At 49.9% G+C, this 140933-nt stretch overlaps 3 protein-coding genes across 10 annotated transcripts; 2 read left to right on the forward strand and 1 right to left on the reverse strand.

The window, feature by feature from the left end:
* Positions 1 to 4083: 4083 nt before the first annotated feature.
* On the reverse strand, positions 4084 to 32745 carry IQANK1 (IQ motif and ankyrin repeat containing 1). 2 transcript variants are annotated; one of them, XM_054985225.1, is made up of 14 exons: positions 32606 to 32745; positions 32384 to 32452; positions 29528 to 29661; positions 26498 to 26662; positions 23566 to 23757; positions 17504 to 17629; positions 14712 to 14851; positions 10151 to 10205; positions 9747 to 9839; positions 7045 to 7153; positions 6532 to 6628; positions 5649 to 5783; positions 5288 to 5416; positions 4084 to 4295 (listed from the first exon to the last, which is right to left on the reverse strand). In XM_054985225.1, the coding sequence occupies exons 1-14, from the start codon at positions 32697 to 32699 to the stop codon at positions 4121 to 4123; spliced, it is 1713 nt and encodes a 570-aa protein (XP_054841200.1). In that variant the 5' UTR covers positions 32700 to 32745; the 3' UTR covers positions 4084 to 4120. The 2 variants fall into 2 exon arrangements, 1 of the variants encoding a protein (XP_054841200.1); XR_008597429.1 differs by lacking the exon at positions 5288 to 5416 and having other exon boundaries at positions 4229 to 4295; positions 5417 to 5783.
* An 11147-nt stretch (positions 32746 to 43892) lies between these two features.
* Positions 43893 to 97863, forward strand: FAM83H (family with sequence similarity 83 member H). 2 transcript variants are annotated; one of them, XM_054984708.1, is made up of 5 exons: positions 43893 to 43992; positions 78413 to 78882; positions 92229 to 92393; positions 93671 to 93795; positions 94494 to 97863. In XM_054984708.1, the coding sequence occupies exons 2-5, from the start codon at positions 78427 to 78429 to the stop codon at positions 97126 to 97128; spliced, it is 3381 nt and encodes a 1126-aa protein (XP_054840683.1). In that variant the 5' UTR covers positions 43893 to 43992; positions 78413 to 78426; the 3' UTR covers positions 97129 to 97863. The 2 variants fall into 2 exon arrangements, with proteins under 2 accessions (XP_054840683.1, XP_054840684.1); XM_054984709.1 differs by lacking the exon at positions 43893 to 43992 and adding an exon at positions 78274 to 78295.
* A 2593-nt stretch (positions 97864 to 100456) lies between these two features.
* MAPK15 (mitogen-activated protein kinase 15) lies at positions 100457 to 134268 on the forward strand. Of its 6 annotated transcripts, none has more exons than XM_054985294.1 (14): positions 100457 to 100595; positions 101569 to 101667; positions 105155 to 105184; positions 107182 to 107272; positions 107548 to 107678; positions 107861 to 108024; positions 114159 to 114298; positions 118939 to 118996; positions 119140 to 119277; positions 119515 to 119620; positions 121872 to 122154; positions 130304 to 130458; positions 132917 to 133060; positions 133684 to 134268. In XM_054985294.1, exons 3-14 carry the CDS (start codon positions 105173 to 105175, stop codon positions 133909 to 133911), a joined length of 1650 nt encoding a protein of 549 aa, XP_054841269.1. In that variant the 5' UTR covers positions 100457 to 100595; positions 101569 to 101667; positions 105155 to 105172; the 3' UTR covers positions 133912 to 134268. The 6 variants fall into 6 exon arrangements, with proteins under 6 accessions (XP_054841269.1, XP_054841267.1, XP_054841268.1 ...); XM_054985292.1 differs by lacking the exon at positions 100457 to 100595 and adding an exon at positions 101235 to 101407; XM_054985293.1 differs by lacking the exon at positions 100457 to 100595 and adding an exon at positions 101235 to 101407 and having other exon boundaries at positions 132920 to 133060.
* The last annotated feature ends 6665 nt before the right edge of the window (positions 134269 to 140933 follow it).

Genomic DNA, 140933 nt, shown 5'->3' on the forward strand with positions numbered 1-140933 from the left:
ATTTAAACAATAAAACCCATTTTTCTGTTTGATGTCTTAATTTTTGGGAGGTTATTGGCTGAAGGGGGTTGAATTGGCACACAGAGTAAAATAAATCCCCCCTCCACTTTCAAAAGGTACTGGGTGTCTAAAATATCAGATCAGAATTGTCTTACTGTGCAACATGTCCCTGATTTCCTGGAAGATGGCTGTGCCCTGGGAAGGCAAGAACTTTTGCCCACAAGGGGTTAATGAAATGGGGACATGCTGGTCGAAGATCCTAAAAAAAGAATACAAAGCTCTCCTTTGCAGCAATATGCATTGCTTTTTGGAATAATTGATGACGAGAGGATCACGCTACCCTGAAGCCCTCAGGAGTATTCTGGACCCTCAGGAAGTATAAGAAACAGTGGCTGTTTCCACACGTCTTACCAGCCACCAGAACATTGTGCAAAACACCCAGAAGACTCATTCTTCTTGCATGAAATCGTGCCAGGAAGACGCGATTTCACGCAAAACTTCCAGATGAAAGCATCTTCCTGATGCGATTTCATGCGAAAAGACACTGTCTTCCGGGTGCACAACATGCACAACAACATGATGCATCATAAACAGTGATCTATAAAGAATCTTACTTATTTGACTCCAACAGATTACAAAGTCAAACTGTGAAAAGTATAAGGAGAAATGCCTTTAGGATATTTGTCACTCAAGGCAGGTGACACCAATGAATGCAACTCAAAACAATCAATATTGAACTACTGAACTAATAATATTGAACCATATGGAAAAGTGGAGTATAAAAGTTTTAATAATTAAATAGTTAAAAAGCTGCTGAGGGATATTTTTGTGACATTAATTTCAAAAACATCATTAAAACAGTTAAGTCAGAGACCATTCCAGTTGCTGCCTCAGTATACAGGTAGTTCTTCTGGTTTACGCCCTCAACAGAAGGCCCTGAGGGTAAGGGCCTGTACCACCGTTTGTTGGAGCAATATGTCATCCTTATATGTGGTTGTTTCCAATTGATGGAACAGGCTTCCTCAGAAGGTGGTGGGCTCTCCTTCCTTGGAGGTTTTAAGCAGAGGCTGGATGGCCACCTGACAGCAATGCTGATTCTATGAACCTGGGCAGATCATGAGAGGGAGGGCAGGAAGGGTTGCGTCAGTGCTTAGTTCCCACGGCCCCTTCTTACATGCCCAGGGTAAGGCGGATCACCACCTTGGGGTCAGGTAGCAATTTCCCCCAGGCCAGTTTGGCCAGGGATCCTGGTGGTGTTTTGCACTCCTTGCACTCAACTTCACATTGAATTGCGCCATTTTGCTCTGTATGATTTTCGTTCTGTATGACTGCACCATTTCGTTCTGTAAGATTTTCTTCTGTCACCTAGGCTCAGTCTCTCAAGTCTGTCATCCCTTGCTTGTGTGCACCTTTTCCTGCCTTTACCAGTCTGGTTTTGTAGTGACTGAGTTGCCTTATACCTCTTAAAAAATTTAGAAATGCCACCTTTGGTTAAGTTTCCACCAATTTTTCTTCTAATTTCTTCATAACTGAAGCCTTGTTCTTAATAGTACCATTTTGCATCGCTTTCTGGGTGAACAGTCAACTCTTTGTGCCATTTCTTTAATTTTATTACATTTTACAAGCTCACTAAATGAAAGAACACCAAACAAACAAACCAACGTCACATAACACACTGACAAATGACCTCCTCTCAGCTCCAATCAATAGCTAAATCCTACTGTGACCTGATTGGCTCATTGCCAAAACAAGATGACACCTGATTGGCTCTCTAAAGACTCATTCTCATTGGCTACATGCAAATGAAAGAAAGCTACTTCATATCAACCTAAGCAAGTTGTGCTTCCTTTTCCTGGTTATTTGGCTATAACATTTGATAGAATACAGATAATTGAACAAACTTTGGTTGTTGTGGGTTTTCCGGGCTGTATTGCCGTGGTCTTGGCATTGTAGTTCCTGATGTTTCGCCAGCAGCTGTGGCTGGCATCTTCAGAGGTGCAGCACCAAAAGACAGAGATCTCCCAGTGTCACAGTGACACTGAGAGATCTCTGTTTTTTCACTGTGACACTGGGAGATCTCTGTCTTTTGGTGCTGCACCTCTGAAGATGCCAGCCACAGCTGCTGGCGAAACATCAGGAACTACAATGCCAAGACCACGGCAATACAGCCCGGAAAACCCACAACAACCATCGTTCTCCGGCCGTGAAAGCCTTCGACAATACATTGAACAAACTTTGTTGCATTACATGCTTGATTAAATTATCTTTCCATTGATATATAATTTTATGGTATTACTTCAAAAGAAAGTGGTGTTATGAGCCATCAAACCTCAAAAATGCACTTTTCTCAAAAGGTTTCCACAATTTTGGCCACTAGTGTAACTACTCCTTTGCTCTGTGTTCTCAGAGGTTGGGCCTGAGGCCATCTGTCATGACTGTGTACGTGCCATGATTGTTGGGGTGTCACTGATGCCACAGTATATTGAATGTCTGCAGTATTCTCTCCTTAGCCATGTTCTTTCCATATTATAGCTGTTATTTCTCCAGACCCTCAGGACAGGATGGGCCTCTCATGTTCTCTCACAGAACTATGCATCTCCGAGCTAGAGACAACCTTGGGGACTCCAGATGCCAGCATTTGCTACTTTGCCTAGATGCTGGGAACCTATTATTGTGTACTTACTGTTTAGCCATAACTATAAAGGGTTCTCACAGGACCCATGTAAACCTGAGCGCCAAAATCTTAACCGTTGCTGGCGCACGGGAAGCAAGTATAAAACAGACTTTTTGTTTTGCCTTATCATTTCTACCAAGCTCCGTGATGGAGTGCAGACCTGAAATGTAAAATCCTGAATAAAGCCTTTTCCATTGGAACCAATGTGTGTTCACTGGAGAGGGACTAAGGGGTCTATCTGCCACGAACTGACACCACCTCTTCCACAGAAGGGTGGAGAAGGCAGCATGGTGGTGGCCGTAGGCGCCCCCCCCCCTCCACAGAACGGCCATCCCCCCTCCTTGAATGAGAAAGAGGAGACAGGGTGATCTCCCTCCAGTAGAGCCCGGGCTTTCCTCAGGGTTACAGCTGCTCTCCAGGCCACAGAGGTCAGCTCCCCTGGAAGAAGTGGCCGCTTCAGTCTTGCTGAGAGGGGTATGAGCAGCAGGGGTGGGGTGCTAGCCCCTCTTTCTGAGGTGGGAGGGGAAGCAGCCCTTTCCACCTCCCCATCTATTGAGGAAATGGTCTGATGCAGAAAAGGGATGGCCAGGCCTTCGCCAGGCCCTTGTGCTGGCATTTCTGCTTCCAGGTCTTGGCTCCTTCCAGCAGGAAATCGGAGAAGCAGCAAGTGAACCTGCAGGGATCACAGACCAGCTGCCTCTTCCAGGCCCCCTGGTTCAGACTTTGCATACAATAACGCCCAGATGTGATCATTGCTCACCACAATCCAAAGGTATGACACAAAGTACGCCAGGCTTGTGGTGTGGGAGAAGTGCTGCCAGCCAAGGACAACCACACTGCCCTTGATGGAGCCCGCCTGTTAACTGCAGGGGCCCTGCCTGCCCCTTTGCTGAGGCAACAGATGTGGAGGAAGGGGGGTGTCTGTGCCCCGGCCTCCCATTGCTTCTGCTTTGGGCACAGAGGAGCAGGTGGCAGCTGGTGCAAGCTAGGAGGAGGTTTGCTCCCCAGCGCTAGGGCAAAGGCTCCAGAGGAGGCACCTGCTCAAGGAGGCATTTATTTGAGCACAAGCCTTCCGCCTTTGTGTGCCACCGCACCCGTGGGAGATTTCGGGGCTGGGGCAGAGAAGGCTTTCTTTCCTGGGGCTGCCACGCAGGACTTTCATAAGGCAGAAGGAAGCCGCTGTGCAAACGGGCCTCTTCAGAAGCCTCGCTTTCTGAAAGAGAGCAGCTCCCTCAGCATGGCAGGCGGCCTGGCCTGGCAGAGGGTGGGCTGGCTGGCACTTCACTTGCTGGCATGCCCGGCAGCTGCTGGGTGTCATCCCTCCCCCAGCCCCCGCCAGCCTCTCCTGGCCTCAGCAGGGCACCTGCCTGCAGCCCCAGAAGACATGACACAAGGAGGCAAGCCCGAGCTCAGGTGCTGCTTTAATGGGACGCAGGTGGGCAGTGCCTACCGACTGCTCTTTGTCAGAATGACCTGGATGGGGAGAAGAATCCGCAAGAGCTCCTCAGGGGGGTGCTGCTGCTTCGTGATGACAAAGAGTTTGAACTTCTCGGTCCGAGCCCTTTGGAATTCAGTGTCTGCGTATTCAGGGCCATCTGCTGGTCTGAGCAGAGACAGGTACCTGCAAAGCACAGGGGCAGAGCAGCCAGCTCAGACAAGACCTGCTGCCATGTCACAGGGGAGGCAGCGGGGGGGGGGCACCTTCTGTCTTGTGACCCACCACAAGCTGCCTTAGCAACAGCCCCCTCCCCTTGCTGAGAGCGTGGGCTTCCTCCATTCGGCGTCTCTTCCCTCCTCACAGCCCCCATCTGAACTGCCGTCCAATGAGTAGAGAAACCATGTGCAGCTTCTTCTCACAGGAGGCATCTGCTTGTGACCAGCTCACATGGAGGTGCTAGTGGCTGGCAGCACTGGATTTGGCAACTCCTGCCTGCCTACTGCTGGGGACTGCGCAGTGTGCATTTGGGTGAGAGCACGTGGGCGCGCATGTGACCGTGGCAGACCCTCGGTCTCTTCTCAACCAGCAGCTGCAGGAGAGAGAAGCATCAAGGTGGGAGGACCCTCGAAGGAAGAACCCTGACAGAACCCCAGTGGGGACGGCCTGGGAGAGCGGGGCACGGAACAGAGGCTCTCTGCAGCAGGCAACGAGGCGCCCCAGCAGCCCAGCCTCAGGCCAGCAGCAGCAGGCGGCTGCAGCACAGGGAAAGCAGCATCTGACCAGCCGCACCCAGGTGCCTCCCCATCTGGCCTGCGGTCAGAACCCCCCAGAGCCACAGCAGGGCCTCTCAAAAAGACATTTTGGCTGCCCTTTCAGAAGGACGTCTTGAGAGGGTGATAGCAATATTTATGGAAGGCCACTATTATACAGTGGCCTATATTTGGATACTTCTACTTGGTCTTTTCCACAGAGCAGCTGCAACCAAGTTGGTATTTCTCATGAGCAGCTTTCCCCTCTTGACCCAGCGGCCACAGACAACACATCCTACGGCTCCCAAGCCCTGCCCCAGCACCCAAGGGGCGCACGATGAGAGGACACACTGTCCCCTCACACGCGTCTCTGCTGCCTCCGAGGCCCTTGGGGCAGGTCGCAGGAGGGGTGCTTGCAGGCCTCACCTCTCATTCTCAAGGATCGTTCTGCCCAGCACTGCCTCAGCCAACCCTGGCTCCAGCCGTTCCAGCTGTTTTTTCACGGTGTCAAACATGTTCACTTCCATCATGTCAAAGACTAAGGGCTTCCCATACCTGCATGGGGGAGAGAAGAGGTGGGCACCACAGGGGAGGCAGCGGAGTGGGCAGCTGACCTGGAGGCACTGCAGAGCCCGCTGATGCGGTCATCGTCCTCTCCTGCACTCCCCGGGGGCAAGGGGGGCTCACAGCGCTGCAGGACAGTTCTTCCTTGAATGCCTGACTGCCGTCACGCGCCCAGTGTTGACGGCTACACCTCTGCCCTCACTCATTTGGCTTCTGTCCCTACCGAAGGGCCCCCAGCAGTGCCAGACGGATGGTTTCCACACTCATGTCACTGGGATTCACAGTGTTCAGATAATTGGTATCACGATAGCGCAAGAAAATGGCTGCTTGGCCAGAGGGATCGATTACCAGTGGCCACCTGTGAGGGCAGAGAGAGAGAGGGTGGGGGGGGGGGAGAGGAATGGAAAGTCTGCGCTGCCAGAGAGACACTACCGCACGTGCAACTGCATATCACGAGGCTCTTTTATTTCCAGGCACAATTCAAAGTACTGCCTCCTATCTTTAAAGTGGCTTGGGACCAGGGGCCCGGATGGGCCGCCTTCTCCCATCCTGTCCACCCCCTGCCAGTTAAGATCTGCCTCTCCAGCCCTGCTCTCTGTGCCCACCCCCCCCCTCAGAGGTGAGGCAGGTGGCAACCAAAGACACGGCTTTTTCAGTAATGGCACCTCGCTTACGGAAAGCCACTCCTCTTGAGTCTCTCCTGTCGCCTACATCGCTTTTTTCCCCCTTTCCTTTTTTGAATGCAGAAAAGAGTAAGTACTGCAACTATTTGCAATTACAGAGACATTCCATTAGCAATTTCTGCTTTCTTTGCTTTGTTTGAGGCACCAGGCCAAAACATTTCTATTCGCCCAGGCTTTTCATTAAGGCGTCTAACTAGGAGGTTGATCTTTTAATACTAGATTTAATCTAATGTTCTGTTTTTATTATTTTGTATTTTGTAAGCCACCTCAGGCCGGTTCCTGGAGAGGCAGCACAACATTTTTCTAAATAAATAACTCTGCAGTCTGTGGGGGCTCAAGCACTACTTTCCTAGTCAAGGGAGGGGGGTTAGGGTTCCGGGGCAGAGGGGAAGGGCGTGAGTCCTCGAAAGCCATGCGACTTACCGCCCATCAGAACGGATTTTCCCCCCGACATCTTTGAAGAGCACGTCATCCAGCTCCTGAACACAGCACTTCAGGCCCTGAAATTCAGTCTCTGCCTCTGGCAAAGGAGAACGTAACAAGAGAGGGGAGGCTGGACTCCCCTGGACTGGCCGCCTCCTCCATTTCCGAAGGAAACCCTGCTCTGTTCTTCAGTGGCATGGCTGCCACTTCTGCTGACTGCCAAGGCCCACCCCTCCCCACCAAAGGGAACCATCCACACAACCAAACTTCCTCAGGCCTGGGCTTACGGACACTTTCTGGAAACCACTGCAGCTCTTTCGGGGGGGGGGGCAGGGGGAGGTGCGCTCTGATGACACAGCAGCCGCAGCAGTGGATGCCTGTTTGATTCTGGGTGCAGCCAGTTCCAAAATAAGCTCTGCCTGAAAAGAGCTTTCTTCCCCAAGGAGGGCCGAAGCCTATGAACAGGGAGTTCACTAGGCAGAGGCAAGCAGCCTCGTCACTCACGCAGCCTACCTCCCCGCAACTGTTCCCGCAGCTTGAGCCGGGCCAGGGACAGCTCCTCCTCCGCATGCTCTGCATCTACCCGCAGTTCCTCCACTGCCCTTTCTGCACCAGCAATTGCCTTCAACAGAAACAGTTTGCACAAGCAAGGGACTGACGGACTTCAAAGTGTCACTTCCTCACTCCACTTAATGCAGGGGGTCAAAGGGTCAAAGCCACCCAACTTTATTCAGACTTAATCTGCCCTTGACATCTTATACCACAACCAAATAGGAGAATGACTACTGAAATCCTTTATTGTTAACAAGCTTTAATTCTCTGAGCCTTTATTTATTTATTTATTTATTTGTTTGTTTGTTTGTTTATTTATTTAAGATCCTCATTTCCTGCTCCCTCCCGCAAAGGGTCCAACATGGCTTACAACTGCTATAAAAACAAAACAAACGGCGTCTAATAACACCACAACCACAACCTCTTGGCCAAACATCAGTATCACAAAAATGGTAGCAACCCCTAGTACCTGTCAGGGTCGTGGCCCCTGCCATAAGCCATACCACACATGCTTCACCATCCTGTAGCCCCTGCCATACTTTAGGGACTTAATGTTAACTGTTATGCTGGGACTTGATATTCCTTGACATGCTGTGTAAAATCTTGTGTGGAAAAGATCCTGTTAGCGGACACAGCACAGACGATGTTATCTGACTATGCCGAACTTTTAGCAAGAAAAGAGCCGTTGCCATAGATACATAACCCTGATGTTCTGGACTTTATAAAAACATTCTCTTAGCTTGCATTCCTGTAGATATTTTATTTTATCACATTTCTAGACCGCCCTCCCCGTCTACTGTAGCTAGATTCCTTCTCATATTCACTGTGCTTAAATGTCTATACATGCTGGGCACTGGGAACCAGACTTGATTCCTAACAATCTGTAAGGATCTGCCCGTTGGATCTCTCAGTAACTTCACCGCAAGAGTCCAAGACTGCAGGAGTTACAGCTTTATTGAGAATCGCCAGCTCAGCACCCCAAAACGTTCTTTGTGAGGTATGAAGTCCGGTTCCCAGTACCCAGCATATAGAGACATTTAAGCCCAGCCCAGCCCCGTTCCCTCCCAATCCCCCCTTCTGTCTACAGCCTGTTGCAGTTCCTTGAGAAAGCGAGAGCAGGCAGGCAGGTAAGGACAGCCCAACAGACATTGCGTACTTGGGACTTTCCAAAGGTTTTTGACCAGGTTCCTCCCCAAAGACTCCCGTGGGCTGTGGCGTCCTTGGAGCAGGATCTGCCTTCAGGGAAGTGCTAAGCCGCTGAAACCCTGTGCAGAAAGTTATTTAACTGCCTGCCTGTCTATAGTTCTGGATTAAAAAAACAACATTTGATATTATGAAACGGTCAGATGATTCTACTTCTGCGAGGGAAGCAAAGCTACAATCTCTGTGGGCCTCTGGGCAGCCTCCCAGCCCAGTGGCTGGCCAGGCATCAGACCAAAGGATTCCAAATGCGTCATTTAGACTGGTTGGCAGGCCAAAGATTTCAGCACTTTCATATCTTAGAGGCAACGCAACGAAGGTGAGAGGCGCACTCCGTTCCAAGCGGGTGAGGGGAGAGACTCGCTGCCGCCAGGCTTGGGGGTGTCTGAGAAGAGCCCGCTGGGGTCAGTGGGCGAGTCCCTTCGGGAGAGTCAAGAGGAAGATTCAGCCAGTGCTGGTGGAGGCCACACAGAAAGGGCTGAAGAAGAGGAGGGGTCTGAGGGGAGAGACCTCGGATCTGGCGGGACGGAGAGGGCGAGCTGGAGCTTCCCGGGGCAAAGCCTCCGTATCCTCCTTCCTGCACCTCCAAGTGAGCAGTCCTGCCTGTGGGACACCACCAGCCCACAGCCGGGTGCCATATGCATGTCTTGGGAAGACTTATCAAGCCAAGGAATAGCCTGTCCAGAAGAAAGTGCTGGCTTGGGGTGGAGGCGACAGAAAAGAAAACGGCTATTTCAATGGCATTCGAGGGACAGCCTAGCAAAGGGGTTGGTTGTCACCTCCCTTGGTTACAACAACACTAAACAACACAAGAAGAAAGTGCACCGGCATAAGAGATGTCCAGTTCAATATTCATATAATCATTAAAAGTTTTAAATTTTAATACACATTCTCCTTTGTTTCTTATTATGCCTTGGTCACAGGGTCAGTCTATCCCATGCCAGGCCACCCGGCATCAATAAAAAGTGTCTTTTACTGTTAAAGGTCAATGGTGGCACTGAGTAGGGGGTAGTGGGGCAGTCAGGAAAAAAATTAAAAGCACCATCACACACCCCCAACCATCACACCGCTAAGCAGAGCAACCAACAAGAGAGAAAGCCACCGGGCAACAGCTTACTAGCAGGTCTTGCCACGTGCTGGCAAGCCATTGAGGGTGGAGGGTTATACCTGAAGCACTTAGCACATGTGTGTACACGCGTGTGCATGCGTAAGGGAATGGGCAGTTGTGTGCACAACGCTCTAGTGATTACGGGGGGGGGGGGGGGTAGAGAGGTGACTCTTCCATTCCGAGGCCGGCATCTGAGGCTTGCCCAGTCAAGGGGCAGCCAAAGAGGCCTAGCGAGAGCCCTTCCTGCAGTGTGGCGGCTGGGCTCAGCGGAGGGAGGCTTGAGCCGCTTCCCTTCCTCAAGTGCCCCACGAGAGAAGGAGGCGGCGGCTGTGGGGATGGCGAGGGTGGTGCTCACGTGAAGGGTAATCTCTGCATTGCCCATCTGCTTTCGCTGACACTTATCATGCTCAGCAATGCGCCGGTTCAGCTCACAGTAGGCCCGCTGCAGCTGCAGGAGAAAAGAGAACCAGGCATCGGCCCGTGCCTAAGGCACTGCGGGGAGGCCGAGAGGAACAGGAACTCCTTCCGCCACACCTCAGAGCCAGAAGAAAGAGGCCAGTTAGATTTCCAGGTGGGCTGTTTCTTCCCACATGCAATGGCACCACACCAAGGTCAAGCGGCAAGTGGTGAATGTCTCGTGACAGGGCACAGAACCCACTTCGGTGCCAGATGCCAAGAGCCCAGGCCTGGAGGCAAGGCTCCAAGTGGTTTGATGGGAAAAGGGAATGAGGCTTGTGACCAGTGGGGCTCGGCTCTCACCTCCTTGCTGCACCTCTCATACTCCTTGGCCAGCTGTTCCACCTCCTCCGTCATCCTGTGGAGGGAACACCAGGTCAGTCCAAAGGGCCTGGGGACCCTCTTCAGCCTTCAGGACTGAGATCCAGCTCCCAACCTGACCTGCCACAGCTTTTGCTCCTTTTCTTCAGTAAACGTAAGTAACAGCAAAAACAGAGAGGTTGGTGCTGGCACTGGTGTGGTCCAGTTGTGGCTTCCAAAGGCCAGTCCTAGGCAAGGAAACCATCTTGGCAAGGAAACCATCTCTCCTAGATGTTCTCCTCTCAGTGGTGGGGAAAGGGAGAGCAAAGAACTGGGCCAAGGAATCCAACAGAAACGGGGAAGGAAGTGTGGCAGACCATGGAGCTAAATTAGGTATGGGACGGGGAAGATTTTTTTTTTCTTCCCCTCCCATACCTCCCAAATTTGGGGGCATACAATGAAGATGACTGGCAATAGCTTCAAGACAGACAAAAGGAAATACCTTTTCACTCAACAAGTAATTAAATGGTGGGATTCACTGGCAGTGAAGTGAGGGATGGCCACAAGCACGGATGGCTTGAGAAGGAGGTTAGGCAGATTCCAGAGGAAAGGTCCATCAACATCTGACTAGCTATGCTGACCAAAGAGAAGCACGAAACCACTGAAAACTTGTCCTCGGAGGCAACAGCAGGGGGAAGCCTTGGCCTCCGGGCCCCGTCTGTTGGCAATCCAGAGGCGCTGGCAGGCCCCTGGATTGCCATGTCTAAAGCAGGCTGCTGGACTGCACGGAGCACTCGTCTGACGCAGCAGGGCACGTACGATGTCCTCACAGGGTGCAGCCGTTGCTCTTCTCCCTCCATACCACCTTCCAGTCCTTCTCTATCTAGGGACTCACTGAGTAGGGCAATGTCTGTTTCAAGGTTTGGCCTGTGGCTGGAGTTCATGTTCTCCCCTAGTTTGTGAGCCAGTGTGGAGCAGTGGCTAGAGTGACAGACTAGGACTAGAATGATAGACTAGGTATCTGGGAAACCCAGGTGTGGTTCCCTGCTCTGCCGGGTGACCCGGGCCAGTCACACACCCTCAGCCTCACCCACCTCACAGGGCTGTTGAGAGGGAAAAATGGAGGAGAAGAGAATGATGTGAGCCTGTCCGGGTCGTCATTGGAGATAAAGGTGAAGCAAAAGTGAAGTTATATAAAAAACAGAAAAATAATATGTAGGCACTCTCAAGGATGAACAAGTAAGGAGGAGGAGACACAACACGTTCTGGAAATCTTACCAGTGAGGTTACAAAGGCGCAAAAATAAGCGTTACCCATAGCTACAAGCTTAAGGCTGCCAATGCACTTCTGTATGGGCTCAGTTCAAGGGGTGGCTGTCGTCTTCAGAGCCCTACTAGTCTGAAAATGAATGAACCCGTTTGTTTCCGTGGATATTCTATTATCTATTTGCTTTGGTCATCAGTGATGTATTTGTGCTTTACGTGAGAAGACCCCTGCCGTATCAGACCAGTGGTCTACCTAGTCAGCATCCCAGAGCTGGAAGGGGCCATACAGAGACCATCTAGTCCAACCCCCCCTGCCCTGTGCAGGATCAGCCTAAAGCATCTCTGACAAGTATTCGTCCAGCCCCTTCTTGAAAACTGCCAGTGAGGGGGAGCTCACCACCTCCCTAGGCAGCTGATTCCTTTTGAACTACTCTCACCGTGAAAAAGTTCTTCCTAATTTCCAGCCGGTACCTTTGTGCATGTAATTGAAGCCCGTTGCTTCGGGCCCTGTCCTCTGCTGCCAACCGGGACAGCTCAAGCAGCACGCCATTTCTCCCAGTGACCAGCCAGTCACGCGACAGAGTCAACAGAGTGCAGAGGCCAAGGCCTACCCCGGCTGCTGCCTTGCCTCCCAGCACGGGGACTCAGAGGTTTGCTGCCTCTGACCACGGAGGTTCCTTTGAGTCACCGCGGCTAGTAACCCCCGGCTCCATGGATCTGTGTGACACCTGCTTGAAGCCATCCATGGTCGTGGCCACCACCTCCTCCGCTGGCAATAAAGCATGCCATTTGCATCCTGCCATTTCTCTCAGCCGAAGCCGCCTTCCAGCCTATGGAGCCTTCGTACAAGAGAAGCAGCCAGTTCCGGAGGATGAAGGGAAGGAGCGGGAACAGAGGGAAGGTGGCTGCCAGCATGGAACAACTTGGCTGCGTGTTTTTCCCCCTCTTCTACTGCAGGGACTTGTAGCCTGGGTGTGACCGGGGGGGGGGGGTAGGAGCCTTTGGTTGGGGAGTCAGTGGCCAGACGGATTGGACATCAGCTCAACTTGGACACCAGCTCCGGAAATTGGGTTTGTTTTTTGTCTTTTGACTGCTTTTTTTATACTGTGTTTTTTTTTTTAGTTTTTTTAAAGTGTATTTTTTGTAAGCAGCCTTGGGTTTCTGTTGGGGAGAAAAGCAGATAAAAATGGACTGATTATTTAATAAATAAATAATAAATAAAAATGGACTGATTATTTAATAAATAAGAGTCACTGGAGAAATGCGCTGATTATTTAATAAATAAATAATAAATAAAAATGGACTGATTATTTAATAAATAAGAGTCACTGGAGAAATGCGCTGATTATTTAATAAATAAATAATAAATAAAAATGGACTGATTATTTAATAAATAAGAGTCACTGGAGAAATGCGCTGATTATTTAATAAATAAATAATAAATAAAAATGGACTGATTATTTAATAAATAAGAGTCACTGGAGAAATGCGCTGATTATTTAATAAATAAATAATAAATAAAAATGGACTGATTATTTAATAAATAAGAGTCACTGGAGAAATGCGCTGATTATTTAATAAATAAATAATAAATAAAAATGGACTGATTATTTAATAAATAAGAGTCACTGGAGAAATGCGCTTGGGCTGCAGAAAAACTTCAAGCATAACTGACTGGAGTGACAGGATGCTAAAAAGGCAGATGCGGTTTTGGGCTGTAGCCGCAGGAGCAGAGTGTCCAGATCACGAGAAGTGATGGCGTCGCTCTGCTCCGCACTGGTTAGACCTCAGCTAGGGTATTGTGTTCAGTTTTGGGAATACCAGAATTTCAGAAGGATATAGACAAGCTGGAACGTGTCCAGAGGAGGGCAATGAAGGTGGTGAGGGGTCTGGAGACCAAGTCCTATGAAGAAAGGTTGAAGGAGCTCAGTATGTTTAGCCTGGAAAGGAGATGACTGATATGATAACCATCTTCAAGTACTTGAAGGGCTGTCATATAGAGGACGATGTGGAGTTGTTTTCCGCTGGCCCAGAAGGTCGGACCAGAACCAAAAGGTTGAAATTAAAGAGTTTTCAGCTAAACATTAGGAAGAACTTCCTGACAAGTTAGAGCGGTCCCTCAGTGGAACAGGCTTCCTCGGGAGGTGGTGGGCTCTCCTTCCTTGGAGCTTTTTAAGCAGAGGCTAGATGGCCATCTGACAGCAATGCTGATTCTGTGAACCTGGGCAGATCATGAGAGGGAGGGCAGGAAGGGCTACATCAGTGCTTAGTTCTTGTGGCCCCTTCTTACTTGCCCAGGGTAATGCCAATCGCCACTTTGGGGTCAGGAGGCAACTTCCCCCAGGCCAGTTTGAGTAGAGATCCTGATGGAGTTTTGCCATCTTCTGGGCATGGAGCAGGGGTCACTGGGTGTGTGTGTGTGTGGGGGGGGTAGTTCTGAATTTCCTGCACTGTGCAGGGGGTTGGACTAGATGTCCCTAGAGGTACCTTCCAATCCTATGATGCAAACTACTGCTTTTATCTTTACATTGCGAAGCCGCTTAACAGCCTTTTAGGCTGACCACGGAAAAGGCCCTAGCTCTGGTTGACGCTAGATGGGCTATCCTTCAGGGTAGGGTTGCCAGCAGATGGCTGCCTGACGACTGGGGCTGGCATACAGGGACATATTTATCCATAGAAGAGTCAGATCTCTTGCAGCAGATTGGCACTGAAGGGCCTGGTGAACCAATAATGCTCTTTCCCAGAGTTCACCAAGCTGTTCATTAGCTAAAATAACTTTTGTTAGTTCATTCATTCATTCATTCGTTCAAGAAAGAGCCACAATTGGTTGATTTTTAGCATGGATGGAGTGCCAGTCCCCTTCTGCCTCTCTGCATTCCAAGCCTCTTGAAAAGGAGGAAGCAGATAAACCAAAGCACAAGCAGAGGATGGCCAGGATCTGCCCTCTGTGCCCCCCATTCTGCCAGGCCCTCCGTGGAGCAGCTGCCAAGGCCCTCCGTGGCACAGATCTAAAGTCCATCCAGCTCCACCAGCTCTGGGGTTGGGTCCCTCCTGGCACCCAGCTGGCTCGAGCAAGTGGTCCAGCAGTTATGAGAAGATGTCTCCTTGACTCCCATTTTCAGACGCTGACCGATTATTTAATGGAAATATTTACATTTGTAAATATGTAAAATGTAAAATAAATACCTTGAGCCTGGCTGTGGGGTTTGTCGGGTGGCCTACAAGCTTAAAACATGAAACACTCGCAATGAAACACGCATCTGACTTCCCCAGTGGGCTAGGCAGGGTGGCTCACTCACCGGCGTGCCTCTGCTTCCTTTTGCTTCTTCTCCAGCTGGGTCCTCCGCTGCTGTTCTGCCTCCATCTTCTGAAGCATTGACTCTGTCAGGCTGATATCCCAGGAGCTCAGGATGCCCACTAAGCTATCTAGAGATGCGACCTGGGGAGAGAAAAGGCTCTTGGCTGTAACCCGGACAATGCTGCATCCACCCCTGGCAGCCAATGCTGGCATTTAAGGAGAAGGGCAGGTCTCAGTCGGAGGGGGACAGGGAAACTCAGTTCACCAGGAGGCGAGAAGGAGAGAGACATCCCTTCTGTGGAGGACCTCCTCATTTTCAGGACACGTATTTGCCCTGAGTAAGTGGCTACAACCCTGTTGCAGTGCTCAGGATCACCGGTCCTATTCAGTACCCCCCTGCAGCTGAAGCTGATGCTGTGTTGGGGTGCTTCTGTCATTTGCACCCAGGGAGGTGTTTGTTCCTGTTGCAATCTCTCCCGAGCCTGGGAGCCTGCTTGACCTTGAGCAGGCCATGAATCACACAGCCTGTGTGATTCATGCCTGCAGAGTTAGAGGACTGTTAGGAGAAGCGGGGGGGGGGGGGGGCGGGGAATTAGGAGTATGCTTGGGGAACCGATATCCGCTTGATGCTTGTCTGTAGCCGCCAGTCCTAGCAAAGATGGAGTCTTATCAATAAAGAACTTTTACTCATGAAGTGAATCCTTACAGCCCTTGCCTTAGCCCTGCTTGCCCACAGGGGCAAAGACTCCTCAAAAGAGGACCTTTCCATGGTTCCCACTATGCCCAAGGAAGACCCCCTGCCTCCGCTCCACAAGCAGGGCTCCAGCAGACAAGGAAACCCCTCTGTTAACTGCTTGCCGTAGGTGGGCTTTTATTTTCCTGCATGTGGGCTGGTGGCCTTCTCAAAAGATTTGGTTTCTGAACTCACAAAATAGGATGTTATCTTAAAAGACAGGCTCCTCGGCCTTTTCAATTGAAGGCGTGGCTGACTGTTGCTTTCATACATGTGAGCACAGCAGGGGGAGAAGAAAACATGTTTTCGAAGTAGAGGAAAGCTGTTTTGTAGTTACACCACGAGAAGTTGTATGAATAACTGAAGGTGGTCTGTTAATTAGTCTGGAGGCTTCCACAGAGGGAAGCCGAGGAAGAACAGTCGAGGCAGGGGAGGCTTAGAGCAGGGAATCCAGACTGGGGGGCTTTCCCCCATCTTCTCCACTCCATCCCATCCCATCCCATTTGTTTGTCTCCTACTCCTCATCCAGCAGCTCAGAATGGTACTGTGTGTGTGTGTGTGTGTGTGTGTGTAAGATCTGATTGCTTTTTAGCCTTGCAGTAGATGAGGGAGAATGGCTGCTGAAAGTCAAGCAGTGACCTTCATTGTTAAAGCGAGGTGTGAACCTAAGCTACTAAGCCACATTGAGCACCTAAGCAGGTCTGTGCTTGGAGTTCTTTTGACTGAAGTCCCCAGCAACTTTTTAAAAATCCTTCAATTTTTAGGGGGTGGGTGGGCGCGACTGGATAAAGAAAGGAGGGAAAGAAGGGCTTCCACCTCTCCCTGCATCTGACGAAGAGAACTGTGGTTCTCGAAAGCTTATGCTACAGTAAAGTTGGTTAAAGGTGCTACTGGACTCTTTTCTATTTCACCCCTCCCCTGCGGACTTCATGGACTGAAAGGGCCCTGAGGAGCTACTGATTTGCCCCACTTCCATTTGAATAGGGCCTTTTGTGTTCCGGACATTTAGTCTTTTTAATAATCAAACTCAGATCTCTTCATACACATGTGGTCTGAACTCCACTCTCCTTCCGCTACTTGCTCAGTGCCACAAGCAAGAAGGAAGGGGTGCAAACTGGAAGAATTGCCCCCCCCCACCACCACCACCCCCTTATCACAATGGTTCAACAGGATATGGGACTACTTAATCTTTGACAAGGTCTCAGATAATCTAACCTGTGCAGAAAATGGTAACGTGTAATATAATTTGTTGGATAAATGGCAACCTATACTTGATAAACGTTTTGACACTTTATTTGATCACGCTCAAACAAATTCAAGAAATCTTTGTACATTTTTGATACAGAATTTTGTTTGCTTTGATGAAGTTGTATATTGTGCGCTCATCATTATGTATCTTTAACTGTAAACAAATCTTGGAAATATGTTATTCAATAGTTTACCCTTGTTACTGTTCTAAGAATATTTTGCTATAAATGTTCCAAGTTGTATTATAATGATCTTTTAATAAAAACTGCTTTTTAAAAAAGGAAGGAAGTGTGTAGATGGTCGCTGGGGACCATGAGAGGACAGTGATGATACCGTTACCTTTCCATAAAGCCCTGAATAGTGTCCCACCAGATTGACTGGGTCAAGGTAGGGAGCCACCTTCGAGGCTAAATGAAAATGGGAGGATTTTTTGGAGCTGCGTTTCTCCAGTAATTTTTCGATTATCACATGAGCTTTTATTTTATGTAACGCTTTTGCTGGGTGCATGTATGAAGCTGCCTTATCCTGAACCAGACCACGGGTCCCTCAAGGTCAATACTGTCACTCAGACTAGCACTCAGACTACCTCTCCAGTGTCTCAGGCTGTGGTCTTTCACCTCACCTGCTACCCGATCCTTTAACTGGAGGTGCTGAGGGTTGAACCTGGGACCTTCTGCATGAGAAGCAGATACTCTACCACTGAGCCACAGCCCCTCCCTCCCCTGCACCCTCCTGTTAGCAGGATGGCCTGCCAAGGAAAGCTGAGAACAAGACCAAAACTGGCATGAGGGGGAGGACCATTCCGATGGTACCTGCTCTGGGGTGTTGCCATCATCAGCATAAAGTCGGGGGTCTGCTCCAAGCTGGAGAAGAATTTCCACTGCTGCCAGGTGTCCTCCAAATGCAGCGCGATACAGAGGAGTCCGGTTAAAGGCACCCTTAAAAACAAAAGGAGAGGAAGACCAAACGGTTTATACAGGGAAGTCTCGTTTCATACTTCCACTTGTTATGGTTAGGACAGACAATGCTAACACGAGGGGGAAACAGTCCATCGCCTATGGAGGGTAAAGAGTTCATCTAGTGCCAGCGCTGGCCTCTACCCCAGACAAGGCAAGGGAGAGAAGGAAGGATGGGGGAAGCAGCAAAGAAGCTGATGTTATTTATACATGGGAATGCTGTATGGGGGGTGCCAAGGGGGCGAGTCAGTTTCCAAATCCATTGATTATTATGGGTACAAGTAGAAAAAACATCATGAATGCTCTGGTGGAAACAACTACACTTCAAGTTCAGCTTGGATTAAAAAGCTAAGGTGACACTATTTCCACTCAGCCACCAAAGATTAAGTTTAAGAGACTTTTTGATTTGTCTTTATCATATGTTGGGAAAATCTTGTTTTAAATTTAAATTGTTTAAAATGTTGTTTTAATTTTTTTTAATGTTCACTGCCATGGGGACCCTATGTGGGTGGAAGGGCAGCATAATTACAAATGTTTTGAATAAATAAATAAAAGCCACTGATTAAACAGTTGTCCTGGTAGAACTGACCCCCCCCCCCGGATATTCAGTCCTCCACCAGCCCCGAATAGGAGGTCAGGGGGGAGGGGTGGCAATCCTTGCCCGAGAGTCTTTCTCCCTCAGGCCGCTCCCCGCCCGTAAGATCTCTGGCACTGAATGCGGAGGCCTGGTGTGGGGTGCTGAGGAGAGTTTGGCTATCTGTCTGGTGTACTGACCGCCTGGCGCACCAGCAGATACCCTGCCGTGCCTGCTAGAGGTGGTAGCGGGGTGGGCTGGGGGACTTCAACATCCATGTCGATGATGCCTCCTCTGTGCAGGCTGCGGACCTGGTGTCTTCCATGGCAGCACTGGGGCTCTCCCAATTTGTATCGACCCCTACACATCAAGCAGACTCAGGGCTGGCCGGCAGCTGCCTCAGGGTGCTAAGGCGCTGGAGGGGTGCTGGCCCAGGGGCAGGGGCGTGCACCATGGAGCTGCCACCGCTGCCGACCAGGAGTGTGTGCTGGTGATGGCAGCGTGGGGCAGCTGAGCGGGCAGCCTCCTGTTCAGTTGATCTGCGGGCCAGGTGCAGCAGGTGGCCAGCTGTGCCTGGCCAGCAGAGCAACTGAACGGGAGGACTGGAAGGCCCCCCCACACACCAGCCCTGGAAGGCCCCCCCCACACCAGCTGGAAGGCCCCCCCCACACCAGTGATGTCATCACGCAGTCCGGTGCGCGTGCACGTACATGCGTGCCCACAGAGGCAGCTGTTAAGCTGCCTCAGGTGCCAGTGACGCTGGAGCCAGCCCTGAGCAGGCCACACGCTAGATTTGATCTTTGGGATGGGGTTAAATGTGGATCTGGAAGTGGCAGAACTGGTGCCATGGTCAGACCACTCGGACCTGAGGGCTCAACTGGGGATACCACCACTCCCGCAAGGGCAGTGAGCTGATTTATGCTCACCCATGGAGACTTATGGACCCGACTGAGTTCCAGAATGCTTTGCGGGATCCAATGCTCCATGGTGGTTCGTTAGATGAGCTGGTGGAGGACTGGCAGTGCCGGCTCTCCGATGTCATCGACGAAATCGCCCCCCGTCGCCCTCTTTGCTCCTGTGCAAGACGGGCTCCCTGGTATACAGAGGAGCTGCGACGGAAGAAGTGGGAGCTAAAACGGCTTGAGCGAGTGTGGCGACGATCTCGGGACGAAGAGGCAAGATTATCTTATAGGACGTTTATGAAAGCCTATGAGGTGGCAGAGAAAGATGTAAAGAAAGAATTTTATGCAGCCTCCATCGCGTCAGCTAGCTCACGGCTGGTAAAGGTCAGTGCCAAGGGGCTTCGGTCCTCGCTGGAAGCCATTGTTAACCTATCCTTAGGTTCCAGGGTTTTTCCTGGGCCATTAAAGGAAGCTGTGGTGAGGCCTCTTTTAAAGAAACCATCGCTGGACCCCACCAACCTGGTCAATTACCGCCTGGTTTCAAACCTCCCATTTCTGGGAAAGGTGATTGAGTAGGGGGTGATGGAACAGCTGCAGGGCTTCCTGAAGGATGTATCAGCCCTAGACCCCTTCCAGTCCGGTTTCTGTCCGGGACATGGGATGGAGACGTTGCTGGTCGCCCTCACAGACGATCTTCGTAGACATCTGGATCAAGGTGGCTCAGCGCTGCTGATATTATTGGATCTGTCGGCAGCGTTCGATACAGTCGATTACCATCTTCTGACTCACTGTCTCACCCATGTGGGGATACAAGGGACTGCCTTGCAGTGGCTTGTCTCTTTTCTCCATGGTCGGGGACAGAGAGTGGCGCTTGGGGAGAAATTGTCATCCCGCCACCCTTTGGTGTGCGGGGTCCCACAGGGAGCAATACTCTCCCCATTATTGTTTAACATCTATATGCGCCCCCTTGCCCAGTTGCTGTGAAGTTTCAGACTTGGGTGTCATCAATATGCAGATGACACCCAGTTGTATCTGATGATAGATGGCCGGCCCGACTCAGCCCCAGATGTCCTGGAACATGCTTTTGCAGCCGTGACTGGTTTATTGATCAGTGACCCTGATTGAATACAAACCCCCCCATCAGTGGCTGTGAGGGTATCAAGTTTGGAGGACACCAGGCTGAGGAAAGTGGAAATAATACCTTAAAAGGGACTCCTTTATTCTCACACCAAAGATCATAGACTCATAGAGCTGGAAGGGGTCTTACAGCCCATCTAGTCCAACCCCCTACCCAATGCAGGAACAGCCTAGAGCATCCCTGACAAGTATTCGTCCAGCCTCTCTCTGAAGACTGCCAATGAGCGGGGAACCCACCACATCCCCAGGCAGCCCATTCCACTGCTGAACTACTCTTAATATGAAGATAAACTGCTGGGGCTGAGGTTATTAATATTAGAAATAGAGAGAGAAGGGTCTGCTGTGATGGATGTTTTGACCTGGTGCAAAGGCTATGGACATCCCACACAGATTCGCTGATAGCTAATGCAGAGGAGTCGGCTGTGTTAGATTTCTTCAGCACTGGGGAACGTTCCGGCTCAAGCCAAACCTCTGCAAGAGAGAGTTTGTACACGAATTGCAGGGGAACCAGGCTGCCGGGGGGGGGGGGGGTCAAGCACTTGACTGTCCTGAGATGCTGCCAAGTAGTCAAAGGACGATTTTTCCACCCCCCGCCCTCTACATGCATGATGGTACGTACTAATCTGTATTGGAGGTTATAAATGTGGAATAGTAAATGCCTTTCTGGACTGAAGACTACAAACAACACAAGCATAAACTAAGGAAGATTTCGTTCATGTGCTTACTAAAGATTATTGTAACATGATGCTTTTGTAAGCTAGAGCCCACTTCATCAAATGTAACAAAAATATATCCTATACTGGTAAACCTATACATGTGTGCAAACATGAAATGACAAAATTAGACACATGGCTATAAAGACAAATATTGAGGGGCCCAGGTTGCGCAAACTGAGTAGAGGACACAGTGGGTGTTTCAGAAATAACAACAACATTCGATTTATATACTGCCCTTCAGGACAACTTAATGCCCACTCAGAGCGGTTTGCAAAGTATGTCATTATTATCCCCACAACAAACACCCTGTGAGGTGGGTAGGTTGAGAGAGCTCCAGAGAGCTGTGACTAGCCAAAGGTCACCCTGCTGGCTTCAAGCGGAGGAGCGGGGAATCAAACTCGGCTCTCCAGATTAGAGTCCCGTGCTCTTAACCGCTACACCAAACTGGCAGTGGAATAAGGGAAGTCAATGAGATAGGGTCATCCTTGGGTATACGCTCTACAGTCAGGACAGAGGAATGTGTTGGGGGAGGTGTTGCATTGCATATCTAAGCGTGTGTCTGTTATGTCCCATCAAGTCACCTCCGACCTATGGCGACCCTATGACTGAAAGACCTCCAAAACGTCCTATCATTAACAGACTTGCTCAGATCCTGCAAACTGGAGGCCGTGGCTTCTTTTATTGAGTCCAGCCATCTCGTTTTAGGCCTTCCTCTTTTCCTACTGCCTTCCACTTTTACTAGCATTACTGACTTTTCCAGATAATCTTGTCTTCTCATGATGTGACCAAAGTACAATAGCCTTTCATTGCAGTCTCTCTTTTGGTTGATGATTGTGCCAAGGAATAGAAAATCTTGTACAATTTTAATTTCCTCATTCTCAACTTTAAAATTGTGTAATTCCTCAGTAGTCGTTATGTTTGTCTTCTTGATGTTCAGCTGTAATCTTGCTTTGGCGCTTTCTCCTTTAACCTTCATCAGTAGTCATTTCAAGTCTTTACTATTTTCTGTCAGTAATGTGGTATCATCTGCGTATCTCAAATTGTTAATGTTCCTCCCACCAATTTTCACTTCACCTTCTTCTAGATCTAATCCAGCTTTCTTCATGATATACTCTGTATAGAGGTTGAACAGGAAGGGAGATAATATGCATCCTTGTCTGACACCCTTGCCAACTGGAAACCATTCTGTCTCCCCATATTCTGTCCTGACAGTAGCCTCTTGTCCAGAGTACAGGTTGCACATCAAAACAATCAGATGTTGTGGCATCCCCATTTCTTTTAAGACTCTCTATAGTTTTTCATTATCTACACAGTCAAAAGCTTTGCTGTAATCTACAACCCACAGAAAGCTAGCAATGCTATCTATATGTCAATGGTCTTAAACCTGACTAACAGTCTATGAATAATACACAAAGTGGGAGCCTTTTCATTTTTTCCATAGTCAATACATGAGACAGCCTGAAAAATAGATCCAGTGTTGTGTACTGATTAGAGCTGGGACAACCAAGTTCAAATTCCCACTCTGACATGGACACTCACTGGTGACCTTAGGCCCCTCATAATCTCTCAGCCTAACCCTAACCCTCACAGAGCTGTAGTTCTGAGGACAGAATGGGGGAGAGTAGAATGATGTGATAAGCTGTGTTGACTCCCAAAAGTGAGATATAATTTTTCTTTTAACAAGTTACAACCCCACCAACTGCACTGAGAACAGCCAAAAAATAGTGAACCCAGAAAATTATGTAATGCTCACCATGAACATGTCAGGCCTGGCTAGGGGATTCTCTCAGACTCTCAACTTCATCCAACACGGCTGTATAAGTTAAAGGTCTTTATTTAGACAAAACTCCCTAGAAGTGCACCGATACACAGTAATTGCCTGGAATGCCGAAGCAAAGTCTTCCCCGAGAGGTTATACCCCCAGTCCCCTCCCACCCAGTGCAAACAAGTCAGTTGAAGTCAGCAAAAGTCCTGAAAAAGATGCAAAGCTTAATTTCCCAAGGCCGGTTCCCAGCTGATAACACCTCTCAGCAAAGCATAGCCAAGATACAATGAAGGAAGAAAGCTACACTACAGGAAGAAAGCCCACCCACCCCCAGTAGATACGCATTCACAGTTATGGCAGGCAGGCTTGCTTGCCTGCCTGACAGAACGCTGGTTAACTGCCATCTCAGAAAAACCACTTTACCACAAGACCAAAGTTGTTTTTTGTTTTGTTTTGTTTACAAATCTGAGGTTAGAGGATCCATGTGTGACTTGCGGTTATCATTCTCTTTCTGGTTTTTGAACAAACTGGACATTGCCTGGCCTAAGAAGGTGCAGAAATGGGAAGCACCTCTAAATTATGCAGATCAACTTCCTCACAACTTTCTTTGGATTTGGTGCACTGATTCTCCTTAGAGGTATGAGAAAGTGGCAAAGTGGCATCTGTGGGAATAGAAATGTGGGGTGGTCTGGATGAACCATTTCACAGTTATACCTCAAACTGGCATTTCAGGAAACCTAGCTGCTAACCAGGGCCATGGCGGGGAGGACGGGACAACCCATAGTTATGGACCTGCTCCCCATCTATGCATTCCAGCACCTCACCCGACTATTTGGATCGGCTCCATTTTCTATCAGCATCTGAATGGCCAAAGGGTGGCCACCTCCGGCGGCCTCAGAGAGCGGGGTGTTGCCATTGGCATCTGTGCATTCCACCATGTTGATTAGATTCCGGAGCCGTATGGTCTTCCCCTTCTCATCTGTTCCAATTCCATTCTTCGTATCTAGATCCTCCACCTTAAGAAACCAAGTCTGCGAGTCATAAAACAAGGAAGGATGTCCTTGACAGGAGTGATTACTGAACCGAGAGCAGATGCTCTTGCCTCTCACTGGAGCATCCACTGATAAAGCAGCAGCTGAAGGTGGTTCCTCTGTAAAGGAAGCACTGGTCCCACACTACACTGCGCCAGCCTGAATCAGTGAGCAGCCCTCCCAACACATACTTCCTCTCTCTCCTTCAACAAGTTCTCAACCTCACTTATGCAATACGCTACAAGGTTAGGTGATGGCTGCCATCTTATGAAAAGACAGACCTTATTAGCCATGATGCTAAATAGAACGACATACCTTTAATACCAGATACAAGGCACAAAAACAAGGTGTGGCTATTAAGTCCTATTTATCAGCTTATAGGGGCATGTGACTAGCCACTGCTGGAAACCGAATACTGGATTGGGTCTAACCCAGAAAAACATGTCTAGGGATTAACAGCCACCCATGTCTCTCCAGACGGAGGACAGAGTTTACAGGTAATGAGCATTGATTAATAATAAAAACAGTGTGCTTATATACTGCCCTTCTAGACAGATGAGTGCCACATTCAGAGTGGTGAACAAAGTCAGTGTTCCCCAGTGCTGGGGAGCTGGGGCTGAGAGCAAAGGCTTGCCCAAGGCCATCTACTGAGCTCATGGCAATAGTGGGAGTCGAACCAGCAGTTTTCTCACCTGTCTTACCAAACCAATACCCATCCCACTGCCATACCCAACCGGCTGCATCACCCTAATGCTAAAGGGCCAGTGCTTATGCCCTACAGGTTGAAAGGAATTTTTCAGCCACTCTGAAGGAAGCTACTGGGAAACCATTGCTTAAAAATCTTCCATTGGATAGACAGGATATGGTCAATTAGCAGCCTATGTTGTATCTCCCTTGTTCAAGCAAGGGAATTAAGGAGGAGGTATCAAAGCTACTCCAGGTATAACTGACTGACACTTCTGCCCATGACTCGTTTCAGTCTGGCTTTATGGGACAGGCCTGAGATTGGATGAGCTATGGCTACAAGGGGGCAAAAGCACCATGTCCCTGCTGAGTTGTATCACCCCCTGCCTGTGGCCCTTCAGACAGTGGACCACTCAGGGGGCGGGAGGGGTGTGTGTGTGCTGTCTAAGGGTCAGGTCTCCAATGGTTATATTATCTTCTAGCACTCATGGCACCTACAGCACCTGTCCGTCACGGCATCTTTCCTTATGGAGCTCCTTAGGTTGCGTAACCTTAAGTGAGAGTGAAATGCAGCGGTCTGATTTCTTACCGAGGCGAGGTATTACTTCACTGGCGGTGCTTAGGAACTCCGTCCAAGGTGCCGACTCATGCCTTTGCAAGTACTTCCTGGCCAGGGATCTCCTTAGGACACCAGTAGCTGCGCACTTCACAGCAGTTCTCGTTGACTACCACTTCTGCCTAGGGGTACGTGTGTATTTCTACAGACTGCACTTAAGCTTTTCCAAGCACATCCCTACCATTTTATGGAATAGCCTGTCAAAAGGGTGCTATAGCATCACTTTGTAATCAGTTTCAGTGTGTGGGACTGCAGCAGAAGAGCAAGATTTGAGTTCAGTAGCACCTTACAGACCAACGTGTTTTCCACGATATAAACTTTCAAAAGCTTAAAACCTGGAAATCTTGCCTTTGTAATCAATTTTCTGAAAAGCATGCAAGACAATCTTTTTTTCAGAACGCTCTATTGAAGTAGAAAGTGGGCAATTTGGTGCACTTAAGGGAAAAAAATATCTCCGTATTCAGGTTTGGGCTGTCAAGACACTGTTGATATTGCACCTCATCTTCCAATTGTGAGTTGGTGATGGAATCTGGAATTGGGCCATTTTATTGTACTTATAACGTCTGACTGGAAACTGCACTGGGTTTGTGGAGAGGCAGGAACCGCCGCTTTAGACATTCTTTGAAGGTGTTAACAGGAATATGCATAGGAGTGATCCAGCAGGCCCTGATCACTTGGGCTTTCAAAAAGCTTTGGAGAAGGTGCCTCGTAAAGGGATTCTGTGTGAACAAAGCCGTTACGGGATCAGAGGGCCTCTCTTCTCACGCAGCAGCAACTGGCTAAGGAGCCAAAGAGTAGGAGTAAATGGGCAGTCCTTCACACAATGCTCAATCTTCTTATGGAATTCTCTGCCATAAGATGTGGCGATAGCCACTAGCTTCAGGGCTTTAAATGGGGATTAGACAAACTCATAATCTATGCGGCTTTTAGCCCTGATGGCTAAACAAGCACCTCCGTATTCAAAGAGGATGGTGTGCCTCTGAATACGAGTTGGTGGAGGGCAACAAGAGGAGGAGGTGGCCCTTCCTGTACACTGTCAAGGGGCACCTGGCTGGCCACTCTGGAAATAGGGTCTTTGCCCTGATCCATCAGGGCTCATCCCGAGGAGGTATTTCTGCAGATGTTTAGATTCCCAGCTCAGCTCTAGTAGTTATGCCTGATCAGCTTTGGCTACATCAGGCCCACTCTTAGGCTTGAAAACGGCCATGCTGTTTTAAAGCAGGAAGTAGGTCGCCATATTCTATCCATGCTGCTCAGCTATTCATTAAAACCTAAAAGTGCTTGTTTAGGTTTGCCATTAAAGCGAAATCCCAGCAAAGGTGAGAGTTGAGGCACGAGATCAGCCCTTATTTTGATCAGGGTCCACCCAGGAAGCCAGATGCTCTAAGAACATGCCATTGACTTCTCCAGCAATGCTGTGCTCACCTCCTGGAGAACGGCCTTCATCTCTTCCACATCCCCATCAAAGGCTGCCTCCAACATCCGCCTCTTCCTTTGCTGCTCCTCTCGCTGCTTCTGTTTTGCTTCTTCCTCTTTCTTCCGCTCCCGCTCAGCTTCCTCCTGCTCCCTCCTCACCAGTGCAACAAAGGCCTGCCACAGAAACAGCCCATAGAGACTCCCTGGGAATGCTGGCAGGCAGAGGACAGCAAAGGCCAAAAAGAGAAAGGGCTCCCGCCAGGGCCAGGAGGTGAGAAGCAACTGCGGCTGCTCATCAGGGGAAAACATGCCACTGCTCAGTTGTGTTTCACTGTTGCATTGTGATTTTTTAAGAAGTTTCATAAGCCACTCTAAATCCAGTAATGTCCTCCACCCCAGAAATCTCATTCATATTCTAGTAATTGGGACTGTACTCTTGTCTATGTAGGGAGCCCAGCTGCAAGTTCAAAGCTGGCAAAAGAGGAAAGGTGTTGGGGGATGAGTCATCAAACCACAAATACAGAACACTTCAGTGCTTATAGATGAAAATGGTTCTGGTTGGAAGCAAAAGGTGTACCATCTACTATTCTGCTAAACGATCATATCTAAAGAACAGACACTAGGAAAGCCAAAAGACTAGATATCTTCCTTGCGGGTCAAGAAGATTAGGACTGGCCCCAGAGGAGAGATTATTAATTCTCAGGACACGAGAAGGAACCTTCTTCTCTTGTTTATCTTCAGGCCTTTTTTTCTGATGAAATGCAACGGAGGCCTTGATCAGCTTGCGAGGGAAAGGAGCTCTTTAACCCCCGGTCTTCAGCTGGTCGGGGAAGTCCCCCCCCCCACACCAGCTGAAGAGCGGAAGTTAAAAGAGCTCCTTTCTGTTTGGCAAGCTGTGGGAAAGGAGCTCTTTAATCCCTGCTCTTCAGCTATTTGGGGGAAGCTAAACTTCAGCTGAGAGGAGGGGGATTCCCCCCTCTCAGCTGAAGCCTACTTTCCATCCTCCCTCCCTTTCCATATCTTTCCTTCTTTCCCTTCCTTCCTTCCTCCTTTTCTCTTTTCTTCTTTCCATGTCTTTCCTTCTTTCCTTTCCTTCCTTCCTCTCTCCCTTCCTTTCTCTTTCCTTCTTTCCATGTGTAATGATTTCAAGTAAACGTGTGCATGTGTCTTTAAATGCTTGGCATGGTTCAGATGAAGAGTGGGAGTGAAAGAGAGGGATGAGGGAGTGATATGATCGATTGATGACTGAGAGTGTGGGCAGAGTGAAGGCAGTTTTAGACTGAGAGTGGAGAGAAAAATCAGTCAGGGCAAGAGAGGCCAGCTGTGTGCAGCCTGAGCTTGTGTATGTTGTCTGAGAGAAATATAACCTATGTGAAAACCTGAACTGTGTGTTTGTAACTGAGAAATTAATATCAAAAGCAGACAAACTTTGTGTGAAGCCTGAGAGAAGATCTGTGTGACTGGGTTTAAGTAAAGTAACTTTAAGAATTGAGAACTACTCTTTTGAACCCATCAAATTTTAGAAATAATATGAAACCGATATGCTTCTTATAAAAGTTTACTTTGGTGTTTTTTAATATTCCAGAGTATCTGTCATTCCTATATCTCATTCCTATTCTCAGGGCCACATAGTACCACAAAGGAGCCTGACCCTTGGGCACGTTACTAAACGGGAAATTTAAACCAAATATTCTCGAATTTAATTCCTGGTGGCAGCAATCTACCAAGAGGGGGCAAGAATAAAAGGCTTAAAGACCAAATCTACCCAAGAGACAAAGTGTCATAACACCATGTCTTTCCTTCTTTCCCTCCCTCCCTTTCTTTACCTTCCTTTCTCTTTCTTTCTCCCAGGGGGGCGGCCACAACATGCACAATGACATCACTTCCTGGAAGTGACATCATCGTGCAGTCCCGGGAATGCGCGCATGTAATGACAGGGGTGCCACCTCCTGCCGGGAGTTGCCCTGGGTGAGAGTTCCCCCACCTCTTTCCCCAGAAAAAAGCCCTGTAGGCACATGCCATGAAAGATTAAACCTTTATCTTGATCACAAGAAGGGACAATGGGAAGAAGTCCCAACCTCTGAGAATGAAGGTTCCCAAACTCTGAGAATGAAGGTAATGGAGGATTTTAAATAATGCAACTTCAAGAGATACTAGCGCATCTTAATTTAGCATAGTTTAGGATACGTTAAAATGTTAGGATTTAGAGGACTGCGTATTTCCACCATTTCTTCTTATCCTTGCTCAACCGGATGCTTTTACAGACCATGTGTATACTAAACTTTTCAGTGTTTTGAATGCCTGAAGCCTTCCCTCTGTATGCAAACCACACATATTCAGTTGCAGTTTCCAAACAGCGATAAAGAGAATGGGCGGCGGTTGAGCTTGCCATACATAAAGTGCTAAAGATGGTCCCCGCGCTCGCTAGTACCAGTAAAGCTGCAGATGTGAGAACTAGGCAGAGCCTTTCAATGGCAACGCAGAAGAGAGTGCTGGAAGGTGAGACTCTTTCAGATTTGCTCACAGTAAAGAGTCCAGTAGCACCTTTAAGACTAACAGATGCATGACGAAGGGAGCTGTGGTTCTCGAAAGTTTATGCTACAATAAAGGTGGTTAATCTTAAAGGTGCTACTGCTGGACTCTTTACTATTTTGCGACTACAGACTAACACGGCTAACACCTCTAGATTTGCTGATGGCATGATTACTACCGAGAGAGAAGTTGATACCCCTGAAAGGGAAAGGGTTGCTTCTCTGGGTGGAGACCCAGGACTGTTCTGGATTCCTGGACAAGCGGGAATGTGGCTTGAGAGACTGTTCCTTCACAACAGGAGAAAAGCGGGATAAAATATTTACCTGAATAGACCACAAGCTAGGCAGATGCTTTCTGTAGCGCCATTGTCACAGCTAATAGGACACAGGTGACGATTTCCATACTTTTGTGACAAGGACAATAGTTCACTGGGGCACAAGCCACTTCAAAGAAATATGATGCCACCCAAAGGCAGCTCACCTGCTTTCAAAGCCCAGCACTCCTCACCTCTCTCTGGAGGCGCTCCATTAACTCATTGTATTCTTGCCGCTCCTTCAATCTCCTTGCTCTCTCATGACAGGCCAAGAGGCGTCGGAAGGCGCACTGCAGAGTTAGCGCAGCTTTCAGTTCACAGCTCAGCTCTGAGGCACAGAAAGCAAAACAGCAGGAAGGGCTCCAGCACGGCTATAAAACGCAACATGGGGAGCTGTGATAATGGGCTAATTCCTGCAAGGAAGATGAGTCCGGGGGAGCCTCCCCTAGCATCCCAGGTGCGGCCTATTCCTTCCGTTTCTTCCCAACCCATACCAAGGAAGTACATCGGTAGGAAAGTTTGTGCACTCCGCCCCCTCTCCAGTGCCAAACAGTGCCCACCCCCCCATTTAACAAAACGGAAGCCCAAAGAACGGCAGAGCCATTCCTGCACTGCAGGCCCGTCCACCATGCGAGGACAAGATGCTCTGCTGACGATGCTGGATCAGGAGTGCTAAGGGAGAAGGGCAGGTGCTCAAACGCCTGCCAGTTCGGCTCACTTCCGGCCTGGCAGCGGGGATCAGGCAGCCAACCGACCAAGGGGGGGGGGGGCGTCTGGCTGCTCACAGCCTGTTCATGGGCATTTGCAGGAGCAGGCGACTCGCAGCCATCGGATGCTCCCAGCTGAAGAAGGATCAGCTAGGAGTCGGCTTCTGATCTTCCATCTGGGAAATTTTGCTGTGCGCACTACTGCAAAGCTTTTTAGGGGAAGGAGGGAAATCATGAGCTGACCCCGGACGATCAGCTGGAAGCCAGATTCTTCTTATCTCCTCTGCCGCCTCCCAGACTTGCTGGGAGGCAATAAATTTGTGAGGGGGGTTAGAGGCACAGTTGGCTTCCCGTCTCTTCTGTCTGATTATGGGTGTTGAACAAGGTAAAACTCGTCTGCCAAACAGGTTTGCTGAGAAATTTGTGGCATCCCTAGGAAAGGCACAAGCCCTGATTCAGCAAGGCATATGGGCATGCAGAGTCAGACTTTTGAGTGCTAATTCTTTTGCACGGTCAGAAACTATAACACAGAGAACAGATCTGCTCCATTTCCCATGGCGTTAACGCTTGATACTTGTGCAAAATCAGCAAAGATCTGTGTGGAGCGGTACATTAGCAATTAGTATTCCAGTCTCACACAAGAACTTTGCAGCAACCCAAAAGGCACGCGGGGACATGCATGCATGCCTCATACAGCTTCAAGGGATTAAGCACATTGTGTAAGAACTCCCCAGAGTTTGGCAGGAACTTTTATAATAATCACTTCTCCTAATGAAGTCCTAGTTTCTCCACAATGACTGCCACAGCTGTGAGTTTGTCCCTGCCAAGCAGAGTGGATGGAAAGCTTGACACTGTCCCTAAAGGGGCGGGGGGGGGCATTTCTACTTGCTGGCCTCAAGACTGTGGCAGTCCCTTCTTACAGAGGTGCTGCTGCTGCCCTCTCTCTGGAGAAAATGAACACATTGCTGTTCTGGAAGACCTTTGGATAAACTGATGGATAGTGGTAACTTGCTCCTCTTGTACAGGGCATTTATTGTTTAATTTTTCAAAATATTTCAAAACACTTATGAGCTTTCTTCTGGTGAATGGGGTAAAAAAAAGACATACCAATCCACTAGCTAATTAACTAAAGTTGTCCATTTTGATCCTGCCCGTCTTCTCAGATGCAGGGGCAGCCATTCTCTGTTCACCATTTTATCAGGGTTTTACTGATTCAGTTCCCGCTGGCAAACACACAGAATAAAACTCAAAGAAGCTCTTGGGAGCATGCCTGCCCAGAACATGGACGGGGCATTATCCAGTTCTGAAAGTCTGGAGAGCTGCCTCCACCTAGCGGTCATTCTGGGCCACACCCTGGCTAAATGGTCTCTTCTTGCCTTACTTCAAGTCTGGTTGTCCCACAGAAGTGACACCCGGCACTTCTCATTCCCACCCCCACAGCTCCCCACAATGGGAAGCTGACTGTGCGACTGCATTTGATCACATTTATCCTCTTCTCCCTTCCTTGCTTCGATCATTCCTTGATTTTTGCCCCACTATCAGAATTTAGAGCGTACAGCTCTATGATTACTGCATTCCTGTAAGCTGTTATATAAATAAACTAGTATAAGAATTAAGCCTATCGACCCACTAAGCATCGATATGGCACGTGCAAAAAGCCAGAGAGCCGGGCTGAAAGAAACCAAGCTCGAATCCAGTTTTTCAGAAATCCCTCTGGCCTCTAGGCTCGTGACCGCCTGCATAATCCTTCCGAGTGACCAGTAGCTACAGCAAAAGTATCTCTGTAACGTCTCGAGAAACGCATTTCGCTCCAGATGGAGGCACCGAGCACAGAGGCTGCCAGAAGACCCTCTTTACGGGGGCGCGAGCAGAGGCGGCTTTCCAGGGAGGGTCAGGCAGCGGCGATGCACCATCGGCTTACTGGCCGTGGCGACCAAAGGCCAGCAAACCCTGCCGCGAAGCAACGGGGGGCCGGGGGGGGGACGGGGCGTCGGCCTGCCTCCCCCCTTCTCTGTCCCGCTGCTGGGCTCAAGGGCGACGGGCTGACCGCCGCGTGGAGCGGGATGCCGGGCGGGGCGGGGCGGACCGGGGCCCCGATCACGGCGCAGGGCTCTCCCTTTGCAGCTCGCCCGCCTCGCTCGCGGAGACGCAAACCGGAGCGCCAGGCACACGCGCGCGCGCACGCACACACGCGCGCCCGCCATGGAAAACGTCACCCGAACCAGAAGGGCGGGGGAGGAGCCCCGGGCACGGCGGGGCGGGAACCGCCGGAGCACAGAACACGCCCGCCCCCACACACACACCCGGGCCTGGCCGGGCCTGGCCTGGCCTGGCCTGACCTACCCGGGCTGGGGCTCGGCGGGGCGGCGGCGTCCTCCTGGGCGGGCCGGCGGCCGTCGCAGGCGGGCAAGGCTGGAGGGCGAGAGAAACGCCGCCGTCAGTTCAGGCCGTCCCAAGCGCCGCCCGCCCGCCCGGCTCCGGCCTCGCCTCGGCCCCGCAGGAGCAGGCGCCTTCCCCGGCCGCCCAGGGCTCCCGCGGGGCTCGCCGCCTCCCCGCGGCCGCTACCTGCCCTCCCGGGCCCCGCCGCCTGCTTGGCCGCCGCCGCCTTCGCGCCTTTCCGGGCCGCGGCCCGTCCCCCCGCCGCCTTGCGGGCGCTCATCCTGCCGGGCCTCCGGGGCGGCCTCCTGCCCTCCCGGCCGGGCCTGCCCGCCGCGCTCCCCTCCTTCCCCGGCGCAGGCGAGGCCGCCCTCACGCCCGCCCGGTCGCCTAGCAACCCGCGCCCGCTCCGCCGCTGAGCCAAGGTCGGGGCGCATGCGCGTCTGCAGCGGGAGGGCCGGCGGTGCGGCTCTCGGCAGATCCCGGCAGCTAAGCAGGGTCGGCTGCGGCCAGCAGCTGGATGGGAGACCCGTCCTGCCGGGCAGCGGCCAGGGGGCGCCAGGCCTCGGGCCTTGAGTTTGCAAAGGAGCCCGCGCACTCTTGCGGCCGCGCTGCCCCGTCCTGTACACATTTTCGACACACTGCATTTCTATAGGAAATTCCTTCTGAGCTTAGGGAAGCCCTCAAAGCCTCAGGAGTGGCAGAGGTCCTGGGGGTGATCCTGCCACCCCGGGGCAGTTTCCGTCTGAAGGCCCAGAGAGGTCCCGGAGGAGCGGGCTTGCCAATGGGTTCCGGGAGCTCCGTATTGCAAGTGCCTACCACAGCCTCAATAGAGTCCGTGATGGGAATCCGACAATCCCCTGGACATTTTGGAATCTGGAAGGGTCCATGAGCTTTTGCAATGGCCCTTCCCTTTTTGCAAGGTATGGGGGGCACACGGTCCCCTTTGCCCCCAGTAGATAATGCAGCAAATAAAGAGAATGGCTGCTTCCTAGTGAAACTAGCAAAAATGTGGGCAACCTCCCACAGGAAGCATTCAATATAGTTAAGTAATTATTCAACCAGATTTTTATATATAGGTTTCCAATATTTAAAGTGCAAGTGCTATAATAAATTTTAGTGCAAGCTTACAAGTGTAAACAGGAAGACAATGAAAGTTGGAACAACCGGGTGGGGCCGGCTGAAGCACAGATTTCGCACTAGCTTTCTCAAGAGTAACCCTTTCACGCAGCAGCAGCATGGAGAGCTCATCGGTTTGGAAACCCGGTCTGGGCGGCTGTGTATTCTAGCGCTAGAATACACAGCCGCCCAGATCGGGTGCTGAGAGGACTGCTTGCTCAGTTTTTACCCCGCGGCTTTTGTCAGCATCCGGAGGAGACGTTGAAACACATGGTTAAAGGAGAAAATAAAGAACGGAGACAGGTTTTGGAGAACAACTTCACCTCACCCGGTTGTTCCAACTTTATGGACTAAGACTATTCATGGACTGTTACTGCTATAGTGTGATTTATTCACTGTCTTCTTGATAAGTTGTTTACACTTGTAAGCTTGCACTAAAATTTATTATAGCACTTGCACTTTAAATATTGGAAACCTATATATAAAAATCTGGTTGAATAATTACTTAACTATATTGAATGCTTCCTGTGGGAGGTTGCCCACATTTCTGCTAGTCCCAGTAGATAATGGTCAGACTGAATCCCCAGTCCCCAAAGTGTGCAAGATTAAGTCCAGGTTGTGGCCTCTTCCATGCTTGGGGCCTGCACTCTTTGAGAGAGGCTCAGGGCTGCCAGTGAGCCGACACATTCCTGGGCCAGCCCTGATGTGGAGCATTCAGCGTGGATGTTGCCATTCCTAGGTGTCTCCAACAACATGTCTGAGAGCACCTCTGCCAACTTTGGCCTCCAGGGTGCCCCTGGACTCAAATCCTGCAGTTCGGCCGACTCAGAAAAGCTGCTTACTGGGGAGTTGGCTGGTCAGTAAACAGCAGAACGCCTACTCTGTCTTCAGTTCCCCATGAAAGCAGCATACCATCAATGCAACCTATAGTGTGTCCTGGAGGTCTGCAGAAGTAGAGGGACTCGCAAAAGATAACAGCAACCCCTCCTCCTCCCCGGCCACCATTGCGAGGTTGGTGGAACAGAGGCATGTGGCCGGGGAGGCCCCCCTCCCCAGCCCAGAGGGAACACCCACCCAGCAGCAGGCAGGACTCCTTCCCCATCCCTGGCAAGGGCCAGATTGGCAGCAAAAGCACCGCCCACCCACAAACACCCCCGCTTCCAGCCACACACAACCTTCCCCCATAAAAGTAAAAACAGAAAGGAAATGTCACATCTGTCCCTGCCCCAGCCGACCAGGGAGACTTTCTCTTTCTCTGGTATGTTGCCTCCACCTGGGAAACTGAAGTTGGGAAGACACATGCTCTAATCTCTCCCCAGCAACCTTGCGAGGTAGGTGCTGGAGTGAGGTAGGTGCTGCCACCTCTGGATGTTTGCCCTCTGTGCCCCCAAGGAGGATACAGCAGCACTGGTTTTATAGTCAGGATGTACAAGAAGAATTGTGCAAGGATCGCTACTAAATAACTTTATTTCTACAGCCACAGCTCTAAGGTATATATAGACAGAGACTAACAGTGAAATCCTAAAGATACTCCCGTCTGAGACCACTGGGCTTAGACTGGAGTAACTCTCCTTAGGATTTCACTGTAAAGATTACAGGCTAATGAAAATAAAGTAGAACACACACACACACACACACACACACACACACACACACACACACACACACACACACACACAGAGAGAGAGAGAGAGAGAGAGAGAGAGAGAGAGAGAGAGAGAGAGAGAGAGAGCCATACTGACAGGCACACACAAGCACCCCACGTGGTCTCTCAAGAAGAGTCACCAAATCCATTCTTAAGGCTCTGGACCCGCAAAACCTGGGGAAGCCCTTCTTGCCTAACAGCAACGTGACTGCAGAGCCCAGGGGGCAGGCTCTGACACAGGCAGGGGCGTGGTGGAACATCCCCCCGGAGAGAGCAAGCTGCTTCCCAGGCTGCCCCCAGCCGTCTAGGGGCCGGGGCACCTTGGAGTGACCGCTGGTTCTTCCCTCCATGGGGGTGGGGGGAGAGAGAGAGACCAGGCTTGAAGCCACAGCCCATTACATTTGGGCACAACGCCCTCCCCCAGGGCCAGGAGGGGAGGTCCCAAAGAGCTGTGACTTGCCAGCAGGCATCAGGCACCCCCCCACTGCACCCCTGAAGTCACCACCAAGCCACAGCCAGCCGGCCACAGAATGTCCCACCAGCAGGCATGGCTCAGAGGAAAGGCAGTGGGATAACATGGCCAGGGCTCCTGGTACAATCCCCACATGGGAAGGTGGGCAGAAGCCCTGGGGCTGATTCCTGCCCCGCCCCCGCCCCCGCAAAGAGCCAAAGAGGGAACTGGACAGCCTAGCCAATGGGTCTCCCTAGAGATTCATAATTTTAGTTGGGACACCGTGCCCGACTCCCCTCTACTCCCCATCGCAGCAGAGCCCTTGCTTCCGCTCTGGCTCCCCCCACCCCCATACACTTTGTGTCGTCGGAAGCAGAGCGTCCAGATCACGAGAAGCGAGAGTATCGCTCTACTCTGCCCTGGTTAGACGTCAGCTAGACTATTGTGTTCAGCTTTTGGGAATACCGGAATTTAAGAAGGATATAGACAAGCTGGAATGTGTTCAGAGGAGGCAACCAAGATGGTGAGGGGTCTAGAGACCAAGTCCTAGAAGGAAAGGCTGAAGGAGCTGGGCATGTTTAGCTTGGAGAGGAGACGACTGAAAGCTGATATGATAACCATCTTCAAGCACTTGAAGGGCTGCCATATAGAAGATAACGTAGAGTTGTTTTCCACTGCCCAAGGTCGGACCAGAACCAACGGCTTGAAATTAAATCAAAAGTTTTCAACTAATCATTAGGAAGAACTTCCTGACAGTTAGAGTGGACTCTCAGTGGAACAGGCTTCCTCGGGAGGTGGTGGGCTCTCCGTCTTTGGAGGTTTTTAAGCAGAGGCTAGATGGCCATCTGACAGCAATCCTGATTCTGTGAACCTGGGCAGATCATGAGAGGGAGGGCAGGAAGGGTTGCATTAGTACCTCTTGTGGTCCCTTCTTACATGCTCAGGGTAAGGCTGATCGCCACTTTGGGGTCAGATAGCAATTTTCCCCAGGCCAGTTCAGCCAGGGAGCCTGATGGGAGATTTTGCCATCTCCTGGGCATGGAGGAAGGGTCACTGTGGGGGGGGGAGGGTAGTTGTGAGCTTCCTGCATTGTGCAGGGGGTTGGACTAGATGACCCTGGAGGTCCCTTCCAACCCTGTGATTCTATGAACGAGTGTGGCTTATCCACAGCAGTGCTGTGGGAGATTGTGGGACCCAGAGCAGCCAACACGCATTCCCTGTGCAAGCAGCACAAAATGACTTGCAGAGTTTGACTGAGGTGGGACTAACTCTGGGGTCAGCCTCCAAGTTTTGTACCTTGCCTTTCTCCTCTTCCCCCCTCCTCCATTTTATCCTGTGAAGAGAACGGTGCAAGGTGGGTTAGGCTGAGTGGGTGTGACTGGCCCAAGATCACCCAGCCAGCCCCCTGCATTGTGGGGGTCTGACCCCAGGTCTCCCAGCTGCTGCTCCAACCACCACACCCCGCTGGCTGTGCCTGGCAGCTGAACAAGACAAAGGCCCAGTGGCAGTGGGAAACCAAGCACAGCCACGCCAGCACAGGCACCCCTGAGCCAGAGCCCACCCTCCTGGAGGTGTGAGGGGAGGTCACAGGTGGGCAGGGAGGAGGTGGAGTAGGAAGTGGCAAGAGCTGGTCTCCTCTGCCCACGAATGAGCAGGCGAGGAGACAGTGGTGGAGGAATGACACAGACAGGGACCCAGGACACAAGCTGCCAACTCCCTCTGTCTGGAATGGCACCTGCGCCTTTGAGAGCTGCTCCCAGGGGCCGTGGGGAGAGAGGATGTGCCTTGCCCAGCACAGCAGGCTTGAGAGCGAGGCAGACTCCCAGGTCAAGCAGGTGCCAGAGAGGCAGGATGCTCCAGGGGGCAGGCTGGAACCAGAGCTGGAGTGGAGGGCTGGAAACAGTAATGGCCACGCTCCGAGGTCTCTGTGCTGAGGCGCCACCTGCACGAAAGCAAAGCAGAGGCATGTGCAGCGATGACAGAAAGCGCAGCCTCGATGTCAGCCACAGCCATTTCCGCAGTGCCCCGGGAGGGACCAGAGCCCCAGGCCGGGGCAGTGCCAGGAGATACCCCCCCCCATTACCGGAACTGGTCTCCTTGCAATAAAATGATTTGTGGGGGAATTAGCAAGCAAGGAGAATGGCTATGCGAGAAGGGTAACAAGCGGGAAATCTCCACCAGTTTCTACCCGGTCCCCTCCCCAAGGTAGCAGACGAGGCTGGTGCTTAACATCAAACAACAACTTTTATTAAAGAACAAAACTGCATGCACATACACTCAGAGTTACGGGGGTAAAATAATCACACACACAGAGAGAGTCCTAGGTGGCTAGCCAGAAGTCGGAATAGAGTGTGTGTGTGGGGGGGGGGGTACATTTACCAGAGAAGCAGCGTGGTCCATGGAGGAAGAGAGCTTCAAACGCCAGTGTTCTTGGCCAGGAGAGAGGGAGAGACTTAGGGAAGTAATCCTAAGGGAGCAGGACTTGGACTCAGGCAGCATGCACGATTTGAATGAGGCCAGGGCCCTACCGTTATAGGTAAAACGTGCCCTGCGGTGGGAGAACCCTGTCAGGCTATGGGTGACAGGGTATAGCAGACAGATCTCGGTCCCATTTGCAGTAAGACACAAGTACTTAGTCAAATGGAGTTTATTCAGAAATCAGGTCATTTCCATATTCAGGTCCATAGGTCTACTTAGGAGTAAGACAAACATTTAAGTATATTGTTGAAGGCTTTCATGGCCAGAGAACGATGGTTGTTGTGGATTTTCCAGGCTGTATAGCCGTGGTCTTGGCATTGTAGTTCCTGATGTTTCACCAGCAGCTGTGGCTGGCATCTTCAGAGGTGTAGCACCAAAAGGCAGAGATCTCTCAGTGTCAAACTGTGGAGAAGATGTTAGCAGGTAATTTATATCTACTCAGGAAGGTGGGTTTGGGCTGAGTCATCCTGTAAGAGTTTCCCAGGGTGTGGAATGCTAATGGAATGCTAATGCTTCACTGTATCTTGAGGAGGTTCTTGCTGGCGAAACGTCAGGAACTACAATGCTAAAACCACGGTGATACAGCCCAGAAAATCCACAACAACCAAACGTCTAAGTAGCTTGACTAGAGATTGACAGGAATGACAACATGTGAAAGATGTTTCTAGTCTTTTCTAGTCCACTTTTCCTCCCCCTCCCGATTATAAACAATCTTTTGCCGCTCTTTCTTTGTGAGAACATTTTACATATTTGTGCTATCACACTGCGTTGCTAGGGAGAAAGACATATCATAGTCAGAGGAAGTACAAGGTCATAAACATTAGAGTCCAACAGATAACCACCTGTGAAAGCCTGAGAAACAGAACACTAGCAAAAAGGAAATTTAGTTACATCAAGATCATGTTTACAAACACTGGATGAAGCATCAAGCACTGAGCATTAGAATCAAAATTGGCACAGATGAATGGGTACAGACATACATGACAAACCCACCTAGCCGTTAGAACAAAGACTCCCAACGGTCAGTTCCTGGGTTTGACAAAGAGTTTGATTGCCTTGATCGGTAGCTGCCGGGGTGTGTGAAAGCAAATGCAAAACATGTTCTAGTGCCGCACAAAAGGGATAGTTTGTTAGTGAATTCCACCGGCGCTAAGTTGATGGATTTAGGTGGGGGCTTTACTTTCCCAGGAACAACAGTATATACTTATGAATGTCATTTGATTAGCTCCTCAGTCATGGATAGATCTCCTCACGGAAGGAGGGAAAGGAATGTGTTAAGTGGGGATGAATCTGCGAGATCTTTGTTGCACTGGATTCCTTTGGGGCTGGAGGGACTGCAAATCCAATCACCTCTTAATCACTCCGCATTCTTCTGTGGCATTCCGTGCATGCCGTGTTCTCCCGGGCGGGACTCAGCAACTGTTGGAGGCTCTCTGGTGGCAATACAGCAGCCATGTTAACTCCAGAGGCCTGGTGAAATTTTAATATCACAAGCAGCTGTATTAAAATGGCCATTAAAATGGTGGAGGCCGGGCCGACGCTTCAACCCCCCCCCCAAAGGCTCAGTCTGTTGCCATCTGGGGGATTACCCAGGAATTCTCAGGATCAGAGGCCAATGGAGAGGAACAAACCAACCTTGCACACGGGCGGAGAGCGCCCACACTGGATGGGTGAGTGTTCTCTTTGGGATTGCCCTATGAACCCAATCCTTACCTTTGGTCATGCAGAGCAGATCCCTTGCTGTGGTGGCAACTGCACAGCCTTTCAGATCTCCAATGGCCAATCAGAAGTCCTGCGAGGGAAAAGCCCCACAGCGGCCCCCAAAAAGGTGTCACCAGGGTGCTCAGGGGCATCACGCTGAGAAACTGTGCCTTGGGGCCTGGAAACTTGCCATAGCAATTCTGTGTGGGAGGGATAAGGTTCTGCCAAGTAACTCTCAAAGCCTTCACTACAGGAGTCCAGGAACTGCAGGAGTTAAAGCATTTTATTTGATAAGTGACTAGTGCATTCCCTATTACAATCCTTGCCAGGAATGGCGATTCTCTACAAGCACATAACGCACATAGGTTTCTAAGCCCAGCCCCCGAAGAAGCAGTTAGCTAAGTTTAATAACTGATCAGCAGGACACAGCAGAGATGATGTGTGAGAAACTCCAAGGCCAGGAGGCCCGGCTTCTCAGGCGAGAGAGATCACAGCAAGCCGCTGAGAAACAGATCACAGCAGGCTGTCACATTCCAGGCAGAGAACAGCTTCAAACAGGTCTTGTGGAGTAGGACAGGAGACAATGTGTTTCTTCGCTTATTTGGACTGCACAGGGGCTCCCGTTTCTCCTACACAGAGGGCAGAAGGGCATTTCTGACACATGATGGCATGTATTGGATTGGAGGAGAGCGAGCAGGTTAGGCCAGAATGGTCATGGCGGGGACACTGGGTCCTGCAACAGGCCTGGCACCTGCGGTTGCTGAATGCTGTGTGGTCCCTGTGCTGGTGTCTCTGTTGAGTGGTTATTGTTGTGGGCAAGTGCCTGTCTGGAGCATGTTCTCTGTAAGCAAGGAAAAGCCTCCCGCCCAAGGCTGGTGAGAAAAGCATTCTTGTCCAGGACGGGCTGAGATCGCAGATGTCTTGGCCGGGTTTGCGCTCGGAGCTGTAGACAATGAACTGCGGTTTTCTGTGACCTTTGGGGGTCTCTCTGGTAGGAGGGGGTTTCTGGGTACCCGTCAGGCACTATCCGTTTCTTTGCCTTCCTGGGTGGGAGTTCTTACCTAAAAATGCCTGTTTAAATTTTCCAGGGGTGACTCACTATCCAAGGAACCAGAGCAAAGACAGCTATAATGCTGTTTCCCCCTAGGCAATAAATTGTGGGGTGTGTTCAGGGAGGTTGCTGGAAGCATTTATTTATTCGTTTGCAGTATTTATTTGCAAAACCTACAGCTGCTCATCCACGCGTGTTCTCTGTAGTGGTCACCACCATATGGAACGGCCATCCTGGAGAGGTCATGAAGTCTCCCTTTACCCTGGCTTTCTGCAAACTGTGCAAAGCCGTGTTGCCCAGGAGGGCTTCTTACACAGGCTGTGCTGTATGGAAACGGCTCAAGGAGACAGGCACCCTACGACTTCCTGGGAAAATGGCTGGTCTCCAAGATGCTACTGGTGTCGGATCCTGCAGTTCCGCTGTGTGCTGTCTGTCACTGTCATTAATTATGTCATGTCAAATTCCCTCTGTTGTGTTCAATGCTGTTTCAGCCCTATATGAGATTTCTGCGTGTTTTCAGACTTCTGCAATCTATACCCTATTCTATTGTTTACTGAATGCCCCAGCTGCTGATTGTATTGAATTGCACTCTGTAATCTGCCTTGAGCCTCAGTGAGAAAGGCTGGCTATAAATAACGTAAGTAAATAATATAAATAAATTGATAGTCCATCTTGCTCCAAAAGGTGGATCACTGGCAGATGATAAAAACACTATAACTTATAAAACCAGTAAGCAACAAATTATTACAGCTAACAAATAAGAAAAGCAGAATCCAGTTAATAAAGGGAAGCAGTTGTTCAGCCAGGTGAGAGCAATCGCTGAGGAGGCCAAGTCCAGGCCGGAGGCGGCGGGGGCAGGGGAATGCCAGGGGGCAGGGGAATGAAGCAGGCTCACTGGGCCGTAGTGGGAGGGCAAAGACCGCAGGGGCCCGTGTCGGAGGCCAAGGAGGGGCTCATCAGCCACGCCTAGTGCCTTGAATTGGACTCAGCAGCTCACCGGCAGGCTCTGAAGTGGCTGCAGACTCTGTCCTGCTCCTGACAGGGCGAGGTTTCCAAAGAGCCTTCGAGGGCAGCTCCACGCGGCACTTGTTACAGCAGCAGTTACTGTACTAGGCATCTGGCATCTGAATGGGTTGGTGGGTGCGTGGCAGCAGGTGATGCTTAATTTGTCTGTTGTGTAGCTGTGCCACAAGGCTGAGAAAATAGATCTGTTGCTCAGACTGGTGGTGGCCCCGTTTACACCGCTGCAGGCATGCCATGGGGTTCAGCTGATCTTGCTGTCCTGGTTATACTGGATCTAGCATTGCCGGAGAAGCCAGTATATGCAGCTGCAATAAAACTCTGCTGCGACTCAGCCCAGCAGATGGCCCCCTACCTTGAGACAGTCAAGATCCATACCATGGCAACAGACTTCTGTAGACTCTACATGGGCCTCCCTTCCAAGTCAAGTCGGGAGACTCCAGCGGCCGCAGAAAGCTGAAGCAAGGCTCTTGTCGGGAGCTAGGCAGAGCAGGCACATTCCTCCCATTTTGCAGTCACTCCCTTGGCTGCCTATCAGTTACAGGCTGAGTTCAAAGCTTTGACTATCGCATACAAAACCCTTCCCTTGCCTTGGACCCTCATACCTGCAGGATTCCCTCTCGCTCTCTGTGCTCCACCACGGAAACTTTGCTCCTCTGAATAGAGCCTTCTGCATTTACCATCCTACAAATGGGCAAACCAGCAGCTGCCTTCTCTGTGGTGGCCCCCACCTTATGGAACGGCCTACCAGGGGAGACTAGGAAGACCCCCACTCTCTGGGCTTTATGCAAACTGTGCAGTCAGAATTACTCAGCAGGGCTTTTTTGACACAGGTAAGAGGGCGGCGCTGCGCAGCCAGGAAATGGTACGGAAAGACGCTTCGGTAAGCCGGGAGAGACCGTGGAAGACCCGAAGGTCTGTTGCTGTGCGCATGCGCCTCCTAGGCAATGTCGGCAGGGGGCAACATGTCACGTGCTTGCATCCGCTCTCGGCTCGTTTCCAACTTTCGGCGCTCCGATCCCGACGGCGCTGTTGGCTGGACGGCCCTCCCGGCCGAGCGCCTCGACCCGCACAGCGGATGTTTGGGGTTGGCCCACCAGAGGAAGGCCCGAAAGGAGGCGGCTGGGCTCCGGAAAGGCAGCCACGGCCTCCAGCCCGCAAGAGCTCGGCACCCTCGTTCACAGGGTCGCCAGAGGTCGGAGGCGACTCGACGGCACACCGCGCGCTCACACGCAGGGCTGCCTCGTGGGCGGGCGGGCGGGCGGCACGGGAGGCGCTCTGCCCGCCTGGCGCTTTCCACCGGCCTGCCTGCTGCCTCCCTCTCCGGCTGGGCCAAGGCTCACTTTCCCGCCGGCCAGATCTCCCTCGATCCGGCCGGCTTGGGGCTGCAGCGTCCTTGGCTCGGCCTTTGGCCTCCCGGGCGGGTCTCCGAGCTTCGTCGCCCTGAAGAACCGCCGCCACGACGGGGGAGAGAGGGGGGGTGCTTGACAGCCGGCTGTCTCCCCCCTCGGCCTCCCCCGGCAACCTTTTCCGAGGCCGTCGCTCGGGGCGGGGCGGGGCCGGCCAGGTGTGAGTCATCCGCCCCGCCCCGCCCCGCCCCGCCGAGGCGAGCCAGGTGAGGCGGAAGGCGTTACACGATCGGGGGGGGCGACCAAGCAGCCCCTCCGGGAAGACCGCCCGCCGGACACGCCGGGCCCTCCCCAGGAGCGGCCAGGGGAAGAGTGGGCGGGCGGCCCTCCGAGCAGGGATTCGGCGCCTCCCAGGCCCCTGACGGCCCCGCGGGCCAGGCTCTCCCTGGGGGGGGGGGAGGGGTCCCGTCCCGTCCCGTCCCGTCGGAAGGCGCCTGCCCGCGCCTCCTTCCCGAGAGCTGCGTTGCCTCCGCCCGGTCTCGGCGAGGCTGGAAGGGGGCGCGGCCGGCGCCCGTCCCTCCCCGGCTTGGGCGCTCCTGCCTGCCCTGCCCTGCCCGAGTTCGCTTGGCTCTCCCCTCTGCCCTGGGAGGAGCTTCCGCCGCTCCGCCGAGAGGTGACTCCGGCGCCAGGAGCGGCGGGGGAGGGAGGCCGAGCCAGGAGCGCCCGCGAACACCCGCCGGCCGCCCGGGCTCACCTGGCCAGGTAAGGGGAGGGGCGCGGCGTGGGTGGGGGGCTTCGGCCAGGTCGCCTCTGGAGCGCCCCCCGCCCCGCCCCAGTTGCTCGCCGCTCGTCCGAGGGGGCGCCCGGGAAGCTTCCACGCGCTCTCCTGCCGCGCCCGAGCCGAGGCTTGCGGCCACGCCGTCCCGGCCCCGGCTCGGGGCCTTCGCTTCAGGCGGGAGCGGGGCGGCGAGCGGGCCCGAGGGGGAGGCCGCCTGCGCGCCGGGATGGAAGGCTCTGCCGCGGCCCCTCCGCACGCCTGCCGCTCCCGTCCCGTCGGCCCGGCCGGCTCGCCCGCCTTCCCGGGCGGCTTCCGGGGCCTGGGCGCATTCCTGCCCCGCTCGCCCGCGCGGCGCTTCAAAAACGCCCCCCCTCCCCGCCGGCCTCCGCTGCTGCCGGGCGCCTCCCGCGGCCTCTCGGACGAGCCGAGCGCCCCGCCGCCCGCCGAGGGGGCTCGGGAGGCGGCGTCGGGGGAAGGGGGGCGCCGGCCACGCGCCCTGGCGGCTCTCTCGCGCTGGCGGCGCTTCTGCCGGGCGGAGCCGTGGCCCGGGCCGGCCCGGCGGGGCTGCAGGCGCTGCGCGGGCCCTTCCGCGTGCCAAGCCGAGGCCCCTCCCAGAGCCCCGACCGGCGCGCCGGGAGGCTCCTGCCAAACGCCGGCCGCCGAGCCTGCGCGGGGAGCGGCCCAAGGCGCCGAGCGCGGGGCCAGGGAAGGCGGGCGGCAGGTGGCGGCGGAAGCGCGGAGAGTCCGGGGCGCTCTTCTCCCCAGACGTCGGGAAGCCGAGCCTGGCGGGGGACGGGAAGGCAAGGGCTGCCGAGGGAAGCCGCAGCTGGCGGGCCGAGGAAGGGCCTTGGCGGGGCCGGCGCTGCTGCTGCTGGGCCCGGGTGCCTGCAGGAGCGGGTCGCGGCCAGCGGATGAGAGGGGACGCTCGGGGGCTGCCAGGCGAGTGGAGAACGGCCGAGCCTGCGGCCCGGGGGCAAATCCCCAGAGTCACACGGAGCACAAGTGGGACCCCCCCCCCCCGTGGAGGCGGACTTTGAGTGATTCCGCACACCTTGGGCAATGCACTTCCAATCCTCTTTATAGATCATTTGGGACGGATTTCTTTGTGTGCGGAACAAAAAATCCACCTCAAATGATTGATGAAAGTGCATGGAAAGTGCCTTATCTAAGGTGTGCGGAATCAGCCTTTGCTGCCAAGGAGTGGCAAGTGTCACATCCCTGGTGGTTAAAAATGAAGCTGGGCGTGGCTACTGCCAGGGGGACGACCGGTGCGGGGACAAAAAATCCAGGCTTGAAAGTTATGCTGATGAGGTATAAACTGGCTGAGTCGGAGATTGAAAGATTTGGGATGTTTGATGGAAATCAAAGAAAATGTCGAGACTGCCTGGCAGCACTGAAAAGGGCACAATCCAGACCAGGGATAATTAAGAAAGGAAGCGGCCGCTATGGTACTGCGCTTAGGATTCTGTGTGCGCTTTGTTCACCCTGCCTCAAAAAGGCCGTGGCGGAGCTGGGAAAAGTGCAGCATAGGCCAGCCAAAGCGATGAAGGGATTGGAGCTGCTTTTCTCCGAGGAAAGGCTAAAGCCTGTGGGATCTTTAGGTCTAGAAAAAGTGGGGGGAGGGGTTGGCGGGGGATAGATGTTTATAACCCAATGCATGAGGGGGGCAACATTGAGCTATTTCTCCCTCTCCTGTAGTAATGCTAGCGCTCAGGGCATCCATTGGAATTGATGGGCACAGGTTCAGAACTGACCGAAGGGAGTATGCTCTGCTTTCCTCAAGGAGCAACTGGACTCCGGACTTTGCTGCTCGTGGGCGTAGCGATGGCTCTGAGCACAGGTGGCTTTGAAAGGGGACGAGGCAGATCCCTGGAAGGGAGGGCGATCAGCAGCTTTTAGCAAGGGTGACGAAGGGTTAGGGTGATCCCCTGGACTGCAATGCTGCCCTTCTGCTGCAGACCAGCGCGGCTGCCCACCTCAAACCATCTCCATATGGGGGGGCTGAGTGGGGATGGCAGGCAGCAAACCTCTGGATCCCAGCACTGGGAGGCAGCGCCACGGTGCGGGGTGTGTGTGTGCGCGTGGCTGTCTGTGTCCTCCTTGCTTGGCCCCGCAGGGCAGCTGCTTGGCCGTCACGTGGAAGAGGGTGCTGGCCTCGATGGAGGTCTGGTCTGAGGGCAGCAGGGCTGTTCTTGTGTGTTTATGCCAGTTGAGTTGTATCCTCTACGATACAAGAGCGGCGCATGCAGAGTGGTGCAGGATCAAAATAAGCTGATTCTAATTTTGCCCTTTTCCACACTGGTTGGTTTATAGAATCTCTTCTTTTCCGCTTTCCATCTATGAAATGGGAGCTGTGTGTGTGTGTGTGGGGGGGAGGGGTTGCCTCAAAATAGCTTCATCGTGCACTACTTTTTGTAGTTGTGCAGGCCATTTTTTCCCTCAGTCATGTAACCTCCCCCCTCCCGAGTTTATAGTCTAGTTGCAGGTTGAACCCACCCACCCCCCTTTGTCCTTACCTGCCCTTCTTCCAAGGACCTCTGGATGGGTTGAGCAGTCAGCTCTCCTCCGCTTGTCTGAACTTGTGTTTGGGAACCTGCCTTTTAAAGAACTCCTTGATGTTCTTCTGCCTCATGTTCCAGCCTTTACATGCCGTATTCTCAAAAGTAGCTTGAATCTTAAAAACACAAACATGGTGCCTGTTGGGATCAGAGGAGGACAGTGAGGGCGAGCGAAAGTGAGGGCGAGCGTGGTGCCACAGCCTGGAGCCTCTGCCAGGTCAGCAGAAGGCCCATCTCAGTCCGGTCCCTGTGGGTGTGCTCTGAGCTGGCCCTGAGCTGGGGAGCCCCTCTTGCCACTCTTTGCCCTTGAAGTAGGAGGAGGGCCAGGGTCGGGGGGGGGGGCTTGGTGCAGACGGACTGGCGGGATTGGCTGTGCTTTGGTTCCCACAGGAAGTGCTGTGTGTATTTCCCTCCCCTTGGTTTGCAGAGGGATAGAATTTGGCCTCCAGAACCCTTTCACAAGAATGCAGATGTTTTCTTAAGATTTGTTTTCCAGAAGATGAAAGCTGAAATTTTCTGGATGCCAAATTCTGTCCCAGCAATTGAGGTCATGTGGTAAAGCCACAGATGCATGGAATGTGGGTGGAGGTCTCTGAATGAACGAAGAAGTGGGGAGGGGGTGCCTGTGGCTGCCTGGAAATTCCCTGAAGCGAATCTGTCCTGCAGCTCCCACCCCTGCAGTATATTTAAACACATTTGGGCACTGTTGTAGCGTAGTGGTTGGGTTAGGAGTCAGCCCTCTGCTGGTTTGACTCCCACTCCTGCCATGAGCTCAGCAGGTGGCCTTGGGTGAGCCCCTCCTCTCAGCCCAGCTCCCCAGCTGCATTGTGGGGGTAAGAAGAACACGGACTTTGTTCCCTGCTCTGGGCACTCATCTGTCTAGAGGAGTGGCATATAAGTGCAGTTATTATTGCTATATTTAAACACATAATGCTGGCAGTCCAATCAGGGGCATCAGGATGTTTAGAGAGCCTGTTTTGTGGGCAGGAGTAGAAAGCGAGCTGTTCCTCCACCGGTGGGGCCTTGAATTGGCCGTAAATCACTTTTCTGGGGCTCAGATTCCAGGGTGGAGCCATTATCACTTACGGACCGTGGGGTGGACAGGCTGCCTCTTGGCTTGTCTTTCAGGAGTATTAGGGGCTGGGGAGGTGGATTAGTGTTCAGTGGCGGAGATCCCTGGGCTGGACGCTGGCACTTGGGCCTCTCGTGCTAAAGCAGAAGACGGGCGGGAGCTGAACTGCCTCTCCCTGCCCCGCTGTGGGCCATTCAGAGATCTCCATGCTGCTGAAGAGAGAGGGATGCAGGCGGTCTTGTACTGGCCTTGGGGCACTGGGCAAGATGCCCGTTCTTCTGATGAACCTGGCAGGGCTTCTCTGGCATCCAGGCCAAGGGCAAGAGCTCATTGCTTCAGCCAGGCTCCTCGGCTGAGGCTGTCCCTGGCTTGGTCAGGCCTAGGGCTGTCTTGCAGGGGTAGGCTGCTCCCCCCCCATGAGCCATTTGTGGCTCTGAAGCTTTGCAGAGATGAGAGAACGTGAGGGCAGCCCATGGACTGCGTGAGGCCAGCGGACTGCGTGGTTCACCCTCCTGTTTTACGCAGCCTGGGTGGCCGTCCTGTGGGAGGGGCCTGGAGGACTCCGGGAATGACAGCCGATCTCCAGACCGCAGGGGCCTTAGACCCTTGGAGGGAGGAAAGGGCCGTCCCGGTGGAGCAGACTGCGTGGAATCCCGTCTCTGTGGAGTTTCCTCCCCACCCCAAACTCTGCCCCCTCCCCTGGGCTCTGCCCCCCCGCCCGATTGCCAGGCATTTCCAAAGCCAGTGGGCAGCCCTGCACAGAGCAGCCGACAGATGAGGCCTCGAAGCCCAGGGCCGCTCCCGATGTTGCCTCCTGGCCCTGGGGGGGTCAGAGGTTGGCTGCCTCTGCGTGCTGCAGACCCCTTCATTCCCTATGGCTTGCAGCCACGGATGGCTCTGCCCCCCCCCCATGACTTGGTCCAGCCCCCCTTAACGCCATCCACACTCCCTGTGCCCACGAGCTGCGAATGTCAGAATGCAATGACCCGGCGTTTCTGTCCTGAGCCTGTTGCCCATCAGCATCATTAGGTGTCCCTGAGCAACTCTGTCGTAGGAGAGGTCAGTCACTTTTTGATCTTAACCTACCTTGCAAGGTTGTTGGGTAAAATGGGAGGCCTTGAGTTCTTGGGGGAAGGAAAGGGGGAGCCCCGAGTCGTGTGTTCACTGGGAAGGGGGTGTTTCTCCCAGACAGCCACAGCTGGGATCGCTGGGCTTAGGGTGGGGGCTGCCCCTCTCTCTTTCTCTGGGACGCGGCAGCTTGAGCAGGGCCGGCGTTTGGGCTGAGGAGAGGACTCCTGGCTGAGCGGGCCAAGCACGGCTCCCTCTTGAGGGGCAGGCGTGGCAGGGAGGCTGCGGTGGAGCTGGGTGTGTCTGAGGCAACCCGGCTGGTTTTGCAAGGGAGGGCTCTGGTGAGAGGGCAGGCTGGGAACCTGCCGTGCCGCCCAGCACCAAGAGCACGTAACAACAAGCCCTGCTGAGGCAGGCTGAGGCAAGAAAGAGGTGAGTGGGGAGTCCGGGTGATGAGGCTGGCAAGAACTCGGTGGAGCTGCGGGTGGGAGCTGCTTCTCCTTGTCTGGAGGAGGGCAGAGATCTGGGGCTGGAGGGGCCTCCCGGATCCCCTGCTGGCTGCTTGGCAGAAGGTGCAGCCGCACCGCGTGCCAAGGAAGGCTCTTCAGGGGGGGCGGGGGGGCGCACAGGTAACAGCTGCTCGCTTTGGTGCCCCGTGCCAAGGCTTTGGGCAGACACTTTCGGAGCTGATGATGAGTCGCTAATCCAGGAAGCAGCTACACGTTGGTACTCTTATATGGTTATCGTACAGACAAGTAGTGCTGGCAGTAGGTGAGGCCTTCTGCCTGATCTGGAGGTTGCAGTTTGGTGGCCTCTGCCTGGCAGAGGAGTTGTGGCTTGGAGGGTGATGGGCCCGTGGACCGCGTGTGAGGGAAGGGGTGGGTGTCTTGAAGTCCGCCAGTGGCACCGTGGGGTGGTTTATAAAGAAGGAATTTAAAAAGAGGAGGGGATTCGGGTGGGACAGGAAGAAGTCCTTAAAGGTGGGACTGTCAAAATCCAAAGATTCTGGTCACGTTTTTTACTGTGTATATAAGGGCCCTCATAGGATATAGAGGCCCTTTGTTCTGTTCCTTTGTTCTGTTCCTGAGCTGCGTGGAAGATGTGAATTTACCTGAGCCGTGTGCCGTTCTTTTGATCTCAGCAATGAACATACTGAGAGCTGCTCGGTGGAAATGGAACGGGCTTCCACTCATCCGGAGGGGGTTCGCAAGAGCGTGAGGTCTGGTGCTCATAGACGAGCGTGCTTTGCAGATTTGGGACCGCCCTCCTCGTTGGCTTGCGGAGGCCGCGGACTGCTCTTGGTAGGCCTTTGGCAAGAGCAGGAGGCAGAAACCGCCTTACAGGCCGGTCAGGGGTATCCCTCTGCACAGCGTTCATAACTAATATTATACTTTGGAAGGAACGCAATTTACAAGCCCACATAGGTCAGTAGTGGTTGAATCCTTTAGTGTTTGTCTGAACGACATAAGTTTCCGAGTGTTAGAAATGCAAAGGTATTTTGTTTTTATTTCTGCCCTCATCAGGGCCACCAAGGCAGCTCAAGCACCAGAGTATCAAGACCGGGAACAGCCTGAAGTGGGAGAAGTGATCCTTTCGTGTGTTTGCAAGAGTGGGGGTGGGGAAGAGAGAGCGAAGGGACTCGATATTATTACTGAGGATGCAACAGTACTCTGATGGTGAAAACTAAATAACATTTTTTTCAAAAGAAGAGACGACAACTAGCTAGTATCTACTTTGTGAAACAGAGTGGAGGATGGCCCGGTTCCAGGTACCATTTGGAGAAGCGGTGCGTGTGTGCGCGCTGCTTTAGGGCCCTGTCTGGAAGGCTGTACCTGCAGAGACGGCTGCAGGGTGCAGGGCCTGCCCAGGGGAAGTGGGGTGCAACCAGGGACAGGTGGGTCCTTGAGGTGAATATTTAGCCATGTAACTGGCGCTGATAGCTGAGCGTTTGGGCTCCCTCGATCTTCGGGGGTGGGCTGTGAGAAGGTTCACAATGGAAAGGGGACAAGAGTGGAGGTGACCCCAGAACCTCTGCACTGCAGCAGCTGTTCTGTGGACAGAACCACAGAGTTGGAAGGGGCCATAGAGACCGTCTAGTCCAACCCCCTGCCCAATGCAGGATGAGCATCTCTAAAGCATCTCTGGCAAGTATTCATCCAGCCTCTCCTTGAAAGCTGCCAGTGAAGGGGAGCTCACCACCTCCCTAGGCAGCTGATTCCACTTTTGAAGTACTCTGACCCATGAAAAAGTTTTTCCTAAGATCCAGCCGGTACCTTTCTGCATATAATTTAAGCCCGTTGCTTCGAGTCCTGTCCTCTGCTGCCAACAGCTCCTTGCCCTCCTTCAAATGACAGCCTTTCAAATATTTAGAGAGAGCAATCATGTCCCCCATCAATCTCCTTTTCTCCAAACTAAACATTCCCAAGGCCCTCAGCCTTTCCTTGTAGGGCTCAGTCTCCAGACCCCTGATCATCCTCGTCGCTCTCTTCTGAACCCTCTCGATTTTGTCCACATCCTTTTTGAAGTGAGGCCTCCAGAACTGCACACAGTACTCCAGGTGCAGCCTGACCAAGGTAGTATAGAGACTGGGTTTGCCTTCTTTGCCACTGTATCACACTGACTGCTCATATTTAGTTTACAGTCCTTGACTGCTCATATTTAGTTTACAGTCCACTCTTACTTGAAGATCTCTTTCGCATACACTACTACCCAGAAATGTATCCCCCATCATGTATTTGTGCTTCCTATTTTTGTGGCCTAGATGTAATACTGTGCACTTGTCTTTGTTGAATTGCATCCTATTCACAGCTGCCCACTTCTCCAGAGTATTCAAGTCTTGTTGAATTTTAACTCTATCTTCTAGGGTGTTTGCCACTCCTTCCAATTTGGTATCATCAGCAAATTTAATGAGCAGCCCTTCCACTCCTTCATCCAGATCATTGATAAAAATATTGAAAAGTACTGGGCCCAAAACCGAGCCCTGCAGCACCCCACTGGACACCTCCAATCTGATGAAATGCCATTGACCACCACTCTTTGGGTGCAGTCCTCTAACCAGTTCCCTATCCACCGAGCTGTCCTATAGTCCAGTCCACAGTCTTCCAGTTTGCCCATCAGAATGTCATGGGGGACCTTATCAAAAGCTTTACTGAAATCCAGATAAATCACATCAACAGAGTTCCCCTGATCCAGTAAGCTGGTCACTCAATCAAAGAAGGAAACCAGGTTGGTCTGGCAAGATCTGTTGGGGACAAAACCATGTTGACTTCCCCGGATCACTAAGCGGCCCTTCAGATGCTTACAGATTGATCCCTTTAAAATCTGCTCTAATATCTTCCCAGCAACAGAAGTCAGATTGACCAGCCTGTGGTTTCCCGGGTCATCCTTCTTCCCTTTCTTAAAGATTGGGATAACATTCACTCTTCTCCAATCTTGTGGCACATCCCCAGTCCTCCAGGAGGCCTTGAAGATGATGGACAGGGGTTCTGCAAGTTCTCTAGAAAGTTCTTTCAGCACTCTTGGGTGCACCCCATCCAGCCCAGGGGATTTGTATTCATCCAGTGCAGCCAGATGCCTCTCCACAACCTCTCTGTCCATGTCAACTAGCCCCCCAGGTGTCCTGTCATGTCTACTACCATCTCTAGATGGGCTCAAGTTCTTCAGGGAGAAAACAGAGCCAAACAAATCATTAAGCCTGTCTGCTTTTTCTCTGTCCTCCATCAGAGTTTCTCCTTCCACTCCCAACAGTGGTCCAATTGCCTCTTTTACCTTCTGTTTGCTTCTAACATATCTGTAGAAGTTTTTCTTATTGTAGCGAGCCCCTCTGGCCAGACCCAGCTTATACTGAGCTTTGGCTTCTCTGATGGCTGATCTGCAGTACCTTGTAACCCTCATCTATTCCTCTTTAGAGGTCTGTCCTCTCCATTTCCTGAACATTTCCTTTTTCTCCCTTAGCTTATTCTGGAGCTCTCTCCATCCACATCAGTTTCTTGGAGCCCTTACCATGTTTCTGTCTTGCTGGAATAGTGAGGGCTTGAGCTTGCAAAAGCTCTTGTTTGAGAAGAGCCCACCCTTCACTCGCTCCTTTCTCTTCCAGCACACTCCCCCACGGAATGACTCTCATCAAGCCTCTGAGTTCATTGAAGTCGGCCCTACGAAAATCTAACCTACGAGTCTGGCTATGAACTTCCTTGCCCCCCCCCCAAGCAACTGGAATTCAAGGAGGACATGGTCACTTCCCCTTAAGGTCCCCACCACCTTCACCCCATCTACCAATTCTTCTCTGTTGGTTAATATTAAGTCTAGTAAGCCGAGCCCCTTGTAGCTTCCTCCATCATTTGAAAAAGGAAGTTATTGGCCAGGCAGGTCAGGAAGTTGCGTGATTCATGACATTTTGCTGAGCCTGTCTCCTAGCACACATCAGGGAAGTTGAAGTCACCCATAATTATAAGGTTCTGATGTCTGGATACTCTACCAATCTGTTCAAGGAAGGCAGCATCCATTTCCTCTCCCTGGTCAGGTGGTCTGTAGCAGACTACAACAATATTGTCCTTCCTCCCCTTATTTCCACCCATATATTTTCCACTGGGTTGTCAACCACATTCTCCAGAACTTGCTGACAATCAAGCCCTCTCCTCACATACAATGCCACTCCACCTCCTCTTCTACCCTTCCGGTTTTTCTTGAACAACTTGTACCCACCCACTACCACATTCCAGTCACGGGAATCATCCCACCAAGTCTCAGTAATTCCTACTATATCATAGCCCTCTGTTTGCAAGAGAAGCTCAAACTCTTCCTTCTTATTACCCATACTTCGGGCATTGGTATATAGGCTCTTGTAGCCTTGTACCTTTGTTTGATCTGTCCTACCCAGGTGGGCCCCCGCTGTTATCACTTCTTCATTGAAATCCCATCTTAATCGTCCCCTTCCCCTTGCGTCATCAGTTTAAAGCTCTCCTGATGAAGCTCTCCAGGTTCTTTCCAAACATTTTCTTCCCTGACTGTAAGAGGTGAAGCCCATTATGTGTAAGAAGGCCTTCTCTAAGAAAATTTATCCCATGGTCCTGCCGGCACCACCACCTCAGCCAATGATTCACCTCGAGTATAGTCTGCTCCCTTTGCATTCCTCTTCCTTTGACAGGAAGGATAGAAGAGGATACCACCTGTGCCCCCACTGTCTTCAGCGGCCTTCCAAGAGCTTCATAGTCCTCTTTAATTCTTGCGATGGTATTCACAGCAGTGTCATTCGTCCCCACGTGAACCAGCACAAACGGGTACTGATCAGTCGGTCTGATCAGTTTTGGTAGTCCGTTTGTAATATCCTGAATTCTGGCTCCCAGCAAGCCACACATCTCTCGGAGTAGGGGATCTGGCCTGGACACATGACGCTCCATACCCCTGAGCAGAGAGTCCCCGATGACCACCACCTTCTGTTTTCTTCCACTTCCGTGTGGCCCCAGGCCCCCTTCACTCCCTCCTCCAGGCGTTTGTGGTTCCACTCCTGTCTCTGTCACCATCTCAAGCACCTCAAAGCAATTCTTGAGCTCCAGTGGACCAGAGCATCGCCTTAGTCCACATCTTCCGGTTTGTACTACAGAACTGAGAGGAGGCTCAGAAGGGAGATCGCCTCTTCCTTTATAATAAAAAAAAAATTATTGGTGAGTACATAAATTTACATACATTCCCCATATTACCTAAATTCTAACGACCCCCCTTCCCCCCCTCCTTATTGACTTCCAACAGCTTTCCAACCCTTAACCCATCTTGTCATTTAAATTATTTTTAACTATGTTCTACTAAGTCTTATATATATTGTATCCCTTATTCTAAGCATGTTCAAATTCTTCTATATCTCAGATTCTCTAATATACCCATTCTATTCCTAGCTGTTTAACCTATCTATTTTTAATAGTCTTCTTAATAATAATATTCGCTTAGATTAATTAATAACTAAATTTCCCCATTAATGGTAAAGTTACTTCTCTCTCCCCTTTATAAAATCACAAATTAATAATTCTCAAACTGCCACAGTCCTCCTTTCACATCCCATTTTTTTCTAAATATTGTTTCAGTTTCCCCCAGTCTGCAAAATATTCTCCTGGATCCAGACCTTTCAGTTTTCTTGTCATTTTATCCATTTCTGCCATGTACAACAATTTGTAAATCCAATCTTCTATAGTTGGTATTTCTTGCACTTTCCATTTCTGCGCATACAAAAGTCTTGCTGCTGTAGTCATGTAAAATAGCAATGTTCTATACTGCGTTGGAACATCTTCCATTCCCAAGTTCAGTAGCAGCAATTCTGGGTTCTTATTTATTTGGGTTTGCAAAACCTCGTTAATTATTTCTATTATATCTCCCCAGTATTGCTTAGCTACCTCACAAGTCCCACCACATATGATACAATGATCCTTCATGCTTTTTGCATTTCCAGCATTTGTCTGACATATTTGGGAGATTGCCTCTTCCTTCTTCTCTTGGACTTATCTCTTCCTGGTTGTGCAGAGCCCCCCAGGCTCTTCTCAATAAAATCCTCCCCTTCCTTGATTTCCTGAAGTGTGGTGATCCTCTCCTCTAGGCTCTGAATCTTCTCCTCCCAAAGCCTGACCAGCTTACACTTCTGACAAGTGAAGTCCGTCTTCTCTTCCGGGAGGAAAACAAACATGGCGCACTCCATGCAGGTGACTGGAAAGGGGCCTTCTGTCGACATCATCGCCTTCCAGGAATATTCCAAGACTACTCTTCTAGCTGCAGGTCCCTTCCCTTCTCCTCAGAGCCCAGATGTGCCTATGGAGAGGAGGAGCCTAATTCAGTCCAATTAGTAACAATCCCCCTCTGTAATCAGCTCCAACTCAGGCAAAAAAGACCAACAGAAACACCCACTCCAACTGGCACCACTTTACAGCAGGCTCTACACACTCACGCAGCCCCAAACACTGTCCTCCCACACAGCAAATTCCCCCAGCAGTTAAGGAAGGCCACAGGAGAAGGCTCACCACTCTAGCAGCTCCCTTTCCTGCCCCTTCTCAGAGCCCAGATAGCTATGATGTACCTCTGGTCACATCACAGGATGGAGAAGTTGTGTCAGCTGGCCTGCTGTGCGCGTCCGTGCTGCCCTTGGAGTACAGAATGTTAATTGTTGGATCGCATTCGCAATTGGAGGCCACCTGTGGGCTGTGAAGCCTGTGCGGTGGGTGTCACTGGGCCATTTTATGGTCTGGTCCTCACAGGTCATACGTCCTGTGCCGGGATAGTTCCCTGTGCCTATTTTTGCTTCATGAGCCACGCAACCCAACAGAAGTGAAAACCATAACAGAAGTGAAAACCAAGACAGTCTCCACCTTCTTTCTCTGGGTGCAGCTCCGTTCCGGGCTCTGAGCAGAGGATATCTGGACCTGTTGCCCTCCTTGAAACCGAGGCTGGACTGGCTCCCGGTGCTGGAGGCCTTTTGGTTCACAAGGGCTTCTTGAGTTGGGGCCTGTGCAGTCAGGTCAGAGTTGACCCCACAGACTCCCTGCTCTTAACTGGGCCGAGGACCACCTGCGTGGACGTGAACCCCCACCAGTCCCCGGCACCGTCGGGCGCTGCCACTGCTGGAGGCATGAGGGGTGGCGGTGAGTGACAGGTGGAGCCAGTGAGGGAGAGGAGAGCCTTGCGTGCGGCTCTGAGTTCCGTGGGAAGGATAATAGAAGGACCACTGGGACCATGGAATGCCCTCCCCCAAACGGCCCAAGTGGCACTCTCGCTTGTGGGATCTAGGAGGGGCTGCAGAAATGCTTCCTGCTCCGCTGAGCGTGTGGGCTGGCTCTCTGCCTGCACTTTCCTCAGAGGGAGGACGGGGCAGAGCACTCAGCTTGAGTATCTAGCACATTCGATTACGCAGCAGCATTCTCTCCGCGTGCCAAATAACAAAGCTTTGGGGACGATTCCTGGAGAAGAAGTCCGTCCATGGCTTGTGAGCTGCAGTAGCTGAAGGAAACCTCTGCATTTAGAGAGGGAGAGAGAAATCGATGGGTGCCAGTGCTGGGGAGCAGCATCAGGGGGGAAGGCCTTGATCTCTCTGCCCTGCTTGGTGGCCCTCCAGGGTGGCAGGCTGGCTGCTCTCTGACTGCTGGACTGGTCAGATCCAGCCAGTCTTTTCCTGCATTCTTGAGTGGTAGGAAGAGACGGGGGCTTGCTGAATTAGTGGGTTTTGAGGAGCAATGTGAATGTAATTGGCTTTAGGGTTGCCAGCCATCAACCAAAGAATGGTGTGCCTTCCCCTGAAAGTGCTGAGCACTTGAAGATGCAACTGCTCTGTTTTCTGCATGTTGCTCTCACAGTCCCTTTGCTGTCCCTCGTCCCAGGCCTCTTGTGGAGCAAAGCAAAAGTGTTTCCAATGAAGCACGGGGGCTAGAGGAGGACTGGTGTAGGAGGCACGGTTCTCATTCTGTGCCATCCAACCAGTCGCCCACTGGATCCCATGGCATACAGTCACCAGTGGCTTCCAGCTGCAAACGTCTTCTATGGGCTGCTATCTGTGCGTAGATTTTCTGGAAGATCTCATGCCTAGTTTTTGCCTTACAGCAGCCAGATAAGTTTGTATTTACTCAAAACATTTATAACCTGCTTTTCTCCCCAAAGGGGCTCAGACCAGCTCCATAATATATTGACCAGGGAGCTATGGCTACTTTAGTTTTGTCTTTGGGACTTAATTTGGACTCTTCATATTTGCCTTTGTTAATACACCCCAAGACTGCGTTTGCCTTTTTTGCTGCTGCATCTCACTGACTGCTCATATTTAGCCTCCTATCTACCCATATCCCAGGATCTTGTTCACACCCACTGGTACCCAGAAACGTATCCCTCATCCAGTATGCATGCTAGCTTTTCTAATATCACAAGTACAAAAAGCATAACCATGGTGAACTTACTACATGTGAAAATAATCATATCAAAATCTTACCTTGTTTATAGTGTCACAACATCCCATATAAATCACTAAGTATACCAAAATCCTATATATTCATAAATGTGCTAAAAGAGAATCATTATGTATATAATTGCTCTTTCAGACAACAAATCATGCGACAATTCCAGGAAAGATTATGTACAATATCTAAAATGACTCAATAATCACTTCCAAACTGGAAAACTGCCAAAATTCTTATCTTCAAGTAATACAAAACAGAAGATATTTACAGTGTCTCATAAGGGGGGGGGGAATCCAATCAGTTATCTCAGTCCGTAAGAGGGTAGACTTCCAACATTCTTATCCTTGGATAGTGTCGTGTATCTTGGATGAAAAATCCAGTTATTTCCACAAGTAAGCATAAACAGGCGACCGAGAACTTGACAAAAACTGGGAGGAGAAGAGAGACCCCCAGTTCCTCAGGCAGCTTATGCTGTTGTTGAACTGCTTTTGATTGGTGGAATTTTAAGCCAGTCTGCTGCTAGAGCCAGTGTCATGCAGTGGTTAAAGTTTTGGACTAGCATCTGGGAGAACCAGGTTCAAATTGCCATTCTGACATGGAAACTTGCTTGGTAACCTTGGGGCAGTCACTCTCTTTCAGACTAACCTACATCCAAGGAGGCTAGCATTGTGGTGCCCCCTACCTTTAATGAGACCTATATTATGCTGCCTGACTACTTTCCTTAGTGTTCCCAAAAGGTTTTTGCAGCCACCAAAGGCCCTCGCCTTAGTTCTCTCAGTGCTTGTTGTATAGGAAGGCGTTGTTATATTTGGTAGAATGGCTGAACGGTCAGCGTGTGGAGGTGGCTATGAGAGATAAGGGGATCCTTTAATCTAGATAAAACAGACGCTTTGCTTAAACAGAAACGGAGTTTGTTTATAAGCACTTAATCATATTAGTTTCAGAGTGCTTCATAAGCGTAATGGTTCCAGGATATGTACAGATCTTCAAACATTTCTGAACAGACTCAGTCACAAAGACTTATTTCTCCACCGTTGCCACTTCGGCTAATAAAATCCACTCAGAAAAGAGCACACAGACACTTTCCTCAGATTACACCCCTTCAGCCTTTCTCCCTCTTCTCTCAGAACAGCCCTGATCAGCCCTTGAGCACCACGTGGAACTCTTCCCTTGGAACAGCTCAGGCTGCCCTGCAGTCCCCTCCGTCCCCCTCTCGGCACAGCGGCATCCGGTCACAGCCTGCTTCACTCACCCAGCCCCGCTCCTTCTTGCTTTAGAGGCCTGCATTTTTAATTATAGTAAACAACATACATTCAAAGCCATGCCTTAATTAGCTGAAGTAAAACACACAAAACATTTGCCTGGCAAACCCATTACAGCCCCCCTCCCCCGCCTTCATAGCGGAGCACTGTCTTTTCCAGAACGACAGTGTGCAGGTGTCGATTTAGCAGTGCAGTTGTCCCTGGGAGGGCCTCCACACCAGTCTCTGTGAAGGGTTAGGGTCCTCCTCTTACCCTGTGGCTGGTCCACATCTGCACAGGTGCTGCTTGCTCGTCCCCTGGTCTGACTCCACCTCTCTTGGATCTGGGCTGGGTTCCTTGGTCCAGGCTGGACATCCGCCTCGGGTCACTGGCCATCATGAATGGCTCCTGCCTGGATGTTGGTTTCTGGTTCTGGTCACTGGCGGCTCACGCCGAGACAAAGCCCTGCAGCAGCAACAACAGTATCTGACTTTTACGTGCTGGATGTTGAGATGATGATATTCTTGGATATTCCAGGACCGCCTGCTGCAATGAGGTGCTGGTGTTTTTCATTGGTTTGCAGCCATTTCAGAGAGTGATGGTTGGTTAGCAGTACAAATGCTTGGGCCCAAATATAGATTTTTAATTTAGTGAGAACCCACATGCTAGCCAGGCCCTCTTTTTGCACAAAATAATAGTTTTGCTCTGGATCAGTAAGTTTTTGGTTCAGATAAGCTACCAAGTGTCATAGTCTATCTCTTGCATCAAATCATCATTTAATAATTTCTTTAGGTGCTGGTGCAGATTTACACCTGAGCTTTTTAGTTTCAAGCTTTAGCTTAATTATTTTCTCTTAGTGTCTGTCACCTTCTTTTAAAAAAATCTTTCTCTCCTCCCTCTGGAGTTGTCAGCAATTCGTCTTTTGGCTTTTCTTTCAGTGACAATGTTTTTTCAATACTCTCTTTTATGTCTGGGGACCATTTGATCTGTTGGGTGGATCTTTCCTCTTTTGTTTCTTGTATTAGTTCAATTAATGGGTTTTCATCAGAAAGAAGCTGAGGTTCACCCTGCTATAATAGGGCTTGAGCATATTGATACGGACCATAATGAATGTTTTCAGGGGAGGAGGGTGGAAACACCTGTGTGCACAGGATCTTTTAGTCCAAACAAGTCATTCAATGAGGCTAGGATGCATTAGGGAGGGGAAGCCCATAGAAATCAACAAAGAAAATAGTCAGCAGGTTTAAAAATCCCAGCAGAAACATGGTTGGCCCGAGGAAGTATCCATGGCCTTGAAAACAGTGGAGAACAAGTGCAGAGGTGATCATAGCAGTAGGCAGACACGTACATACATAGACCCATCAGTCATAATCGCCAAGTTCTCAGATTTGCCTGGCAAAAGATAGCAAACATGGTCCCCAAAGTGGTGAATATTTGAACATAAAATATTTGAACATTAAAACAACAATATATAAAATAACTCAATAAAAACATAATGCAACACCAGAACCGCGGAGGAGGGCCAATATCAGTTATGTGGGGTATGCTAAACGAAACAAATATTCTTCAGCCACTGGCAGAAGATGCCAAGAGAGGGAGACGGATGAATCTCCCTAGAGATGGCATTCCAGAGCTTTAGTCCCACGGCTGAGAAGGGTCTTCCTTGGGTTGCCCCCCTCTTCAGCCTCCCATGACATGGGCGCTCAACGCAAGGCCTCTGGAGGCGACCTCAGTGGCTGGGTGTAAGTTCATCCGTGTGAAGGGGGACCTTCAGGTATGTTGGCCCCAAGCCTTCTAGAGAGCTTTACAGGTCAATATCGGCACCTTGGACTGAGCCTGGAAGCACACTGTGAGCCAGTGTAGACTGATCAAGACTGGAGTGCTGTGGGCTCTGTGACCGGCTGCAGGCAACGTTCTGGCCACAGCATTCTGCAGCTGCTGCAGTCTCTGGACAGTCTTCAAGGGCAGCCCCACGTAGAGAACATTGCATGCATCTAATATAGCTGTTACCAGGGCGTGCACCACAGTGGCTACCAGGGCAGTCGAGTGTGAGTGCAAGGAATCAGTGAAGTTCACGTACTGTCCCAAGCAAGCATTTTTCAGAGCTTTACTGCTACTGATTGTGCAAAGCTGTCATACTAGTTTTTTCTGCCTGTACTGGTATGAGCCACTGATTATCACAAGGGCATCCGCCAAGTTGATGTCTCAATAGTTGATAACATGCAAATAGAGTTTAAGTTTGCCATTAGAGAGGGACTCGGGGAATACAAGGCTCTTCCTCTTCTGTGGACCCCACTGTAGCTCCCAGCGGTTTTACTAGTACTAGTCTCCATGTTAAACGCGAGAGGCGTGTGTGGGCTGTCTCCTGAATTTAATTCCTTGGTTGTCTCATTGACGTGAATGGCATTCATCCCATTCCAGTGAAAGCAGACCACTGTGGTTCCTGTGCGTGAATCCCAAGCCTTCAGCACAGGGCCAGTTTAGCCGGACCTTCGCATTGCCATCTGTGTAAGGAGGAGGCCAAGCGACAGGCTGTAGCCCAACACAATAAGGTTTGAAACACCTTGTGGTGGTTGGAGAGTGTATTCGTGCATTGTGATGAGCGCAAGCCACCGGTTCTCATCTGTGCTGCTTCCCCATATGATGTTGGGGCTGTCCTGCGTCATCGACATGGCACCTTATGAGACTCCACTTTCTATGTCAGAACAGAGGCTCCAAGAGATTTTCAAGGGGGGCTCCCACCACTGTGGCAGGTAAAAAGAAAGGGTATGATTTTGCCCTTGCAAGCAAAGTGATTCTCAGGATTTTACAGCATAGACTCCTGCCCTGTATGGAACGAGAAATGCCAGGTGTTCTGGATTCAGGACAAAAAGAGGCACTAGATATCATATTGCAAATGTACAGGGGTTACTGGAGTGTACGAGAGAATTTCAGAAGAAAATCGGTTTGTGTTTTATAGATTAAAGCAAAACCTTCAACTGTGTGGATCACGAAATGCTATGGATGGTTTTAAAAGATACGGGTGTACCGCAACATCTGATTATTTTTATACGCAACCTGTACTCTGGACAAGAGACTACTGTTAGGACAGATTATGGGGACACAGAATGGTTTCCATTTGGCAAGGGTGTCAGACAAGGATGTATGCTCTCTCCCTTTCTGTTCAATCTGTATGCAGAACATACCATAAGGAAAACTAGACTAGATTTAGAAGAAGCTGGAGGGGGTGGAAGAAACATTAACAATCTGAGATATGCAGATGACAACACATTACTGGCAGAAAGGAGCGAAGGCTTGAAATGGCTACTGATGAAGGTTAAAGGAGAAAGCGCCAAAGCAAGATTGCAGCTGAACATCAAGAAGATAAAAGTAATGACTACGGAGGAATTACACAGGTTTAATGCTGACAATGAAGAAATTGAAATGGTTAAAGATTTTTTTGTTCCTTGGCTCAGTCATCAACCAAAAGGGAGACCACACCCAAGAAGTCAGAAGGAGATAGAGAACTGGAAGGGCAGCCATGAAGGAACGAGAAAAGATCCTTAAGGACAACGATGTCTCTCTGGGAACCAAAATCAAAATCATCTGCACCACGTTACTCCTCATTACTATGCATGGTCATAGATGCAGGGGAGTGAGCCGTGTTAGTCTGTGGTAGCAAAATCAAAAAGAGTCCAGTAGCACCTTTAAGACTAACCAACTTTATTGTAGCATAAGCTTTCGAGAATCACAGTTCTCTTCGTCAGATGCCTGATACAGAAACTGGTCAGATATAGAAGGGGAGGGGGGAGGAGGGGAGGAGAGAGAAGATGCAATTAGGGCGTGAGAGGGGAGGGTGCAACCAAAACATTCCTTTGCTAGTAAATGTAAACATCTCCTTTTGGAGTGGGGATCAGTTGGCTTGTGTGAGGCTTCAAAGGAGTTTGCCGTGTTAGTTTGTAGCAGCAAAACAGCTAGACCTGCTGGGTGGTTACTAGACTAGTGGCTGACAGCTTGTGAGATCGTCTGCACCGTAACTGGACTGAGGGCCAGCCACAGGATGCTGATGTTGACAGCGCAGCAGGTGCAGTTCAAAGGAGGAACGCTCGGACGCCCACACGGTCCACCTGCCTTCCGTTCCACCGGTTGAGAGCAGGCAGCTGGATTTTCAGTGGGCTATTCAGGAGCAGTTCAAGCTTGCTTGTCCAGTTACTTCTTGCATATTCAGATAGTCTAGTGTGGTGCAATTTGCCATATTTCGTGCGTGTGTGTTCTTGCACAGCCTGATGGGGTTCCTGATTCCCCCCTCCCCTCACAGACTCGTCTTTACTGCTGGCAGCTTAGCAGCCGCTCACGTAAACAGCGAGGAGGACGGCCAGCGATTAGAAAGAAAGGCAGTGCTTTCAGCTGCGCTTGGTATGCCTTCAAGTCTCATCAAGATCATTCCACACATGCATGTTTTTTCACAGCCGTGTGGGAGTCCTAACCGCGCCCCCCCCCCCAACCTTAATTCCTGGGCCATCCGTGACTCTGGGGCAGAGTCTATTACTTACGCAGGTGTGGATCTGCCTTGCAAAGCAGAAGGAAATGGAACTCGAGCTGTTGACTTCAGTTGACTCCGGAGGTTATGCCTCTACTTAGGGTGGCCCCGCAAAACGTGGCAAACTGTTTGCAAGGTGATCCTTTCCTAGTAGGGGCTACAGGTGGTGTGCCAACCAAAGTTGTCTGAGTCAAAGATGCCGTTCTGGCTTCTGCCTGTCTGCTCAAGTATCTTGCCTCAAAGAGAGTTTTAGTGAACAGCTGATAGCTGGAAATCACATTAGGCCCCAGGAAGACTTCCTTGAGGAGTGCTATAGCAGCGGCCTCGTTCAAGAGGACTGCTGGGAACACAACCTTCTCATTTGTTTATTTTAAAAAATTGTATCCCACGCCTCCATCTGTTTGAGACAGTTAAGCATTCAACCTAGCCCCAAATACTAGGATATTAAATCAAAACAAAGGTAAACTTCTACCTGTCTGCAAATAACTAAAGCAACATTACAACTTGACAGGAAAACGCCCTGCCCTCCCCCCCCCCCAGAAGGAACACCCCGAACTATACCATAGAGGATGTCCTTCCAGCCTCCTTCCGGAGCCTTCCGGAGGCCTGGCGCGAGGACAGAAAGATCAGGGCGTGGCTGCAGGAGTTCTCACCTGGGGTCTGGAAGGCACGGAGAAGAGGCTGTTCCGAGGCCTCAGCGGGGGTGCCTGGTGGTCTGTACTGTCTTTAAAATATGAGGTGCCCAAGTTATGAAGGGCTTTATAGGTTGAGCTGTCAGGGCGAGTCTTGGACCTCATGATACAGACCCCCAGATTGGTTGTTCTGGGGGTGAATTCGATATCCCCACCTAGTTGTCCAAACTCGGGCACTCGGGCTGCTCTTGGAACAATGGGAGTATCCCAGGTTGTCTTGGTCCGAGGGCAGGAGAAAGGGAATATTTCGGATGATCTGGTTAGAGCCGCTTCTGGTGGTCCCGCTGAGGGGATAGCGTTGACTCAGTAAAATGGCCAGTATATTTGGACTAGATGGGCAACATCCAGTCGCAGAACGGCCCCACCCCTGTTATTCCTGATTCCAGCATCTCCACTGTGGACGATACTGGAATTGGGGATAGTTGGGGAAGCAGCAGGAGCCCCTAGAGAGGGGGGAGCGCAGCTCAGCGCATCTGCGGCGCTTCAGCCCTTTTCCCGTTGAAGGGACATTATTTTCTATGGGAAAGAAAATACTGCCCAAAGAAAACAATTGCCACTTAAAGGGCCAAAGCACTGTAGACCAGTCCGGGCATCCTGAAAAGGGTTGGTCGCCCTGGCACCCAGATTCAGAGAGGCGCTTTATCCCTTTTCCTCCCTGTCCTGGCTGATGTGTAGCGGGGGCTTCTAAATGTATCTTTTTAAAGGGACACTTAATTAGGTGGTTGTTCTGTAGCAGTCCTGCTAGCCTGAATTCTGTCACAGGCAATTTAATAGAAACTGTCATTATTAAGCTGAGGGAAAATCAGTTTGGCTTCTGTAAAGGGAAGGTCCTGCTGCACCAGCCTTTTGGAGTGTTAAATGACAGGAAGCAAAGAGTAGAAATAAGTGGGCAGTTCTTGCAGTGGAGGGAGGTAAGCAGGGGGGGTCCCACAAGGATCAGTACTGGGACCAGATCCAGAGGAGTTAGCCGTGTTAGTCTGTAATAGCAAAATAGTAAAGAGCCCAGTGGCACCTTTAAGACTAACCCACGTTACTGTAGCATAAGCTTTAGAGAACCACAGCTCTCTTCGTCAGATGCATCTGTGGTTCTCGAAAGCTTATGCTACAGTAACGTGGGTTAGTCTTAAAGGTGCTACTGGACTCAGTACTGGGACTGGTGCTGTTTAATTTGTTCATAAATGACCTGGAACTGGGGGTGAACAGTGTAGTGGCCGAGTTTGCAGGTGACACAACGCTATTCAGGATGGTGAAAACCAGAACTGACTGTGAAGAGCTCCAAGAGGGCCTCCACAAATTGGGTGGGGGGGCAGCGATGTGGCAAATGAAGTTCAATGCAGGCAAGTGTCAGGTGATGCACACTGGGACAAAAAAATCCCAACTTCAAACATAAGCTAATGAGGTTTGAGTGAGACTGAGAAGGAAAGAGACGTCGGGGTCATAGTGGATAGCTCAGTGAAAGTGTCGAGTCGTGTACCGTAGCAATGAAGAAGGCAAGCCTTATGCTGGGGATTTTTAGTAAAGGGGTTGAAAATAAAACTGGTAATATTATATTGCCCCTGGGTAGATCTACGGTGTGGCCTCATTTGGAATTCTGTGTGCAGTTTTGGTCACTGTATCCTAAGGAGGACCATTGCAGAGCTGGAAAAAGTACAGTACAGCAACAACCATGACTAGTGGTTTGGAGCACCTTTCTGTGAGGAAAGGTTGAAGAGTCAGGGGCTTTTCATAGAAGCATAAGTTGGAAGGTACCTCCAGGGTCATCTAGTCCAACCCCCTGCACAATGCACGAAATTCACAACTATGTCCCTCCCCACACCTCCAGTGACCCTTACTCCATGCCCCAAAGATGGCAAAACACTGTCAGGATCCCTAGCCAAACTGGCCTGGGGAAAATTGCTACCTGAACCCAAGGGGGTGATTGGCATTATCCTGGGCATTTAAGAAAGGCCACGAAAGCCAGTTTGGTGTAGTGGTTAAGAGTGGCAGGACTCTAATCAGGAGAATTGGGTTTGATGCCCCACTCCTCTGCTTGAAGCCATCTGGGTGACCTTGGATCAGTCACAGCTCTCTCAGAGCTCTCACAGCCCCACCCACCTCACAGGGCGATTGTTGTTGTGGGGATAATAATAACACACTTCGTAAACCACTCTGAGTGGGTATTAAGTTCTCCTGAAGGGTAGTATATAAATCAAATGTTGTTGTTGTTGTTGTTAAGCACTGATGTAACCCTTCCTTCCCTCCCCCTCATGATCTGCCCAGGTTCACAGAATCAGCATTGCTGTCAGGTGGCCATCTATCCTCTGCTTAAAAACCTCCAAAGAAAGGGAGCCCACCACCTCCCAAGGAAGTGTATTCCACTGAGGGACCGCTCTGTCAGGAAGTTCTTCCTAATGTTTAGCTAAGAATTCTTTAATTTCAACCTTTTGGTTCTGGTCCGACCTTCTGGGCCAGCAGAAAACAACTCCACATCGTCCTCTATATGACAGCCCTTCAAGTACTTGAAGATGGTTATCGGATCACCTCTCAGTCGTCTCCCCTCCAGGCTAAACATACCGAGCTCCCTCAACCTTTCCTCCTAGGACTTGTTCTCCAGACCCCTCACCACCTTCATTGCCCTCCTCTGGACACGTTCCAGCTTGTCTATATCCTTCTGAAATTGTGGTGCCCAAAACTGAACACAATACTCTAGGTGAGGTCTAACCAGAGCAGAGTAGAGTGATACCATCACTTTGTGTGAACTGGACACTCTGCTTCTGTTGATACAGCCCAAAATCACATCTTTCTTTTTAGCTTCCACATCACACTGCTGACGCATGTTCAGTGTGTGGTCTGCTAAGACCCCTAGATCCTTTTCGCACATGCTACTGCCAAGACAAATCTCCCCCACCCTATAATTATGCATTTGATTATTCCTTCCTAAATGCAGAACTTTGCATTTATCTCTTTTGAAATTCATTTTAATTTGTTTTACACCAGTATTCCATCCTGTATCCTGACTCTGTCTTCTACTGTATTTGCTGCCAATTTAGTATCATCTGCAAATTTAATAAGCATTCCCTCTATTCCTTCATCCAAATCATTTATACAAATACTGAACAGAACAGGTCCCAGGACTGATCCCTGAGGCACTCCACTTGTCACTCTTCTCCAAGAGGATGAGGAACCATTTACAACAAGCACTCTTTGGGTGTGATCTGTCAACCTGTTACAGACCCACCTAACAGTAATAGGATCCAAACCACATTTTACCAACTTGTCCACAAGGATATTATGTGGAACCTTATCAAAAGCCTTACTGACATTGAGATAAACTATGTCTACATTCTCTGATCCATCAAGGTAGTAACTTTCTCAAAAAAAAAAAAGATAAGGTTAGTCTGACGAGACTTGTTCTGGAGAAATCCATGCTGGTTCTTATCAATCATAGCCATCCTTTCTAAATGCCCAAGGACTGACTGTTGGATGATTTTTTCCAAAACTTTTCCAGGTATAGATGTCAAGCAGACGGGTTGGTAGTTACCTGAATCCTCCTTTTTTCCCTTCTTGAAGATGGGGGCAACATTTGCCCTCCTCCGATCTTCTGGCCCCTCGCCTGATCTCCAAGAATTCTCAAAAATGGTGGACAGAGGCTCAGAAGTTACATCTGCGAGTTCTTTTCGTACCCTTGGGAGCAACTCATCTGGCCTGAGGACCCAGTTCCATTTAAAGAAACTAGGTGTTTACGTACTCCCTCTGTGCTGATCCCAGGCTGTAATTCCCTTCCCCCATCATGTGTTCTGTTATCGCCATGTTGAGCACCATCTCCCTCGCAAGAGAAGACTGAGTTTAGAAAACAGATGATGGGGGTGGGGGTGGGGAGGCTGTGATAAATGTTGATAAAATTATGCACAGGGTAGAGAGGGTGGACAGGGAGAACTTTTCTCTCCCTCCCACAATGCTAGCACTCAGGGGCATCCAAAGAAGCTGATGGGCTGTAGATTCAGGACAGATAAAAGGAAATCTTGACACGAGCGATGAAGATGTGAAATTTGCCGCTAGAGGATGTAGCAATGGCTACAGGCATAAGCGGCTTTGAAAGAAGACTAGACGGAGTCATGGAGGAGGGCCCCTCAGTGGCCACTAGCCATGGGGGCTCCAGGGAACCCCCGCGTTCAGAGCCACTCGGCCTCCGGATCCCAGGGGCAGGAGGGGACTCCAGGGGCAGGACTGGGGCTCTTTGCCTTGTCGTTGGCTTCCCTTAGCAACTGGGTGGCTGCTGTGTGAGCGAGGAGGCCGGACTGGATGGTGTGATCCAGCGGGGCTCTTCTTACGTTCTTAGGTTATTACTCAGGGTTATTTTTTCTGATATTTATCAAAACAACTTCCTGGTAGTGTATCAGTACTCAAGATACTTTATGAAAACCGTAACAATGCCCTTCCTAACTGTTTGATACATAATTAAAACAATAATTGTTAAAGTGACCCCCGCCCCCAATCAGATCATTACATTCCGAATGCAAGAGTGGCTATGCCCCCCCCTCGCACCCCTGCTCTACAAGGGGAGAAGTGAGGGTTGCCTCCTCTCAGAGATTAAGGAATTCCCTGGGTTTCCAGATCGCTCTCAGGGATTTTGAAAGTCTCAACAGCAATTCTGCTGCAGCCCCACTTACTCCATGTAACTATAGGGGGGGGATAGATGGGGTTACGCCCCACCACCTTCTCGCCCATTTCAGATCACCTGCTGTATGGTTTACAAGAGAATTGGGGGACCTGAAAAGGGAGGGGAGGGCTGGAAGAGCGCACCTGAATGAAGGCTCCTTTTTCATTAAGTAAGTATTCCTATAGTCTAAAAAATAGTAAAGAGTCCAGTAGCACCTGGTGGCAGGTAGGCTGGGGGAGGGGGCTCAGCCACTGCCCCCCCACCAGCGGATCAGCTGGGCAGGGGGAGAGTGCTGTTGGCCTGCCTTCTCCTTGCCCAGTTGAGAAGCCCCGAGGCATCTGATGAAGAGAGCTGTGGTTCTCGAAAACTTATGCCTCAATAAAGTTGGTTAGTCTTAAAGGTGCTACTGGACTTGTTACTATTTTGCAACCACAAACTAACACAGTAAACTCCTCCGGACCTATAGTTTGAGAAAGGGATAGTGGTCAGTGCTCGTTTCTAAGACAAATTCATTGGTAAAAGCGAGATGTGGCCAGCGGTGGGTCTGTGTCCAGCCTTCCTTTCTTGGGAACAGAGATCACACGGTGTGGCGGGGCTACTTCAGGCTCACCTGGATTTGCCATTTTCAGATTTACTACCTCCATCTTTGCTTTCAGATAGATAAGGGAGATGATTCCCTGCTGATCCTAAATTTTTCTGCAGCCTTTGATATAGTGGATCAACGACATATCACGAAGTGGCTGGAAATGGGAAGCAAAGGGGACTGCCCTCCTGTGATTACATTCTGTCCTCCCAGTAGCATCCAGAGCTTCCATTGGATAATGGGATGGGATTTGTCTTGTGGCAACCTCAAGGGGCCAGTTTTCTCATCTGTACTCTTCCGTATTTTTGTCAGGCTGAGGGATGAGATCTGTCGCTTGGGCCTGCCTCCCTCCACCCCCACCAAAGCTGTTGTGAACGTGTCGGTGTCTGGAAGCGGTGGGAAGTGTTTGGAAGAGCCGTGCTGAGACAGAAGCCCCAGCTGTGGTGCTGGCTGGGGAGGCTGGCCATGTCTGAGGAGCTGACCTGCCAGCCCTCAGCGGGGTTTATCTTTGGCAGATCACGCAAAGAGTTCAGGGCCCAGTCTTGTTATCGGAAAAGCAGGCTGGTGCACTTATTAAGAGCACTTTCTTTCAATTATATTTTGCACGTATGTTTTCCCCTACCGCACTGGGACTGCCCTTAAAGAGTGCAGTGCAGAATATGGCTGCCTGCCTGATAAGTGTGACAAGCCACTTTGAACATGTGACTGCTGTTCTGACCCTGTTGCATCAACAGCCCCAGTTAAGGTGCTTATTCTTACCTTTTAAGGCCCTTAATAACCTGGGACTGATATGTCTGAAGGGCCACAACACCCTGTATGAGCCTGTATAGGAACTGCGCTCCTGTCCACATAGCGTGATTGGGCCTTCTCCTCTGCTTGGGCTACACCTCTTCCAGTTGTGATTCCTGTTACTTGGGGGGGGGGGGTTGGAGAGCCCCTTTTTGCCAGCTTCAGGAGGTTCACCTGGCTACCCCTTTCAAGGGGCCTTTCGTTAAGGCTTCTGTGGGGCACTCTGGGGAAGAAGGGACTGAGGGGGCGAAGAGAACGATTTCACTGTGGGCTGTGGTTTGAAGGACGTTCTGTGCTGTGCATCTTTGTCATGTGGGCTTCCTGTCAGGCACCTTGAATCTCATAAGGCCAGGGGTCATTTCGTAGAAAAAGAGCTGGAGGAACTCATTCGCATAACTGATTTGCATATGCCACGCCCCTTGACATCACCGGAAATGTGTCATTGGCATAACTGATTTGCATATGCCACACCCCTTGACATCACCTATCCTGGCTGTTTTGGACCCAATCCTGGCCATTCAGGGATGAAATTGGGCCCAAAATGGCAAAAGGGGCAGAAAATGGCCGAAAAGGGGCCCAAAATGGTCAGGATCGGGCTGCAAGAGAGTGATGCACCACCCGTCAGAGGCCTGATCCAAGCCATTTCGGCCCCAATCCAGGATGAAACGGGCCCAAAATGGCCGAGAATCAGGTGGGCGGGGCCACCTGACATGTGACCTCTTTGGGGAACTGCCAGAGCTGCGTTCCTGCGCGTTCCCTCTCAAAATCAGCCCTGCATAAGGCAAAGTATAAATAGCCTAGAAGATTAATTATGGATATACCTGTGAATTAAGCTCAGAAACTAGTTTCAAGAAGAGCATAGTGGTGGTCAGGTAACAGCAGAGCACGGCATTTTTAATGGAAGATTTGAGTTCCTTACTTTCCAGGGCAATCTTATGTAGAGTATACTACAGTAGTCAAAGGAGAGGATACAGCAGCACGAATCAGAATAGCTGGGTTAGGTAAGTCTGGACGGGAGGACAATTTCCCAATCAGATGTTATAAACAGAAAACACTTCTGGCCACAATGACATCCTGCTTTTCTTAAGGCAAGAGAAGGGTTCAAGAGTGTCCCAAACTTTTCATTTGATCTGTCAAAGATAATTTCACCCCATCCAACATGGACATCTGTTTCCCTTTGCCTCTGTCTTGGCTGGTTTCATTTCAGTTTGTTCGCTTTTAATTATTTGGCTACCATTGCCATATGCACTGGCTTAAGGCAGAGACAGCCGCAACTGGAGGCTTGGGTAATGACAGATACAGCTGGGTGTCATCGGCATTTTGGTGATGCCCAACTCTAAAGCTTTGACTGGTCTGATTCAGGAGTCTCATGCGAATATTGGAACACATGCAAGAGTCTGGACGGGGTTGCTCCAGAAGACCACTGCTGGCCTGGTGAGTCACAGTCCGCCCCTGAAAACTCTCTGCCACCAGTCCAGTAGGAGAGATTGGTGCCACCAGAGTATGCAAAGCCATTCTCTGAGCAGTCCAGTCAGATGGCAGGGTCAATCATGTGAAAGGAAGGAAGGCCAAACAGCTAATCGTGGCTGCTACTAAGGGCCAAACTGTGTGACAGCCGCCACGGCCCTGCCCTGTGGCTGCCAGTGCCATTTTAAAGCAAAATGATCATGAATATATCAGACATTCATACAGTCATACAGAAAGTGTATTCATACAGTCTTGATAATATCTAAACATAATACTTTCAAAAGTCTACAAATTTCTACACAGACTCAATGTCCCATTAAAGTCTTCTCAGTGACAAACAAACGCTCCAGGTATGTACTGCACGGTAAGTATATGTCCATTTATGACAGTATTTAAAATCTTCTCATGTTCGGCTTCCGTGTCACTCTCTGGGTTGTATGAAGTACTCACATTGATTCAGGTGATCCCACAGCCCCTGAGGAAGTCGGGATGACAAAATCTGCCATCTAGCCGGTTGCAGCCGGGGCTGTTTCATGTTGGATCCTTTGTGTAACATCTTATGAGGCACCTGAAAGAGAACAGATAAAGGAACACGAGAAGGATTTAAATACTGTCATAAATGGACATATACTTACCATGCAATACATACCTGGAGCGTTTGTTATTGAGAAGACTTTCATGGGATATTGAGTCTGTGCAGAAATTTGTAGACTTTTGAATGTATTATGTTTAAATATTATCAAGACTGTATGAATACACTTTCTGTATGAATGTTTGATATATTCATGATCATTTTGGTTTGATCACATACGATTACAGTATATAGAAGTACTTTCTAGTTTCCTGGGTGGGTTTCCACTTCTTTTGCTTGTCTGCACCGGGATTTGCCTTGTGGTTTGCTACAAGTGCCATTTTAAAAGCAGCTGTAGTTTTTTCAGAATTGCTGTGGGGCCGTACTCCACATCCCACGCACAGCGGCCTCAGGAGCTCTTGTTCCTCCCCCCACATCTTTTCAGGTGCCCGAACGGCCCCCCACGGCTGTTTCTGCCCCTGAAAGGGCACAGGCAGGACAAGGGCTCCTGAGGCTGCTGTGCGACGCACACCGTTTGGATGAGCGCCTCGTGGCAGTTTTTAAAGAACTAACTCTTAAAACTGTGGCTGTGGGATGGACCCCGTGGCCTTTGCCACTTGTAGTTTGGCTCTAAAGCCATCTCTGTCACATAACCAGCCAGGCCTGAACACAGACTGGAAAGGGTTAGTCTCAGGTATGCTTGGAGTTGCTCCCCCCTCCCAGATGTGATTTTGACCTATTATTTGCCATGACCACCTTAGTGGAGGGAGGCTTTTTCAGTAGCAGGCAAAATGCTGCCTCTTCCAGGTATCTTGGAGGAGAACCGTGTATCTGTGGAGTAGTGAGGCTCCCGGCCAAGGGACTGAACAAGCTAGGAAGGGCAAGGATCAGGTTGCCACTGATGGTTTCACACTCCCAAGGGCCCTGCCTCCTTCAGACTGAGAGAGTAATTTCGAAGGAGCCACACCATCTGAACAGGCAGGTTCCCCTGACACCTCTGGTGGCAGATCCTCTGCCTTTCTTCAAAGTCACATCAGATGTGCAGGATTTTATCAGCTAAGTATCCAGTAATATCATCACTGTGGCAAATGAAATGTTAATCCTCCCAGGCTCAGAATCTGGGCTCAGAAAGCCCACCCAATCTAAGAAAGCTCTGCTGGGTGAGGAGGTGTCTGCCACCACCCGTAGCCTCGCGGGCCTTCAGCTGGGATCGGCGCTATGTGCTGTTAGACTTGGATTGCCTCTGCCGCCAGCAGTGCTCCCTGATCAGCAGCCTCCGGGAATAGCCCGGATCCCAGTCGTAGGAGATGCTAGAGGCAGGCGCTGGGGAAACATTCCGGCCCATTCAAGCAAGGCTTGTCTTTCAGGGAATCGCCATGACTGGAGTCTCATTGGTGACTGTCAAAATCTTTCAAACCAGTGAGAACCATAAACCTTCAAAGGCAGATCACGTTAATGCCACCTAGTGGAAGGCGGGGGGTGGGGGGTCCAGTATCCAACTGAGCAGGCCTTGGGCGTTGTCTTCCCTGTGCCAGGCGGGCCTCGGGCACTGCCCTTCTTGCCACTGGGCTCGCTTGGCTCAGGTGGGGGAGCAGCCATCAGCCCACCAGAAGAAGTCCAGTGGCCCAAAGGGCCAGTCCTCCTCTGAACAGCTGCCCCCTCCCCCCAGTCTTCCTCACATGGTTAAAGTATTTAAAGACTTATTTCCTCAAACGGGAGGGATACAGAAAAGCAAGGAGGGTTTATCTGCACAAAGCGAACCCAGCCATGGGTTCACATGTACACCAGCTGCTGCTGTGGAAGAAGAGGGAAGTGCCTTAAAAAAAAAAAGATTGGAGTGTGGCGGGGGGGGGGGAGTTGCACACTGTAATAGATTTATGGTGAGGCCTTTCTGTGCTGCAGAGAAGGCGCACGCAGCCTTCCGTCTGAGTTTTGCAAAATAAGAGGGCTGTGCCCTGGTAGGGGCATTGCTGCGCAGGAAGGGGTGGCTTTGCTGGCTTTCACCACTCTCTCGTCTAAAGGCCTGGGAGAGCGTGCTTGCTTAAGTGCTACGGTGATGGCAGTGCCCAGGTCCAGAGGATAAAGAAACATCAACGCTGATAAATGGGACACATACAGCTCAGGCTGTGTTGCGTGTTGTGAAGCCTGGCCAGGCTCTTGCTGCAGAGTCCGCCACAATTAATGTGTGTGTCCTGGTTATGGGGGGTGGGGGGTTGCAATTTTCTTAGCAGCAAACTCTGCCATTTCTTGCAGGGAAAATTGCATCTTCCTCACCACAGAATTGTATCCTCTAGAAAAGATGTCCAAGCTCTTGTAAAAACTAACTAGAGCTGCTGTAGCTCAGTGGTTAAGTGGTTCGGCTGCAGATCAGCACTCTGCTGGTTTGAATCCCCCCCCCCCGCCGCCCCACTGCCATGAGATCAGCAGGTGGCCTTGGACAAGGGAGAAAATAATTTTTAAAAAACTTTATTTTGTGTTGTTCGTGTTTTATTCTTTGTTGTGCAGTTGGTTCCCATCATAGGGAACAATGGGGCTGGCTGGCCAGCCATCTCTGTAGGTGGTGGGGGAATTTGAGGGAGGGTGTCTGTGGTTCAGGTGCTCTTTCACAGGGACCAGCTGGCACTCAGAAGTGTGCCCACCATTGTGGCACCCCTGGGCTGTGCAGAATTGCCCAGGGAAAGAGAGTTTAGAAGTTCCCAGCATAGGGAACAAAGGGAGAGGGCTGGCCTTTGCCAGCCTGTTCCTGGGGTTATGGGTGTGGGGCAGGTGGGGGTGGATTTGGGTCTGTGAGGGGCTAATGTGGGGATTTGGGTCTGTGTGTGGCAGCTGGGGGGGAATTGGGTTTGTGTGGGGCTGTAAGGGGTGGACTTTAGGGGCTGAGAGGACCTACTTGGGGAGGCCATGAAATGCCCCCCCCAAGTGGGAGCAGGCTGAGCCTTGGTGGGGGGTGGGAGGAGGGGTGGGAGAAGGGCCCCTGAGGGTTGGGGGGCATTTTGCATGCAAAATGCCACCCCTGGCAAAGGAAGCCTGCTCCTTCATTTTTTCCCCATAGGAAATAATGAAGAAGATGAGCAGCAGCATGCTAACAATATGCTGCTCCTTCGCTTTCTTATGGGAGGATAGGGGGACCTGCTTTGGGGGGCCATAACATGGCCCCCCAAAGTCCAATCGGTCTGAAACTTGGAGGGTTTTTAGAGAGGGGTTAGAGGAAGGTCCCCACCAATTTTGGGCTGATTCGGTGGGAAAATGCCTCCCCCAGACGTCCGGGAAGATGGAGGCATTTTCCCATTGAAAAAGCCGAAAGCCGAAAGAAAGCCGAAAGCCGAAACGGCTGGCCGTTTCGGCTTTCGGCTTATTCGAAAGAGATTCTTCTTTCAGCTTTCGGCTTTCGGCTTTAGCCGAAAGTTTTTGGCTTGCACACCCCTAGTGGAGATGCAAAATTTGGGGCACGTGAAGTTCCTGCTGTGGGTGAAATAAAGTCCAGGTGCTGAGCGCCGGCCTCTCAGATTTCTGTCCACATTCTGGCGATTGGGTCCTTCCTAGCAGCCCAGGCCTGGAAGCCAGCCAGCCCCAGGTCTGCTCCTGATTGTAGGCCAGCCAGGATTCCTCAAGCCTCTCCTCCCCCTCCCTGGACACCTCACCAGCTGGGCGTGCCTCGACAGCTGGAAGAGGCACACCTGCTTCCTCTCTGCCTCGGATACATTCCTTTGTGCAATTTCCCTGTGGCCTTTGGCATCTGCCCAAAGTCACACCCACAGCCCAACTGCTTCTGTGTGGGAGGCTGTTACGCGAAGAAGATGCAGCGAGAGGGAGCCCTCCAGGGGGGAGCAAAAGGCTCCCCCCTCTGCCCAGGACTTTCCCTGTTCCCCCAAATGAAGCCAGGAACACTTTGACGGAACCGAGAGTCCAGAGACACCCCCCACCTCAACAGATCTGCCCCTGCTTTGTAACCTATGGGCCGCTTGACAAGTGAGGGGCAGGCCCCCAGAGGGCAGGGGGGATCATATGCCTTAGCATGGCTGCTGCACCTCCCAAGGGTTCCAAGCTCCCTCTCAGTAATCCTTACAACACCTCTTTAAAGTAGGCCAGTTTCACTGTGCCCGTGATGCGGATGGGCCTGAAACTGAGAACGAGCTGTCAGTGGCTCTTCAAAAATGCCAAGGCTGCGTGCCACAGAATTAAAACATCCTGATAATTCTACCTTTAATTAGTACAAAAATGAAACCGATGAGCCTTAAAAACAATGTATATTTCTATAGTAGCTAAAACCAGATGCAATCCAGTAGAACAGCTGTGAATAGAAGTAAAGAGCCGGGAAGCATAAAAAGGGTTTCACTCCTTGGCAGAACGCCTGCAAAGACAGGCCAGTCCAGGCTTAGGGGGCAGGAGGGCCCACCGGGCATCGACGGTGACATCCTGCCATATGTGCCCAGGCCAGCCTGGGGATCCTCAGTAGGCGCTTGCCGGCTGGCCGTAATTTCAGTGGGGGTAGGGGTGCCGTGCTGGGGGAAGATGTTCTCTGGAGGCCATGGATGGTTGTATAGGCCAGAGCGAGCACCTAGATTTTGTCCCAGAACCATACAGGCAGAAACTGTGATTATTTTAGCCCTGGTATAATGTGATCTTATCTGCCATTACCACGCTGGCTGTGGCATTCTGCAGCATCTGCCGTTTCTGAATCTTATTTCTGAACCGCTCCACGTGTGGCAGTGGAGTGTAATCTGGAGGTCTAATCTAGAGCTGCTGGCCTGAGGCCACCCACTGCGTTCCTGGGGGAGGAGAGATTGGACCCAGAGGGGGCTTCCTGGTTCACCCGTCAGTGGAGCCATAACACTCTGTCTCCAGCTGGGTGTGGCTCGGCTCTTAGCCTGAACATGACACCAGCGCTTGTACGAGATTGGCAAGTCACGTGTTCCGTTGTACACCCATGAATATGCGCACGCAGCATTCCTGGCAGAAGACACCTTCAGCGGGGCATGTGCACGGGCAGCTGTGGGCGGGTCAGGCGCTGCGCACCAGAGGAAAGGAGTAACTTCATGCACTGAGAAGCCCAGCATGTGTCCAGTGAGTTTCTGCAGATGAAATGAGGGAGGTTGTTGGGAGAAGGCAGAGCACCATCTGAGGGGGACCAAGCCGGCACTGGTCCAGGGACCCTCTGTTGTTCTGGCAACTCGAGCTGCTCAGGAAGCAAATGGCTTTGTGCCTGAGGCAGCTTTTTTATTATTATTATTATAGAAGAGATGGAGGATTTCGGTAGATTTATACCAGTTGCTTTCCATACCTCCCTATAAATTCTGTAGGAGTGTCTATCACAAATAGCTGCATCTGTTGAATAAAATCTTGGATCTGGTTGCTGTTGATGGTACGAAGCTGAGCGGACTGTCCTGCCAACTCCTCTGTCCTCAACGGTGGCAGCAAATAAGCTTTTTTGGCCACGGAAGAGAGTGCAGTCACTGGGTGGGATTACGTTGGGGCCAGACTGGGGCGTGCGGTGGCTGACCCCATCGCACCAGGAGCAGCATGAGCAGCCGGTCAGCTCGGTTCCTTAGGGTCTTGATGGCTAGCCTCTTGGTCCATCCAGGAGACGTGTACTGCCCTCGCCAGTGTCATGCCCCTGATACCACATCTGCCCCCCAGGAGTGCTCTGTGTGAGGACTGACCCCGTGGCAAGGGACAAGCAATCCGGAGCTGTTGGGACCCCGTTGCGTTTCTCCTGCCTGCACAGAGTGGACTCTGAGCTGCTCCGCTCCAATCCTTCTTTGACCTTTGCACACTGTGTGTCATTCACATAAGTGCCACAGGAGAGCTGCTGAACTGGTCATCAGTGGGGGGGGGGGCGGGTTTCCAGGAAAGGTCTGTGGAGAGAACGCTGCCCCCCCCCCCGCTCTTGAAAACCATTTGTGGAGGGCCAGTGAGGACAGGCTGGTACCCAAAAGGAGGTGCCTGTTAGGATCCTTCCAGGAGCCCTGGGAGATGCCCTCCAGGCACCCCTTGCTTGTGGGGGTGGACAGGGGTCATAGCGGAGGGGGGGAGGGGCTACAAGTGAAACTCCAGGCACAGTACGAGGAAGCGAGGAATACACTGTTACGGCCACAGAGCAGCAAACAAGTGGTGTGAGAATTCGGCCCCTAAACCTCCCCTGTCTGGAATGCGTGTGTAGGAATCCCTGCAGGGTGAGAGAGTCGCTCAGTTTCCCAAGCATTGATGCATTGGGGGGGGGGCGGGGGGGCCTCCTATTATGTGTGGCTCTTTGCATTCTTACGTCACTTGGTTTCCTCTTGTTTCCTCAGCATCCTCTGCCAATATGGCTCGCCGGTCACAGAGTTCCTCACAGGGGGATAATCCCCTGGACCCCAACTACCTTCCACCCCACTACAAGGAATACTACCGCCTGGCCCTGGACAAGCTGGCTGAGGAAGGTGAGGAGAGCTACCATCGCTTCCTGGCCAAGGAGGAAGTCCCGGATTTCCTCTGTGCCTCAGAAGTGGAACATATCGTCCAGCACCTGCAGAAGCCTCAGTATGCCAGTCAGGAGGGTGGCGGCAGCACGGACTCTGGCCCTGGGGACACAGACGCCGACGGCTCTTCTGGCACTTACTGGCCCATGAACTCTGACCTCGCTGTCCCAGAGCTGGATCTTGGCTGGCCGATGGTCTTTGGCTTCCGGGGGACTGAGGTGACGACTCTGGTACAGCCTCCACCCCCAGATAACCCCAGCATCAAGGAGGAGGCCCGGAGGATGATCCGTGCCGCGCAGCAGGTGAGCCACTAGGCGTGGACGTGGGATGTCGGTAGGCAGAGTCCAGCCATTGCAGACATTGGCGACGCTGAACAGGTTTCCCCCTCTGCGACTTCGTGATGGTCCTACTTGTAGGTCTAGGAGGTGGCCAGGGAAGAACCTGCGCTTCTGTCCAGCTTTTGAGAGGGAGTAGGATTGCCCGAGTCTAAAGTCCCCTTCTTGAGCAGAGGGCAGGTCTTTGATTTCCAGCACCATCAGTCGAAACAAAGATCCTGTCTCCTCCCCCACCCATCTGCTGAGGTATGTTGCCCCATGTGCTAAACAGCCTGCTTCTGTATGGAGTTTCTGGAAAGGCTTGGAATTTGTCTCTCTCTGCTTCGGGGTCCACCTAATGGATGGAGAATGCTAGAGGAGTATTGTCGAAGGTGGTTGTGGATTTTCCGGGCTGTATGGCCGTGGTCTTGGCGTTTTAGTTCCTGACGTTTCGCCAGCAGCTGTGGCTGGCATCTTCAGAGGTGTAGCACCAAAAGACAGAGATCCCTCAGTGTCACAGTGCTAGAGGAGGCTTCTCTTTGGGGTTCTTTCCCAGGCGACATCATCCCCTCTTACCATTCGAGGGACTTGTCCAATCACATGGCTTTCCATCACACGAGCCATAGCAGAGGTGGCTGTTGGGGGGGCGGGGGGCGGGGGGAGTCACTGCAGCAGAGGTGGCTTTTGGGACTGAGGGAAAGGTCTGTTTTCCCCAGCTGTGACCGCTAAACACCACACAGGTGGCTGGGGAGGAGGGGTTTCTAGTCCTTTGACTTCCACAGACTCCTGGTACAAACTATAGCTGGCATTGACTGTGTGCTCCTTATGTTGGGAAGTAAGAATCGATTAGGTATTCTACTTGTTTACCATCCACCTAGTTCATCAGTGAGCAGCACCCTTCCTGAGTTGGTGGAGGGGCTCGCGGATGTGGTGCTGGAGACACCTAGAGTGACTGCTCTGACTTCAACATCCAGGCTGAATGCGCCGCATCAGGGCCTGCCCGGGAATGTATAGTTTCACTGACCTCTGGGCCTCTCTCAAATAGTGACTGGCCCCACACATGAAGGAGGCCACACCTTGGACGTAATCTTTTGCACTGAGCCTTTGAGGGAAGAAGATCTTCTTTTGGGACTGGAGATTCAGTCTGAACATTATCTATTGAAAGCAAAGGTGTATGTGTCCCCAACACCTTGCAAAAAGGTCTATTAAAACGGTCCACCAATGGAACCTCATTAGGGTTCCCAGGTGCCCACCAGTGGTAGGCAAACTCCCGTGGGGAGTGCTCCTGCGTTTCGTGGGGGCTGATTTTGGCCCCAAACAGGCCAGTTCTGCCCCATGCAAAGCACGGGAGCGCTCCTGCAGCCACAGCTATGATACCACTTCTGGAAATGACACATTTGCGCCATGGCCAGGAGCACATATGCAAAGAATTTGCCTCCAGAAAGTACTGGGGGCCCCACCCTCCTGCTGGGAGCCTGTAGAGACCTGGCAACCCTAAGGCTCATGGATCCATCTGGATTCCAAAATGCTCCCCAAAACATGGTCTGTTGAGGCTGTGGTGGAAGCATGGAAAGTGAAGGTCCTGGGAGCTATTGACAAGATTGTTGCACATCTACCTCTTCCACCCTTGGGCCAGAAGCCTGCCCTGCATGGGGCGGGGTGACAGTGACAACAATAACATTCAATGTACATACTGCCCTTCAGGACAACTTAACACTCACTCAGAGCGGTTTACAAAGTGTGTTGTTATTATCCCCACAACAATTAGCCTGTGAGGTGGGTGGGGCTGAGAGAGCTTTAAGAGAGCTGTGACTAACCCAAGGTCACCCAGCTGGCTTCAAATGGAGGAGTGGGGAATCAAACCTGGTTCTCCAGAATTAGAGTCCCACACTCTTAACCACTACACCAAACTGGCTCTAAACAGGGCTGGAAGACATTTAGAAAGTCACTAGCAGAAAACTAATACTGAGTCTGATAGCACATGCTATAGAGTCCATTGGAAGATCAATGAAGCAGTGGTGATAGTGGCAAAGAAAAGTTATTTCTTTGCAACCATTGCGTTGGCTAGTTCATGACCATCCCAGTTGTTTAAGGTATCTCAACATTTTTTTACTCATAAATCTCAACCTTTATTGTCTCAGGAACAATCACTTAACCATGACACCTTTTCAAAGCCTGTTGCTGACAAAACAGCACAAATATGTTCTGATCCGAACGCCAGCTGTAATATATTGCCTAATTACTGCCCAGGCTCTAACCTGCTCTTTCTGCGTAAAGTGATTGGCAATGCTGGAGCAGAACAACTCCAGGCTTTCCCGAATAACTTCAGTGCTCGAGACCCTTTTCAGTCTCATTTCAAGTTGGGGTATAGGACGGAAGTAGCTCTGGTAGCTTTAGCTGATGGCCTCTGTCTGAGTGTGAACAAATCTCATGGCTCTTTGCTGCTCCTCCTGGATCCATCTGTAGCCTTTTAGGAGAACTCATTCCTAGACAGGGACTGGATGTCACCACTGTGCAGATGACACCCAGCTCCCTCTCCCGCGGTCCACATCCCCTGGCGATGCGGTAGAAGATGTTATGCTGCTGCCTGACAGCTGCGGTCAGGTGGATGAAAGCGAACAAGTTGAGTTTGATCCCAGACAAGATGGAAATGCTGCTGGCTGGGAAGGGGGATGTTGTGCTCCTCCAGTTGCGATGGACCAACGTGGCCAATGGGCTTAAACTGCAGGAGGGAAGGTGCCGGCCGGACATCAGGGGAAACTTCTTCACGTTAAAAATAATCCCGCAGTGGAACCGGCTGCCTGGGGACGTGGTGGGTTCCCCCCTCATTGGCAGTCTTCAAGGAGGGGCTGGGCGAATCCTTGTCGGGAAGAATGCTTTAGGATGTTCCTGCATTGGGCGGGGGGTTGGACTAGATTGTTCCCTCTAATAAAGGAGTTAAGCAGGACTGTATTTTAGCCCCCTTTTATTTAATCTCTTTCTTAATGATCCTGCCCCGAACTTAGCTGGAGTCGACTGCCACAGCCCTAAACTTGGCTCTATTCATGTACCCCTCTTATTATATGCGGACGATACGGTATTAGTCTCGGGTTCCAGGGTGGGCTTGAAATGGTTGCTGAATCGATGCTTTGCATATTTTTCAACTAATAAATTACAATTGAATTATGGGAAATCCAAAATTCTCCTTTTTTTTTCAAAAACTTGGAAATTATTTAATTGGATAATAGATAGTAAAGAAATAGAACAGGTTAAACATATCAAATAGTTAGGCCTACATTTTCAGTACAATGCCTCATGGACCATTCAACACAAGTCAGCAGTAAATATGTCCAAGATTAGTGCTTTGGCCATAACTTGTTTTTGTATGATAGAGGCAATCAGTTTGTCCCAGCTTCATTAAAGCTTTTTAATGCTAAAGTGAATCTGTAATTATTATATGGTACACCGATATGGATTACTGCATTCAACTGTTCTCTGGAATGTGTCTCCAGTCTAAATTTGTGTGGAAAATTCTGGGCATGCCTCCTTGTGTTCCATATGCTGCCCTCTGTATAAAAACTGGTCTAAATTTTGTTAAAACCAGAGAGCAGCTTATGACTGTTAAATATTGGCTACATCTGACTTCTCTAGCCTTACTCACCAAATGTTCTCAGAGTCTGAAATGTCCAGTTGGCTAGCTGGCATCAAGGGAAAAAAATCACTACCATGGGTGTATCTCTGGACTCACTGTTTATGCCCCTGTTCTCGAGTCCCTATCAAATGATTAAACGTAGAATTTTGGATATTGAATTCCAAAATCTATACAGTATGGCTAACAAATCTTGTTCGCTTCTGAGCTTGGAGATTCCACTCATCGTGGGTTGTATGGCCCCATACCTCTATTCCCTATAAATACACAACAATGGATTGAATTCCACGCCTCAACTGAAAATGTTGAAATTAGGGGATTCTTTCTGAAGCAAAATCGAAAAGAGTCCAGTAGCACCTTTAAGACTAACCAACTCTACTGTAGCATAAGCTTTCGAGAATCACAGTTCTCTTCATCAGATGCATCGCATCTGACGAAGAGAACTGTGATTCTTGAAAGCTTATGCTACAGTAAAGTTGGTTAGTCTTAAAGGTGCTACTGGACTCTTTTAGATTTTGCTACTACAGACTAACATGGCTAACTCCTCTGGCTTTCTGAAGCAGTCTTCTTTGTCATCTCCTCAAATGCCAGAAACATCTGTTTTGAACATCTGTGAACTTCAAGAGGCCACTTCTAAACCACAAATCAAAGTTTCCAACCTGTAACATTCTTTGAACTTCTTGTGAGTAATTCCGTCATTGCAATGGGGAATAATTAAACCCAAGATTATTATTACATCTATCCCAATTTTTGATTAAAGCATTTCTGATGCAGTCTGGAAAAAGAGAAATCCTTTTGTGGCAATTGGCCCCCAAGTGGGGCGAGGGGTGTCTGTTGCTGCCTCCCTGATTTCCTTAGTGCTTCCTGAGATTTTCACTGGCACCAAAGGCTCTCGCCTTAGTTTTCTCTCAGTTTGACTTACGGTATAGGGTTAGGCTTAGTTATAGATAGTAGTATGACAGAACCGTCAGCACATGAGCACCTTCAGCACGGCAAAAGGAAGAGAATAGAGCTGGTTAGGAATCGAGATCGTGCCTCGTCTCCCAGTCTCCAGGCATGCCTGTTCCCTCCTGAAGGGTCTGGTCAAAGGGAACGAGGAATGGCGTTATGGAGGGGATATGATTTAGTTGATGAAAAACCCTGGTGTTGCTCTTATTGTAGGGTTTTGGAGAAAAATCTGTGGAGATCTTTGTAGCAAATTTTAGACCTGATATAACTCCCAAGAAGGCAGGGGAAATTGTTCTCCCGAGGAAGCCTAGCAGAGGATTGGACCTGAACAAGGTATTTCCTCCCCAACCAGAGCAGGAAACAGAAACACAGAGCTGGAAGTAACCCCAAAGCTCATCTAGTCCAACCCCCAGCTCAATGCAAGAGATTCACAGGTAGCTCCACCCAATCTCCCCCCCCCCCGCCAGTGACTGCTGCTGTTGCCCAGAGGAAGGCAAAAAAAAAACCCCTCCAGGATCCCTGGCTAATCTGGCCTGGAGAAAAATTCCTTCCAGACCCCAGAGTGGCAATTATCCCCCTGGGCATGCAAGAAAGGGCCATGAGAGCTCAGCGCCAGCTCCTCCATGCCCTCCCTCGCCTGATCTGTGTACATTCATATTAAGTCAGAGAATCATCACAGCGGTCAGATGACCATGTAGCCTCTTCTTAAATACGTCCAAGGAGGGAGAACCCACCACCTTCCAAAGAAGCCTGTTCCACCAAGGAACTGCTCTAACGGTCAGGAAGTTCTTAACGTTTAGCTGAAAAATCTTTTGATTTAATTTTAACCCAATTGTTCTGGTCTGACCCGCTGAGCCAACAGAAAACAACTTTACTTGAAGAGGGCTATCATATCATCTCTCAGTCGCCTCCTCTCTAGGCTGAACATACCCAGCTCCTTCAACCTTTCCTCATGAGACTTGGTCCCTGGAACTATCACCATCTCCATTGCCCTCCTTTGGACATGTTCAAGTTTGCTGCAATCTTTTTTAAACTGTGGTGCCCAAAACTGTGCACAGTACTCCAAATGAGGTCTAACCAGAGCAAAATAAATGATCCCATCACCTCATGTGATCTGGACACTATACTTCTGTTGATAACAGCCTAAAATCACATTTGCCTTTTTAGCTACAGCATCACATTGCTGACTCATGTTCGGCATATGATCTACTAAGAACCCTAGATCCTTTTCACATAAACTACTGCCAAGACAGGTCTCCCCCATCTTATAAATGCGCCTTTGATTTTTTCCCCTACCTAAATGGAGAATTTTATATTTCTCTCTGTTGGAATTCATTTTGTTACTCGTAGCCCAGTTTTCCAGACTGTCAAGATCACCTTGAATCTTTATTCTGTACTTTATACTGTGCTTGCTACCCCTCCCAATTTAGTATTATCTACAAAAGTAATGAGCATCCCCTCAATTCCTTCATCCAAATCAAGTATGAAGATGTTGAACAGCACAGAGCCCAGAGGCACTCCGCTTGTCACTCCTCTCCAAGAGGATGAGGAACCATTAACAAGCACTCTGTGGGTGCAATCTATCATCCGGTTACAGATCCACCTAACAGTCGTATGATCCAAACCATATTTTACCGATCGGTCAACAAGAATATCATGTGGAACGTTATCAAAAGCCTCACCAAAGTTGAGATAAATTATGTCCACAGCATTCCCGATCCACCAAAGTAGTAACTCTCAAAAAAGGAGATGAGGTTAGTCTGACATGGCTTGTTCTTGAGGAACATGTGGTGGCCTTTAGTAATCACAGCTGTCCTTTCTAAATGCTTAAGGACTGAGTGATGATTTAGAATCATAGGGTTGGAAGGGACCTTCAGGGGAATCTAGTCCAACCCACTGCACAATGCAGGAACTTCACAACTACCTCCCCCCCGACCACCCAGTGACTCCTGCTCCAGAAGATGGTGAAACACCTCCCGGATCCCCAGCCAAACTGGCCTTTGGAAAATTGCTACCTGACCCCAAGGTGGTGATCAGCATTACCCTGGGCATGTAAAAAGGGCCATGAAAACCAAGCACTGATGTAACCCCTTCTGCCCTCCCCCTCACGATCTGCCCAGGCTCACAGAATCAGCATTGGTGTCAGGTGGCCATCTAGCCTCTGCTTAAAAACCTCCAAAGAAGGAGAGCCCACCACCTCCCGAGGAAGCCTGTTCCACTGAGGGACCTCTTGAACAGTCAGGAAGTTCTTCCTAATCTTTCGCTGAAAGCTGTTTTGATTTCATTTCAAGCCATTGGTTCTGGTCCAACCTTCTAGGGCAATGGAAAACAACTTTGTTACCCTCCTCTGGACGCGTTCCAGCTTCTCTATATCCTCCTTAAATTGTGGTGCCCAAAACTGAACACAAGACTCTAGGTGAGGTCTAACCAGAGCAGAGTAGAGTGACACCATCACTTCTTGTGATCTGGACACCATGCTTCTGTTGATACAGCCCAAAATTGCATTTGCCTTTTTAGCTTCCATATCACACCGCTGGTTCATGTTCAGTGTATGGTCTACTAAGACCCCTAGATCCTTTTCGCACATACTACTGTCAAGACAAGTCTCCTCCATCCTATAATTATGCATTTGATTTTTCCTGCCTAAATGCAGAACTTTGCATTTATCTCTGTTGAAATTCATTTTATTTGTTTTAGCCCAGTTTTCCAGACTGTCAAGATCGTCCTGCATCCTTACTCTGTCTTTGACCTTTTTGCCACCCTTCCCAACTTAGTATATCATTTGCAAATTTAATAGGGATTCCCTCTATTCCTTCATCTAAATTTATAAAAATGTTGAACAGAATGGGTCCCAGGACTGATCCGAGGAACTCCACTTGTCACTCTTTTCCAAGAGGATGAGGAACCATTTTTGTTTTAAAATTTTCTTTAACTATAAACTACACACCACAACACAATAAACAACATAGAGAACAAGAAAAAACACACAATTCTAAACATAACACACTATTAAGAGGAAAAAAGAAAACAAAAAGCCCCTAAATTACACTACAAGTTGAGTTCCGATTTTCTCCGCAACAAGTATATATCATTTCTAGAGTCCCACTTATTCTAAGTTAGTCACAAAACCCCTCTTTTTTCTATTGTTCCTGTTTCTTAATCCATAAATCCAGATGTCATCAAATCCTTGTTATCCATTTCATGCAAAAAAGTCTATTAACGGTTTCCATTCAGTCAAGAAGTTAACTAATGTCCTTTCTCTAATTAATGCAGTGAGGTTTGCCATTAACGCAAACTCCCAAACTTTTGGCCACCAATCCCCCACTGTAGGCAATGTTGTAGTTTTCCACTTTTGTGCATAAAGTACTCTTGCTGCTGTAATAAAGTATAAAAACAGTGTTCTACAACTTTTTCCCAACTGGCTGTCCATTATTCCCAACAGAAAAGTCTCTGGTTTCAGCTGAAATCTTCAAAATCTTCTGAATCGATAATTGTATGTGCAACCAAAAACTCTTTGCTTTCTTACATGTCCACCACATATGAAAAAATGGCCCTTCTTGTTTAGCACATTTCCAACATACATTTGACGCCCCCTTATACATTCTAGCCATTAACTAGCACTCTTTGGGTGCAATCTGTCAACCAGTTACAGATCCACCGAATACTAATAGGATCCAAACCACATTTTACCAGCTTGTCCACAAGGATATTATGTGGAACCATATCAAAAGCCTTACTGAAATCGAGATAAGCTATGTCTACAGCATTCCCTGATCGAGCAAGGTAGTAACTTTATCAAAAAAAGAGATAAGGTTAGTCTGACATGACTTGTTCTTGAGAAACCCATGCTGGCTCTTAGTAATCACAGCCATCCTTTCTAAATGCTGAAGGACTGACTGATGACTTGTTCTAAGACTTTTCCAGGTATAGGTGGTCAAGCTGACAGGTTGGTAGTTACCTGGATCCTCCTTTTCCCCCTTCTTGAAGATGGGGAGAACATTTGCCCACCTCCAATCTTCCGGCACCTCACCTGATCTCCAAGAATTCTCAAAAATAACAGACAGAGGCTCAGAAATTACATCTGCAAGTTCTTTTAGTACCCTTGGGAGCAATTCATCTGGCCTGAGGACCCAGTTCCATTTAAAGAAACTAGGTGTTTACGTACTCTATCCTAGGCTGTAATTCCCTTCCCCCATCGTGTTCTGTTATCGCCATGTTGAGCACCATCTCCCTTGCCGGAGAAGACTGAGGAAAAGGTGGAATTGGGCCGTTCTTCCCTCTCTTCATCACCTGTGACAATTTCACTTCCCTGTCCCTGCAATGGGCCTACCATGTCCTTGCTCTTTTTCTTACTTTGAACATAAGCAAAGAACCCTTTTTTGTTGTTTTTAGCATCTCTTGCTAGCCTACGCTCATACTGAGCTTTAGCTTTTCTAACACTCTCTATACAAGCATTGGTTATTTGTTTATATTCATCCTTGGTTATAAGGCCCATTTCCTAAATGAGTCTTTTTTATTTCTCAGTTCATTAGAAAGCTGTTTACCTTGGCTTCTTGGCTTCTTTAAGCTCCTCACATTTTTCCTTCTCATAGGAATTGTTTGTGATTGTGCTTTCTATTTTTCGCTTTTAAGAAACTCCCACCCCTCTTGAACTCCCTTCTCCTTAAGTATTTCTGACCTCGGGATTCTACCCAGCATAGCTTTGTTAAAATTTGCTTTCCTGAAGTCCAACCTATATGTCTGACAATGTAGAGCTTTTCCCTTCCCCAAGACTGTAAATTCCAAAATTACATGGTCGCTGCTACCCAGGGGGCCCACTTACTTTCACCTCGTCAACCAGTTCTTTCCCTGTTGGTGAGAATCAAGTCCAAGATAGCAGAACCCCTTGTTTCCCTCTCCACTTTCTGAAAAATGAAGTTGTCAGTAAGACAAGTCAGGACTTTATTTGACCTTTCGTTTTTAGCAGAGTTAGACTGTTCCAACAGATAACCGAGTAATTGAAATGTCCCATGACCACTGTGTCCCGTGTCTTTGTGAACTTTGTTCTAGGAGTTTCTCATCCAAGTCTTCTGCTTGGCTTGGTGGTGTATAGCAGACCCCCACCGTAGTATCACTATTATTTCTTATTCCTTTTATTTTTACCCAGAGACTCTCAGCGGAATTTCCATGCTCAGATATATGTATTTCCTCACAAATATATGCTTCCTTTACATATACTGCTACTCCTCCCCTCTTCCTTACTTGTCTGTCCCTTTTGAACAAGTTGGATCCCTCAATCCTAGTATTCCAATTATGAGTGTCATTCCACCACGTCTCGGTAATGCCTATTATATCATAGTCCCCTTCCTGTATTAGGACTTCAAGTTCCTCCTGCTTGTTTCCCATACTCTGTGCATTAGTGTATAGACATTGGAAGCCATGAGTTATATGCCCTGAACTTTTTGTTTCTGTGCTTACCTGTGAGTTAATGTTTCCTAGCATATGTTCCACTCCCTGCAGGTCTTCAGTGTTCCCTTCTCCAGTTATAGGTTTTGAATTTTTGTCTCGCTCCCCTACAAGATTTAGTTTAAATCCCTCATTAGGTTTGCAAGGCTTTTACCAAAGACATTTTTTCTACCCTTGTGAGGTGCAAACCATCTCTCAATAGAAGAGCTTCATCTCAGAAGAGTAAGCCATGGTCCAAAAAACCAAGCTGCTCCTGGTGACACCATCTACGTAGCCAGTTATTTATTTTCAGCATTCTTCTTTCCTCTCCTAAACCACAGCCTATGACGGGAAGAACTGATGAAAACACAACCTGTGCTCTCAGGTCCTTAACCTTTTTACCCAGAGCCACATAGTCTCTTTTAATGCGCTCTGGACTGTGCTGGGCAATATCATTTGTTCCCACATGTATCAGGAAGAAGAGATAATAATCTGTGGGTTGGAGAAGTCTTCCTACTCTTTCTGTCACATCCTGGATGTGTGCACCTAGTAGACAGCATACCTCTCAAGATGACAAGTCTGGTCAGCACACTTTACCCTCTACCTCTCTCAGTAGGGAGTCCCTGATTACCAGCACATACCTTTTCCTATATTGAGGAATGTTCCAAAGCCTGTCCAGGTATGGACGTCAAGTCAGTGGGTTGATAAATTACCTGGATCCTCCTTTTCCCCTTCCCTTCCCCTTCTCCACTGACAGTGCAGAGGAGGGGGGCAACATGGTGCTTCCTGTGAGCTATAGATGAGTGAAATATACCTGCAGGAGGAGGAGGGGGGACTGGTAATTTATCGACCCACCTCCCCTGGGTTTTGGGGCCTGGAAGAACTTTGGGAGCCTCTGATTCTAGGAGAGCTTCTCGGATCTGAGGAGGAGGATCCCGATTCCTCGAAGGAGTGGCAATGTTTTGGATCTCTTTTTGTGCCTCCTTTGGGGGGAGGCCTTGTGGCTCCGTCTGCACCCCTTTTGTTGCAGCCTCTCCTGAACACCCTTGATCAGCCAAAAACAAGTATCTGAATGCAGGGGGCCTCCGCCTGTGCATGCCTCCATGGCCTGTGAGTTGCCAGCTCCTCCTCCTGCCTTCAGAGCTGCTTCCCCACCCCTGCTTAGAGATGCTCTGAACACCTGGGACTGGGAGCAGAGAGGGTGCTTCTTGCCTTAGCCTGCAGATTGTCACATTTTCGGTGCTTTCAGTGCCCCCCCCTTTTGTAATTTTTGTGATTCATAACTGATTTTTCCCTCTGTGGGTGGTTGCCTGCTGGTAGAGAGTTCCTTCAGTTTTGAATTTTGTGGTTAACGGGGGGGGGGGTTGTGAACGGGACGTTTTGACGTATTAGAATTATAAGTGATTATTTACTTATCTTGGATTTTATATGCCTTTGATGTTTGTAAGCCTTGTTGAGTCCTGTGTTTCAGGAGAAGAGCCGCATGTGACGGACGCGTGCTCCCTCTGCAGCGGCCCCCACCTAGTGGAATGGCCTGACTGGGGACAGGGAAGCTCCCTTCTCTCCTGGCTTTCTGCAAACTATGCAAGACCGAATTACTCGGGAGGGCTTTCTGCCCAGATTAGAGGGCTGTGTCATAAGGAGCAGCAGCTCAGAAAGATGCGTTGGTAGGGACGGGGACTATATGCTGCTCGGCTGGGTTCTGTCTGCTGGTGTAGACATGTGCCTTCTAGGGAGTTTCCACGACGATAAATGTGCCATGAAAATTAGTAACGGTTTGTTTCAGAAAGTTTTCACCTCTGTGCTTGGCTTTATGCTCATTTTCAAACTTTCTGCTGCCATACCCTAGTGCATCTCTTTCACTGAATGTCCCAACTGTTGTTCATTATTGTGCTTTGCTCAATGGAAGTCCTAGCTGTTGATTATATTATATTGTCACTTACACAGTGTAATCTGCCTCGGATCTCAGTGAGAAAAGTGGACTATAAATAAATAAAACAATGAAATCACGGGTGTAAAAAGTGTCGCCTTGCTCTTTTGTGGGGGTGCAGTCATCAGGTGCAATTGCTTGGCCGCAGCAGTGGCTTGCTTACATTAAGGTCTTACGTAAACCGGTCCAGCTAGAAGAGGAGACACTCTCAGCCGAGTGTATTCTCCAGCATAATTAAATGGGTTCTAGAAAATGCGCCCTTAGAAATTTATCATATTGGAATGGCAGCATAATTATCAGCATTTTTGAGTTCCTTCCTGATTCCCCCCCCCCGTTATGTCCCCCAATGTCTCTTTCTCTCTTACTCCTTTTATTCAAAGTTCACACACCTCTTAGTCACCATAGTAAGGGTGTATAAGAAGTAAAAACAACAGGCTAGCACTTTGCACACAATAAAAAATTGCAAACAGATTCCACCTTCAGGACTTTTCATCATCTTCCACATGGGCGAAATGAGCGTCCCTGGCCAGATATTCGTAATGATGGGGCCCCGTCCATCACAGAAGGATGGGGAGGGTCTCCCGCTTGATGGCCTTGAAAAGGGCGGCCACTCCCTCCTGCTTCCCTGCATGAGTGTCAGCCGTGGGCAAGGAAGGGGGGGAGGGGCAGCACTGCTGTGCCCCTTCCAGGGCCTGCCTGTGCCCCCGAGTCCAGGCTGGTGCTGCTGGCAGAGGCTCCTTAACTGGGCACGGCTGCTGCCAAAGCCTCGGTACAGGGGAAGGCCATCAATATGCCTGGCTTCAGTGGCTGGAGGGGAGCAGCAGCGGAGAAGCCAGAAACGGGGAGTGCTGCACAAACGCTTGCAGGGTCTGGGGAGCTGGTGTGGGGCAGGCTGGGCCCTGCCTGCGGCTGCAGGGCTGTTCCAAAGGCTGCTCTGGCCCTTCCAGCTCAGCAGGGTTGAGGCGTCCGTTTCTTCTTGGCCCCTGCTGCAGCGGAGAACAGGCAGGGAGCAGAAGAGCAGACAGCCCCCCCTTTTTTTTTTAGTATTTGGGCATCATAAAACGGGGGGGGGGGGAGCCCACATCCAGCATATGGTGCAGGGTCAGGGTACGGACTGGACATGGGCCTGGATACCAGAGTCTGCATGAGGCTCTCCTTTGGGGCAAGCGGGAGACACAATCGGACGTACAACCCCAGCAACTTCAGTGGGAGACCCACACATGGCCCCAGAATGGCCAAGTGCATTTGGGGTGCTGTCGCTGCTGGCTCCCTGGGCAGCAATGATAGTGAGGGTCAGCTAAGCCCTCTCATAAGACAACGTTCCAGGGGAAGCTGGCCTTGAGTTGGAAAGGCAGAGTCGAGATGCCTCTGGAGCGTGCTCCTGTCATTTGCTTTTCTTCTCAGGTTGTGGCCATCGTGATGGACGTCTTCACGGATGTGGACCTGCTGAGTGAGGTGCTGGACGCAGCTGCGCGCAGAGTTCCCGTCTATATCCTGCTGGATGAGATGAACGCCCAGCTCTTTCTCGACATGGCGGCCAAGTGCAGAGTGAACCTGAACTACGTGGAAGTGAGTGTCGTGGGGTGTGACTGGAAGTGCATCCAACAGTGGGGCAGGGAGGCACCGTGGGGCTGGGAACGCTTGCTGTCCCCTGGGCCCTGCAGATCTGGGCAGGCCTTGCAATCCCCAGCTGAGCCTAAGCAGGCCTCCATTTTCCAGACTGTCTTGTCTAGCAGTGTTTTAACCTCACCTGCTTTGACATGCCCTGGAGCTGCCAAGGACTTCTATGCCCGGAGAAGCTCAGCAGAGCCTCCCCGGACACGAGAGACCCCTCTGTGTACAAATATGCAAAGGGCCGCTGACTCCACAAGTCCAGAAGAACAAGACATGACTGACCTCCTCAGTCTCCCACTGAGTGACCACAGTGCCCTCAGCTCAGCTCTTTGCATGTTTATTCAGAAGCAAGTTCCACTGTGTCCAGGGGGTTCAGGCCAGCAGTTTCAGCCTTTGCAAAACTATGGCAAGGTTTTACAAGAAGAGTGAGTTGACGATAAGAAAAAGCAATCCCTGGGAAAGGAGGACATTTCTTAGTACAATGAAACTCTACTGGAAGAGCTTACTTGGCCTTTATTCTCCAGTACAGAGTGTGACCTGCCAGCCCGCAGACAGATTGGTCTTCTCGAGCGTTCCGGTGCCCCTCCCAGCACTCGCCCAAGATGAAAGCTCACAGACTCCCCCAAACCTTTGCATTTAAGTTCTCCCCTCATCACACCCTCTCTCCACCTGGCTCCTTTTCACATCTGTAGCTCAGGGCTTAAGTGGTTTGGCTGCGAATCAGCACTCTGCCGGTTTGAATCCCACTACTGCCATGAGCTTAGTAGGTGGCCTTGAATAAGCCACTCCTCTCAGCCCCAGCTGCATGGTGGGGATAATAACATCACTAACTTGTTCACTTCTCTGGGTGAGGCACTAATGGTATATAAGCGCTGCTGTTGTTGTTATCATCATCAACTCTTTTTTTTAAGTTACATGGCTTAGATACAATCATTCACTCATTTTCATACACAGGCTAATTGGCATGGGTATTTCTTGGCAAATAAAAGATAAATTTAACCCAGCCCCCTTGAACTGGGCATGAAATCCAGGGAAAAAATTAGGAGTGCAGGGGTGCCATGCGAGAAGGCTCAGGGAGAAGCCAGCCAGTAGGAGTAGGTGGTTTTCCTGGGAGAAGAGACCATGAAGAAAACAAAGGGCCCTGAATGTTGGCTAGCCAGCTGGCCGGTTGAAGAGGAAAGTCTTTGTTGCCTTTTGGAATTGTCCTGCTTGATATCTGTGTTGCTTTGCAGTTCCTGAGGGTGCGAACAGTATCTGGCCCTACCTACTACTGTCGCACGGGGATGTCATTCAAGGGGCACGTGAAGGAGAAGTTCCTGCTGGTGGATTGCATGGTGGTGCTGAGCGGCAGCTACAGGTGAGGGAAGAGGAGAGCAAGGGGACTGCAGCAGATTTGCACCCTCACTGCTACAACATACTACGGCTAAGGTACCCACAAGGGCAGCAGTGGAAGGGGGAAGAAAGCATGCACCCAAGAGGAGGGGAACTTAGGACAGGATGTGCGTGTGTGCGCCCAAAGGAGCCTCCCCTGTGGATCCTACTGAATTCCTGCCCCAGGGCTTTAGGCCTGTGCAGTGAGGAGGAGGGTGATGGACTCCTGCTGTAAAAAGAGCATTAAACTATTTATGCCCAGGTTGCACCCCTCAGAAGGGGCGAGGAGAGGCTGTTCCTCAGGGTCAGAGCTTCTCATCTGCATGCAGAAAGCTCTGTGCTCAATCCTGGGCAGCGTCTCCAGTTAAAAGGACAAGGCTTTAGGTGACAGGAAGGTCCTCTGCCCGAGACCCCGGAGAGCTGCAGCCAGTCTGAGTAGACACTATTGCCCTTGCTTGCTGGACCGATGGGCTCACTCAGAACAAGGCAGGCTCGAGAGTGTGCGTTCTTGCACTACGGTCCACCAGAGCGCAGGTCTGCTGCCTAGATGGCAAGATCCCACAAGGCCCCGATGACACATGCAAAACAAGCAGGGACTGCCTGTAAGAGGCTCACATGCAACGCTGCAGGCAGAGATCCCACAGGCGGCAGTAACTTCACATGCTCTTATCTGCTTTTTTGCAGCTTTATGTGGTCGTTTGAGAAGATCCACCGAAGCATCGCTCATATCTTCCAGGGAGAGTTGGTAGCCAGCTTTGATGAGGAATTCCGCATTCTTTTTGCACAGTCAGACCCTTTGGTTCCTCCTGCCAATGTCTTGATGAAGGCAGAAAGCCTCATAGCACCCTATGGCTTGGCACCTTTTGGCAACAATATGCCCTTATTCCCGAAGAAACCTCACCTGCTGTTCCCTAGAGAAGACAACCTATTCTCCCCATTTGTGGACAGAGTGGATCCAGACAGATACTTCTTGTCTTCTTTCAGAAGAGATGACCTGTTGCGCCACACCATGGAGGGTTCAGCAATGAGAATGTACTCCAAAAAGATGGAAATGGAAAATGCCCAAATGGATCCTTTCCGGGGTTTTCTCCACTCCAAGCAACTGGAGATGGATTCATTTAAAAGGCATAGCTTTGCAGAGGGAACCTTTGAGAACTTCTCTGCTTCAAAGCAATATTCCAGACAGATGTTCATGAACAATCTGGATGAATTTAAAATCCAATCAAGCCATTTTCAGAAGGACCAGTTCTATCAGTACAAGTTTGAACATCCTCACGGAGCAAACAGGCCTCAGGGACTCTTTGAAAGAATCCGAGGTGGCAGAACAGGGTTCGGTGAATTGGAGGATTATACAGATGCCTTAAGGTGCCCAGAACTGGAATCCAATTTCCCTCATGAGAACTTCCCATTGCGGCTGGATTATGTGCCTTCTAATTCTTCCAAGGAAGTGAGACATGGCTCTGACCAAGTGAATCCAGCCGGAAACGGCCTTCTGGGGCTACCGCCTCTGAAACGGCAAAACATGGGGCAGAAGTTCATGTGCCAGACGTCCCCTACCCAGAAGCAGAGCCTGGAACAAAGGCTGTTTCTGCACGAGCAAGATCAGGGTGCTGATCATGACAAGAAAACGCAAGAGAACAGGGCAGGTTTGCGCAACTGGAGGATATCCTCGTACCTGAGCGGGTGTCAGTCAGACTCAGGAGAAGAGGGACTCCCAACGCCAATGGAATCGGAGGCCTTCAGCGAGGGGCCGAGTCTTGCAGAGCCTCTCACCAGGTACCCGAGTGACCTCCTTCCCTCTTTCAAACCCTCGCTGCCGTTTAACAGTGCCAAAGAAATAGCTGGGGCTGACAAAGCAGGCGAGGAGCCCTCTGTCTTGAAGCAGGACCCGTTCAGGAGCAGGATAAACCCCCTGATCCAGAGGAGCTCACGACTTAGGTCTTCCCTTATTTTTAGTACTGCCAAGCTGGACCAGCAAAGCACATCAGCTGAGAAAGTTCAGGTGCTCCAGAAAGAGCAGACGTCCAGCGAGATCACGAGAGATCATGAAACGGTCAAAACTTCCACAACCTCCAAAGTAGCTGAGCTGCTAGAAAAGTACAAGACGGCAGGCAAAGACTCAGAGGGTACCACAGTCAGTCACTCGAAGGCCATGTCAACATTTCTCCAGGAGGAATCCCAGAACGCAGAGAAGAAATGTACCAAATCGGTGCAGTATAAGATTTTGGAGAGCAGGGTACTGGACTCCAAAGACACCTTGAGTTATAAGCTGCACACCGAGTCCGATGCACAGTTTGGAGTGTCCCCTTCATCCAGCCAACTCACGGATGCCCTTAGTAAGGACACTATAGCACAGATTAGCAGTAAAATGGACAAGTTATCTTCTCGATTTTATCCAATAGACAACAAACCCAGTCTTCCAGAGAAGGAGAGCCTCATCTTTGTGGGAGAAACTCAGAAACTTGCTCTTCCAGAAAAGAAGGAGAAACCGTCATTCAAAGGAGAAGTTCAGAACCCAGCTGTTGCGGAATTTACAAAACCAGTACAAACAGAGACTGGTGTGATATCAAAGCCTGAGGGCTCCTCAAAGAACCAGGACTTGGACAACTCACTCAGTAAATTGGAGGAAGAATGTTGCAAGCAAGAGCAGAGCCCCAGAGAGTTTTTCAGGAAAGGGTCACTAAGGCTAAAGCAGCTGTTAAGCCCCAAAGGTGAGAAGAAGTCTGAAGAAGAAACTGTCTCTGAAAGCTGGAAGTCAGACAAGCAGAGTGTGGGCCTCCTCAAGCGATTGTCCAAGGGTGATTATCAAGAAATCACAGAGGAGGAGAAATCTCCAAAGCTGACTTCATCATCTGTCCTTAAAGGGAATCCACCTCGGTTTCCGACATCGACTGCCAATGTCCTCTACAGTAGTAACCTCCGTGATGACACAAAGGTAATTCTGGAACAAATTTCTGCCAATAGTCAGAAGAACCGAGCAGAGCTGGCTAGGCATCTTCCAGTTGCTGGCAACCCTGAGCTGTCCAAGTCCACCACCAGTTTGGACAACAAAAGCGAAGAGAAAAGCAGCACAGTAATCAGCCGGTCAGAGAGCTTTGGCAGCCATAAGAGGCTAATTCAGAGGGAGCCTTCTGAGGACAGGGATTCCCTCCTGAAAAGGATGGAGAGCATGCGGAAAGAGAAGCGGGTCTACAGCCGTTTTGAGGTCTTCTGCAAGAAGGACGAACAGGGTGAAGAGGAATGTGACGCAGATGCCAAAGACAAGAAGATGGGGAAGTTTATGCCCAAGCTCCTGGGAACATTCAAAACCAAAAAATGACCTTCAACTTGCTGTCTATTTCCACCTACCTGGTCCAGAGACACTGCCTGGGAATAAAAGGGTGGTGGTAGACCCTATTGACCCAGACAACTGTACTTGCCCACCCATCCTAAATGCTGAACAGGTTTGGCTGGGTGGCAGGGGAAGTGCCGGTCAGTTGAACTGTGACCAAAGGTCATATTGTGCAATAGGATGCTTCCACCTCCCGCCAAACCCCTTCAGTGCGCTAATGGAAACCCCACAAAGGGAGTCCCATAACCAAAGCAGCTTTCTCTGGCAATAAGTGAAACACCAACTCTAAGCTAATCTGCCAGGCCTGTGAGCCTCGCCGAGCTGTTTTTTTGATAAAGATCCATCCTGCACAGTCTAAGATGACTACTGTGACTCAGGACAGCACCTCTGGCTGCTCTTCCAAGGCAGAGCCTTTTGCTCTTAGCTGCAGCAGAGGCCTCCTTGACCAGCACTGACCCGCCTGGGAAGCCTTAAGCAGGCTTTTCAAATGCTCTTGCTTTGTGGGAGGACTGGGTGGCAGGGAGGGGGTCCAAGGGCATGCCTGGGGAGAGCAGAATGCAGGGTTAGTAAATATACTGCTCACTCTTTCAAAAAATTTCACAGGGGTTTTTTTTTCAGTGCTTCCTCAAATTGCCAAATTTTTCCAATGGAAATTTAAAAAAAGAAAAAATCCTCCGAGTTGTGTCATGCAATAGATTGTATTAAAACCTTGTCTTAAGATTTCATAGGAGTTATTTTTTCACTGTTCCGCCAGATTTCCCATAAAAAAATGATTTGCTGTGTATTTTTTCAGTGGTCACCAAAATTTCCATTGGAAATATTGACAAAAGGCCCTCAGAAAAAAGCACCCCCCTCCCCTGAATTTTTTGGGGCGGGTGAGGCTTCACATCTTTAGCAGAGCGTTATCAGGACTTGGCGTATATACACTTACTTAGATAATAACAACAAAAACACAAATGATTTATATACCGCCCTTAAGGTCAAGTTAATGCCCACTCAGAGTGGCTTACAAAGTGTGTTATTATCCTCACGATAATCACCCTGTGAGGTCAGTGGGGCTGAGAGAGCTCCTAGAAGCTGTGACTGACCCCAGGTCACCCAGCTGGCCACAAGTGGAGGAGTGGGGAATCAAACTTAGTTCTCCAAATTAGAGTCCTGCTGCTCTTAACCACTAGACACATTCACCCACGCACGCACATGCACGCAGCCCTAGAGAGAAATTTTGTGCCCTAGAGAAAGATTTCAGGCTTCAAGGTGCTTCAGGCAACTCACTCAGAGATGTCTGTCTTTTCTGGACTTCCTTTTTCACTCACCCCCCAACTCCTTCATATTCCCTCATCTGGGAGGGGAGTCACTCCCAAGCACTCGGGAATACGCAACAGGCCTTTCAGGGAAGCACCCCCAAGCAGACAGCACACATTGAAGCAGTCTCTGTGGACCATTGTGAGTCATGAGTTGAATGGGAGAACGAGCAGCAGCATATTTTAACTTCTCTAATCAGGCGGCACCAGCACCTTCCATGAAGCAGTAAGCAACAGGGACAGAACTGGTCCACAGAAAGCATTGCCTGTATATTCTGGCACAATGAGGAACATCTGACAGAAAGAAAAATAAACTTGTACATAAACCATAAGTATCTCCTGCCTCATTGCGCGGGTTTGGGTGGGGGGACACATCACTCAAAAGGTTAGACAGGATCTTGCATTTCCACAAAAGCTGTTTCCTCGTAGCATCATCTCTTCCTATGATCTTTGGAGGTACTGAACAACCAGATCAGCTGACAGCACAGCCTTCTATGCATCTTTACACAAAAGTAAACCCCAATGAATTTAATAAGGTTTGCTTCACGGTTACTGTGTAGGGCTTGCAGCCTTTGTCTGTAGATGCTGCCACAAAGGAGAAGCAGTTTCCTGTCCCTTTTGGGATGCTCAGAGAGCTGCCCTTCACATCACAGAAGTCAGGGTGGCTCCAAAGACTGTCAGGGAGTACACGATCCTTCCTTTCCCCACCCCCAGCTCTCATATGGAGCAGGAGGTCGGAAGTGACGGGACTTGGTGCTGTCCTCGCACATTTAGTTATTTATGTTAATTATAATCCACCTCTCTCACTGAGACTGAAAGCGAATTACACAGTGTCAGTCAATGCAACCAGCTGGGACATCTAGTAAACACTATAATAGGGTTTGGATGGCAGACATTTGATAACGAGCAGAAATCTGATAGAACTGAAACAAGGCTGAAACAAAACGAACAGTTTAACACAACACAGTACACGGAAATTTCCCAGTAGGATAGTACTTGCAGCAACAGTTAGTACCTGGTAGTATAGTCTACAGTCCCTGTCCCTTTACCAAAGCCTCTCTCTGAACCATTTCCTTACAGTATAAAAAGTCCTTCTGTAAATAATTTAAGCTTTGCATTACTCAGGAGGGTTTTTAAACATGTGCCAAGAGTGCTCACCCAAGCCCGGTGTCCTTCAAGCTACAGTACCGAAGAGCTACCTTTGTTTCAGAGAGGGAACTCTTCCGTTATGACCTTTCACTCACCCTTCATGCGTGATTAGAATTGAATGGGAAGATGAAATATAGTTAATTGAGCAGCAGCATGATGGGAGGGGCAGAGGGTTCCACTTGGCCTGGGGAGACCAGGGTTCTCAATCTTGCTTGCCATGAAACCAGCAGGGTTACCAAGGCCTGTCGTTCCCCTTCTCGCCACAGGACCAGGTCCAGATTCTCCTGGGCCCTGGGTGACAAGAGTATAGCCGGCCTCCTTTAGCACCGCCCCTTCCTCTAGCCGCACCTCTTCCATTGGACCCCTCCCCTTTGCCTCTCTTCTTTCACCCCTCCCTTTTCTATTTCAACTTGTTTGTTCTGGTAAAAAAACATACAAAATTTTGCTTTCTTGGTTACCTTTGATTGCTTTGTATAAAACCAGAGAGAAGAGCTTATGCCTCCCATGATTTTATTTGGAGTGCTATACATTGTTTATTCAAATGTTCTTGAAACAGACTGTACCCAGAGCTTTTTTTTAAAATGGTCACATGGCCGGAGGCTCCGCCCCTTGATCTCCAGATACAGGGGAGTTGAGTTCGCCAATGGCACGGAGGGCGAGCTAAACTCCCTTCTGTCTGGAGATGGGGGGGCGGGGCCGCCGGGCACGTGACCATTTCCAGCCGACCCAAAGTGACGTCATTGTGCGGTCCTGGGAGCGTGGGTGCACTTTGTGCCTGCGCGGTACCAGGGGCACCACCGCCTGCCTGGAGTTGCGCCCCCGGCGACCCACTGAGTTCCCCCACCTCTTTTCCCAGACTCCCCCCCCCCCCCCGTACCAGCTCGCACCGCAATCTACCCGGATTCTCAGTGAGAAAGGCAGGCGAGAAATTGTGTGGATTAATGAACCGAAAAAAGCCCTCTAAACAGTTCTGGAGGGACCTCCGTCTACGGATGCCAGCTCCAGGTCGGGAAATTCCTGGAGATTTGGGCCAGGAGCCTGAAGAGGGAGGGCGTCAGTGGGGAGCGATGCCACGGGAGCCCCTCCAAAGGGCCCCTTCCCTCCAGGCGACCAGCTGCGGCCCCACCGGCAGGCCGGCAACCCACGCCCAGCCCTGCGGAACAGGCGAGCGGCGCCTCTCCTCCGGGGCCCTCGGAGGGCAGAGGGGCGCTGGACCGCCCGGGGCCGCGGCGGAGGCTGCCGAGGGGGAGGAGGAGGAGGCCTCGCTCCGGCGCGACGAAGGCAGCCCCCCGCCCGGGGCCGCCCGAAGGAGCGGGTCTCCCCCGGAGGGCCCAGCCGGGGACGAAGCCGAGAGCGAGCCTCTTCCGCGGCCCGCGTCAGGCTTAGGCCGGCGGCAGGGAAGCGCGACCCGGGCGGCGCCCGACAGCGCCTACCCCCCCCCCCCCGGTCGGCGCTCCCGGCCTCCGGCGGCGGCGACACTCCCCGCGCCCCGCTCCGCGGCCGCCTCCGCTTGGCCCCTCTGCGCCCCCGTCCCTGGCATCCCGCGGACGAGAGCCGCAGGAAGTCCCGCCTCGGTAACGGAGCGGGTCTGGGAAGGGCTCTCTAGCTCCGCCCACTTCCTCCTCCGCCTGCCCCTCATTGGCTGGCCGGCCGGCCGTCGCGCAGGAGCGCAGCTCTCCCCGCGCGGTTTCCATGGCAGCGGCGACCAACAGGGTCGCGGGCCGCAGCGGGAGCCTCGGGCCGAGATGAGCGTCGCGGCCGAAGTGGAGGAGCGGGTGGCGCGGCGCTACGAGATCAAGCGGCGCCTCGGCAAGGGGGTGGGTAGGCCGGGCGGGCGAGTCCCGCGCACAGGCCGGGGGCGCTCGGGCCGGGCCGGAGGGGCGCGAGGGGACGCCGGCTGCGCGGCCTGCCTCTGCCTCTCCCGCCGCCTGCGCGCTCACGGCCGCCCGTTCTCCCTCCCCTCCCCCCCCCCGGGCAGGCGTACGGCATCGTGTGGAAGGCGATCGACCGCAAGAGCGGGGAGGCGGTGGCCGTCAAGAAGATCTTCGACGCCTTCCGGAACCGCACCGACGCCCAGGTGAGGTAGGGCGGGGCAGGGCGGGGGGCGACGACGCTGGCCCGGGAAGCCCCCGCAGCCCGCGGAAGGGGCGGCCTTCTCGGGCGAGCGCGCGGCTTGCGGAGCCTGGCCGGCGAAGGGAGGCTGCCGGCACGCCCGTCCCGGGCCCGTCCGGCGCCGCGGCCTGGCCTGGCCTGGCGCTTCGAGGCCTCGAAAGAAGCTGCGGCAGTGCCCGCCTCAGCCTCGCCGGCGCCCTTGCCACGCCCCCTGCCCCGCCTCGCCGGCGTGGCCTGGAGGTCGGGGTGCCGCTGCTGGGGGGGGGACCTTGGGCTGGCCCCACATTCAGCCAAGTCCCCCCCCCCCCGAGGAGGGTTGCCGTGAAGAGGGGGGAAGAAGGGCCCCCGTTCTCCCCCCCCCCGTGCAGACATGCCGTCAGTTACTTGGGCTGCTTTGGGGAGGGCAGCGGTGTTGGTCTCTCTCTCTCTCTCTCTCTCTCGCAGCAGTAAACAGGGGCCGAGTTGTGCCAGGTCTGAATGGCTTCTGGGGACGAGGAGCCATTCTGCAGCCTCTGCCCTTTAGCCCCTTGCGTGGGTTCCAAGGAGAGAGTGGCGGCTGGGATGGGAGGCCCTGCAGATCCGCTTCCTGCTCCTCAAGGGGCCACCTGGCCTAGCTGGGCAAGGTCCGAGTAGACTGGCTGCAGGTGGGGTAGCAGCTGCTTCTCAGTGTAGCTTTCATTTTAATTGTCAGCCCTAGAGAAGGTCTCGGAAGAGCTTGGAAGGCTTGTTTGAGATACTGTTTGCGAGGAGGAGAGCGGGCAAGCTGTGAAGATGATCCCTTTTCCTCTGGGTGAAACCAAAGGCACAAATACTGGATGGAGGATACTCTTCTGGGTAGTAGTGTATGCGAAGGGCTGAGGGCCTTGGGAATGTTTAGTTTGGAGAAGAGGAGGTTGAGGGGGGGGACACGATTGCTCTCTTTAAATATTTGAAAGGCTATCATTTGGACGAGGGCAAGGAGCTGTTCCAGTTGGCAGCAGAGGGTAGGACCCGAAGCAATGGGCTTAAATTACATGCACAAAGGTACCGGCTGGATATTAGGAAAAACTTTTTCAGGGTCAGAGTAGTTCAGCGGTGGAATCAGCTGCCTAGAGAGGTGGTGAGCTCCCCCTCACTGGCAGTTTTCAAGGAGAGGCTGGATGAATACTTGTCAGAGATGCTTTAGGCTCATCCTGCATTGGGCAGGGGGTTGGACTAGAAGGTCTCTATGGCCCCTTCCAACTCTGTGGTTCTGTGATCTCCTTAAATATTCATAGCAGTAAACACATAAACACACACAATCCTATCTAGCAGCATCATTAGCAAATCAGACAGTTGGTTCATTGAGCTCAGTATTCTTATCACCTATGTGATCCTTTGAATGAGAGTTCTCATGGGTCGAACCTGGGACGTTCGGCATGCCAGTCACCTGCCCTGCCTCTGAATCATGGCCTTCCCAGCAGAGAATGTGTTTTGTTTTCTACTAAACTTTGTCTTTGGGATTCTGTTGTTTTGTCAGGGTATTTTAGGCTTGTCCTGTTAAAGTCCACTGCAGATTGATACAGCAGGATTTGAGTCCAGTGACACCTTAAGAGACCAAAAAGATTTTCAGGGTGTGAGCTTTTGAGAGTCAGAGCTCTCTTCTTAAAACGAGCAGGAATGGAGATCCCTGAGCCTTACTGTTCAAGCCCGAGGTGGGTGGGATGTTAAAAGGGAGGGCATCATGATGTAAAGGTACAGATTGTTAGTCTCCTTACAGAGACTAGATAGGATGTCTCTGCTACTGCAGGTTCTTATCACCCCAGTGGGTATCTATGGGTAGCTAAGCACTCTAGGGCAGCTGTCAGAGGGGCCAAAGCTTGGAATGAGCTGAGACTGGCCAGGTGGGCTCACCACAACTAAAAGACTTTCTTCAGATATGTAAGGTGCAGACGGAAGATAAAGGGGCTGATACCCCCATTGCTGAGTGGAAATGGAGAAACTCTGACAGAGGACAGAGAGAAGGCACAAAGGCTCAATGCCTATTTTGCCTCAGTTTTCTTCCTGAAGGCGACAACTGGCCCACCTACAAATGGTAGCTGGCAAAGCGTGGGTTTTTGGCTGTTGGTTCAGGTGGACAGAGAAGTTGCGGAGAAGCTCCTTGCTGCATTGGATGTGTACCAATCCCCTGGGCCAGATGGGGCGAACCCACAAGCACTTTAAAGAACTTTCAAAAGAACTTTCAAAAGATCTTTTGTTGATCGTCTTCCAGGCCCCTTGGAGGACAGGTGATGTGCTGGAACACGGGAGGAGGGCAAAGGATTGACTGTCTCTCCATTTTGGAGAGAGTTATCCCTTTGATGGATCAGGGGAATGCTCTGGGGAAAGTTTATCTTGATTTCAGTAAGGCTTTTGATAAAGTTCCACATGATATTCTGGTTGACAAGTTGATAACATGTGGTTTGGGTTCTATTATTACTGTTAGATGGATTTGTAACTGGTTGACAAATTGTGCCCAAAGAGTGCTTGTAAACGGTTTTCCACCTTCTTGGATGAGAGTGACAAGTGGAGGGCCTCGGGGATCTGTCCCGGGCCCTGTGCTGTTCTACATCTTTATACATGGCTGGGATGAAGAAATAGGAAGGATGCCCATTAAATTTGCCGATAATACTAAATCGGGAGGAGTTGCAAACAGAATAGAAGACAGAAGAGTCAAGGTGGTCTTGAATCATACTTCTGCCAGGTCTCCCCCTTTGATTTTTCCTACCTAAATGGGAGAACTTTACATTTATCCCTGCAGAAATTCATTTTGTCACTTTTAGCCCAGATTTCCAGACTGTCAAGATCACCTGCTGCACTCAACCATCCCTGCCCACAGAGCTCCGAGCTTGTCCTCTGGACCTGCTGCTCTGACACACACACACACGCACACACCGAGTTCCTGGAGGAAAACCCACATGGGGTGGAATTTTGCAAGAGACACTTTTGCCAAAATTCCCCCCGCTCGGGTTTTCCTTCGGGAGCTCTGGGGCAGGAAACGACTACACTTCTCAGGTAAACTTGTGAGAACCTGACACGTGTCAGGCATCTCGTGTAGTTTAACTCTAACAGAGGTGGTTTGCCATTGCCTGACTCTGCAACCCTGACCTTCACTGGAGGTCTCCCACCCAATTACTAACCAAGGCAGACCCTGTTTAGCTTCTGAGATCTAATGAGATCAGGCTTGCCTGGGCTCTCTGGGTCAGGACCATTCCTGACATCTCTCTGCCTAATTCCTTGAGATATAGAGTCTGTTCTGCAGTAGCTGACAGGTCACTGGATTGCACTTCTGTTCAGCTGCAGGCTTTCAGCTGTCTTCTAAATCCTCTCAGCATTCTTGTACCTGTCACAGAGTCTTCCTTCTGAGTTCTGAGTGTGACTAGATCATGATGCAGATAATTACTTGGTCCCATTTTCATGTTCTTAACTGGCAACTGTTTTTTGTTGTTTTTCAGAGAACATTCCGAGAAATAATGTTCCTTCAGGTAAGTGCTTGTCAAAACCCTAAACAAATGCAGCGTATAAATGGGGGCTGGTTCAATCACCTCCCTCAGGAACTTTTCCTGTGATAGAGTCTTTGGACATAAACCGTTGCTAAAATGCCGTCTTACTTTTCCTGAGCAGCAAGGTATTTGGGAGTGCCTGCAGGTGGCGCTGAGGTTGGAGGCATTCATTTGAGATGGTATCTGATCATCAGAACTCCAGAGACCGGAAGCTTGACTCTGCAGGCAGCAATACACCTCCCCCCCCAGTTCCATCTACAATGTCAGGACCTCTTCTGAGGCAGGCTCAAGCCCAGAAGTGGACTGATGGCCAGTCAGGAATCCCCGTGAGGGAAGATCGAGAGGCTTTGGGGACACCTGGCTCCACTGGACTCCCTTCAAACCTTGGATCTCCGGGTGGGGGCGGGGGGGCAGAAGACAATGGCACCTAATCACTCAACATTTCATTTGCATTGTACGTGCATTTCAGTCTCCTGGGCTGGAGCTGGCAACATTCTGCATGGCTAGGCAGTTTGCTTAGTGCTGCATGGAGCCCATTAGATTGAGTGGCTTCTGATTTCATAGCGTAAGCGATTATTAGAGCAGTGGAGGCTAGATGGACTGCTCACACTTTGGCACTTCTTCCCCACCTTAGAGACCAACAAGATTTTCAGGGTATAAGCTTTTGAGAGTCAATGCTCCCTGCTTCAGATACAGTGTGTGAGATTGTGCATAACTCTAATAGTAATCCGCCACAATTTCAGGAAGAAGCTCTGTTCTCAACAGGATGCCTTCTAAACTGAACAAAGATCCAGAGGAGTTAGCCGTGTTAGTCTGTAGTAGCAAAATCAAAAAGAGTCCAGTCGCACCTTTAAGACTAACCAACTTTATTGTAGCATAAACTTTCGAGAATCACAGTTCTCTTCGTCAGATGCATGGAGGGCAAGAAGAAACTGGTCAGATATATCGGTGGAGAGGGGAGGGAGGAGTAGATGCAAACAGTAGCTTCTGATATGGAGATCAGTTTGCTTCTGTTAAGGAAGTCAGTTACTTCTGATAATGAGATAACCATTCATAGTCTCTATTCAATCCCAGCTTTGATTCAAGCGACTGTTTGCATCTACTCCTCCCTCCCCTCTCCTCCTCTATATCTAACCAGTTTCTTCTTGCCCTCCATGCATCTGACGAAGAGAACTGTGATTCTCGAAAGCTTATGCTACAATAAAGTTGGTTAGTCTTAAAGGTGCGACTGGACTCTAAACTGAACATGTTGTTTAAGAGCTTTTTTCTTTTGCATACAAAGAACTTACGTTCAGTCATGCAGTGAAGATCCTTGTGCTACGCTGGCAGCTGCTGTGAAAGCAACATTTTAAAAAATCTTCATAGCCGTTCAGATCTCCAGTGGTGATTCAGAAGCCCTGCTAAGGCAAAAGCCAGCCCACATTCTAAAAAACACTTAGCGGGGGATTAGGACTCCTGCTAAATATAGCACCGTTTTAAGATCTTCCATTTTAACCTGATTTTTGTTAATGGTCTTGTTTTCAGTTTGCTTTGATTCTGTTTTCTATTTTAATTTGATGTTCTGTTGTGTTTCTACTGTTTTATTGTATCAGCTGCCTTGAAAACATTTACATGGAGAAGCAGGATATAAATATTTTAAATAAATAGAACATCAGAAGACACTGCAGGATTCGTTCTTTTATATATATTTTACTTATATCTCACTTTTCTCCCTGATCAGGACCCAAAGCAGCTTTTCATGTAGTTCTCCCCTCCTCCACTTAATCCTCACAACAACAGCCTTGTGGAGTAGGTTAGTCTGAGAGATTATGAGGGGCTCAGGGTCCCGTAGCAAGCTCCCAGGCTTGAGCAAGAGATTTGAATCCAGCTGACCACGGTCCTAGTCCAGCACTCGCGCCGGCGTGCCCTGCCTGCCCGAGAACAGACGTCCAGAGCGGTGAGGTCCTGGCGGGTCTGGTGAACGAGTCTTTTTTCTGCAGGAATTTGGAGAACACCCAAACATCATCAAGCTCCTGAATGTCATCCGGGCCCAGAACGACAAGGACATTTACCTGGTTTTTGAGTCCATGGGTGAGCTCTTCTGCTTGTGAATTGTACTTTGAAATGTTCTCTGTTTCTCATGTACGCTGCCTAGTTTATTAGAAAAAAGAGAGAATAGGCATGCTGTAAAATGAATAATAAACCTGTAAGAAGTTCTTTAGATGTTGAGATAGCTGCGAGCTGCAAGGCAGTAACATCATGGGAAGAGAGGAGCAAGATCCGTGTGATCTTGAGCAGCGCTTTCGTGGTGGTGTGGTCAGCGCAGTGTGATGCAGCCAATAATCCTCCGCTGTCCCCTCTTGCAGAGACAGACTTGCACGCTGTGATTAAGAAGGGGAATTTACTGAAAGATATTCACAAGCGGTACGTCCTCTATCAGCTCCTGAAAGCCACCAGATTCATCCACTCAGGAAACGTCATCCACAGGGACCAGAAGGTGCATGTCTGGGAGGGACCCTGCCTCTAGGCGTATCTTCCACTAGAGGAATTGTGGGCAGCTGAGGGAGGCGTGCACGTGCGAGATTGCCAGTGCCTGCCTAGCACTTCCACACATCCCCTAACCCTCTCCAAGCACGATTGTGGGTATTTTATCAATACAGTACCTTTATTTGCTTCTAGCCTTCCAACATCCTGCTGGATGCAGACTGCTTTGTGAAGCTCTGTGACTTCGGACTTGCACGCTCCCTGTGCCAGATCCACAAGGAGCAGAGCAACCAAGCGCTTACAGAATATGTGGCAACTCGCTGGTATAGGGCCCCTGAGATTCTGCTTGCCTCTCACAGGTGAGGACTTGAACTTCTGAATGTGACTTTCCCCGAGGGCTCAGAGGAGGGGCGGCACCCTTACTTCAGGCAGCCCCCCCCCTTTATTTCACTGTTGGCTCTCTCGTCCTGGTGCTGCCTGACCTTACTTCCCTCACTTTCACCTGTGAGTCTCTCATCTCGTGGAGGCCAGAGGCCATGGAGCTGGCACTCCAGGGCTGACGGCCTGACGAGGTGGGCGCTGGGGAGCTGGGGCTTCGAACTGGTAGGCACTTGCTTGGCAGGCTGTTGGTGTCTGGTCCTAGCCAGCTGTGCCTTCTGCCTCACTTGCTGCTCTCAGCTCTCCGGGGCACTCGCGTCCCTCCTGGCCCTCGTTCCAGGTGAGAAGGCTTTGGTGCCTTCTTCCAAGCACACCTCCACCAGCTGCATCCTGCAGGCACTCCCTGCGCCAGACATGCCGCTGTCTCGGCCACCTCTCCCTCTTGCCTCTTGCACGCTGCGCTCTCTGCTCCATCTGCCTCCACCCACCCCTTCACTGGCTGGTCGTCCTGCTTTCAAAGCACACGCCTCCCAGACTCAGCCCTTTCCCCTCCTCCTGGGAGGAGCGAGCAGAACTGTTCTCACCATGAATGCAGAAGCCCCACAGCAGGTGCAGTAAATAGAGGCTGCCTTCAGCTGCCTCCAGTATTCCAAGCTCTCTGGGACCTCTGGGGAAAGCTGGCCGCTGCAGCCTCTTCTTGCCTGCCCCTAGACTGGCTCGCCAAGCCGCTCTGCACGTGCTGCCCGTGAGTCTTGTCAGTCACACTGTGGTGTGTATCGGGTTGCTGGTGAAGCTGACCCCAGGCAAGCACTTGGGACTTCTTTTACTAGGCTCTTACTGTGCTGCACTTGTGGGTTTTATCCCTTTTTTTGCTATATTGATGCTATATATTTTGTTGCTACTTTATTTTTTGTGGTTTTATAGGTTTTGTTTCGTTATTATGTGAGGTGTCTTGGAGATTCATATGGAAAGGTGGAATAGTGTAAAAATAGTAAACTTGATCCTACGCTAAAATATTTGGATGGATCCTTCACCACTGTTCTGCTAGCATAAGGGGCTTTTCCGCTGGTGAGAACTTCCACTGCTAACAGAGTGGAGTTCTAGGATCAAACCCAGAACGGTTATCTTCTTGCGTGCTTGCCTATGCGGAGGCATATATGGGAGTGCTCACCCAGTGAAGTTTATGTTAGACTTCTGTGTCATCTCTAGACTTCGCAGTTCTTCTCTGGAGCCTTCTGATAACTTTTACCCCAACCATTATCCTAGCACTCTTAAGGGCCACTGGATTCAAATCTGGATAAGCGATGGCGGCTTCACTTGCTAGCACTGACTTGATTTCAACGCACACACAAAGTTAGTAGGCCTGTCACACCTACCTTACAGGGTTGTTGTAAAGGTGAAATGGAGGCTGGAGAACCATATGTGTCACTTAGAGCTCCTTGGAAGAAAGATGGGATTAAACTATCACAACGGGGTACAGTAAGCCTGTTAGATGAAAACCGAGGCTATGTAACCCCAAGAAGACCTAGATGTGCAGTCAGAGAAAGATTGCTTTCATCTATTTATGCGGCTAGGCTTACTTGCTGGGCAGCCCAATTTTGAAACCACTGTGGTGGCTGGCTACTGCAAAACCCTACAGAATACATAATCCGGGGAACCGCAATAAATTGCCAATCAATTGAAAGTTAATTTTTTATATATATATTTTTGCTTGTGCAAAGTGCTGAAGTGCAAATGCATATATATCAATTCAAAGTGCAGTTATGTGCAATAATAATGAGGTAGTCTGTCAATCCAGAAATAATACAATATATACAGTCTCAGCTGGTGGATGGAGAATATACAAGGATGGGGAGAAACGTCCCGCCTGAGATGAAATTCAGACCATCAGTCCAAAGATGGAACTGGAAGTGCCAAGGAACACTGCCGACGGGCTTATGCGCAGATTTCCATTTCCCGTTTCGTTCTTACTTCTTCTTGGGCATAATTCAATGGACTATGATGGAAATTATTATGCAATATTAATTAATAAATTATTTCTTATAAAACATAGCGTCTTGTATAGTCATTCATATGCATACTCACTGGTCACAGGTCTCTCTCCTCACACCCCACTCAGTTGGAAATACAATGAAGGCTCAAAATGCAATGAGGTGACAGGTACAGCTAACAGAAAACCACCCCGTATTTCAGTAAGATGCCTTGGGCCATATCATTAAGACAATTAGCATCTACCGTTTCCTTAAAGGGGTCTGAACCACATAACAAATGTGGATCTTTGAGCTCAAGAGTTTAACACCCAGTGGTCTGAATCTTTCAATAGACTACTCTTGCTTTCTAGACTAGGGGAGCCATTTTTGGTTTGGAGAGACTGCATACAGCCCACTGTGTCTTTGGAGGGACCTGTGGTCCTCAGGTTTCTGGTAAGCATTGCTTCTACGACCATACACATGAAAAAATATTTATTATGTCGCTCCTTTTGTATATGAACGTATTTTATATATGAATGTTTTTTGTATATGAATGTATTTTATATGAATGTATTTATATGTATGTATTTATATGAACTAATATTAATTGGTGTACTGTATCACACATATTTGTTATGTGGTTTAGACCCCTTTAAGGAAACGGTAGATCCTAATTGTCTTAATGATATGGCCTAAGGCATTTTATTGAAATACGGGGTGGTTATCTGTTAGCTGTATCTGTCACCTCATTGCATTTTGAGCCTTCATTGTATTTCCAACTGAGTGGGGTGTGAGGAGAGAGACCTGTGACCAGTGAGTATGCATATGACGCAAGACGCTATGTTTTATAAGAAATAATTTATTAATTAATATTGCATAATAATTTCCATCATAGTCCATTGAATTATGCCCAAGAAGAAGTAAGAACGAAACGGGAAATGGAAATCTGCGCATAAGCCCGTCGGCAGTGTTCCTTGGCACTTCCAGTTCCATCTTTGGACTGATGGTCTGAATTTCATCTCAGGCGGGACGTTTCTCCCCATCCTTGTATACTCTCCATCCACCAGCTGAGACTGTATATATTGTATTATTTCTGGATTGACAGACTACCTCATTATTATTGTTCATAACTGCACTTTGAATTGATATATATGCATTTGCACTTCAGCACTTTGCACAAACAAAAATATATATATAAAAAATTAACTTTCAATTGATTGGTAATTTATTGCGGTTCCCCGGATTCTGTATTTTGTGTTGTTCCTCTCTCCGGGGGTTCCCTTTGTTTTTGAGCTACTGCAAAACCCTGGCAGAACTGTTTGGACCCTCAGAAGATTTGGAAAGAGCTGGCAAGCATCCAGAAGCACTGGCCAGGGCCGCAAGGGCAAATATAGCACTGCAGTTCTTAGCGACCTGCACCATTGCAGCTGAGTCATGCCACAAGGTGTGAAGGACATAGCCGAGATGGAGCAAGAAGTCACTGGGCAGCAGTGGGGGCCCTCACCCATGTGCCCCACATGGACGCTTCACCCTGTGGCAGTGCAGGAGGGACAGCTGCTGAGGCAGGCGCAGGCCCAGCCGCGAGGCCACAGATTGCAGCTGCCAAGTCCAACAACAGACCCTTGATGTAGCCCTGCCAGCACCGTGAACACCACACACTGTTTTTCTAACGCTGTTCGCTAGGGGGGCATTCCATCGCCCGTCTCAGGCTGCCTCCCTCATTGTCATTTTTAATGCGGAGTAGCTCCTGCCATTCTCTGTGTTCGACTCTCCTGTGGGCTGCAGTTAGAACTCGGTCTGGGTTTGATTAGGGACACGCCAGGTTGCGAGCTACCCCCAGCCATAGGGTTTAAACGCATCCGGCGTCTGAGAGACTTGATCGTGCACTCAGAATCTAAAGGGGGCCCTGTGACATCAACTCTACCAGTTGGTCATTTCCCCTGCGGCCGCTGCCGGTCTTGCTCGCACTCCATGTCAGGCCACATAGTTCCCACAGGAGAATCTCACTCAGATACTCGTTTACAATGTTTCTCCACATGCCAGACTGCAAGTGCTGTCTACCTCATAATTTGCGGGGGCAATAAGATATCTGTAGGGAACATGATCTGACCTGTTCAGGTCAGGATCTTGGGACAAGGTGATTGCGGCACTCTTAGCAGACCACTTTATGCAGGACCACGAAGGTGAATATGACTTGAAATCCACTGCATTACATGTTGCCAAAGGGGGTTCCCAGCGTGGTGTGCAGAGGGTGCTGCTCCTAAAGGAGGCTCTCTGGATCCACGCCCTAAGCAGCCTAACCTCAGAGGGTTTGAATGCTGATTTAAACTTTCCTTGCTTTCCGTAAGCCGTCTATGCGCTGTTCTTTTGCTTCTGTCATGTAAGGTTGCAGATGCATGTAATGAACCTTTAAGGCAGGTGCTTCTTGTTGACATTGGATGCTTATATATGGATTAATTAGTTAGGGTGTAATACGTGACTGCTCTGACTGATGGCTCTGTTTGAAGCATGAAGAAACTACGTTGACTGCATGATAAGCTTGAGGAGGCTATTGGTCCCTAAATAGGAAATAGACACAATGCATTTTAATAAAAACTTTTTATTATTTACAGATAGAATAATTATTGAACCTGCACATCTATGCCCTTGAAAAAGTTTCTGATGAAACGTGTGGTTTAAATTGCTGGGACTGGGCAGGGACCCGGGGGTCAGCAGGTTGCGCTACCTGAGCATAAGGTCCAACCTAGGAAGAAAACATCTGTGTTCTCTCAGGTTTTCCTTCACCGGAGACTTTTTGTGTTTACTCACCTGGACATGGAACTTGGACTTCTTGTGCCCCTTCTGAATGCACCTAGAAGGAAAAATACCTGAAAAGAAAAAAGCAACAATCATACTAACTATCTGGTTGGGTACCTTACTTCTTTACAGAATGGCTGTGGGCTTTTTGTATGGACTTATGAAATATCTATGGAATGATCTGATGATGGTATTTGTATTTATCTTTCGTACATAACTTTGTATGATAGGTTTGTATTACTTGATATAGGAAGTATTTATTATATACGCACTGTGTCACTTTAAATTCAATTTGTTAATATAAAGATTGAGAAACAGTTATTTTGCTATCGCAGTAATTCTTTAGCCCAGCTGGTGTTTTTCCACCCTGTCTTTTGCTCTTGACGCCAGGGCTGTCTCTTTTGTTTGTCTTGGGCACCCTAAACACATCCAGTGGTTCACCTCCATTGCATTCCTGTTCCTCTGACTGACAGGATCAAACGCAATACCACCTGTGCCCCCGTTCTGGTCAGTTGCCTCCCGAGGGCTTCATAGTCAGCCCTTATGCGCTCAGTGGTGTTCACGGCCATGTCATTTGTTCCCATATGGACCATCACCAATGGGTAATGGTCTGTTGATTTGACTATCTTGGCCATCCATTCTGTGGTATCCTTGATCTTTGCCCCTGGCAAGCAACACACCAGTCGGGCCATGAGGCCCCATACCCCTCAGCAGAAAGTTACCAATCACCAAGACTTTCCTTTTCCTTCTAATGTTACTTGCTTGTAGAGCCATGGCACCCCACTTGGTCCTTCTGCTCCACGTTGTGGCACATCTGCCGGGGATTCCATAACATCGGCAAGGGCCTGGAATCGATCTCTCGGCTCCAGTGGGATGGAGCGCCATCTTGTCCTGCGCCCTCTGGCTTGTGCTGTTGATTTCTGAGGAGATTCGTTAGGAAAATGGTTTTATTGTCCCTTCCTCCACTCCCCCTGTCCCTTCGCAGGGCCTGAAGACTTTGGTTGATGAAAACCTCTCCTCCTCTGACCTCTTAAAAGAGTGCCAGTCCTTTGGATTCACAACTTGGATTGTGAACTGTCCTAAATGAGAGATTCTGGCACCTCATTCAATGCAAAGTTATGTTTATTTCATTTGGAATACTTCAAGCAGTAAATTAGAAACTGAAAAACAAACATCACATCTAGAATGAGGGAAGGACTTGGGGAAGGCAGGGGGAGCAAACGTTCATATAAGAGAACAAAGAAGAACCCCCAGAAGGAAAAAGGGGGCAGGGGACAAGGCGCAGGGTTTTACCCGCCCTCCCTCCCTCCCTCTCCAGCCCTGACAGCGGCGGCCTTTCTTGCCTGCAGGTACACCAAGGGCGTGGACATGTGGAGCATCGGCTGCATCTTGGGGGAAATGCTGCTGGGAAAGCCCCTGTTCCCAGGCACATCCACGGTCAACCAAATCGAGCAGATCCTGCGCGTCATTCCTCCTCCATCCCCGGAAGGTGAGGAGAGTGGTTTGAAGGGCTTAATGGGCTCAAGGAAAGGGGAAGCCAGCCATGAGCACAGGTAAGTCCCAGCACCCTGACCTGGAGAGGGCGGAGCCTTCGGGGGAAATACCACCCGGAGAGAGAGGGGAGACGGGGCAAAACCTGCTTCTGTGAGGTCTGGGATCGCGCTTGCTCATGCCTCTTTTGCTCCCTGCATCCTACTTCTCTGATGGCAACCTGAAGGTCTCCTCAGAGTCAGTAACACTTTGTCTCGAACAGCAGCATGGGTTCATAAGTGGGCATGGTTCAACTTCTGCCCAAACCCATTCAACAGTCAAACTCACTGTGTTCAGATGTCTCGGTCAGATGTGAGTTGTCCACCTGATCTGTCCAATTCATGCTGAGGAGCACCAAATGCCCGTCAAATTGGTTCACATTGGGTTTTTGCAGAACTGTGCATGCTCAAAGATGATGCTGATTCAAAGTGATCAGTGGCTATTTAGATGAACGCTGTGGGGTAGGATTTTGTTGAAACATGGTATTTATTACTGATTTGTGAGTGGTTTGTCTTTTTAAACAATTGCTTGCTGAGAAAATCAGTTAAACAGCAAGAATGAGGGGGTGGTAGAATTCAGTCAGGCTGCATGAGAGCCTGCGTGCACGAAAAGCCAGCAGTGCTGCACTGCACGGTTAGGAAGAGATACAGTGAAGCAGCCTGTCGAACATCAGTGGACCGGTTGATGGACTGTTGTGCCGATCATCAAAAAATTGGGTTTCGGTTTGCAACTGGCAAACAGGATGCGAGTTGAACCGGCACGTGTTGGGAGATCCCTGTCCATAATGCTTCCTGTGATCGCTGTTGCTGGGTGATGCCTGGAATGGCTGTAAGCTTCTGAACCACACAGAAATTTTTGTCAGGTAGGAAAAGAAGCAGCATGATGTCTGCTGTGAAACTTGGTTTTATTTCTTTGTGGTCTCTACAAGTCACAGTGATAGGCTTTGTGTCTGTGCAAAATAGCAGTTTGGAAACTTTGGGGACCCTAAGTGGGTAGAAAGGCAGCTTTAAAATGTTGTAACTAAATACACTTTTGGGAATACTGGAGGAGAACAGTGGCCGAGAGCAGTGGGGGCTTTAGCAGCAGTTACCAGTTGGTAATTTACAACAATGTGAGTGCACAGACAGCTGCTTGTAGAACAATTAGAGATAAGCAACCAGTTTTTCTGAAAAATAGACCACAAGGTTGACGGCAGTGCTCAGAATGTTCTTGGTGCTGCAGCTGAACTCTGACTGGAGCGAGTCAGTCTGAACATAAAATTCTGTTCTTAAACATGTTCGTTGGTATTCCTTTTGTTTCTGTGTTCAGTTTGGAATGTTGGTTCTTAACCTCTGACATCTTAAGTTAACTAAATGAGCTGCCTGGCCCATTGCTGGTCCCACAGTGTGCCCTCTGAGCCCTCTGCTGTCTTTCTTGCACAGGCAGGTTTTGTTTTTTGGATGTGTCAGAAGGCCAGAAATGGAACCTTCCTCTTCCGTCTGCCCATCAGATCCGTGGCAGGAGTGAAGAGTGGAGCTTGTTTGTTGTTCTCTTTCGTTGGCCTCTCTGGATTGCCGATAGTGATCCCCAGAGTTTGGGTGTGTGATGATACTCCGGTGTATTACCCCCAGACCCAAAGACACACGTGTGCACACGCAAGTCTCAAACCTGGCTTTAAGGAGCAGAGGTCTGTGCACACAGATCTCCGTTTGGTACAGTGTTTTCCAAGAAAAGGAGTGAGACGGTTGTCCTATACTAAGTTAACTACTGGAGTGCAGTGGCGCCTTGGAGACCAGCAAGATTTTCAGGGTATGACCTTTTGACAGTCGGAGCTGCCTTCTTCAGATACCAAGGGAGATACTAGGTTAACTATGTGCTGGTCTATGACTGTATTAATGATAAAAGAGGTTACTGTGGAGTCAAGGAGGAAAATGCAAATGTAAATGTGGTTGGCAGTTTGAGCAAATCAGAGGATCAGCAATAAAGACAAATGCCATGTAAACGAAGTCCTGGTGCCTGTAAGACATGATGGCTCTTGAGTCTGTCTCGCCAAAGGGTCGTCCAGGAGTGGGTCCTCCTGAAGGGGTCAGGAACAGAAGTGCTGTGTGCATTCCCAAAGGGACAGAGGAAAGGAAGTTGGCAAGGGGGAGGGGAGAAGCCAACACTAAAACGAAATGAACGGCAGGGAGAGAAAGATCCTGATCAGAGACGTGGAGGAGTGCGCGGCACAGGGAAGTGGGCAGAGGGGGAGAGAGAAAGGCAGAGGCCAGAGGAATGGGAGAGAGGAAGTGTTTGGGAGTGCAGGGGGGGAGGGAGGGGGGGGGGTCCATGCTTTTCGTCCTGCACAGTGTGTGCTCACTGTCCCTGTGACGATGGAGGCAGGTCTGCAGGGAAACCGAACCAACCTGTCTTGCTGGAAACTGAAATATTTGTCCCCATTTCCTTGGCTTTTCTGGTGTGTGTGTGGGGGGGGCGGGCGGTTTGCAGGGCTTCAACATTATCTCGCCCAGGGTCAGAGAATTATCTGGGGCAGTATTAATTATATAAAAGATTGGCCTGTCGTTGTGATTGTTTCATTAATAATTTATTGTGTCAGAAAGGTTAGGTGGTATTTTAGAAATCTGTTCTGGGTATTTGTGAATATGGAATATGGGATGATCTTAGAATATGGAAATGATCTTAAGGCACCACTAAGCTGGCATGCTTAATACTAACACAGCATCTGATTTTCTCACTTTGAGATGGTATTTTTAATCTTAAATTTTTTAATTGAAAGAATCTGGGCCTACTTTTGATACGCTGGCCCTTCAGACCCTGGCTTTGCAGGCGCGGGGCTTAGCCCAGAGCAGTTTCCCCTTGTGCTCTGTGGCACTGTAGGGCCCTGCGAGTCCTAGGAGCTTGGAGGCAAGAGGTGGCACATAGTGCCTTCAGCCACCCGAGGCTGGAGTACAGGCTGTACTGTAGACTTTCTTGGACAAGCAAAATATGTCGGTGATTATCCATGTTCTTTTCGTATCCAGACCAGGCTATTGCAGTACACTCTTATTTAGGAATGTTTGTGAAGATTGTTCAGAAGTTTTCAGATGGTGCAAAAATGCTGATGAATACCAGTGAAGATGAATACATCTTTAAACAGCGCTGGTTACTTTAGGTATTTAATTACTCTATTTATAGCCCACCTTTCCCATCAAGACTCCAGGTAGATTAAAGAGCGTGTCAATGCAATCGGTAGGATGAGACATCTAATAAGCAATGTAATAGGACTAGATTACAGCAGTCGGAAACAGCGCACGAGTATTAGGCATGTTATGTTAATGCAGAAAATGATATGACGTAAGTATGCAGACAGAGCATTGAGACCAGGGTGATGCACAGAGCAATCAGGTCATACGTATTGCAGAAAGTGCATACCGCAATTCACAGTCCCATTCCTTTTATAGAAGCACCTTCTTGAACCATTTTGTTATATCTACTAACTTCCAGGTGCAAGTCAAAGTGCCGGGTTTTGTCTTTAAAGCCCTACATGGTCTGTGACCATGTGAATCTGCCTTATATTGAGCTCTGCCATTGGCTGTTAAGGTTAGTATTGTTTACTAGTCAGCGCTGGCTCTCCAGAGACTTACAGCTCTTTCCTATCACTTTCAACTGATCCGTTCAGTTGGAGCTGCCAGGGCTTGAACTTGGGCTCTTCTGCAAGCATCACGGAGGCTCTGCTGAGTCATAGCCCCCCCCCCCCCCGCCCAGGGAGTTCTGTGGCTGGCCCTTGGCAACCCTCTGTGTGCTGCCTCAGGGTTGCCTTATCAAACCTCGAGGCTTTCAGCACTCCTGTGTACTGATGAGACCGAGCTGTACCTGGATTTGGACTTTCCAAATACTGACTGAAATGTGTTTGATTGGTTTTTGATTTATGCTCTCTGACAACTATTTATTTTACGAACTCTGTTTTTAATGGCCTTGTTCCATGATACCCCATGTTGTTTTTATCTATTTTATTTTATTCTTCATGACTGATTTGTATTGCTGTGCATTCTCCAAAATGTTTTTTTTCCCAAAGGAGTTATATTGGGGCAGGCGGGGGGATCCCTCAGACTGAGTGCCTTCAGCCAATGATCACATTTCAGTCTCTTTTCAGGACAAGGTAGAGGAATAATTAACAACAACAACAACAACATTTGATTTATATACTTCCCTTCAGGACAACTTAATGCCCACTCAGAGTGGTTTACAAGTGTGTTATTATTATCCTCATAACAATCACCCTGTGAGGTGGGTGGGGCTGAGAGAGAGCTCTGAGAGAGCTGTGACTGACCCAAGGTCACCCAGCAGGCTTTGAGCAGAGGAGCGGGGGATCAAACTTGGCTCTCCAGATTAGAGTCGCACTGCTCTTAATCGCTACACCAAACATATCTATGTCCTAATTTTCTGCATTAAAATAGAACTCAAAGTAGCTTGCAATTTAAAATCAAAACAGGCATGTACAACACAAAGCAATAGAAGCTCGAAATGAGGTCCTGGGACTCCTCTCTCGCTTGTGCGTCCGAGAAGCCCTCCTTCCCAACAACAGCTGCTGGGTGATGGGATTTTCCCCTGTGGTGATGGCTGGGTTGTTTCCGATTGCAGATGTTGCAGCCTCCCAGGCCGACTACAGAGCCTCGCTTATCAGCCGCCTGAGCTCCCAGTGAGTGGACCATCTTTTCCCTGGCCTGCCTGAGGGTTCGGGTTGCCTCGGGCCTTCTCCCTCCTGCACAGGGGGGCTGGGGGCTGGGGGCTGGGGGCTGGGCTGGAACTGCACTGTGGTCTTTTTCCCCTCTCTGGATGCAGGCAGCAGGTGACTTTTGAGGACATCTTGCCTCCCTCAACTGATCCTCAGGCCTTGGACCTTCTGAAAAGGCTCTTGGTATTTAACCCTGACAAGCGGCTGACAGCAGAAGAGGCACTGAAGCATCCCTTTGTACGAAGGTGAGTCTTCCAGCGTGCCGTGATGCTGCCTGATCGTTTGCTCTTTGGTTCCCATGTCGATGGTTTTTTTCTTCACGTGCATCGTATCTTGCCTGTGCTGCAAAATACGTTTGCAGAGGTGGTGGGGAGACTGACAAGTTTTCCAGACAAGTTGTGGCAAAGCAGAGCCTGCAGGTGCCTGCTGCTGTTCTTGTGTCAGGCTCGTCCCCTGGGCCTTAGAAGAGACTTTTTTGGCAGGTTCCACTGTCCCAGCAAAGAGCCTGCTCTGGACTATGACGTGATCCTCCCCCTGGATGACGACCTGCAGCTCTCTGTGGCCGAGTATCGCAATAAGCTGTACGAGGTAACTTGCGGGACCTTTTCTGAATCAGCCAAGAAGGCCTTTTGCCTCGACAGGGTTTATTAGGGTTTGTTCATAGCTGACTGGATTTACAGCTCACCCTCCTCTCAGGGATTTGGATGGACATCAAGGCACTAATTACACCACTTTCTTGGTATGGCACAATGCCTGCCGTCCAAAGCCAATTTCAGGACATGTCTTGTGATGCTAATCAAAGACACACAGGCTCAGGCTTTTACAAGGATCCAGGGAAAGAGAACTGAGAGACCCTCCACCATGGGGGATGGCAGGGTGGACGGCGGAGCCTTTTCTCCCTCAAACATGGGGGCACCCAGGGAATTTGGTGGGCAATAGGTACAGGACAGACAAAAGGAAATACTTCTTTACTCAGTGAGTAATTAAATAGTGGAATTCGCTGCCAGTGGGCACAGAGGTAGCTGAAAGTCTGGATCCTAATTTATCTCAGTAGGCCAACACTGACCAGTGAGTAACACACACAGATGCTTTATATGATCAAGATAAATGGAAATGATTTATTCAGCACAGTGTATGATCCAGTGAATCAAGTAACACCAAAGCAATACACTCTTCAAAGCAAGAGGAAATATAAAAATGCATACAACATGGCTAATAGCAGAAAAATGTACAAACTTCTAATGCATTTTAGGCAAAGCATTTAAAAACCATAGATAGGTGAAACAGGCAAATGAAAAACGCCAATAAAAGAAAATGGTTTGTGCCAATAATACATAACAGTGAAACATATGATACACTAAACTACAAATCACCTGTAGCCCATCTAATTAGAAGCCAAGCTTAAACCCTCTACATTACCCTATAGCTCTAAAGCAAGTCTCAAGCAGTTTGCATAGCTATCTTTTCTTCCTCTGGAATTTCCAGATGGTATCCTTTTTTTTAAAAAAAGAGGGGGTATCAAAAATAAGCAAAACAAAGCAATAGAGCAATAATGGAAAGATGGAAAGAAAAGATATAAAGAAGCAAAGCACGAAAGCCCCACAAGCAGCAGGGGGTGGGGGGAGTAGGTATAGATTTGGGTCAGAGGAAAGCTTTAGAACTCTAGAGAGGGAAGTCTGACCCCTGAGCATTCTGATCCAGCCTTTTGGACACTATTAATAACATTGATAACATACATTTATATACCACCCTTCTGGACAACTTAACACCCACTCAGAGCGGTTTACAAAGTGTGTTGTTGTTATCCTCACAACAAAACACCCTGTGAGGTGGATGGGGCTGAGAGAGCTCTGAGAGAGCTGTGACTGCCCCAAGGTCTCCCAGCTGGCTTCAAGTGGAGGAGTGGGGAATCAAACCCGGTTCTCCAGATTAGAGTCTCGCAACTCTTAACCACTACACAAGACTGCCTCTCTTTTCTGAGGCAGCCCCTCCCATATGTAGGGGAAGTGACAAGTTTTTCCTGCTTATCCCATTATCTGAATTTATTATCCAGTTATTTTCTTTTGGGAGTTCAACATAAGCAGTGCCTTCCTAGAAAACTCCCTTTCTCATCCTTCTCTTTCGTCAAAAGAACCCTTTCAGTTGTCCATCCCAGCTTCATCACAACGCAGTGATGTGTTCAGGTTTGTTGATTTACACAAGCAGCGTCCTCATGGCCCTTCAGCTTTATGTATGGCCAAGACACACCACCCCGGTTTTTTCTCATTAAGGAGATTGTTGCCTGACTGTCTTCACCCGTCCTTCGCCACATCTCTGACACCTGAGATCCCGTGGCTAGGCTGCTTCCACTTAACAGAAGTTCTGTTTGTCCATCATAGCTAGGTCTGTAACAAGCCCAACTTAGACTTCCTCGGGGTAATCAGATTAGACTTCCATGAGGTTCAAAGATGAAGTTTAGGGACCATAGTCACAACAGCCCTGATGATTAAAGGACTGCCCCACATTCAGAGGCAACAAGCTCTAAGCAACAAGCACTGGGGAGCAGCAGCAGGAGAAGGCCTGGTGGCCTGCTTGTTGGCCCTCCAGGTCAGCTGGTTGTCCCTTGTGTGGAACAGGATCCTGGACTAGATGGACCCCTGGTCTGATCCAGTGGGGCTTGTCTTATGTTCTTATGCTATATTCAGTTATTTGCCATTTTATTTTCAGTCCCTAGCATGGAGTTTGCCATTTTCACCAGTGCTGCATGCTGGTCCCTTGTTTTCATTGAGCTTTCCACTATAACCCCCAGATCTCTCCTGTAGCTTTTTGCAATCCACTGCGGTTTTCCTCTTCCCTGCAGATTATTTTGGAAAGGAAGGCAAATAACCAGCATCGGAAGCAGCAGCTCCAAAGAAAGAACCTTCTCCCCGGTTCCTCAGAGCCCCGCCTCCCTCTGGAACCTCTGTGTGAGAAGCAGGGGGCGACGCAACCCCTTCCGCCAAGGGGCTCTCCTGTGCCATTAGGAGCCACGGTTCCTGGTGAAGCTTCTCGCCTAAGTACAAATGAAGCGAGGCAGGATCTGTGTCCCAGCTCAACGATCAGTCCCACATCCTGCAGTCCTGTGGGCCACACAGCTCCTAACAGTATGTGCAAACCTCCTATGTGTTGGGTCTTGGGGGTGGGGGGTGGGGGTGGGTGGGTGAGAGAGGCTTGGAAGACTGCAGTAGCAAGAAAGGGATGGCACCTGGAGAGGTCATTGGTTGAACAAGAAGAGTGCATCTTTCCAAACCCTGTTTCCTCAGGAGGGGCCTCTCATTTTCAGGCTGTGTTCTGGGAAACTATATAGGGGTTTTAATTATTTTTATTTGTAAAGCTCATTGAAGGCTCCTGTGACTAGATCAGTAACAGCAGAGAAACTTCCCCCAAACTCACTCTCTGGTCAGGGAACACTTTCTGCATGAACTTCTGCGTTGTACGCAGAACGTCTCAGCTTCAGTCCGCTGCAGCATCTCCACTTGAAAGGAGGCAGGAGGTGATGTGAAGGACCTTTTCCCTGCCTGAGATCCTGGAGACCCTGCTGCCAGTCAGAGTAGACAATACTAATAACCCTTGCTGGACCAACAGTCTCATTCGGCAGAAGACAAACTCCCTGTGTGTGTTCAATGTGGAGTGGTAAGGCTGTTATATTTATGATCCATTGTGGAAAAAAATTTAAAAAATCTTGATGGGAAGTTACTGGAAAGCTCCTTGAAAGAGTTTGGAATTGCTGCTACAGAAGGTTACAGAATTCGTATTGTAAGAGAACGTTGAAAAATGAGAATCACTTAATAGAGGAGTAGTAAAGGATTGTGGCAGAGCAAGAATGAGGATAGCAGGAGGAGGCACAAAGGGATGCCACAGGAGAAGTCAGCTACTGGCACGCACCCTGCTGAGGTGCTCCAAACGGAGGAGAGGACTTCTCAGTTGTTTCGCTTCCATTTAAAGTTCTGGATGTAACCCAGGGGTAGGTTCTGGACAGGACTGCTTCCAAGATGTGGCATACCATGATTTGGAAATTTACATCTCTCTTTTTTGAGGAGTTAAAAGCAATATTTGAGCCTCACCCCTTCTGCAAGGTGGTTTAGACCAAGAGGTCACTTGGCCAAGGCCGCCCCTTGAGGGGAACCTCAGCTTAGTTTTGTCATGGAGCCTGAAGAGCTGACCATTGGACTGCCTCGACAAACAGTCCAGGGGCGGCTGGAGGTTTTTGCAAGGGCACTCCAGGCTCTTTTGAGAGCAGCCTGTGGGGAATCAGCCATGCACTGCTCACCCACAGTGCATATTATTATTGTAAGCTCTTGGTGTGACTTGCAACACTTTAAATTATTTGAAGTATGCCTTCCTCACTGAGACTTAAGGTGGGTTACACAATGTAAGTCACAGAATCACAGAGTTGGAAGGGGCCATAGAGACCTTCTAGTCCAACCCCCTTCCCAATGCAGGATGAGCCTAAAGCATCCCTGACAAATATTCATCCAGCCTCTCCTTGAAAGCTGCCAGTGAAGGGGAGCTCACCACCTCCCTAGGCAGCTGATTCCACCTTTGAACTACTCTGACCGTGAAAAAGTTTTTCCTAATATCCAGCCGGTACCTTTGTCCATGTAATTGAAGCCCATTGCTTCGAGTCCTGTTGTCTGCTGCCAACTGGAACAGCTCCTTGCCCTCCTCTAAATGACAGCCTTTCAGATATTTAAAGAGAGCAATCATGTCCCCCCTCAACCTCCTCTTCTCCAAACTAAACATTCCCAAGGCCCTCAGCCTTTCCTCGTAGGGCTGTCTCCAGACCCCTGATCATCCTCGTCGCTCTCCTCTGCACCCTCTCGATTTTGTCCACATCCTTTTTGAAGTGAGGCCTCCAGAACTGCACACAAAACTCCAGGTGTGGCCTGACCAAGGCAGTATAGAGAGGGGCTATGACCTCCTGCGATTTCGACGCTATGGCCCCTTTGATACAACCCAAGATTGAATTAGCCTTTTTTTCCACCGCATCACACTGACTGCTCATATTTAGTTTACAGTCCACTCTTACCCCAAGATCCCTTTCACATATACTACTGCCCAGAAGTGTATCCCTCATCCTGTATTTGTGCTTCCTATTTTTGTGGCCCTGATGTAATACTGTGCACTTACCTATGTTGAATTGCATCCTATTCACAGCTGCCCACTTCTCCAGAGTATTCGGGTCTTGTTGAATTTTAATTCTATCTTCTTGGGTGTTTGCTGCTCCTCCCAATTTGGTATCATCAGCAGATTTAATGAGCAGCCCTTCCACTCCTTCATCCAGATCATTGATAAAAATATTGAAAAGTACCGGGCCCAAAACCGAGCCCTGCGGCACCCCACTGGACACCTCCCTCCAATCTGATGAAACGCCATTGACCACCACTCTTTGGGTGCAGTCCTCTAACCAATTCCCTATCCACCGAAGCTGTCCTATAGTCCAGTCCACAGTCTTCCAGTTTGCCCATCAGAATGTCATGGGGGACCTTATCAAAAGCTTTACTGAAATCCAGATAAATCATGTCAACAGAGTTCCCCCGATCCAGTAAGCTGGTCACTCGATCAAAGAAGGAAACCAGGTTGGTCTGGCAAGATCTGTTAGGGACAAAACCATGTTGACTTCTCTGGATCACTAAGCGGTCCTTCAGATGCTTACAGATCGATCCCTTTAAAATCTGCTCTAATATCTTCCCAGCAACAGAAGTCAGATTGACCAGCCTGTGGTTTCCCGGGTCATCCTTCTTCCCTTCTTAAAGATTGGGATAACATTCACTCTTCTCCAATCTTGTGGCACATCCCCAGTCCTCCAGGAGGCCTTGAAGATGATGGACAGGGGTTCTGCAAGTTCTCTAGAAAGTTCTTTCAGCACTCTTGGGTGCACCCCATCCGGCCCATGGGATGTGTATCTGTCCAGTGCAGCCAGATGTCTCTCTCCACAACCTCTCTGTCCATGTCAACTAGCCCCCCAGGTGTCCTGTCCTGTCTACTACCATCTCTAGATGGGCTCGAGTTCTTCAGGGAGAAAACAGGCAAAAAGTCATTAAGCCTGTCTGCCTTTTCTCTGTCCTCCATCAGAGTTTCTCCATCTACTCCCAACAGCGGTCCAATTGCCTCTTTTACTTTGCGTTTGCTTCTCACATATCTGTAGAAGTTCTTCTTATTGTAGCGAACCCCCCTAGCCAGACCCAGCTTATACTGAGCTTTGGCTTCTCAGATGGCTGATCTGCAGTACCTAGTAACCCTCATATACTCCTCATTAGAGGTCTGTCCTTCTCTCCATTTGCTGAACATTTCCTTTTTCTCCCTTAGCTTATTCTGGAGCTCTCTCTTCATCCACATCGGTTTCTTGGAGCCCTTACCATGTTTCCGTCTTGCTGGGATAGTGAGGGCTTGAGCTTGCAAAAGCTCGCGTTTGAGAAGAGCCCACCCTTCACTCGCTCCTTTCTCTTCCAGCACACTCCCCCACGGAATGACTCTCATCAAGCCTCTGAGTTCATTGAAGTCGGCCCTACGAAAATCTAACCTACGAGTCTGGCTATGAACTTCCTTGCCCCCCCCCCAAGCAACTGGAATTCAAGGAGGACATGGTCATTTCCCCTTAAGGTCCCCCACCATCTTCACCCCATCTACCAATTCTTCCCTGTTGGTTAATATTAAACCTAGTATGGCCGAGCCCCTTGTAGCTTCCTCCACCTTTTGGAAAAGGAAGTTCTAAGATCTTTGAGGACCCATCTACTCCCTCCCCCTGTCGTGAAGTCATCAGCCTTATCGATGTACCCGTTTGGCCTCCAGTGACACCGGATGAAGTCGGTGAATTGCTGAGGGATTTGAAAGTGGGCAAAGCTCCCCGGGACCAGACAGCCTTCATGCGGAGGTCTTTAAGAAGGTTGCTGATTGGTGGTCTCCACCACTAGCCAAATTGTTTACCCTGATTGATCTGTAGGGTATCCTCCCAGACGCTTGGCTCAGTTCTATAATAGTTCCAGTGTATAAGAAGGGAGGAATGGATTTGCCTGAGAATTTTCACCCCATTAGTCTATTATCAATTTTGGGCAAAATATATGCAAAACATCTGGAATTGCATCTAAAAGGATGGATACAATCAAATAATATTGTGGGTATCGAACAAATAGGTTTCTTTAAGGGAAAGGCCACCTTAGATCACATTAGTTTATTAGCTTTTCTTGCAGAAAAATATATGAACTCAGGGAAAAGGAAACTTTATGTGGCTTTTATAGATTTAAAAAGTGCATTTGATTCTGTTGTTCGAGACAAATTGTGGTCTAAGCTAAGTAATATGGGTATTGACCCTCGTTTACTTTTTTTACTGAAAAAACATACAGGTACATCTTGTCAAGTGAAATATTCCAGCAAGGGCCTTTTAACTGAAAAGATTTTGATGAGGAAGGGGGTCAAGCAGGGATGTGTGCTGGCCCCACACCTCTTCAATCTTTTTATAAATGATTTGGAGCAATGCCTTGGACTCACCAATGGCCATCCTCCTAAATTAGGAGGCCTTGCTGTACCACTGTTGCTGTATGTGGATGATACAACCATCTTATCATGTACAAGAATTGATTTACAAAGATATTTGGATGCTTTTTATGATTATTGTCAACTTAACTCTCTATTAACTATTCCAAATCAAAAGTTGTTTTTTCAAAAAGCTGGCGCCCTCAGAAATGGTCAATTGGTAACTTTCCAATTGAGCAAAGAAAATTTTTTAAATATTTGGGCATTACTTTTAACTACAATCTTAGCTGGGTGTTACATCGTGAGAGGTCAATAAAGTTGGCTAAGTGCACAGCCTCCCAAATTAAACAGTTTTATTTTTCTAGGGGTAACCAATGTGTCCCAGCAGCCATAAAAGTTTTTAAAGCAAAATTTTTAGCTCAAATGCTCTATGGTATACCTATATGAATTTCAGCTTTTAACAGAAAGGTGGAGGATATCCAAGCAACACTCTTTAGGCAAATTTTGGGTGTCCCAAATTGTGTTTCCTATTTTGCTTTGTGTGCGGAATTGCGTCAATCTTTGATTGAGACAAGGGCTTGGATCACTACCTTTAAATTTTGGCTCAAAATTTATTTTAGAGCCGAGCCTTCTAGTCTTTTAACCTATTTGAAAAGGGATCAGTATTCCTGGGCGTGGTCAGCGGGAATACTGAGTCAACTTAAGTATATGGGACTAGCAATGGAGGACTTATTTATGTCCGATGAGGCCTATATCCTGAATGGTGTTAAGCAGCATCTACTAGATTGGGAGCAACCTTTTGTTTGCTCCTCAACTGCATTAGGATTGACTACATATGTTGGCAGAATTCTGCAGTACTTTTATGATCTTGAGACCCCAGGCTGTCGTAGGGCCTTTATGTTGGCCAGACTAAATGCCTTTCCCTCCAATGTCCTTCAGGGGAGATACCAGCGAGTCCCCTTTTCAGAAAGACATTGTTTGTGTGGAGCCAACTGCCCAGATACCATCCAGCATATAATTTTAGAATGCCATTTATATGATAAGTTGCGGAGAATGCTGCTTGAGAGGTTGCCAAAACATATTGAACACCAGAACAATTTATCCTTTTGTCGTTTTCTGTTAAAGGATAATGATACAGTGATTTCTAAAGTGGTTGCAGAGTTTTTAGTGCGTGTGCTTAAGATTCATACAAGTTTTGTATAAATATATTGACGTCTGATATTTTATGTAATTTTATAGTGACTTGTTTGCTGTCTTAGATCTTTATATGCCATTAAAGGTATTTGAATTGAATTGAATTGAAAAAGGAAGTTATCGGCCAGGCAGGTCACGAAGTTGCGTGATTCGTCCCATTTCACGAACCAGGAACCAGGAACTTTCACAAACTTGCCCCAGTCCGTGGTTCATGGGGTTTAAAATCCCCTTTCCATGCTGTTGCTGCGATCCCTGACAAGCAGCTGATCGAGGGTGAAATGCCCCTTTCTGTGCTGCTTCACAGCAGCAGGGAAGGGGCCATTTCACTCCGCACCAGCTTGGATCTGGGGGTTTAAATGCCCCTTTCTGTGTTGCTTCCCAGCAGCAGGAAAAGCAGCATCCCCCCCCCCCCCGGCTTGGATCAGCTGCTTGTTGGGGATCCCCTCGACAAGTAGCTGATCGGAGGGTTTAAATGCCCCTTTCTGTGCTGCTTCCCAGCAGCAGGGAAAGGGGCATTTCACCCCCCCCCACACACACACAGACACACACACACCTGCTTGTATCAGCTGCTTGTCAGGGGGGTGTTAAATGTCCCTTTCTGTGTTGCTTTGTAGCGGCAGGGAAAGGGGCATTTCACCCCCCACCGGCTTGGATCAGCTGCTTGTCGTGGAGATCCCTGACAAACAGCTGATTGGGGAGGGTTAAATGCTGGTTTGCAAAGCGCAAACCGGCCCAGTTCGTGACGAACTTCAGTTCATCTTGCAGTTCATGCCCATCTCTGCTATTAAACATTTTACCAAATAATGTTACAAAAGAAGAGATCTTTTCCTGTACGTGGTGAAAGCTGCAAGAATATACAGCAAAATGGAAAACAGATTTGTGTCCTGACATGCCAGAGTGGATAGACAAGATGTACGAATATGTGTCAATAGACCAATAGTGGAATTCTGGAAAAAATGGAAAGATTTCTTTGCTTACTTAGGTTAAAACTAAGATAAAGTGAGGTAACTATGTTACAAAGATAAAACACAGGAAAGATGACTGATTAAAAACCATTGACATTAAAGTTCACGTATAAGCAACTAAGAAGAGAGCTATTATATAATTTAGTTGTGCTGTTATATATTCTGAATTCACTTTTCTATTAACTTAAATTTAACTCAGATGTAGTGCTGTTTAAGTTTCTATGCGCTTTCTATTGTTATAGTTTTTCTTTTTAAATAAAATCTTTACCTAAACTTAAAAAAAAATGTTTTAGCTCTTTATCAGATTTCTGCTTGTTCTCAAATTTCCTTTTCCTATTGCATTGCTTATCAAATGTCCCAGCTGTTGATTGTATTGAATTACTCTGTTTAATCCTCCTTGAGTCTCAGTAAGGAAAGTGGACTGTAATAATAGAAATAAAATAAATCTGAACAAAGAATACGTATTAAGCATGACGTACATTAAACAAGCAGTATATGATATTACGTAAGCAGAAATGCAATGTACTGAGAACAAGATAATGCATACAGCAACAGATAGCACAGACTAGACACAGTAGCAGAAAAGAGCAAGAGTCCAGTAGCACCTGTAAGACTAACAACGTTTGGGGTAGCAGGGTATGAGCTTCTGTGAGTCACAGTGAGAAGAGCCATGCCTGAACCGTAGATCTTGGGGAAGCCACATACATGGCAGAATGTCAGCCCTCTTTTGGCAACGGGAAAAGCTCCTGACCACAAGGAGGAAGAAGCTCTCTTGGCCCTCCTGCCTTCTTCCTCAGGTCCATCCCAGGACGCAGAGGGAATGGCACGCTTCTAAAGGCTTGCAGACTCAAGAATGAATAGCCCATCCTGATTTGTCCACCTTCTAGGCTGCGTGAGACTTAGGGCCTGAGGACTGCAGTTTTCTCACTTTTAATTTAGATCCTGACTCAGCCTCTCAGTCTGTGTGCTTTTTTTTTAAAAAAAATGCTGTTAAACTTCTCTATGTTTTGAATGCTCGTAGTCTGATTTCTGTGCCTTCCGCAAACCCTGCGGTTCCTTCCTTCCTTCCTTCCCGGACTGTACGGGTCCCAAAAGAGCTGCCTAAGGGCAAAGTGGGGAAGAGCAGAGCCTTCCAGTGGCAACGTTGTCCGGAGCGCTCACCCTTTAGCAGACGATACAGAGACTAGTTGGTGGCCGTGGAAATCCCCAGAGGGAAGTAGGTGACGCGGCAGGACGGAGAGCCTTGCTGGGTGGAGACGTGGGGTCATCTCCAGGATTTCACATAGGCAGAAATGGCAGCTTTGGGGACTGTTTCCCCAAAGGGGCTCTAGGATTTGTTTCTCTTCTGTGTTGCTGCTCCCTGACTGATTTAAAGCTGCGCTTCATTTTTTATATTGGGGTTTAAGATTTTAATGTTGGGTTTTGTGTGTGTGTGTTTGTATTAATTTTTATTTATAGTTTGTAAGCTGTCCTAAATCTCAGGGGAAAGGTAGACGTTTTTGCAAAGTAAGTATTGGCCTGTGGGGTTTTTCTCCAGATGTCGTGGCCTAGGACGACGACCCCCCCCGCCCCCGCCCCAGTGTGCTGCTACATGCCTTGTTTGTGGATTTTCTCTCTGCAGATAGCCTGTGGCCTGGCATCCCTGCAAGAAACCGCTCTGCTCCCTTCCCTTGCCATCAGCCCTCCTCTTCGCTGTGCAGGAGAACAGGCAGACCGGCATCCTGGGCACCAGTGAACAATCCCACCTCTGCAGCGGGCATGAAACAGCTCCACGGCGTGAGTCATTCCGCCTTGTGCCGAGGCACAGCAGGGAAGGGCCATGGCTCAGTGGCAGGGCCTCCGCTTGGCGTGCAGAAGGTCCCAGGTTCGATCCCATAGCATCTCCCGTGAATAAAGGACCGGGCAGCAGGTGGCGGGAAAGCCCTGTGGCCGAGACCTGGAGGGCTGCTGCCAGTCTGAGTAGACAGTGTAGATGGTCGGGGACAAAAGGGAGGTGCTGGGGCAGAAGTTGACACCGCACCCACCCGTTGGTGCGCAGTGTCCCACAGGGGGCGATACTCTCCCCGATGTTATTCAACATCTGCATGCATCCCCTCACCCAGCTGGTATGAAGTTTCAGGCTGGGGTGCCATCAGTGTGTGGATGGCACCCAGTTGTATCTGCAGATGGACAGATGGACTGACTCTGCTCCAGATGCCTTGGAGGCCGTGACTGGATGGTTGAAACTGTGTCAACTGAAATCGAATCCCACAAAGATGGAGATCCTGCACTTGGTTTGGGGGCTGTTAGGTTCAGGAATCCAGCTCCCAGCCCTCAGTGGGGCGCCACTTGCACCCGTTCCTACAGTCAGCAGTCTGGGGGTGATTCTGGATGTCCCCTTATCGATGGAGGCCCAGATCACTGCGGTTGCCAGGTCTGCCTTTTTCCACCTGTGTCCGATCAGGCAGCTTGTCCCGTACCTTTTGATCCATGACCTAGACAGTGATCCAGTCGACGGTCACCTCTAGATTAGACTACTGTAACTCGGTCTACACAGGGCTTCCCTTGGGTCTGGTCTGGAAATTTCAGTGGGTCCAGAATGCAGCTGCTCTCACCATACGTTCCCTGGAGGGTGCTTCAGTCAGCTGATAAACAACTGCTGGTGGTCCCTGGCCTCAAGGATGCTTGCCTGGCCTTGACCAGGTCCGGGACCTTTTCGGTCCTGGCACCCTCTTGGTGGAACTTTGGGGAAATCAGGGCCCAGTGGGATTTGTTGTCCTTCCACTGGGCCTGTAAGGCAGAGATGTTCCGCCAGGCATATGGTTGAGGTGTGGGCAAGCTCCTTTGCCATTCCCCTGTTGAGGAGATACCGTAATCCCCCCGCCCCTGGTTTTCTGCCAACTCGTCTAATGCTGTTTACTGTCTCCCACCCCATGGGATGTGCTGTGTTAGGTTCAACAATATGGGCTGCTGTGTAGAGTTGTTGTCTTCTTGTACTGAATCTTATGTTTGAATGTATTTTAATGTGGTTTTATTACATGATGTTATCTGCTCTGAGCCCACCTGCTGGGAGAGAGGCTATAAATTTAATAAATAAATAAACCAGGGCTGTGTAGAGGGACAGTTGGCTTTCAGTCTACTTCAGGAGCTCCTTTATGAGGTTGCCTGAACCGTAGGATATCTTGTATGTACTGTTTGTTCCGGTGGAGGCCGTCAGTTTTTATAAAAGGGTCTGGTTATTTTATATCAACTCTGCACTTTTCTTTGTGTTTGGGATTTCTTTTGCTTCTTCCTGAGCAAGTGGGGTATAAAACATAAAGCTCTGTTCTAACCTGGACTACAGGTGAAGCAAAGCCCACTCCCGTCTCTGGGCCTCAAGGACACCCCCTTTCTTGGAGCTTAAGCAAGTTTTTCCTGCTAGGGGAGCTGGGAAGCGGGGAGATGGGTTAGGGTCATACGTGCTCATTGCTCTGCCGGTAAATTGGCCTGCTGGCGGTGCTGACCCTGCCCTTCCTCCCAGCTGTTGGAGGAGGAGGGGGGAGGTGCCAGTACCTTCCCTTCAAGGGCAGGCAGACCTCTGTCAGAGAGCAGGTGAAGTAGCCAGGACGAGAGGGACAGCCCCCGGTTAGGAGAACCTGGTTCAGCTTTCGCCTGTAGTGACTCCCTCAGCCTGTTGGGATGGCAGGGCTTTTGTCTATCATACAGCAGAAGCCTTTGGTCACTGGGAAGTGCTGTGTAAACGTGCGTAAGCGTTGAGCGCATGGGATCCAGCAGGTAGGAGAGAGTACCTGAACCTGTAGTCAACATGCTGAGTTCCGGTTCTAATTAGCTTTTGTTTGGGTTGGTCTCTTTCTGCATATTGGTAAATCTGTACTGTATATATAATTGTATTTTATATAGCGAGATTTCTGTAATTTTGTGATGGCCTGTGGCCAGACTATTTATTTATTCAATTCGATTTATATTCCACCCTCCCCACCTCAGCAGGCTCAGGGCGGATTTAAATTGATCCATGCAGGCAGGAGAGAGCGATGGAAGGGACGGCACCTGCTGGCCTGGGAGCGTGCGCCCCCTCGCGCTTGCTTCCTGGCCTTGTCCAGGAGGGCAGCTGGTGTTGAGAGCTGGTTCTGGTTCTCAGCCAGTGGAAACCCCCCCCCCCTTGCAACTGGTATCTTCCTTTGGAAGAAGCTCTCCTTCCAGTTGTAGCTGCCTCTCTGGTGTCCGGTGGTGAGCCTCAGCTTCTGTCCTGGTTCAGCAGGCAATGAAAGGACCTGAGGGACAAAGGCAACCCACATCCCACTTGAGGCCATGCTCACTTGCCGGCCAAGCCCAAGAAGCGGCTCTCAACCACCTCTTGATGAGGAAAGAATGGTCTCCCAGCAAGGCTGCAGCTGAGCCGGTGAGTGAAAGTCTTCTGTGTCTTCCCCTCCATCCGAGCCAAGCCTTCTGCTTCCCATTCTCTGTGTGTTCTTGGCCAAGCTTGTGCCATAGGAAGTCGTCATGGCTAACGTGGAAGGGCTGCTAGGAGGGGCGGGATTCAGTCTTGCGAACTGAGCCCTTGCCCAGCTCCCTCGACACCTCCTCTGGGCTTGAGGACCGGTGGGTGGTCTTCTCTCCCTCTCCTGGAGTGGTTGGGCCAGGCTCTTCCTTGCTGTTCAGTCCCAGACTACTACAGCTGCCCCTTCCCCCTTCCCTCAGTTCTGATGATGATGATGATGAACAAACAACATTCGGTTTATATACCGCCCTTCAGGACAACTTAATGCCCACTCAGAGCAGTTTACAAAGTATGCCATTATTATCGCCACAACAAAACACCCTGTGAGGTAGGTAGGGCTGAGAGAGAGCTCTGAGAAGCTGTGACTGAGCCAAGGTCACCCGGCTGGCTTCGAGCGGAGGAGGAGTGGGGAATCAGACCCGGTTCTCCAGATGAGAGTCCTGCCGCCCTTAACCACTGCACCAGACTGTTTCTCTGCTTGTCTTGATCTAGTGTGCCGTCATAAATCTTTTTCTTTCATGCAGCCTTCAAAGACCTCTGAGGCTCACAGCAAGGAAATCCATCCCATTCCGAAGCCCAGCAGTAAAAAGATGTTCCAGGGGACGGCAAACGTCGGAGCAGCGGGAGACCCCAAGGCCTGCCTCGGCAGTTACTCCCAGTCCTATGGGACCATCTGCAAGTCTGCCCTTCGGCAGCTGCCTGTGTCCGGCTCCTGCCCTCAGGCACTGGCCCCAAGCAGGCAGAGGCGTTGAGGGGCCCCGCCCCCAGAGCACTCCGCCCCCTCCCCCCCCCCGCGAAAGAGCCAGGATGTTTCCCACCACTGCACGTGGAGCACACTCCTATGAAGGGAGGAGGGCTGCAAAGCACCCTTGGAAGCGCTGCTGCCCTCATTCGCTCCAGTCCAAATCTGAACTCTGTCAGCAGTTGGCTTTGAAAAAAGAACAACCAAACCTCTCTGGGACCCCCCAAGCGACGGGGAAATCCCAGCAGGATCCCAGACTTTGATTCTTTGAGAGCAAGGCTGTGTGCGCATAAGACCAGTCTTTCTTTCTCTCTTCCATTGTTTTATTCTGGTAAGAATTTCAATAAAGAAAACTTTAAGACACGAAGACCTGTCTCATAGTTTTGGAAGGACTGAATGGCACGAGTCTGAATCGAAGAGAAAATACGCTCGCACCACCTTCCCCCTTGTTAGAAGTAAAGTCTAATGGAAGCTGGGTGACAGGGGGAGAAGAAATCCCTCTCTGCCTGTTGTCATAGTGACCTCACAGTGGCCTTGTTTCGAGCTCATGTATCAAGGAAGAGACGGGGCTCCAGTGTGCTTCCAAACAAAGCTGTAGCTTTATCAGTTGCAAAATGTACTTGAACAGTGAGCGTGCAGTCAGAGGGGTCCAAATGACTGGTGCTGATCATTCAGCAGAGAAATTCCCTGGGAGGATCTCTGCTCTCCTCCTGCCATGTAGGGCCACCTCGGCACGCATCAGTTCAGATCCTGTGGCCTGGTGGGGGCCACAGATTTTCCGAAATAGTGCTGACACAGGTCTTTGCTCATGGCATAGTTACTTCCCTTTCCCCCCTCCCCCAACTGGAAACTGACAACAGCACATTCCGCCATCCTCAAGCGTTGGGACCCGCTCTGCTGATGGTTTCTCAGGTCCCATTATTTCTGGAGTTCTCCTGGCCTGGATACAAAGCCCACCCTCATGGTCTCATTCATACACTTAACTCGCTGAGCTCCTGTGCACATCTGGTCAAACATAATTAATTCTACGCTGAGCTTTTTGTGTTTTAAGCTGTTGCTGCAATTTGGTTTCTGATGAAATATACCCAGATAGTACCGGTAACGCATTATTAGGCTAAATATGTGGCTGAGCTATACCAAATCGCACATCCCACAGCTGTGGTCTGAAAAAATACACTCTCCTCAACACCTGCTTTGGCAGGCTTCATGTCTTTTCACCTGTGAAATGCTTGAAAGAATTAGCTGGAATACATTAACATGGTAGAGATACACGTTTCATACTCCCACCTTGAGATTTACTCCTCCACCTGAAGATTTTGAGAAGGAGGTACACTCCTAAGCAGAATTACCCCTGTCTAAACACGCTGACTTCAACTTAAGCATGTAATTCTGATTCAGGTTGCACTGTAAGTCCCTGAAACACCCGATCGAATCCCGAGGCCTGGCAGTCCTCACTTGTGTTACAGCCTCTGTTTCCTCTCCTCCTCTCAGAATCAGCATGGAGAAGGCTGGTTCTGTGAGAGGTTTTTTCCTTGTGCTTTAGGGAAGATAACGGGGACCATCAGGCCAACACAACTTGGTGGTTGTTACCCCCTGCCCTCTGCTCCCCGGTCCCTGTGTTGCTATCCATCTGGTAGAATATAAAACTGCATTTTTACTCCAGAGAGGTACAAAGGGAAGATTGTCAGTAGTAGTTAGAAGGAGTAGTCAAAAGACAAGAAAGGGAAAGGGAACCCAAGGTCGCCCAGCTGGCTTCAAGCGGAGGAGTGGGGAATCGAACTCAGTTCTCCAGATTAGAGGCCTGCTGCTCTTAACCACTACACCAAAATAGTTCTGCTTGTCTCTTTAATATCACAGAGGTACATTTTAGACCCAGGGCAAGATGATCGTGTTCATGCCTGTGCAGAAATGCTCTCTGTCCCAGAATTCAACCCAATATTTCAATTGCTGGTTCTGTACTTTGAACTGAAACCCAGTTGCACGCTTGAAGGAGGCAGAAAGGGGACAGCAGGATTAGTCCTAAAGCCCTTTGGGGCTTTAGTCCCTTAGGGCTTACATATGTGAATGGCTGAGGCTGAAGTCGGATAATGGTTCACAGCCTCACCCAAAAGGGACAGAGGTGGGCAGGCAAATAAATGGCTAGGAAGTTTTCTGTTCCTCTTGAGGCTGGGAGATTGGAACGACGGGAGAGGGGGAGCAGACCCTCCAAGGGGAAGAGTATAGATTCCTAGGGCACGAGGAAGACGGTTATGTACTTTCTGGCTTACATCATAAAGGACTAAGTCTTCACCTTGTAATTCCGTCTTGTCCGTGTGGACAGGTCCCTGTCACAGTGGAGTAAGAGGGTGTGCAAGCATGTGTGGGGACTTCCCCCCACCACCAGTACAGCAGTAATACCACCACTCAAGCTGTTGTTCTTTTCCCTGTCTCCTGTTGGGGGGGTCCATTGTTTTGAATTTGTGAATAAACTCCATTTCAGCAATCTTATTTACAACTTCAGAACAATGACACACACACACACACATGTGGCTGAATAGAAACGTAAGGGTTCTTATTCCACTACAGATGCTAATTTCTGCTTTAGTCAAGCTGCATTGTACCATTGTGCCTCCCATCGAATCGAGCTGCGTTTTACCTTTACCTCCTGATGCCTCTACTTGTAACGCCCCACCTGGGATACGAAGGCTCTGGGATCTCCGTTCCTACTCATGTCTGAAGAAGGGGGCTCTGCCTTTGGAGGGCTTGGTCTGATCCTGCGGGGCTTTTCTTACGTTCTTACGCTATATCCAGTGACCAAGAACGCCTCTTTGCTTGTTTTTGTAGTAGGATTTGACTCCAGTGGCAGCTTCGAGACCAACAAGATTTTCAGGGTATAAACTTTCGAGAGTCAAAACTCTCTTCGGACACCCTGAAAAACTTGTTGGTCTCTAAGGTGCCACTGGACTCAAATCTTGCTGTTTTGCTTGCTGCAGACCAGCTTGACTACCCACCTAAAACTTCCAGTTATGCAGCACTCTCAAGGAATAGGACCCTTTCTTCTCCCTCTGGACTTCCTCTATTTCGGGTAGTAGAGAATATAATGCTCTTCAAGGAAGTGCACGAGGGAAGTTTAGAAATCACACTGTACGTGATAGAAATTTCTGTAATTTTAAATTATAGAAATTTAATTATGAACTTCTAAAATCCCACCCAGGGAGAAGGGGAGGGGAGTTGTTATTGCTTTTATCATTATGTTATGCTATGCTATGTTACATTACGCAGTGCTGTGCTGTGCTGAATTATGGTAAGATCACGTTATTTCATAGAAGGCTTGTGTATTTCATAGAAGCCTTGTGGAGGCAGGGAGCCTCTGGCCGTGCCGCCTTTGTTTGGTTTTGAACCGTACTTACTTCCACTGTAGTTCTACTACTTTTGCAGTGTGCCTTCTCAGCACTGCGGTGATGCATCTGAAGTCTCACGGCTTCTTTCCTCCTCCAGAGTGTGGTGAGGAAGAACCTTCCCCTTCCCAGAGGGTGGGTGTGAGCCACGTGAGTCTCCCTCTCCTGAGAGGGGGGAAATCAGACAGCAGCTCTGCCCCTCCCTCATGTCCTTTTGGGAATGCCAACAACTGTGTAGTCTTCGCAGGGAGTGGATCAGTTGCCCCTGGGGAAGGGGTATGGGGACCCCTGCAGCTCAGAAACAAACTTCTGTTCTTTTGGGGTGGGGTGGGGTGGGGTGGGGTGGTGCTGCAGATCAGGGTTTCCTTCCCGTGTTCTCCAGTGGTTCCGGGGTGGGGTGGTCCTCATTGCTGGGGGGTTTTCATGGGTCCCATTCCTGAGATTTTGACTGAGCCCCAGGGCATGACCCTGGGAGATGGTCTCCGTCGCTCTTTGACATGAAGGGGGCAGAGGAAGCTTTAAATGGTTTCCTGAGAACTACTTTGTCATCAGTTGGTACCGGCACCCCGATTCCCAGTCGGAGGATTCAACACCAAGGGATGTACCTCAACACACCACAGCCACATTTTCTTAACTGAGCAACAGGAGATACACATTAGGGAGACGGTCGGCTATGGAGAGGTGGCGAGCTGACACGATGACTCTGCTAAAGCTTTCTGGGTAAGCTTGTATCCATCCAGGTCATGATGCTGGAGCAGAAACTGCTAATCTACCAAAAGCTAATCGCTCGCAGGCAACATAAACTGGTTCCCCTGTGACCAGTGGTGGTGGCTGGTGTGCTCAGAAATCGCGCGACCAGCATCGTCCCACCTCCACTCGTGTGAGTGTATTTCAGATGCTGCTCTTTCTAAAGAGAATGGCCGTCCACTTCCTCAGTTTGGAGAGGCCCTCTTGAAGGTCTTCACAACCTGCTTTGGTTTTCACCATCCTGAATCATCTACAAACTTGGTCAGTGCACGGCTTACCACTAATTTAAGATAATTTATGAACAAATTAAATAGCAACTTTCCCACTACCTATTTCCTAATTCTCTATTAAATATAGCAACTGATTTCTCCTTTTAATTTCTCCTTGTAGTTTTAGGTCAGACCAGACGTGGTCCTCTGTGCTCCCTTTTGTAACTTTAGCCCTTGCAGTTTTTATTTATTTTCTCTCTCTCTCTCTCTCTCTCTCTCTCTCTCTCTCTCTCTCTCTCTCTCTCTCTCACACACACACACACACACACACACACACACACACACACACACACACACACACACACACACACACACACCCCCAGGGGTGTTTCTCTAGCTGGAGGATCAGGAAGGTTCATGCCTCTGAGGGTGAAATCCTGCGGAACCCGTTCCCCCTTCCCCACTCTCTTTATCCCGTGCAGCCAGGGAGTGAGGGAGGCTGGCTGGGCCATGGCGCTCTAGGAAGGCTGTGCCCAAGACGGATGCCACCCTGGGTGTTTATAGGGTTGCCAAGGTTTTCTCTGGCAGAATGCCTGTTGGGGCAGATTGGGAGGCACCAGATGAAGCTAGACTCTGCCATCCTGCTCGCAGTCAATATGCCAGGTGCCACTGTGCACACCTGAGCTGGCAAGGTGACACCAGGTGCTGTTGTGCTTCTTACTGGCCACCCTGTGCCTGCATTGGAAGAGTGAAGCCTGGCGCTGCTGAGCACATGCCCTGGCCCCACTGCACCCAAGCCAACATGGTGAAGCTGGCTGCCACTGTGACCCTCCTCACTGACTGCACCACAGGCAGTGGGCTAAGTACACGGCCAACCCACTCCTGGTGCCTGCCTTTTTAAGAGCCGCAGTATAGAGCTGTCGCTCTGTAGGTGCTCAACAAAGTACCCTGCCTTTTCAACCTTTCAGTATTCCAAAGCTATACCCTGGCACTACAGAAATGTTGGTTCTGGCTCTAATGCCTGCTGCCAAGGCGGACTGGATTGTGGCAGAATCTCACTAGCGCAGGCGGAACCAAGAGCCGAATCTTACCATGAGCTTGCTGTGCCCACCCAGCTCCCATTCATTTCAGTGGGGAGTGACCAGAAGGAAGGGCTTCCTACAGGATTGCATGTCATGGGTCAGCCCTATCTACCACTCCGTGGCCCTTCTTGGCACCCCAGGTCTGCCCCCTGCCTTATGGTAGGGCTCCCTTAGAGCAAGAACAGCCTGCCCCCACTGGCTGGACTTTGTAGGCCTAGGAGACTGGGACCAGGATCATACCTTGGAATTGGAAACGCTGGAAGGCCCCCACAATTGCCCCGACATCCCCCTAAAGAGGAGGATGAAGGACGCTGGATAGGGGGATTTCCTTGCTGCGTGTTGAGGCATCTGCTTCATTGCCCCCCCCCCCCGCCCAGTGCCTAATGTGAGATGTGCCCGGGTGCCCTTCGCAGGCCCCACCTTGTGTGCCCTCGCAGTCCTAAGTCTCCAGTGCAGGTTTGCTGCAGGTTCAGCCTGGGAGACCCTGATTCAGCTCCCTTGGGCCAGTCACTCTCTCTCTCTCTCTCTCTCTCTCTCTCTCTCTCTCTCTCTCTCTGCCTCGTCTACATCAGATGGTTTTTATTTTGATGACAGAATGCAGGAAGAGAGATGAAGGTTGGAAGCCAATTTTGGTACCCATTTGATAGAAAAATGGGATATAAATATGCGGATGACACCCAGTTTTATCTGTTGTTGGACGGACGGCCTGGATCGACCCCTGATGTCCTGGAGCGTGTTTTTGAGGCTGTGGCTGGTTGGTTGAGACAAAGTCGGCTGAAATTGAATCCCACGAAGACGGAGATCCTGTACTTGAGCCGTGGGGAGGTGGCTTCGGGACCCCGGCTTCCTACACTTGATGGGGCAGCACTTACACTGGCCCCGAGAGTTAGGAGTGATTCTGGATTCCTCCTTGAAGGTGGAGGACCAGATCACTGCAGTTGCCAGGTCTTCCTTTTATTATCTTCGACAGACCAGGCAACTTGCCCCTTACTTGTCCCCCCACGATCTGACTACAGTGGTCCAAGCAATGGTCACCTCTAAGCTGGACTACTGTAATGCGCTCTACGCTGGGCTTCCCATGGGCCTGATCCAGCGGTTACAGCTTGTACAGAATGCAGCGGCGTGGGTTATTACTGGAGCACTGGTGTGGGAGCATATTACGCCAGTGTTACGCTAGCTGCATTGGTTACCAGTGGAGTACCGAATCAGGTTCAAGGTTTTGGTGTTAACCTATAAAGCCCTACGCGGACTGGGACCGATGTATCTGCGGGACCGTCTCTCACCGTATGAGCCCCGGAGGACTCTTGGATCAGGTGGAAAACATCTTTTAAGGGTCCCTGGCCCTAGTGAGGCCCGCCTGGTGTCGACCAGGGCCAGGGCCTTTTCGGTCCTGGCCCTGGCCTGGTGGAATGCTCTGCCTTACGAGATTAGGGCCCGGCAAGATTTGCTTGCATTTCGCTGGGCCTGTAAGATGGAGCTATTCCGCCAGGCATTTGGCTGACGCTGGGCGGAGCATCTTCCCCCCACCCCCGTGGAGGGGGGGGGGTTAATCCGTTGCCCCTATGTGAATTCAGATGCTGTTGCCCACACCTACTCCGCACTACTACATGTATTTGC

This window comes from Eublepharis macularius, chromosome 7 (assembly GCF_028583425.1).
Source record: "Eublepharis macularius isolate TG4126 chromosome 7, MPM_Emac_v1.0, whole genome shotgun sequence".
In the NCBI taxonomy this organism is placed as follows: Eukaryota; Metazoa; Chordata; class Lepidosauria; order Squamata; family Eublepharidae; genus Eublepharis; species Eublepharis macularius.

Coding starts and splice junctions, on each gene's coding strand:
- IQANK1 (XM_054985225.1), bottom strand. CDS start 32,699: ATGAGCGCCCGCAAGGCGGCGGGGGGACGGGCCGCGGCCCGGAAAGGC. Junction 32,453..32,605: donor GGCGGGGCCCGGGAGGGCAG/GTAGCGGCCGCG, acceptor CTCGCCCTCCAG/CCTTGCCCGCCTGCGACGGC. Junction 14,852..17,503: donor ATGGCAACACCCCAGAGCAG/GTACCATCGGAA, acceptor TTCTCTCCCCAG/GTCGCATCTCTAGATAGCTT.
- FAM83H (XM_054984708.1), top strand. CDS start 78,427: ATGGCTCGCCGGTCACAGAGTTCCTCACAGGGGGATAATCCCCTGGAC. Junction 78,883..92,228: donor TGATCCGTGCCGCGCAGCAG/GTGAGCCACTAG, acceptor TTTTCTTCTCAG/GTTGTGGCCATCGTGATGGA. Junction 92,394..93,670: donor TGAACCTGAACTACGTGGAA/GTGAGTGTCGTG, acceptor GTTGCTTTGCAG/TTCCTGAGGGTGCGAACAGT.
- MAPK15 (XM_054985292.1), top strand. CDS start 101,336: ATGAGCGTCGCGGCCGAAGTGGAGGAGCGGGTGGCGCGGCGCTACGAG. Junction 122,155..130,303: donor GGGCCACACAGCTCCTAACA/GTATGTGCAAAC, acceptor TTCTCTCTGCAG/ATAGCCTGTGGCCTGGCATC. Junction 130,459..132,916: donor GCATGAAACAGCTCCACGGC/GTGAGTCATTCC, acceptor GTCCTGGTTCAG/CAGGCAATGAAAGGACCTGA.